Source organism: Peromyscus leucopus, chromosome 22 (assembly GCF_004664715.2).
Source record: "Peromyscus leucopus breed LL Stock chromosome 22, UCI_PerLeu_2.1, whole genome shotgun sequence".
In the NCBI taxonomy this organism is placed as follows: Eukaryota; Metazoa; Chordata; class Mammalia; order Rodentia; family Cricetidae; genus Peromyscus; species Peromyscus leucopus.
The window spans coordinates 52,621,228-52,763,668 of record NC_051081.1 but is presented as its reverse complement, the minus strand read 5'-3'; the positions used below and the strand labels follow the sequence as shown (position 1 = coordinate 52,763,668).

The 142,441-nt window shown below is 49.0% G+C and overlaps 3 protein-coding genes across 4 annotated transcripts; 2 read left to right on the top strand and 1 right to left on the bottom strand.

Annotated features, from left to right (window-relative positions):
• The first annotated feature begins 10,856 nt into the window (after positions 1-10,856).
• On the top strand, positions 10,857-21,109 carry Rnaseh1 (ribonuclease H1). 2 transcript variants are annotated; one of them, XM_028883158.1, is made up of 8 exons: positions 10,857-11,069; positions 13,255-13,370; positions 14,246-14,413; positions 16,352-16,451; positions 17,753-17,807; positions 18,739-18,823; positions 19,208-19,332; positions 20,752-21,109. In XM_028883158.1, the coding sequence occupies exons 1-8, from the start codon at positions 10,942-10,944 to the stop codon at positions 20,836-20,838; spliced, it is 864 nt and encodes a 287-aa protein (XP_028738991.1). In that variant the 5' UTR covers positions 10,857-10,941; the 3' UTR covers positions 20,839-21,109. The 2 variants fall into 2 exon arrangements, with proteins under 2 accessions (XP_028738991.1, XP_028738992.1); XM_028883159.2 differs by lacking the exon at positions 14,246-14,413 and having other exon boundaries at positions 10,878-11,069.
• Positions 21,110-37,976: 16,867 nt separating this feature from the next.
• On the top strand, positions 37,977-45,293 carry Adi1 (acireductone dioxygenase 1). The gene is made up of 4 exons (XM_028883157.2): positions 37,977-38,137; positions 40,989-41,108; positions 41,714-41,893; positions 44,423-45,293. Exons 1-4 carry the CDS (start codon positions 38,018-38,020, stop codon positions 44,540-44,542), a joined length of 540 nt encoding a protein of 179 aa, XP_028738990.1. The 5' UTR covers positions 37,977-38,017; the 3' UTR covers positions 44,543-45,293.
• Positions 45,294-54,274: 8,981 nt separating this feature from the next.
• Trappc12 (trafficking protein particle complex 12) lies at positions 54,275-123,470 on the bottom strand. Its single transcript, XM_028883156.2, has 12 exons — positions 123,319-123,470; positions 119,565-120,808; positions 109,462-109,578; positions 91,377-91,490; positions 89,483-89,621; positions 76,725-76,837; positions 66,045-66,117; positions 64,249-64,322; positions 60,066-60,164; positions 56,188-56,288; positions 55,424-55,511; positions 54,275-55,231 (listed from the first exon to the last, which is right to left on the bottom strand). The coding sequence occupies exons 2-12, from the start codon at positions 120,801-120,803 to the stop codon at positions 54,989-54,991; spliced, it is 2,400 nt and encodes a 799-aa protein (XP_028738989.1). The 5' UTR covers positions 120,804-120,808; positions 123,319-123,470; the 3' UTR covers positions 54,275-54,988.
• Positions 123,471-142,441: the final 18,971 nt, after the last annotated feature.

Genomic DNA, 142,441 nt, shown 5'->3' with positions numbered 1-142,441 from the left:
GTTGTAATTCTGACCCCAAGTGCTAGGATTACAAGTATGTACCACAACATCTGGCTGATTACTTGTTTTGTTCATTTGTTTTTTTCTTTCTTACTGTTTTGGTTTCAAGATCAGGTTAATTCCAGCATCGGAAAGTGAGTAAAAAATGTTCCTTGTCTTCTGTTTACTGGAAAACATTGTGTACAATGGGTATTAATTCTAATTAAGCATTTGGTTGAATTCTCCTGTGAAATCAGCAGGGCCTGAAGATTTTTTTCCTAAGGTGTTTTTAAAATAACAAGCTCTATTTTGTTTTGTTTTTTGTTTGTTTGAGACAAGCTCTATTCTGTTTTGTTTTTTGTTTGTTTGAGCAATCTCATATAGCCCAAAATGGCCAACAACTCACTGTGTAGCTGAGGATGGTCAGGAACCCCTGATCCTCCTGCCTTCTCTTCCCAAGGCTGGGGCCACAAATGTGTGCTACCACACTGGGGGGCAGTTTTAGGGGTTTGTTTTCTAATAATCATATGACTATTCAAATCATCAGTTTTAGGGTTGGAGAGATTTCTCAGTGGTTAAGAGCACTGGCTGCTCTTCCAGAGGACTGGAATTCAGTACCCAGCCCTCATGTGGCTCACAAACCATCTGTTACTCCAGTTCTAGGGGATCTAATGCTTTCTTCTGGCCTCACTGGGCACCAGGCACTCGCACAGTGCACAGACACACATCAGGTAAAACAGTAATGTGCATAAAATAAAAAAATATAAAAAACATTAAGTTACCTATTTCATATTGGTTAAGATTTGGTAGCTTATGTTTTTTAAGATATTGTTCTATTATATATAATGTTTATATGTATAATATATACCATATATATTATTAGATTTATGTGTGTGGAGTGGTTGATAGTATCCCCTTTTCATCCTAATGTTCATAATTTAAAGATACAGCTTAAAAAATGTTTTAAATGTATTGTGTAATCTTGTCTGCCTGTATGGATGTGCACCATGTGCAAGCCTGGTATCCATGGTGCACAGAAGAAGGCACTGGATACCCTATAACTGGAGTTATGGACCATTGTGAGCCACCATATGGTTGCTGGGAACTGAATCCACTCCCCTACAAGAGCAGCAAGTGCTCTTTTTTTTTTTTTTTTGAATGCCAAATGCCATTTATTGAAGGAGGGAGGAGGCCTTAAATACAGGCTTACAGCACAGGGGGAGAACCCCGGAGGGCAGAAGTTCGATACTGATGTTGTTTTACAATCTCAGCAAGTGCTCTTAACTATTGGAGATATCTTGAGTACCTATCACAAAGAGGCAAGCCACTACTTTATTTCCACTCCATGTGAAGCCATGGATGTGAGGTACAAGACCACAGGACTGTGGAGGCAAGACTGTGCAAGACTGGGTCAAACAGATGGATGGATGACTGTCTTAGAGTTTCCATTACTGCAGTGAAACACCATGACCAAAAAGCAAGTTGGAGAGGAAAGAGTTTATTTGACTTACACTTCCATACCACTGTTCATCATTGAAGGAAGTCAGGATAGAAACTCAAGCAGGGCAGGAACCTGGAGGCAGGAGCTGATGCAGAGGACGTGGAGGGGAGCTGCTTATTGGCTTGCTCCCCATGGCTTGCTCAGCCTGCTTTCTTACAGAACTCAGGACCACCAGCCCAGGGATGGCACCACCCACCGTGGTCTGGGCCCTCCCCCATTGATCACTAATTGAGAAAAATGCCGTACAGCTGGATGGAATGGAGGCCTTTTCTCAACCGAGGCTCCTTCGTATGATGACTCTAGCTTGTGCCAAGTTGGCGCACAAAACAAGTCAGCAGTTTAAGCAGATCAAATCAGCAGTGGGGCCAGGCTGATCTGGAGCCTGGAGGGCAGATGGAAATCTTTTTATCCTTTAATGCACACAGCAGGGGGCTAGATGACAGGTGAGGGAGGGCCATGGCCAGTGAGTGCTGGTGTCCTCCTCTTGGGGTCCAGGTGAGGTGTGGCATCCTTGTCTGGTGTGTTCAATCATTTTTGAGTCCTACTTTGCTGATGTAGTTTTTTTTGTTTGTTTGTTTGTTTGTTTTGGTTTTTTGGTTTTTCAAGACATGGTTTCTCTATGTGTCTCTGGCTGTCTGACCTAGAACTCACAAAGATGCGCCTGTGTCTGGCTCTCAAGTGTTGGGATTAAAGGCCTGCACCACCGCCTGGCCGATGATGCAGTTTTAATGTGCCTTTGTGCTCATATGGTGGAGTCACCGCTCTACTTCATTTTAGTAATAAGCTGTCAGCTGGGCCTCGTGGGTGGTGTCAACGTGCGCAGGAAGTGCCTCTCATTTAGACTAAAATGGAGCCAAGTGTTGTTTGTAAAATGGAGTTGCCTGGGCAAGGCACCCTGAAAGGCACTGTTTTAAACAATAGAGAGCCACTTAGAAAAGGACTCAGCATGATCACTTTGGGAAGAGGCAAGCAGGCTTATTGGGAGCTCTTTATACAGCCATGAATCCCAGCATGAGGGCTCTGCCCTCAAGATCTCATCACTCCCCAAAGACCCCACCATCAGTGGGGGTGCTAACTTCTGCAATTTGGGGTGGGCAGGAACATTTAGCCTACTACAGGAGGCCTAGGTACCTTACATTTCCAACTAACTTCCTAAGGCTGTTGTGCTGGTCTAGGGGACATTCCAAGGAGAAAAGGACCAGTTGAGTGAAGAAAGAAATCCACACTCACAGAGAACTAAGATTTTTTTTTTCTAGTCAGCAGTAGCGGTGCAAGTCTTTAATCCTAGCATTAGGGAGGCCTAAGCAGGCAGAGCTTTGTGAGTTCGAGACCAGCCTGATCTACAAATCAGGAGTTTCAGGACAGCCAGGGCTACACAGAGAAACTCTGTCTCAAAGGAAAAAAACAAAACAAAAGATTTCTTTCCAGTTTAAGGAATTCCATTACAGTGTCTGCAGGGGCCCAGAGACTCCGAGCAATGAGTTTGTCAAAGAGAATCACTAGGGTAGACAGCCACAAATCCAAAACTGTTCACCATTAAAGCAAATTACTTCTTAGGGACTGACTGGGGAAGGAGCTCAGTTGGTAGGATACTTGCTTGGCATGCATGAGGCCCGAGGTTCCATTGCCAGAATCCCGCCCACCCCCACCCCAGCCCGCTACACACACACACACACACACACACACACACACACACACACACACACAAACAATGTGGTAATTCACATCTAATCCCAGTACTGGAGAGGAAGAACCAGAAAGATTAGGAGTTCAAGCTCATTTTCAGCTACTTACCAAATTTGAGCCAGCTTGGGAAACATGAAACCCTGTCTCCACTTTTTAAAAATTGTTCTTTATTGTGTGAAATACTATTAAAAAGTTCCCTACATGGGCTGGAGAGATGGCTCAGCCGTTAAGACCACTGGCTGCTCTTCTAGGTGATCTGGGTTCAATTCCCAGCACCCACATGGCAGTTCACAGCTGTCTGTAACTCCAGCTCTAGAGGTCTGACACCTTCACACAAACACCAATGCACATAAAACGAAAATAAACTAATTAAAAAAAAAAAAAAAGCCAGGCAGTGGTGGCGCACGCCTTTAATCCCGGCCCTGGGGAGGCAGAGGCAGGAGGATCTCTGTGAGTTCGAGGCCAGCCTGGGCTACAAAATGAGAGCCAGGACAGGCACAAAAACTATACAGAGAAACCCTGTCTGGAAAAACAAAAATCAAAACAACAACAACAACAAAAAGTTCCCTGCATGGCCAGTGAGATGGCTCACTAGGTAAAGGTGCTCGCCTCCAAACACAAGGACCTGAGTTCAGTTCCTCAGACCCATGTGGTAGAAGAGAACTGACTTCCACAAGTTGTCATCTTGTCTACACACACACACACACACACACACACACACACACACACACACACACGATAAATGTAACAAAAACTTTAAAATGCCCTGTGTTGGTAATGTGTCACCTCAGGGTCTAAAAAGCAAAAGGTCCAGAGGAGTTTAAAAGTCACCCCTTCCCCTCCAAAGCCTCATATCATAAGGAACTTCAGAGATGCGGTGATTGAATCCTTGCGCAGGAGATGGATTTATGCGCGCGACTTTGATCAAAAGTTAATGGACTGAGTTTCACCGAAGGTCCCTTCTCTCCCTCCACTTAGGCTGGCGGGGACTTTCATCATGATCTTATCAGCTTGGAATGAAGATGGAAACCGTGGGGTAGCAGGTGCTTAGTTACAGGGAGGTCGCCCGGCCTGATCTGTGAAGCTTCAAGGTCACTCGTTCTGAACAACAGTTCATGATCATCAGACACCAGAGCCATCAGGAGGAGGAGGGCAATCACTCTTTACTTTTGTGTCATAAACTGAGAATCTGCTGATCACTAATATATTCCACCAAAAATATATTCTCAGCATGGATTTTCATGGAGTCTAAGATGAGAAGGAATGTGGCACCCAGGCATCAGACCCAGGCATTGCACACAATATCTTGGTTAATATTTGGTCACTGCTGACATTATTATCTCCATCTTTCACGGGAGAATCATGAGCAACTCATTAGATTTACAGAGCTGTCGAAATGTGATGCTGGGAATTGAAGTTGATGCTTATGAACTTCAGAGCTCAGGGACAGCAGAGCGGAGGAGACCGGGTGAGAAATGAGTCCTGTGTTTCTACCATGCCGTTCTCCAGGGGTTGGCACAAATGGTTCCACAGCAGTCCCAATGACGTGGTCTATGGGACACCTGATCCTCATTTCTCCAGTCACAAAAAGCTGCCATGATAAGTCCCTTGACAGGTCCCACTGAAAGGAGCCTTGAGCTCTGGGGAGCGAGGCCCTGTTCACAGCTTACCCTTGGAGTGTGTCACTTAATAGGATAAGTGACAAAAGTATTGGGAAAACTGAAATTAAACTGTCATTAACATAACAGTGTGTGTGTCCTTCCTCTGCAAGGGGGCATTATGGAGATAGTCTGAGAAGGTAGGTGAATCGGTCTCCTACACAGTGGACTCCAGAGGGGTAGGCATGGAAGGATCTGAATACCTGTGGTGTTACTGCAACACATATTACACCCCCCACACACACACACACATACTGCAAAAGGCCCTGGGTGCCGGCTGACTAACTCCATCCTGTTTCTCTCTGGCTAAAGCTTGTGGTGGTACCCTGAAGATGTACTTTGGGATCATTAGACCCCTTTTATCTGTTCTTCCTTATTTAAACATGATTAAATCTCCTTTCTCTGCTTTCTCTCAGTATTCATGTTTAAGGTGTGTTTTTTTGTTTGTTTGTTTGTTTGTTTAGGGGTGTGTGTGTGTTTGTGTGTTTTTGTTTGTTTAGAGGTGTGTGTTTTGTTTGTTTAGGTATGTGTGTTTTATTTGTTTAGGTGTGTGTGTGTTTTGTTTATATATGTGTGTGTTTTGTTTGTTTATGTATGTGTGTATGTTTTGTTTGTTTAGGTGTGTGTGTGTGTTTTGTTTGTTTAGGTGTGTGTGTTTTGTTTGTTTAGGTGTGTGTGTTTTGTTTGTTTGTTTAGGTGTGTGTGTGTTTTGTTTGTTTGTTTAGGTGTGTGTGTGTGTGTGTGTGTGTGTGTGTGTGTGTGTGTGTTTTGTTTGTTTGTTTAGGTGTGTGTGTGCACCACGGTGACTCTCCCACCACCTAGCCCCTGGGTCATGGTGAGAGGTAGGAGGTGCGTGTAATGGATGGAACAGTAGGAGGGTGAGGCTGCAAAGTGGATGCACAGGGAAGATGGCGTCCACTCCTAGGTCTTGTCCCGCCTTAGTTTTTATGGCAATGACTGGTTCTCAGTGTGGGGTGTTGAGTCTCAGGAGGAGTCCGTCCAATCCTGTGGCTCCTAAATGGCTTTAGGAGAGGACTGCGCTGCGCCAACCTCCAGAGAGCCATCCATTTAGACCAGTGATTCTCAGCCTTCCTAGTGCTGTGACCCTTTAATACATATCTGATAGTCAACCCAAGGGGTCAAGACCCACCGGTTGAGAATCATTGATCTAGACCAATGCAAAGCCATGATCTATTCACCGCTGCAGCTTAGAACTGGAAAGATGACATCGGCCCTCTGGGCCAAAGCTACTTTGGGGTTACCTCAGTTTCTTCCCCAACAGAGGTTCCTTACAATCTCTGACAGCCTGTGGTATGGTCTGGGATGTGGATTGGAATTCCTATATCTAGAGTTTTTAGAGACACTTCACTTCTCACTGAAGCCTTTGCTCCAAGAGCCAAGGCCGAGGTTTATAATTCCCAGCTTTCAAAGAATCTGGGGTATAGCACAGGTTAATAAATGAATGGTAGTCTCACTGTAAATATGGTCTAAGCCGGTCAAAATGGTGCACACGAGTAATCCAAGTACTCAGGAGGCCAAGTTAGGGGGATTTCAAGTTTAAGAACAGCCTTGGCTTCACAGAAAGGCACTATGGGGTGGGGGGCTGGGTGTAAGAGTTGGGAGGTCAATGGCCTGGCAGTGGTGGTACACGCCTTCAATCCCAACACTCTGGAAGCAGAGCCAGGTGGATCTCTGTGAGTTCAAGGCCAGCCTGGTCTACAGACAGAGATCCAGGACAGGCACCAAAACTACACAGAGAAACCCTGCCTCAAAAAAAGAAAAAACAAACAAACAAACAAAAAAAAGAGTTGGGAGGAGGTGTCTCTCTACATATCCATGGCTGTCCTGAAACTCGCTCTGTAGACGAGGCTGTTCTGAAACTCACAGAGATCCACCTGCCTCTGCCTCCTGAGTGCTGGGGATTAAAGGCATTTGCCACCACAATCAGCTTTCACATTCAGTATATACACGATACCAGGTCATCTTACTATTTTTTGTTTTCTTTTATTTCAGACAGAGTCTTCCTATGTAGCCCAGTCTTCCTGATGCAGTCTCATAAATGCTGGTCTTACAGCTGTGTGTCCCTGCAGCCAGCCACATGCATTCTTTTTTAAAGAAAGAAATGATCCCAGAGATATATGCATGGAGTGTGAGTCTGTGTATGAATGTATAGCATATATTCCTGTATGAATGTGGTGTTTGCTAACCACGAAGGCCAGAAGAGGTGCTTTGTTTCTATTGTCGTGATAGAACACCCTGCCTGAAATCAATTTAGGGGAGAAAAGATTTTATTTTAGCTCAAATCTCTAGGTTACAGTCAGTCATTGTAGGAGAATCAAGGCAGGAACTTGAAACAGTCCCCAGTCCAGAAGACAGAGCCTGAATGCATGTCAATTGCTCCTGTCCAAACGATTCTCTACACCCACACAGTCTAGGGCTCATTCCTACCTCTTCATTTGAGTCAGGATCTCTCCCTGAACCCAGGGCTAAAGTTTTATTGGCTAGGCTGAGACTAGGAAGTCTTAGCAATCCTGTCTCAGGCTGGAGAGATGGCTCAGAGGTTAAGAACACTGGCTGCTCTTTCAGAGGTCCTGAGTTAGATTCCCAGCAACCACATGGTGGCTCACAACCATCTGTAATGAGATCTGATGCCCTCTTCTAAATAAATAAATCTTAAAAAAAAAAAAAAAAAAGCAATCCTGTTTCTACCCCACTCAGAGATGAGATCACAGGCATTTTACAAGGGTTCAGGGAGCCAAACTCCTCATGATTTCAAGGCAAGCATTCTTCCCACCTCCCCCCAAGACAGGTTTCTCTGTGTAGTGTTGGGAAATAGTTTTTAAAGCCGTGTAACTTTTGTTTATGTTGCATTTATGCAACTCTGTGAAGCTGTGTTACTGTGCCTGTCTAAAACACCTGATGGTCTAACAAAGAGCTGAATGGCCAATAGCAAGGCAGGAGAGAGAAACAGGCAGGGCTGGCAGGCAGAGAGAATATATAGGAGAAATCTGAGAGAAAAAGAAGTAGCCAGAGAAGGAGGAGGGCTCCAGGGGCCAGCCACCCAGCTACACACTAAGCCACAGAGTAAGAGTAAGATTTACAGCAGTAAGAGAACAGGAAAAGCCCAGAGGCTTTAAAAGGTAGATGGGATAAATTAAGGAAATCTGGCTAGAAACAAGCCAAGTTAAGACCAGCCATTCATAATTAAAAATAGTCCTCCCACCGGGCAGTGGTGGTGCACGCCTTTAATCCCAGCACTCGGGAGGCAGAGGCAGGCGGATCTCTGTGAGTTCAAGGCCAGCCTGGGCTACAGAGTGAGTTCTAGGACAGACACCAAAACTACACAGAGAAACCCTGTCTTGAAAAACCTAAAAATAAGCCTCTGTGTATGATTTACTGGGAGCTGGGTGGCAGGCCCCTCAAAAGAGTAAAAAACAACCAACAACAGTGTAGCCCAGCCTATCTTGGAGCTCACTCTGTAGACCAAGCTGGCCTCGAACTCACAGAGATCCGCCTAAGGCACGCATTCTTAATTACTTACTGAACTCTCTCTCTAGTCCTGCCAAGGAGTTTTCTCTTCAAAACTGCACATATTGGGACTGGAGAGATGGCTCAGAGGTTAAGAGCACTGACTGCTCTTCCAGAGGTCCTGAGTTCAGTTCCCAGCACCCACATGGTGGTTCACAACCATCTGTAGTGAGATCTGGCACCCTCTTTGGCCAGATCTCTGTCTTTGCCTCCCGAGTGCTGGAATTAATTAAAGGTGTGCACTACCACACCTGGCTAAGGTTAGCATTTTTTAAAAAAGATTTATTTATTATGTATACAGAAGAGGGCACCAGACCTCATTACAGATGGTTGTGAGCCACCATGTGGTTGCTGGGAATCGAACTCAGGACCTCTGGAAGAGCAGTCAGTGCTCTTAACCTCTGAGTCATGTCTCCAGCCCGAAGGTTAGCATTTTTAAAATTAGTGTGTGCTGGCATGGGAGCATAAGCCACAGCATTCCTGTGGATGTCAGAGGACAATTTTATGAAGTCGGTTTTCTCCATCCACTTTTTTTTTTTTTTTTTGAGACAGGGTCTTTCTATGTAGTCCTGGCTGTCTTGCAGATCTATGTGTAGACCAGACTGGCCTTGAACTTCCAGAGATCCTCCTACTTCTGCCTCCTGGGCGCTGGGATTAAAGGCATGTCGCACCATGCCCAAGTTTCCATTCACTTTTATGTGAATTCTGGAGATCTAATTCAGAACACCAGGCCTGCATAGCTTTACCAACTGAGCCATGTAGCCCAAGGCCAGCCGTTCTCAAGAATTTTGGTCTCAAGACTTATTATTTTCAAATTCTTTGGAACAGTGTCTCTCATACCCCAGCCTGATCCTGCGTTTGCTATGTAGCCAAAGAGGACCTTTTATTGATCCTCTTACCTTCCCCCTCCTCAGGCTGGGATGGCAGGCGTGTGCCACACCACACCTGGTTTCTGCAGGACTGTAGCACCCATACCCCCTCTTTAAAATTTAAAGTATTTTTTGGAGCTTTGAAGTTTTATTTTTGTCGATATCTATCAATTCTTGCTATATAAAAATAAAACGAAGGGCTGAGAGGAAGCTCTGGCAGGGATTATGCCTAACATATGTGAGACCTCCAGTCCCCAGTGCTACAATTCACTGTATAATTGAAGTTGTTCTTGAACTTGCCGTAATGCTCCTGCCTCAGTCTACACAGTACTGGGATTATGTAGGTAGGAGCCACCATGCCTGGTGGTTCTGGAGAGATGGCTCATTCATTAAGAGTCGTGGCTGCCCTTGCAAAGGACCTGGGCTTGGTTCCAAATTCCAGGGAATCCAGTGCCCTCTCCTGGCATCTGTGGGCCTGAAGCATGCATGTGGTGCAGACATACATGCAAGTGAAACACCCATATACAAGAAATAAAACAAAATAAGATAAATAACTGGTTTCTAAATCAAAGAGAAATGTAGAATTGCTTTACACTTCACAAACCAGAGGCAACCATTACAGGGAATTTTCCCATCCATACTTTTCCTCTATATTTAGCACTTTTTGTATATCCATGTAGCTTCAAGTAGTATACATTATTAATTTTATTTTGTCTTTTTTTTTTTCCAGAGCTGAGGACCGAACCCAGGTACCACTGAGCTAAATCCCCAACCCCCATTTTTAATATTTTTAATTTAAAAATTACCTTTATAGCCGGGCAGTGGTGGCGCACACACCTTTAATCCCAGCACTCGGGAGGCAGAGGCAGGCGGATCTCTGTGAGTTCAAGGCCAGCCTGGGCTGCAGAATGACTGCCAGGACAGGCGCAAAGCTACACAAAGGGACCCTGTCTCGAAAAACCAAAAATATAAAATTAAAATAAATAAAAAATAAAATTACATTCATTTATGTGTGTGCATACCTGTGCTTGCACATGTGTGGAGGTCAGAGGACATCTTTCCCGGGAGTCAGTTTTCTCCTGCTACTGTGCGGGGCCTGAGCATGGAACTCTAGTGGTCAAGTTTGGTGGCAGGTATCTTTACTTTGAAGACATCTGGCTAGCCCCTCAAGGAGTGTATTTTTAAATTCCAGTTGCTTTGGGATTATAAAAAAGGATTTCCCATTTTTCTACAGGGACAGGGCCTTGCTTCACTCCCTTAATCACATGGCCAAAATGATGTGTATTCACGCCATCCCTCGTTCATTTTTCCGTGGCCATTGCCGTGGCCCAGTATCCGCGGGACAAGGACAGGGGAAGCACGACCTGCAGAGGTGGGCATCCTAGACAGGGGGTGTGGCTTCCCAGGGCGTCCCACCGCCATCGCGTCCATTCGCTCATCCACCCGTCCATCATCCTTCCAGTCCGCCTTCCCTCCCACCCCACGCCAATCAGATTTGAGGTGCTGGGATTGGACGAGGCGCGGCAGCGCACCCGCCAGTCTCACTAACGTCCGATAAACACACCGCCCAGGGCGGGGCTCACAATCCTAGGCCCCGCCCCTCCCGCCCCGCCCCCGCCCCTCCGCGCGCCTTTGCGTCACCTCCCTGCGCCGGAAGTGTGTCCGGCGGCCGGCGGGAGGCCGGCGGGCGACCATGTAGGTGCCCTCGCCGGCGTGAGCGATGCGCTGGCTGCTGCCGCTGTCCCACACAGTGACACTGGCCGTCGTGCGCGTGCGGCGAGGCGTCTGCGGGCTCGGGATGTACTATGCGGTGAGGAGGGGCCGCAGGACCGGCGTCTTCCTGAGCTGGTGAGCCCTTCATTCTAAGCACCGAACAGCCTGGGTAGTCCTTCTGTGTTGCAGTCCAAGACTCCTAAAGAGACGTGGCAGGCCAGAATTCACACAAGGATCCCCCTGTTCTGATCGTCCCCGGGGGGTGTTTTTCTTGTGGGACAGGACCCCCCGTACCAGCTTGAACTAACGGTCTTTCTGCGTTCGCTTCCCAAATTCAGGGATTGCACATAGGCACCGATACGCTCGGTTTATGCAGTACCGGGGAGTCGAACCAAGGGCTCAGTGCATGCTATAGACAAGCAGCTGAGCTACATCCTCAGTCCCTCCTGTTTTTTTTGTTTTTTGTTTTTTGTTTTGGTTTTTCGAGACAGGGTTTCTCTGTGTAGCTTTGCGCCTTTCCTGGAACTCACTCTGTAGCCCAGGCTGGCCTCGAACTCACAGAGATCCGCCTGGCTCTGCCTCCCGAGTGCTGGGATTAAAGGCGTGTGCCCAGCCCCTCCTGTTTTTAAAAAGGCTAATCGTTGCCAGGTATGGCGACGCATGTTTGTAATCCCAGTACTGGTGAGTCTGAGGCAGGATGATCACACGTTTCAGGTCACCATGGCCAACGCATTATGGAAGGAGACCTCGAGAGGAGAGGAGGAAGGGGAAGAGAAAGATGGAGAGTCTCAGGCTAGAAACTAGTCTTTGCTTTTCGATTCTTGTAGCAGCCCTTGAAGGCAGATGGTGTTTTCAGTTTCATGGGTCCGGTAAGTGGCAAAATCAGGGCTTGAACTCAGGTTTGGGCCTATGTGACAGAAAGCTTCTGTTATCAAGGTTTGATGTCCCTGTGCACCTGTATGTTTCCCTAGGCTCAGCGCGACAATATTGAGGAAGAAATATCTCTGATGCCAGCCCTTTTTTCTGTGATTGATTTTTTGTTTGTTGGTTTGTTTTGGTTTTTTGAGACAGGGTTTCTTTTTGTAGGCTGGCTGTCCTGGAACTAACTATGTAGACCAGGCTGGCCTTGAACTCAGAGATACCTATCTTCCTCTGCCTCTGAGATTAAGGGTGAGTGCCACCACTGCCCAGCTTGATTGATTTTTTTTTTCTGGAGACAGGGTTTCTACATGTAGTTTTAGTGCCTGGGTAGCTTTTGGAACCTGTCCTGGAACTCACTTTGTAGACCAGGCTGGCCTCAAACTCAGAGATTCACTTGCCTCTGCCTTCTGAGTGCTGGGATCAAAGGCGTGCACCATCACTGCCCGGCTAAAATGAGTTATTAAAGATGAAATAGTATGAAAGAACACTAACTATAACATACTAAGAAAAAAAGCCAATTTGAAATGGTCTACAGTGAGTGATTCCAACTATATGACATCCTGGAACAAATCCAGAGATTGCAAAACAAGCCAGTGGTTTTTAGGGGTTAGAACCAAGAGAGGGATGACAATGAGAGACAGACAGGTTTTGTTTGTTTGGAGACAGGCTGGCCTTGAACTGAACTAGCTATAAATCAAAGATGACCTTGAACTTCTGATCATTTCTCCACTTCTCAAGTGCTGGGATTATGGGTGTTGTATACTCCCAAACCAAGGTGTTTTGGGTTGTGGTTTTGAGACAGGGTTTCTAGGTAGTACTGGCTGGCCTAGATCTTTATATAGATTGGGTGGCATTGAACTTGTGATCCTCCTGCCTCTGCCTTTAGAGTGTGTCCCCACCCCCAGCCTCCAGGTGGGGATTTTTTGTTTTGTTTTTTTCCGAGACAGGGTTTCTCTGTGTAGTTTTGGTGCCTGTCCTGGATCTCTCTGTGTAGATCAGGCTGGCCTCGAACTCACAGAGATCCACCTGTCTCTCCCTCCCGAGTGCTGGGATCAAAGGCGTGCGCCAGCACCACCTGGCAAGGCGGGGGTCTCTAAGGCATGAGGTTGTTCTGGGTGGTGGGTAATGTTGACCCATGTCATTGTCGTCACTAACGCCTGTAGACTTTATAGCCCTGAGAGTGAGCCCCAGTGTGAGCAGTGGACTGGGAACATTAGCGGCAGGGTCTTGAGGAACTCTGTTTTCTGTTCCTATTTGATGTGAACCTAAAACTGATGCAAAACTGGACCCTGGTGTAAATAGACAAGGTGGGACAGTAAGTAAAAATAGGTTAAAACAGTAAGTAAGGGCCTCAATTGAAGAGGGAAGGAAGCCTGGGCTGATGTGTGCGCTCTTCCAGGAGTGAGTGCAGAGCGCAGGTGGACCGGTTCCCTGCTGCCAGGTTTAAGAAATTTGCCACAGAAGATGAAGCTTGGGCCTTTGTTAGGAGCTCTCCGAGCCCAGATGGTTCAAAAGGTATGTGACGTTAGTGTGATACTTTAACCTATGCAAAGCCTCCTGTATCCCCAACATCACTGTGTCTACTTTCCTGGAGGAGATGAAATGATTGTCTATTGTCTCCTGTACAGACTAGAGTTAAGAACAGTGGTTCAAGCCCTCTCAGCAGGAGAGAGGCAAAGGCAGGCAGATTGGCAGATTTCAGAGTTCAAGGCCAGGCTGATCCATAGATCAAGTTCCAGGACACCCAGGGCTACACAGAAATTCTGTCTCAAAAAAGCAAAAAAAAAAAAAAAAGTGGCTCAGAGGCCAGAGAGATGGCTCAGAGGACCAGAGTGTTTGATTCTTAGCACCCATATTGGGTGACTCACAATGTCTTGTAACTCAGGAGGGATAGATGCTTGAACACAAATACACACACACACACACACACACACACACACACACACACACACACACAAACTTAAAAATAAATCCTTTAAAAAGAATTAGTGTGGTTTAGCCAGGTGTATGGTGCCTAGGATTGGATTCTGAAGGCCTGCTATAAGGGGCGTCAGATTTAGAGCACACATAGAATGCAGGTCAGCAGGCTTACTCTAATTTAGAACATGGGACCAAACAAAACTATATCTGAACCTCCCTTGGGAAGTGTGGTTTCAAGAACTTTTTATTTATTCATCTATTATTATTTATCTTCAGTGGGAGCCTTGTACTCTCTGGAGCTCCTGCAGGGCACCAGAGTCTGGGGTGGTTTGTTCTCAGTCATTCTCTGTTGGTGGGGCTACAGTCTAGAGTGCCCCAGTGTGGTGTTGGAACGTTGAAAGCTCTTTCAGAATGTTCCTCAGCTTTCATGCACTCTGTGGTCTTGGATCATGGTTGGAATCTTCTTTCAGGGCAGGAAACTGCACATGTGCAAGAATCACCGGTCAAGACCAGCAAGCGGCCTCGGGAGCCTCCAGGGGAAGGGGAAGGGGAAGAACAGCCGGAGCCAGAGGCAAAGCACACCAGACAGAGCTCAGAGCTGGCTCCCCTAGTGAGCAAGGACACGTTTTCTTATATGGGTATGCCTTTCTCGGGCTCAGAGTGTGTAGTATAATTATGAACAACAGTAATCATGAAATCTTCTCCTTTCTAAATGAGAGGAATTTAAGCTCTTTGTTTTGGTGGTGGTGGGGTTTTTTTTTTTTTTTTTTTGAGACAGGGTCTCAGTGTGTCGCTCTGGTAGCCTTGAACTCAGAGTTCCTCCTGCTTCAGCCTCCCAGTGCTGGGATTAAGGGTGTAGGCAGCCATCCTAAAAATTTAAGCTGATTTTTAGTCCCATTTTTTTCTATAAATATTCTCTACAAATTTCTGAGGTCTTTTATTTTGCAGCAGGGTCTCACTGTGTTACCCAGGGTGGCATTGAACTCCTCCCTTTGAAGCCTAGGTTAGCTTTCAACTTCTTTCTTTAGCCTCCCAGCCATCTGGGTCCTTTGCCTGGCAGTGAGGCCACTGTTCTAGAGCTAATCAAGCAGAGCAAAATCATTAATCATTTGGGAATTCTTAGGAAACCCTTACATAGCCACAGGCTGCTGAGGCAGAGAAAGGAGGAGGGCCCAACCAGAGCTGCCTGTTAGAGCTGGGCAGTGCCTCCATGTGGCCATTTGTCCAGCCCTCAGAACTCACTGTGACCTGAGGAAAAGAGATCTTGGGCTCTTCCTATGTTTAGCTCCAAGAGGAGCTGTGTGCTCTAAGTAACTGTGGTTACTTGTAAATTTCCTTTTTTATCTTGCATTCATGGGAACAGAAAGAGGCAGCATTTAAAGATGAATCAGCATTGGTGTGTCCTGAGTTTTCGTCAAGAAAGCCATCTGTACTTTACCTGCAGGAAAGCCCCAGAAGACACTGGAGCTGCAGGAGTTGATGGGTTTGGCAGTTACCTAAGATGAGCAAGTGCTGTCGCTGCTCATCCAGCTGCACAGTTGTCTGTCAGCTTGACACAGACTAGAGTCACCTGAGAGGACGGAACCTCGGTTAGAGAATGCCTCCATAAGAGCAGGCTGTGGGCATTTTCTTAGGTCCTATAAGAAAGCAGGCTGAACAAGCCATGGGGAGCAGGCAGTGAGCAAGCCCTCCATGGCCTCTGCATCAGCTCCTTCCCGTTTGAGTTCCTGTCCTGACTTCCTTCGGTGATGCTCTAGGATGTGTAAGTGTGAGCCAGATAAACCCTTTCCTCTCCAAGTTGCTGTTGGTCATGGTGTTTCATCACAGCAAGAGAAACCCTAACTCAGGCACTCATCAATAGGAACCTAAGCGATGGGCCATTTCCAGCATGCCGGCCGTCTGGACATTGTGCCTAGTGTCTTTGGTGGCTTCAAGGAAGGTTTAGTTGTGTGGGTAGAAACCAAGTCCCAGCTGACAGGAGGCCTGTGCAGCCTCTGCTCAGACATCCCCAGCCTTGCTTCTCTGAGGGCCACTGGTCCCCATGCCTCCTTCCCCTGAGCCACTGTGCTAGGCCCCTGTCCTCTGGACAGACCTCGTGTGCAGGTGGTCCCTGACTGCCTCTTCCACCCCGGACACGTGCCGCTCGGTTTCTCCCTGCACTCTGCTGGGGGTGCGGCCCCGGGCCTGCCCTTCCCACTAGCAAACCGTGTTTGAACGGAGGAAGCAGAGATGAGAACTGCTTTCCAGTTAGTGGCAAATGTGCTGAGAGAATGAGACCACTTGCCGGCAAGCTTGACTTTCTGCATGTGGGGCCAGCATCACACCAAGTGGTGCTTTCTCTGGAAAGACAGCTTCAGAGTAAAGGTGACCCAAGCACAAGGGACCCCTTTAGCTTGAGGTATAAGCAGGCCTCACGGTGGGAAGTTCTGTCTTACCTTTAACTCACCTGGCATGACAATCGAAGAGGGGGTACGGTACACCCCTTAGGGGAGTCCATGTCGTCCGGGACAGAAGACTGCAGCCGTGGGTGTGAGTTTGAGCGGGTTGGTACAGTTGCTCACTCTTCCCTCTTACAGGAGAGTCAGTTGTTGTCTACACAGATGGCTGCTGCTCCAGTAACGGGCGGAAGCGGGCGAGAGCAGGAATTGGCGTTTACTGGGGGCCTGGCCATCCCTTGTAAGTAAACACAGCTAAGTGTGAACACCACATTTTTACCAAGTCTTGAAAGGATTTGCTTTGGTATATCCATGGTGAAACCTGCCAGGTAAAGAGCGTTGGTGGTGGATAGAAAAAGAGCAACTTTGATTTATATCAGTGCCAGGCAGCTTGGTTCTTGACAGTGCCAAATACTGAGACTTGGTATTGTTTCCCTGGGCCTAGTTCATACAACTCACAAGACATGGGTAGAGGAACCAGCCAACAGTGATGCAGGGACAGGGTGCCAGCTCAGAACCCATCCCGTCACTAGACTTCTAGAGACAGGGTCTCCTTATGTAGCCTTGGCTGGCCTAGACTCACTATGAGACCAGGCTGGCCTAGCACTCAGAGAGATCCTCCTGTCTCTGTCCTTCCCAAGTGCTGGGATTAAAGGCATGTAACACCACACCTGGTGACTTTTAGACTTGAAGATGCTTAACCTAGAGACAGTCAGAAAGCACAGCCAAAGTGTGTGAAACTGGACCGTTCACACAGACCCGTCTCTGCAGTGAAGGATGTGCGGTAGTGGCTGTCAGCCACCCGTGAGGTTTTCTTACACCAGGTCTGAGTGAGGCTCATTGGGAACTGTTGGCAGACACAGTTTGTTAATTGTTTATTAATTTTAAAAGTGTCTTAATTTTTCCTTTTTAAATATTCACATGTATTTAACATATTAATTACCTCAGGTAATAAGAGTTTTTGTTCTGGTTTTTTATTCTCCCTGTGTAGCTGACTGGCTTGTAACTCATGGAGATTCTCCTGCCTCAGCCTCTCAAGTGCTGGGATTAAAATGTACACCAAGCTGGGCAGTGGTTGCCCAAGCCTTTCAAGAAATCCGGTCAAAGTGTGCATGACCATGCCCAGCCTAGCATAATGAACTTTTTATGTCTTCAATCTTGGATATTTTTTGTTTCATTTTTGTTTGTTGAGACAGGGTCTCTCTGCAGCCCTGGTTGTCCTGGAGCTCTCTGTGTAGACCAGATTGGACTCCAACTCACAGAGATCCTCCTGCCTCTGCCTCCAAGAGTTCTGGGATTACAAGTGTGTGATTTTCTAGTTTTTTGTTGTTTTGCAGGTATTGGTATTTGGACCAGGGTCTTGTGGATGCTTGGCACAGAGCTGTGTCTCAGCCTTGGTTTATTTATTCAGGCTGTTGTTTGTATGTAGGTTTTATGTTTCAGTTTAAAGTAAACACTAGTTTGTTATTATCCATTGAGAAGAATTGATTTGGGAATTAGCATTTTAATTTTGTTTTTTCTTTTTCTGCCGTTTTGAAACAGAAATGTAGGTGTTAGACTTCCTGGGCGACAGACAAACCAGAGGGCCGAGATCCATGTAAGTTCCCAGATAATTGTGAGTGCCTTTCCTGCATGTGACCACAAGATCAGCCTTGTTCCCTTCCTTTGTTGTCCTAGATTGAAGGAATTGAAAGTCCACAAGAAACACTGAGGCTAACAACAGTCTGCTCTAGAGTCCTTTCCTGTCAGTGTCAGGGGGCTTTGCAGGCTTAGCCTTCTTCACATAAAGACAGCATGGCGGTACAGAAAGAGCAGGGCTTCGGTATTGTTGAAGGTTTTTGCTCTTTTTGCAAGAGCAGGAATTGGCGTTAATAATTATAATATCGCAAATAAATCACACACCGAGGCTTATTACTTATAAATGCCCAGTCTTAGCTTGGCTTGTTTCTAGCCAGCTTTCCTTATCTTCAATTATCCCATCTACCTTTTGCCTCTGGGCTTTTCCTGTTCTCTAACTTCTGTAAATCTTACTCTTAGCCAGGCAGTGGTGGTGCTCACCTTTAATCCCAGCACTGGGGAGGCAGAGTTTGAGGCCAGCCTGGTCTACAGAGCAAGATGCAGGACAGGCACCAAAACTACACGGAGAAACCCTGTCTTGAAAAAAAAAAATCTTACTCTTACTCGGTGGCTTGCTGTGTAGCTGGGTGGCTGGCCCCTGGAGACCTCCTCCTCTGACTGTTGATCTCAGATCTCTCCTCTCAGTTTTCTCCTTTTATATACTCTCTCTGCCTGCCAGCCCCACCTATCCTTTCTCCTGCCTTGCTATTGGTCATTCAGTTCTTTATTAAATCATCAGGTATTTTACACAGGCACAGTAACACAGCTTCACAGAGTTAAACAAATGCTACATAAACAAAAGCAACGCACCTTAAAATATTCCACTGTACTTTGAGTGACTTAAAGCACTGGATCGGTGTAAAGAGCCGAGCCTTTCCTAAATAGCATGACTGTGTACTTACTTTTTCAAGGCAGCCTGCAAAGCCATCATGCAAGCCAGGGCTCAGAACATCAGCAAGCTGGTTCTTTATACAGACAGCATGTTCACCATCAATGGTAAGCTTCCCCAGGCACTGAGAGGGAGCAGGCCTTCCTTCCTGGTAGGTAGTAGTGTAACGGTCCTGGATAACACCGGGCTTTTCAGGTCTGCTGTCCTGGGGGATTGGAGCTCCTGAAGTCAGGGTGTTAGTCATGGGTCACAGTACACTGGCTCTGGGGCTGTGGGTGGCTGAGCAAAGGCCTTTGTTCCTCTGATTGGATGCAGGGGAGGAAAGGTTGGGGCCTTGGGTCTGTGTTGAAGGCTTAAGCAAGGGAGAGCACCTAAGGGAGGGAACGATCCAGGCCTTGACTCGGGATGAGAGGAGCCATTGTGAGGAGAGGCCAGGGGCCAGGAGAGGCCAGGCCGTCCTGGTGGATGAGTCTGAGCGTGTGTTCCCCTAGGGATAACCAGCTGGGTTCAGGGCTGGAAGAAGAATGGCTGGAGAACCAGTGCAGGGAAAGACGTGATCAACAAGGAGGACTTCATGGAGCTGGACAAGCTCACCCAGGGCATGGACATCACGTGGGTGAGTCACACTTCCCATCACATGTCTGAATTTGCTAGAGGATGGAGTTGGGAAGATTAAAGTAGCAGCTTCCATAAAGTCAGTGTGTGTGTTAGAGGTGTTAACTGGACACAAGGATGGGTTTCATTGTGACATCCTCATATGTGTGTGCACACCATACTTTGGGCATACCTGCCCCCTCCTCATCCCCTCCTATCATGGTTTTGTTTCCTGTGATGCAGTATGTTTAGTTGGGTGCTTACAGGATTACGAGTGGTTGTTTACAGAAGCATGGGCACCTTAGAAAGTCTGCCCTTCCTCATAAACCATTAACCGCCTGTGGAGGCTCAGGGCGTGGGAGGGCCTCAGGCAACCATCCCCCAACCCCCCCCCCACCTCCTGGAGAGACAGGCCCCGCCCTGTGTTCCCGATCACAGCTCGGAGGGGTTCATGAGTGCAGTGCCATGTCTTGCCGGAAGGCAGCGTTCTGTAACATTCTGCTCCTTACTCTCTCCATGTTGTGCCCTGCCTGAGCCGTGGAGGGTGACGAACATGTCCCACTTATGGCTGAGCACTCAATAGTCACTTATCTCAGGCCAGGTGTGGGTCTGCAGTAAAAAGAAGAAGAAGCTGACAGCATTGATCTGTGAGCAAAGCCACGACATTCAGACATTTAACCCAGTGGCTTCTCCCGCTAGGACCTGTGACTGCCCGGCACACACACACCGTTTGCAGTGCTGGGCGTGAGTCCCTCCTGGTGGGGGCTGTAACTCCAGTCAGAAGGTGATGGTTACCCCCCAACAGACTTGTCACTGTTACTCTAGTGGGCACGTCTTACCTGTTGGTTGGTGTTATGGCCTGTTCACAGCTGAGTAAGACTTTTCTTCTTCCCCGGCCGCCTACACAGTGCCTTCCCAAGAGAGGAAAGCTACCCAGCGGGGAGGCAGCTTCCAGATCAGTGTCAGGTTGACTTCCGCATGTGCTGCAGCCAGGGTGTGTGTTGTCTTCGGCGTGGGGTCCCAGCGTCCAGTTCTGGTGGCCACCAAGAACAGTCGAACAGCCTGTATTGTGTGGGGGACCCTGTGAACCCCTTAACCCAAGAGTCTGTATATTCTTGTCATCTTGAGTCGGGTGGTTGGTTGGAGGTGAGCAGTTGTAGCCCACGTTGGTCTCAAACCTGCTGTGTAGCCAGGGTGATCTTGATTGAGTCTCAGCTACTGCCCGTGTTGGGGTTGCAAGCGCATGTCGCCTCACCCAGTTTATGGGGCTCTGAGGAGGAGCCCCGGGCGAATACCCTGCCAGCTGAGCCGTGGCTCCAGCTGTTGAGAGGAGGGGCCGTGAACATGAGCTTTGGCCCCTGGTCTCCTCTGGATGGGAGGTCTAGCCATGCGCCACACACGTGAACGTCAGAACAACTAAAGGGGATCTTGGTTTTAACAGATGCACATTCCTGGTCACTCCGGATTCGTGGGTAATGAAGAAGCTGACAGGCTGGCAAGGGAAGGCGCGAAGCAGTCTGAAGACTGAGCAAAGTTGCTGCTGTGCCCTCAGACGCCAGGAGTGGTTGTTCCTTTACCCTGATGTGCAGTGAGGACACAGCGTGGAGGACCTGACCGAGACCTGTGACGCAGCTTGATGAGAAGTGCTTGGATAACGAAAGGGGAAGCTTGAACTCAACCTTCTGTGGACATTCAGTCATGGCCTTCTGGGTCTGACATTCTGCCCCACCTGCAGGGCTACAACGGGTTCTCGACCACCCTAAGGAGGGAATGTAGGGACAGGAGATACAAAGGAAAATACACCAAGTCTAGATTCTGATCAAGGTGCAACTTTATTTTCTCCACAAGGGTTTATATAGTTCCTACAGGGTGGGGGGAGCAAGAAGCTCTCATCTGCATAAGGTGGGGCAAGCTAACAGGATCTTTGTATAAGATGTTTACAGGGTGAAAGGGTCAAGGGCTCTGACTCAATGTCCTGTTGCTAGGCAACCTGACTGTAAGATGATCTAGTTCCCTGTCTTATGGGGGGGGTCTGTATTTTTCCACTAACTATGTCCCTGACAACATTCTTTTTTTTGTTTGGTTTTTCGAGACAGGGTTTCTCTGTGTAGCTTTGCACCTTTCCTGGAACTCACTTGGTAGCCCAGGCTGGCCTCGAACTCACAGAGATCCACCTGGCTCTGCCTCCTGAGTGCTGGGATTAAAGGCGTGCGCCACCACCGCCCGGTGCCTGACAACATTCTTGTCTGATTTGTTGCAGTCTGGCCCAAAATGCTCCAGCTTGCTTTCAGTAGGAGTCAGTGAAACACTGGCCAGTAGGTGTGGCCTGAAGGGGATGTTCATTTTCCTTCCTGTGTGCACAAGTACAAGCCTCCTGCCTGTGCAGGCGTCCTGTGCCGCTGTCTGCATCAGAGATGATGTGACCACGAGGTACCCAAGGCTGGTCTTGTGGCAGGCAGAGCCTGCACATAGGTGACCTTGGCTCCTGGACCACCTTGTAGGAACAGCCGAGAACTTTAAAAACCAAGATGCGTGAATATACTGCTAATGGATTTCTTTAGCTATTTTTCCTAAAAATACTGTGTAAATTTAAAACATGTTTGAAATCATCCTTATTTATTTTCATAATAAAAATATACAGGAATGACACAAAACACATTTAGTTTATTGAGTTACTATTAAAGGTGACTGTCCCTTACTATCTAAGACTAGAACTTGGGAAAATCACTAGAGAAATGGGCTGGTGAGACTGTCCTCAGTCAAACCCTCACAGCCCCTAAGCAGTGGAATGTGGTGCCGCTTTGCTCTAGAGAAGATAGGAAAGACGGGCACTGGGACAGTGCTGCCGCCTGAGCTGACTCCTCCTTAGACTGGGAAGCTGGGCCTTCTGCCGGAGTCACCTGAGAACCAGTGCCGGCCACGGTTCACGCGCTCTCCAGCTTGCTCTGCAGTCTGTCGCTGTGAGAGCTGCACATGTGAAGATAGTGTCCCTGATGTCACAGCAGGCCTCGAGCACACGTGTGTCTCGGGGACAGCAGGGTGGGTGGTGTCCATCTCTGCTGGCTTGGCGAGTATCTGTGGAGTAAGGCCAGCTCAAAGGCACGCGTGAGGGTGCGGGAGTGGGTGACAGTGCACACTTCCTAAACGTGAGGACCCGACCTGTGTTCAGAACCCCAGCTCCAGCACCATGTGACAAGATGGGCATGGCCAAAGCATGCTTGGACCCCCAGCCCTGTGAGGGTAAAGGCTGGAGGGTTGCTGAAGCTCACAGGACATCCAGCCTGGCCAAAAATCCGAGCTCCAGGTTCAGTGGTGAGAGCCAGTCTCGAGGGAACAGGACACCCAGTGTCCTGTGTCTTCTGCTACACCTGCACATGTGCATAAGTTCGAAGTCCTATATTAGAACCAGGCGTGGTGGGCACACACCTGTAATTTCAGGGTTTGAAAGGCAGAGGCAAGGAGGGTCAGGAGTTCAAGATCAGCTTAGGCTATGTAGCAAGTTTGAGGCTTGCCTGGCTACCTGAAACCATATCCTAAAACAAAAGCTCCTAACATTGTTTTCTGTATGTTCGTGTAGTAGAATATCATTTTAAGGTGTGTTACTTTTGTTCACGTTGCATTTGTTTAACTCTGCGAAGCTGTTACTGTGCCTGTGTAAAACTCCTGATAATAACTAAATGGCCAATAGCAAGGCAGGAGAAAGGACAGGTGGGGCTGGCAGGCAGAGAGAGTATATAGAAGGAGAAAACTGGGAGGAGAGATCTGAGATCAGCAATCAGAGGAGGAGGTCCCCAGGGGCCAGCCACCCAGCTACACAGCAAACCACCGAGTAAGAGTAAGATTTACAGAAGCAAGAGAACGGGAAAAGCCTAGAGGCAAAAGGTAGATGGGATAAGTTGAGGAAAGCCAGCTAGAAACTATTTGGGGGGCTGGAGAGATGGCTCAGAGGTTAAGAGCACTGACTGCTCTTCCAGAGGTCCTGAGTTCAATTCCCAGCACCCACATGGTGGCTCACAACCATCTGTAATGAGATCTGGCACCCTCTTCTGTGCACATAATAAATAAATTAAAAAAAAAAAAAAAGAAAAGAAACTATTTGGGGGTTGAGTGGCAGGTGTCCCCCCTCAAAAAGAGTAAAATACCAACGACAACATGTTTGTTTACTGGAGACTGAACGTAGTGGGTAAGCACTCTACTACTGAGCTACATCTCAGCTCACACTGGGTATGCAGGCTGGAGAGTATACCAATTGTCAATAATTCTCAACCCCTAAAATTTTTTACTAGCATATATTATATGTAACTAGTTTTTTTTTTTTTTTTTTAAAGATTTGTTTATTATGTATACAGTGTTCTGCCCGCATATATGGCTGCAGGCCAGAAAAGGGCACCAGATCTCATTACAGATGGTTGTGAGCCATCATGTGGTTGCTGGGAATTAAACTCAGGACCTCTGGAAGAGCAAGCAGTACTCTTAACCTCTGAGCCATCTCTCCAGCCCCCAAGTTTTATTAAATTTTTATACACATGCTTGATGTGTTTTGACCATTTTAACCACCCATAACCCTGTCTTGTCTGTCCCCACACCCCAGTGGCCCCTCCCTTTTCTGAACCAGCCCCTTTCCACAGATTGACAGCTTTTGAAAGCTGTTCTATCTAGAGAGAGCAAAGACCTCACTATTGGCTCGATGAGAAGATCAGGCAGAGGACAGGAGCCAGCTCTCATGTGTTTACAGTCTCGAGCCATGCTTAAACCCTAGGATCATACGCCACTAAGAATGCCACATGGCAAGTCCTGTGACACTGTTGCAAATTTAACTGTTTTTTAAGGGTAATAAAAATAAAAGCATAATAAAATTGCTTTTGGATTCTGGCCCCCACAGGCACCAGGACCATGAAGACAAAATACTCATACACATAAGATTTTTTTTTAAAAAAAAATTTCTTTTGGAAATAGCTGCATAGTCTGGTTGGTCAGTCGACCGACATACCTGTCTCATGGAATGGGTACATGTTACAGTTGGAACATGTCCTCAGGCCACCTTCCTTTTTCACGTGTGTGTGTGTGTGTGTGTGTGTGTGTGTGTGTGTGTGTGTGTGTGTGTGTGTCTGTCTGTCTGTCTGTCTGTCTGTCTGTCTGTCGGTGCTCTCCAAGGTCAGAAGGGTATTGGGTCCTCAGGAGCTGTACTTGTAAAATAACCTAATGTGGGTGCTGGGAACTGACCTTGGATCCTCTTTCTGTAAGAGCAGCAAGCACTCTCAGCCATCGCCGTCTCCGCAGCTCCACATCTTGTTTTGTTTGAAACAGTACGTCTCACTGGATCTGGAGCTCACTGATTCAGCTAGACTGACCAGCAAGCCATGCCCCAGGAACCCTCCTGTCCCCACCTCCCCAGTGTCAGGATTATAGGGTGCATACAGCTGTGCCTAGGTTGTGTGTGTGTGTGTGTGTTCTCATTCCTGTGTGTGGGGTTTTTGGTTTTTGGTTTGTTTTAGATTTATTTTTTATATATGCGGTGATTTGCCTGCATGTATCCCTGCAGGCCAGAAGAGGGCACCAGATCTCATTACAGATGGTTGTGAGCCACCATGTGGTTGCTGGGAATTGAACTCAGGACCTCTGGAAGAGCAGCCTGTGCTCTTAACCACTGAGCCATACGCCCCTCCCCCCCCCAGCCCCGTGTGCAGGTTTTTATGGAGGTGTGTGATGGGTGTTTTCTTCAGTTGCTCTCCATCTTAATTATTTTGAGATAGGGTGTTACTATGTGGCAGCCCTGGCTGGCCTAGATCTCTATGGATTTGTACACCAGGATGACCTCAAACTCAAGAGATCGCTCTTCCTGCTGCTTGGATTAAAGGCATGTGCCTCCACACCTAACCACCTTGTTTTTGATGCTGACTCACTGAACCTGGAGCTCACCAATTTAGCTAGACTGTCTGGTTAGCAAGCCCTAGTAACTGCCTATCTCCCTCTCCCCAGGGCTGGCATTTTAGGCACATGTGGCCATGCCCAGCTTTTGCCCAGGTGCTAAGGATCTGAACTCAGGTCCTCATACTTGTGTGGGAAGCACTTTGTCTGAAGAAATCCAAACTGGGACTCCCCTCTTTGTACAGCAAGCACTTTACCAACAGACCTGGGTCCCCAGCCCCCTCTGACATTTTGTGGCAGAGTCTTGCTAAGCTGCTTGGGCCAGTCTTGAACTCTTGGTAGCCTATGAAGTCCTTGAAGCTGTTACTCTCTGCCTCAGCCTCCAGATTAGTTAGAATTACAGGCTTGTACCACCAGACATGGCTCATTCTTCTCAAGACAGGTTCGCAGCTTTACAGTCCCGCCTCAGCCTCCCAAGGGTTAGCATCATAGGTGTGTACCACCAGGCTGGAGAGATGGCTCAGCCGCTAAGAGCACTTGACCACTCCCAGTGACCCCATGGTGGCTCATAACCATCTGTATTGGGATCTGATGCCCTCTTCTGGTGTGTGTGAAGACAGAGCACTCATGAACATAAAATACATGAATAAATAAATCTTGAATAGAAAAAAAAAAAAACCCTCCATATAGGTGTGCACTACCATGCCCAGTTTATACTGCACTGAGGACTGGACAGAGCTTTGAGTATGCTGGCGAGCAGTCTACCAACTAGCCACACCCCCAGCTTAATAGTGGCTTTACATTTTTCTCTTTTTAAGTTATGCATGTGGTAGTTTCAATGAGAGGTCGAGTGTGAGTGAGTTCTTGGTCCCCGATGGGTAGCTCTGTTTGGGGAGGCTGAGGAGGTGTGGCATTGCTGGAGGATGTACGTCACTGGAGGGTGAGGTTTAAGAGCTTCCGGATTTGCACATTTTGAGTTTGCCTCTTTTGCTTCCTACTTGCAGTTTGAGAACGTGAGCTCTCAGCTGTTCATGCCGCCGTGTCTGGTCCTGGCTGACAGGTTTCCCTGTAGTGATGGTGATGGGCTCATCCCTCTGGAACCCTAAACCCCAAATATATCCTTCTGTGAGTTGCCTTGGTCATGATGTTTTATCATGCCAGTAGACAAGTACAATACGTATTATGTGTTGTTGGGAGGTATGGCAGGCATCAGAGGAGACCAGAGGCCACTGCTCCCCTGCAGCTAGTTACAGGTAGTTGTGAGCTGCCAGATGTGCGTGCTGGTAACCAAACTCTGGTCCTCTGCAAGAGCAGCCAGTGTTCTTAACTGCGGAGTCATCTCTCCACACCTGCATCACATTGGTGGCTTTTTAAAAGAGGGAGACCTGAGCTGACGTTTCCCACCTCCTTATGTGATGCACCTGCCCCTTACCTGTCACGTGTGGCCTATCCATATTGGACTTCCCAACCTCATTAACTGTGTGAAATAAAGTTCCATTTTTAAAAATGAATTATTTAATCTATTCTGGGCCTGATGTCACAAGCCTGAGACAGGAGGATGTCAAATTCAAGGCTAGCCTGAGCTTCCTAGAGTCTTGTCTCAAACATTAAAAAGAGGGCTGGGAACAGAGCTGAGCTGTAGAGTGCTTGCCTGGTGTATGAGGTCCGGGTTCAATCCCCGGGACCATCATGGAAAGGACCCCCTAATTGGTGGTTGTTCATCACAGCTGCACAGAATGGATTGGCAGGGTGGGTGTGCAGGGATTGCACTCGGGGGTGTGTACATGCTAGGAAAGTACACAGCCATTCAGTGGTCTGGTTCTTAATGTAATTAATGGCAAGAGTATTGTTCAGAAAAGCCACTGCCTCTTGAAAGCAGTATAACTGCTTGTGGCGCTCCTCTTAGTGGCCCCCCTCCCCCTGCTAAATGCCTTGCACTTCCCAGGCAAGCGCCCCGCCGCCTGCTGAGGGCACTCACCCCTTCCCGTACTAATTACCTGTCTCCGTGCACTTCCCACTCAGGTGGGAATGGCTGGAGTGCATCCGAGAGAGAGCACCTGTGGGTAAGGTGGTCTCTCAACCTTCGCCATTTAGGATGCTCTTCTGTGATTATCTCTTGGCAACCCTGGCAGCCAAAAATACATCACCGAGGTGATATACAAGCACCTGCTGGCTGCTCACCCATCACTGTCCGGGCACCACCTGGACACCTGCTCCCCAGGAGGCTTTCCTTGTCAGTGCGCCTATCTGTTTACCCTCTACCTGGACAGGGTGGAGTCCCAAAGGATGTGGGAAGCATCTCTGTGTGTTGGGTTAACAGGCCCAAAGGAAACTCCACTTCCCCAGATCCGGAAAGGCAGAAAGGACAAATGGCCACCTCTGGTGCCTATTAGCATACCAAAGAGCATGCCACCCACCCAGATCCCTCCATACCTGGCTCTCCTCACCTCCCCCAACCCTAAATTTTTCCAGCTCGCAGGCTTCCCTTTCCCCAGCAGTTCAGTTCTCCCTATAACCTTGATATTTTGGCTATGTACTCTCCATCTGTCTGTCTGTTGTCTCCCTCCTCTCTCTCTGCTCTCCCCAGCTCTGCCTCTCTCTATGTTCCTCTCTCTACTCTGCTCCTGCTTCTCTCATGGTCAGGTCCTCTGCTGGCCATGTTCAGTCTACCTCTATTTTCTCTGCTCTGGACTCTTCCAGGTCTGTAGTTGGCATTTTCTTTGGGCCACCAACCAGCTCCCCAATAAAGACTTATTATTAATTATGAACGTTCGGTCTTAGCTTAGGCTTATCCCACTAGCTCTTTTAATTTAACCTGTTTCTATTAATCTGCATTTTGTCTCCGGTCTTTTTACCTTTTGTTTATTTTGTGTGTCCTACTTTCCTACTTCCTCCATGTCTGGCTGGCTCTCTTTTTCTTTCTTCCCCAGCCTAAATTCCTCCTCCTACTTACTTTCCCCGCCTGGAAGTCCCACCTATACGTTCTCCTGGCTATTAGTCGTTCAGTTCAGCTTATGCAACACATCTTTGCATAGTTAAACACAGGTGCCTCTCTCTGTTTTCGCTCTCATGTCTACAATATAAAACTTCCACTTAACATGCCATGGAGCAGTCATGTCAGTTTATACAGTGTGGACTCACAGGGTGCCCAGGGCCTCTCCAGAACTGGAAAGTGGTAAGCTACAGTCCCAGGAGTCCTTATCTTCAGCACTAGGCCACAAGTCCTTCCCATGATGTCACATTCCTGTGAAGCAGCTGTTCTGGGATGACTTGATCAAAGTAACTTGAAAGTTCAGCATGGAACAGGACATGGAGGTGGGAAAGGTTACCCCGAGACTCCAAGCTCCGAAAATTTTCAGTAGAGGCCTGTCAGATGGATGCTGCTGAGCCTGATGACCCATGTTCCATTCCTGGAATGCACATGACAGAAGGAAAGAACATATTCCTGAAAGCTGTCCTCTGACCACATACATGCCATCACATAAGTACACCCATACATATAGACACACAGACAGACATGTGTACACACAGAGATACACAGTGAAACAAACATATACATTAAATGTTCTTAAAAAAAAATTACACTGGGTTTGAGTTGTACACATCCTGTTGTGCCCAGATCGTGACCCCCAGAGAGACCACCAAAGACGAGCATGCTGGAATGCAAAAGCAAGGTTTAATTCTGGATATCCAAAAGCAATACAAGCCTAGGCAGGGACTTCGTCCAATACATCCAACGCAGTTGAGGCTGGAGGAAGCGTCCACCTGTCTGCAAGCTCAGTTTTTAAAGGGAAAAGTCACAAGGTTACATCATTTAGGGGTGCTAGTATGGATACAATTCTGATTGGCTCACTTCTAGGGACTTCTAGAAATTACTTCTAAGGGAGTGGTTGCCCGCCACCATTTCTCATTGGCTGCCCTCAGGTGGGGGCATTTCTGTGGTCAGTTACCCTGGAAGCCAGGGAGAGGACATTCCATAGTCTGGCAGGCATTACCTCGTGACTATCTTGTGACTCTACTTTTACACTTCCTGGTTTCTGGAATCTGAACTGACTGGTTTCAGTAACTAATGGCTTATTCCCAAAAGGAGAAACCTTAGGCCTTAGTTTTTGGGTGAAAGCATTTCTAAGATGGCTCATTTTGGTCTCACAATCCCACTAGGGAATTGTACTGGCTGGTTTTGTGTGTGAACTTGACACAAACTAGAGTCATCAGAGGAAGGAGCCTCAGTTGAGGAAATGCCTCCATGAGACCCAGCTGTAAGGTGTTTTCTCATTTAGTGACCAGTGGGGGAGAGCCTAGTACATGGTGGGTGATGTCATCCCTGGGCTGCTGGTCCTGGGTCCTAGAGGAAGGTGGGCTGAGCAAGCCATGGCAAGCAAGCCAATAAGTAGCTCCCCTCTACCGCCTCTGCATCAGCCCTGCCTCCAGGTTACTGTCCTGACTTCCTTCAGTGATGAACAGTGATGTGGAAGTGTGAGCCACATAACCCTTTCCTCCCCAGCTTGCTTAGGTCACGGTGTTTCATCGCAGCAATAGGAACCCTGACTAAGACAGGAATGAAAAATCTCTGTCTTCATAGGTATATTTTTCTTTCAGTGGCTACCAAGGTGTTGGGGTGCTGTACTGTCTACTTTTGTTTGTTGTGAGTACATCCTTTACAGAAGCTACCTAAGGAAGTATTTATTTTGGCTCATGGCTTGAGGTGGTCCTGTCCAGTATGGCAGGGAAGCCATGGTAGCAGGAATATAAGGCATCTGGTCCCATTGCCTCTGCAGTCAGGACACACAGAGAGATGAATGCTGGCACTCAGCTTGCCTTCTCACTCCAGGCTCTTAACCCGGTCCAGACACTCCTTCACAAACACAACCAGAGGTGTGTCACAAATGGCATCCATGTTGTTTTGACCCTTGCGTGTCTGGTCAACAGCAGCCGGATAGCGGGTGGCTCAGGCTGGGATGAAGAGAGCCTCAGCTGGCCCAGTGGGGCTTTCTCCCTGATCTCCACAGTCACTCCGGGCTTGCCTCCCTAATGTGAGTCCTTTGGGGGCAGTTTTAAACAAGCCGCGTCTCTGCTGTAGGTTCAATCTACTCCACGAGGATTTAGACACCTCCTGTCACGTCTGCAGCCCCACGGGGCTGTCAGGAGGATGCTGATGAGGACTGTGGAGGCTGAGAGCTCTCTGGAGAGAGCCTGTCTGACAGGAAGGAAATGTCAGAGCAGGCACCCTTCATCAGCTTGAGGGCTCCTGTTTACATTCCAGGCTCTGCAATCAGCCTCTCACCAGAACAGTGAGGAGCCTGTGCGCTAGCTGCTCAGTGCTTCCCGAGCCCGAGGGCACACACCTGACGGGATTTCATAACCGGGAGGAGTTGAGGTTGCTGGAAGGAGTAACTTGACCCAAAGAGCCCCAGCTGCAGCTGGCCAACCTGGCCCTCTTGAAGAGTAGCCCTGGGTTTGGGATGGCCTTCATGGAACGTGATCAGAATGCCTGTACCCAAATCTCTGCAAAGGGTGGACGCAAGGAGAAGGGGGGGGGGGGAGTGTGTCATCCTTGAATTTCAGCAGAGGGCTGGCATGTCTTAGCACCTAAAGGTGCGGGGACCAGCTGTAGCCACTACTGTAGGAAGTCACAGAGGTAGCCGAAAGGGCTTTCACAGACTGCCAGGGCAGGAGAGAGAGAAATGGCACCTGAGGTCGCTGGGGTAGTGCCCCTGGTACAGAAGGATGCCACTGTGAAGGTGAGGCCACATGCCTGCTTTGTACCAGGGAAATCATCAAGCTGGGTGGGTCCTGTAGCAAGACAGACAGGCTGGAGACAGGGAGGGGAGAGTGCAGTTCCTGGGGCTTCTCTTTTTAATTTTTATTTTTCACATGTATGTATGCTTTTCCTGAATGTATGTATGTCTGTGTACCATGTGCATGCCTGGTGCTCTCAGAGACCAGAAAAAGGTATTGGATCCCCTGGAACTGGAGTTAAAATTTGTAAGCCCGGCCAGGCGGTGGTGGTGCATGCCTTTAATCCCAGCACTCAGGAGGCAGAGGCAGGCGGATCTCTGTGAGTTCGAGGCTAGCCTGGGCTACCAAGTGAGTCCCAGAACAGGCTCCAAAATTACACAGAGAAACCCTGTCTCGAAAAAAAAGAACAAAAAGAACAAAGAAAAAAAAAAGATGAAATCAAATTTGTAAGCTACCACCAGCAGCAAATACTGTTAACCATTGAGGAATCTCTCTAATCCCATTGTGAGTCTTAGAAGTCAGGGTAGAGGATTGATATTGGGACTCTATAGAGGCGGAGGCAGGGGGGCAGTGACAGCTTTGCCACCTCAGATTCAAGATGTGGGGTATTAGCTCCTCCAGTGTGGAGACCTGCTAGTCATTGGCACTGGCTGCCAGGTACCTGCAGGGTGAGAACCTGTCACTGTAAGAAATGCCCTATGAAACTCTATCTGCATAATCCACCTCTCGTATCAACTATTCTTACATCTCCACGCTTATTAGGATTGGGCTATCAAATTCCTCATTTCACTTGGTCTTGAGTTTCTGCCCTCCTTCCATGGCCCCATTCCCCAATGCCACAACATGGGGTTTAATCACAGAATATTTTGTGGAATGTTCAGAAACAGTAGATGCCATGATGCCTCCCCAAATAGCAAAATGTTTTATCATCACTGAACATTTTGTTTTTTAACTCAGGTGGTTAGACTGTCATTTCACATGTTGGGAAGTGTAAGGTAAAAGGGCCAGTGAAAGAAACCCACCCTGGCCCAGAAACCAGAGCCAGCCAAAGAAACCACCCTGGCCCTGGAATCAGAGCCAGTGAAACCCACCCTGGCCCTGAAACCAGAGCCAAATTTGCCCCTGACCAACTGAACATGAATCCTGGAGCAAGAAAATCAACCAATTCCTGAGCAGAAAACCAACCAACCCCTGAGCATGAAATCTAGCCAATCTGAGCTTGCCCAAGCTAAGGGGATGGAAATCTGACCAATTCCCTCCCTGAAAATCTTCTCCCTGCAAAAACTTCACCATCACTCAGCCTATTTTTTTTTTTTTTTTTTTTTTTCCAGACAGGTTTTTCACTAAGCAGACTAGGCTGGCCTAGAACTTACTATGCAGACCAGGCTGGGCTCCAACTCATAGCGATCCACCTGCCTCTGTCTCTGTGTGTGGGGCTTAAAGGTATGACCCACCACACCCAGGGCATCAGCAGTTTCAAAAGATGAAGAGACCTGCCATTTCTCTCATGTGACCTGGAAATATTTCACTGCATGTTTAGCGGGACAGTGAAATCCTGGCTCTCAGGAAAAATGGCCTCTCATCAAATGTTTGGGTTGATTTTTGGCTCATTCAACATCTTGATGATATACCTCCATTTTTCTTCTAGGAGAAAGAGCCTAGCGTGATGCTCATGTCATCCATGTTTCCTTCAGAGACGTATCATTAGGATCAAGAGGCAGGATTTCCTTTTAATTAGTTTGAACAAAATTTTGCTGAGTGTGGCCTCCAAGCAGCTGTTCCTAGGCATGGCTTCTTAAGATATCCAGCCCCTTACTCCTCTCTCAATTAAGGAAATTTACACGCACAGATGGCTTGTTTCTTAATAGATAACTTAAAAATCTTACTGAACATTTTCAAACCTAGATAAATAAAGAAGAATAGCTTGATGAACAGCTATCTCTGTCACCCAGCTTCAATAATTCCCACATTTGATAACCTAGTTCTGAATGGCATTCTGGGATTGTTCCTCCTTGAAGCCTGAGGCAGGAATACATTCATCTCCTGTCTGCGTTTCCTTGATGCAAAGGCTTTCTGCGTCAGTCTCCCTGATTCCCGTTATCCATGTCTTCTGGTTAGCCATGCTTATTTATAGACGGGCCCTTGAGTTTCACAGTGCACTTTTATTTGTTGTCTGAGCCAGCTCCTATACCCCAGGGCCTCACGTAGCTTCCAGCCATCGCTGCATCTTCAATTAGTTATTATGCCCACCCCCCTTAGCATTTTCTATTTCCCACAAAGCCCTCCAGGCTCTTCCATTTTGAAGACATTAATTCAGTTCTGACCTTAACAGGGAAAGTAGTTTGAAGCTGGGCTCCACAAGGGGTAGGGTCCCCATTTTTCTGCCTGGGTCTGAGTAGCACTGGCCATGAAGAGGGCCTGAGGACCCCGGCCCATTGCAGTTCTGAATCCCCCGCTCTGCTAGACACACAGAAAGCAAGAGGCTTGGACAGGTTGGCAGTGGGTGTGGACATCTTCTTTGGAATGCCCCCCTTTGCCCCCTCCTGCCTGATGTTGACCCCAACTGGCTGCACAGAGCCCCTCGTCCAGTTCTACAGAGAGATCCACAGGATTTTTGTTTGCTTTTGTTTTTAAACTTTAGCTAGGCTGCCTGGACTTTTTCAGAAGACTGGATGCTGGATGTTACATAAAGAGCTCTTCCTCTGAGTTACGAGTAAGCTGCTGGTGGCTGTCCCGAGGTTTGCATCTGTCCCCAAAGCTCCTATGTGGGAAGTTCCCGCTGGTCCTCAGCACAGAGGTGGTGGGACCTTTAACAGGCGGTAAAGTCCCCACGTACTTCCCAGGAGAGTGAATGACAGAAGACCTCCGCTCCAGCACATCTCTGGCTTCCTGGCTCCCCACACAGCCTCTCCCTCAGACGTGTTCCCACCACGGTGCTCTCTGCTGTGAAGCAGAGTGCAGCTCGTGTTCCTTACCAGAGGCCAAGCAGATGAGGCCGGTTAATCCCGGACCCTCAACCCACCCACCTGGGACCCAAATCAATCCTTTTCCTCATAAAGAACAGAGCCTCAGGTTTTGTGTTATAGTAATGGGAAATGAGTTAATACGTTTAATTAAAAAAAAAACAAATGTATAGTTAAATTAGTAAATTAAATAAGCCACCACACAGATAAAGAGCGTTGAGGGGTGGAGAGAGACGGGGCGGGGGGGGGGCAGAAAGAGGGGAGATAGCACAACATACAAGGAAGGAAGGAGAGAGAAGGGAAGGGAAGAGAGATGGAGACAGACCTGTTGACATCCCATGAGCGGCGTCTGGCCACGGCGAAAGCCACTCTAATCCTCCTCAGCTGTGTGAACTGAAAAGACTTGGAGTCCTGCCCTCTGCATCCTAAAGTATCCAAACAATAAGGACAAGAAATAGAGCCCTCAAAGTGTGGTGAGGATTGGGGTGACGGCACAGAGCAGAAGTCATGTGATAATGGAGCCCACTGGAGGCTCAGCGGTCTGTTCCTGAGGTGAGGCAAACCTCATGACCGGCTCTTCACACAGGTTAACAAAGATTAAAAAAAAAAAAAAGACATTCCTTAGAACTGTCCTTGCTGAAGCAAGAAAATGTCACTGACCCTGTTGAATCACAACCAGAAGACATGACCTCAACACTGTCCGGGAAGCCCGGCAACCACACATCTGCCCACCTGAAGGGCAGATCTTGGTTCCCCCAGCTCCGGGTTCCTCTCCTCCATTCAGCCCACTGGGTGAAGCTGCAGGACTCATCCCCATCCTGGTGGGCACCGTGCTCAGGAACTTGTGCAAAAATGCTGGCCGTCTGGCTACATTTCCTGCTAATCCCTGTGTGAGGTCTCTGGGTTACATCCATCCACTCGCTAGGCAGGGCTAACCTGCTAGCTGGCAGACAAGGTGAAACGTCAAGACTATGCATCCCCAGCCCCCAGGTCAGCAGAGTAGGCACATGGTGATCAGATAAAAATAATTAATAGCACACAGCAGGACCCACAAGTCAAACAGAGCCAGGTGCAGCCTGTTGCCTCTTCCGAGTGCTCTCTGAGCTAAGGATTTTGTTGTTTTTGAGTCCTGTGATGTAGTCAGGCTGGCCTAATTGACTATCTTTCTGCCTTGGCATCTCTTGGTGCTGGGATTATAGGCAAGCATGACTTTCCAGTTTAAGAATGTTTTGTGGTCTGGAGAGTGGTTAAGGGCAGGGGATCCCAGTTTGGCTGCCAGAGCCCACAAGGTGGCTCACAACGGTTTGTAATTCCAGTACCAGGAGATCTGACATCTTTTTCTGGCCTCCTCAGGCACTGAAGGCCTGCGCAGCATAGCCACACACACAAGCAAACATTCATACACATAAAAAACAAAAGAAAAATAAATAAATCTTTAAGAGTGCTTTCATGTGTTTTTCATTTTTATGTAGTGCTGGCTACACTCCCCGCCTTTTTTTTTTTTTTTATTATTATTACTATTGTCATTTGAGACAGGATCTTTCTTATCAGGCCAGCCTGGTCTTGAATTCTCAATCCTCCTGCCTCAACTTGTCAAATCCTAGAATTACATGAGTGTCCCCTATGCTCAAGCCTAAGAATAGCCTTTATATTTAGCAATGACTGCCATAGGGTTGGGCATGGTGATACACACCTTTAATCCCAGCACTTGAGAGGGAGATACAGGTGGAACTCTATGAGTGTGAGGCCAGCTTGTTCTGCACAGAAAGTTCTGAACCAGCCAAGGCTACACAGTGAAACCCTGTCTAAAAAAGGGTTTTTATATAGAGACTATACTCTACCTTCACGTTCTCACAGAAGCCTAGAGGGGTAGCAGCAGCCCAGGCAGGTCTGCAACGATGGAGACCAGCTGTCTTTCAAAACATCTGAACTGTTCTTCCCAAGTGTCTTAACTGGGGCAATAAATTCTGGTCATGAAAACGATTCTGGGCTGCTGCTGGCTATTCTGGAAGAAACAGTTCAAGTTCAGAAGAGTCTCCTTCAAAGGGGAACTCTCGAGGGCAGAGCGGCTGCAGATCAACGGTGCTGTTTCCATGATTCTGCTTGAACTGGTCGGTGCCGGTGAATGCAGAGCTCCCCTTCCCAGTTCCTCGGGGGCATCTCCACCACCTCGCTTTCCTAAAGTATGATTTTCTGGGCATGCACCTGCTGCCCTCCCGCATCCCAATGGGGAGTCTGACAGACAGAAAAGGCTCCGCTCTGCAACACCAGCAGACAGAGGCAGCAGCACAACGCAGCAGCCAGTAGGCTGGAGGCAGCGCCTGCAGTGCTGCTGCAGCCAGCAGAGGCAGGAGCGCAGCAGCCAGCAGAGGCAGGAGCGGAGCAGCCAGCAGAGGCAGGAGCGGAGCAGCCAGCAGAGGCAGAGCCGAGCAGCCTCCCAGTTTCAAGACTGTTTTTGTCTATGGCTGAACAAAGGTTTTGCTTCTTGCTCTGTATTTTGGCAGCTCTATGCAGAGACTTTTGGGTTCAAACTTGTCACTTCCTGTGGACACAGATTCCTTAAAGCCATCAGGGCCTCGGTTGTCTTACCTTTAAAATATGAGAATGTTAGCCGGGCAGTAGTGACGCACACCTTTAATCCCAGCACTCGGGAGGCAGAGGCATGGTGGATCTCTGTGAGTTCGAGGCCAGCCCGGTCTACAGAGTGAGTCCCAGGAAAAGGCGCCAAAGCTACACAGAGAAACCCTGTCTCGAAAAAAAAAAAAAAACAAAACCAATAAATAAATAAAAATATGAGAATGTTTTTTTTTTCTGTCAAAGATGGCTAGTCCACCAAGGACCATTATTCCATAAACTCCCCCATTTGTGAAAATCTTGTGTGCTCCAGTGTATCCAACCCTGAACTGACAGACATTTGTCATCTGCGAGTGAACCTTTATCACACCCTTGCCTGTTGCACAGATCATGAATTAGCCAGTACATCACATTCTGAGGTCTAAGTCCTACCAATGGGGCTTTCTTAATCAGATTATTTGAAGAAGGAAGATCTATCCTTAATCCGTGCCATGCCTTCTAATAGCATGGTGGTTAGTTTTATTTATTTTAGATTTATTTGTAAGTGTTTTGCTTGCAGGTATGTGCATCATATGTGAGCATACCCACCGAAGCCGAAGTCAGAAGAGGGCACCAGATCCCCCGGAACTGGAGTTATGGGTGGTTGTGAACTACCAAGTGGCTGCTGGGGACAGCACCTGGATCCTCTGAAAGAGCAGCAAGTGCTCTTAACTGCTGAGTCACCTTTCCAGCTCCATGATGGTTAATTTTAACTGTCATCTTAACACAGCCTCGGATTACCTAGGAAGAGGGTATCAGTGAGAAACTGTCTAGATCAGGCTGGCCTGTGGCATGTCTGTGGGGGACTGTCTAGATTACATTAATTCCAGTAAGACCTGCTCCTGTGGGTGGCGCCATTCCCTAGGCAAGCAAGTATGGAGAGGGGCCTGAGCACAGTAAGCACGTATGCATTCATTTCTCTCTACCCTAGGCTGTGGACGCGACCAGCCGCTTCAAGTTCCTGCTCTGACAGCTCCGCTGCCCGCAGTGCTGGACTTGAACATGGCCTTGTGTGCCAAATAGACCCTTTTTGCCTTTAAGACGCTCTTGTCACAGTATTTTACCACAGCAAGGAAAGCCGGGCAGACACATAACTGCGGCGGCTGTGGACATGCTTTCATCTGCCGGTGGAGAGCCCAGCGACCTGCCCTGACCCCGGGGTCTTTTGTGTGACTGCATCTGCAGACGCAGCTGAGCCCCCGAGCTGTTTAGGCAATCACGCTTTTCGGTTTGCATTTGCTTTTACTCCTGTGAAATAAGAATTGCTGGATCTACCAGCCACGCAGGTCGGTGGGTACCTAAAGTCCAAGCACAGCCTTTCCCAGGCCACATCAGGTGGTGCTCCAGGCCCAACAGAGCTCCGCGGCCCATGCGGCGAGGTGGCACCTTCTTAGATTCCACCTGAGCCACAGCCCCGCCCTCCCGACGGCCCCCCCACAGGCCCCGCCACAGCCCCGCCCAAAGCGGTCCTGGCTCCTCTCGGCCCCGCCCCCTCCAGTGCTGCTCGCGGAAGCCGCCGTCGACATGGTGCAGGCCTGGTACATGGACGAGTCCGCCGCCGACCCGCGGCTGCCCCACCGCGCGCAGCCGGACCGCCCGGTGGGCCTGGAGCAGCTGCGCACGCTCGGAGTGCTCTATTGGAAGGTACGGGTGCGGGCTGGAGCACCGCGCGCCTGCGCACGCTGTGTGTGTGTGTGTGGGGGGGGGGCCCGGGGCGCCGCGCATGCTCAGCATGGCCGCTCCCTCCCTCGATCTCTTTTAACTGCGGTGTTTGGGCCCCGCTTTCCTCGTGGCATGCGCCCGGCCTCACAGCTAATGTTTGCAAACGCAATGCCGCCTGTCAGTCACGTGGTAGTGTCATGGGTGACGCAGTTCAGACACGAGAGGGCCGCAGACATCCCGGGCCTGGTGAAGAAGGGACAGGCTCTAGCCTGTCTGCATTGGTGTGGTCAAATTGAAGTGCAAACCAGCCGGCTTAAAGTCTAGTCCGGGGAACTTTGCAGAGTCATGTCCCCTAAAACCATGGAGGCCTGGGGCTGGAGAGATGGCCCAGCGGTTAAGAGCCCCACTGGCTGCTCTTCTAGGTCCTGAGTTCAATTCCCAGCAACCCCATGGTGGCTCACAACCATCTATAATGGGATCTGATGCCCTCTTCTGGCATGCAGGTGTACATGCAGACAGAGCACTCATGCCAAACACAAACAAAAAAAAACCCCCAAAGCCATGGAGGCCTGCTCACCACATGGTGTGCCCACAGCTGAAGTAAGGATGTGTGGATGCAGCAGAGCTGATGCGTGGGTGGCCATATGATCAAATCCACCTCCGCTGGGATATTTTTGGGTTAGGAAGCAGGGTGAAAGGTGATTGTAGAAGAGTCCGGTGTGCACATGCGCAACCAAGGCTCTGCATGGGACGCATGCCCAGAAAAATCATGCGGTTGATGCACTTTGGCCTCTTGAATCAAAAATGATCGACACCAGCTCAGGCGTCGGGGGGTGGTTTCAAAAAACACAGCCTTCCAATTTGTGAGAAGTAACCTAGGCGTCCATGATGACCTCTGTGCACTCACCTGGTGACCTCCAAAATTAGTGACTTTGAGTTAACTGGAGCCGCGTCACCTCAGTCATGCAGTGGCTCCGGGGCTCGGGCGGGAGGTTTGCTCAGCGAGGCCTCTGGCAATCCTGTTGGGTGAAGGAGGTAGTCTTCCCTCCCACTGCAGAAGTGGCGAGGGGAAGGGGACGGAGCAGGGTGACAGAAGACCCCCCTCCTCACCACACAGTTGGAGTGAGAGCTCTTGTTTGGAATAGTGTCTTAGTCCCTCACGGAAACCTTAGACTAGGAGACGAACTCAAGACCCTGCAAACACCAGCTAGTCTGAGAACAGCAAATTGGTTGCACAGTCGTTGAAACTGGAGTCCGATCGGGGCCTTTGGTGTCTGGTGGAGGCCCACTAACAGCTGCTGACGGAAGGCTTAAACCACTCACCTCATTCAGGAGCAATCCTGACTCCACCAGGAGGCCCTCCTTTTATGTTGTTAGGAAGGAGCACGTTCAGCACTGAAAATGGCGTTAAGTGTCCTGCAGCAGGCTTGCTAAAAAACGATGTATGAGGGCTGGAGAGCTGGGTCAGCACTAACTGCGCGGGTTCCATTGCCACGGTCTCACAGTTGTCTGTAACTCCAGCTCCAGGGGATCTCATGTTCTCTTCTGGCCTCTGTGGACACTAGGCCCGAGAGTGGTGCACAGACAAACAGACATGCATGCAAAGCACTCATACACATAAAATGTGTTGGTGCCTGTGCGTGGTGTGCTGTTCTGTGATGATGATAAAATAAAGGTGCCACTTCATTGCAAAACAAAAACTAAGCGTCACTAAGTTCATTGTCAGGGGTTTCATGTAGGATTTCAGATTAGTTCTCCCAGGAGCCTTTGGAGAGCATGTCAGGAAGAGGGGGTCAGTCCTTGGCTTTGGACTTCAAAGAATAGGTAGGAACATGATAAATGAAAACTGTCAGCAGGAATTTGAGGTATGGGACCCTGCCACAGAAGGGTGTGAGTATATATTCTTTTTTTTGTTTAATGTAGCCCAGGCTAGTTCCCAACTCACAACTCTCTCCTGCATTCTGAGTAGCTAGAATTACAGTCATGGGCTACCACAATACTTTTCAGTAATTAAAAGAAAGCCCTCTTTCCTTTTCTTTTTTAATTTATTTACTTTTATTTTATGTGCATTGGTGTTTTGTCTGCAAGTAAGTCTGTGAGAGAAGTGTCAGATCTTGGAGTTACAAACAGGTGTTAGCTGCCATGTGGGTGCTGGGATTTGAACCTGAGTCCTTGGGGAAAGCAGTCAGTGCCCTTAACTGCTGAGCCATCTTTCCAGCCCCAACTTTTTAGTAATTTTTTAAGAGTGGCAAGTTGTTGTTTAGCCTAGAATCTAGATTTCTTTAACAGTAGAGTGATGGGGCAGATGGAAAGGTCAAGTGGGCTGGGGGACAGCAGCTCTCAGTCCATCCTGATGAACTTGAGCTTGGTCTGTGAGCATGGGAAGCATGCTGATCACAGAGAGCCTAGTAAGACTGCCTGGAAGGTGGCAGAGTAGTCACACACAACGAGGGAGCTGTGTCTCGGCAGGTCTGAGGGATAAGAACTTCACCTGGAAATGTGGAGGACCCAGCGGGACTGTGGCAGAAGGGAGCCGGACTTCATCAGAGTTGGGGTTTCCACCTGACGCGGTGGAAAATGGACAGTTCATGAGAAGAGGAGGTGGAGGCCTGGGCTAGGACCGGCAAAGACTAAACGATGCTCTGATAGGGTGATCCAGCCGCAGGTCTGGAAGGAGCATGTTGCTATGCTTCCTTCATATCGGACTGGAGAGCAAACCTAGGGCCTTGTGCCCTGCTAGGCAGGCATTGCACCAGGGAACTAAACTCCCGCTCACTTGCTGTGTACACATCCTTGTGCCAAGGTGACCTCCATTTTGCTTAAACTCGTATAGCTGGATGCTGACAAGTATGAGAATGATCCAGAACTGGAAAAGATCCGGAAAGAGAGAAACTACTCCTGGATGGACATCATCACCATATGCAAAGAGAAACTTCCCAATTATGAGGAGAAGGTGAGCAGGCCCCACTTGGAGAGGATCAATTCCCTCTTGCCTGTTAACACAAGACTTTCCATTTAGTGTGGTTTTGGGGCGGGCGGAGAGATGCTGGGTGAGTCCCTCCCTCTCAGCTCTTGAGGGGCATGACTCTTTGTGGATCAGCTTGTGGTTTTCTCCATGGGATTCATAGTTCTGCACCTGCTGCTTCCCTAGACTTGAAGGTTTTCCTGGGAGCTTAAGGGGTGGTGTCTTCAGGGTACCTGACCCCTTCCCTGGGGCCATTCGAGTTTAGTGGCATAGAGTTCTTCAGAATGTCCTCACAAAGTGGAGCATGTAATCTCAGCGCTTGGAAGGTGAAAACAGGATCAGAAGTTCAAAGTCATCTCAGCTACAAAGCGAGTTTGAGGCCAGCCTAGGCTACCTGAGACCCTGTTTTAGTTGGCTCCTTCCACCATTTAGGTTCTGGGCATTAAATTCAAGACATCAGTCTAGGTGGCAGATGTCTTTACCAACTGTGCCATCTCCCTGGCTCAGCTCTTGGCACTTTTATTAACCCGTAGCATTCACTGTAGTCTGGCTGTAAGGGCAGGGGCTGCATGACGGCTTCCCTCTTGGACTAGATCAAGATGTTCTTCGAGGAGCATCTGCACCTGGATGAGGAGATCCGCTACATCCTGGAGGGCAGTGGGTACTTCGATATCAGGGACAAGGAGGACAAGTGGATCCGGATTTCCATGGAGAAGGGGGACATGATCACGCTTCCCGCTGGCATCTACCACCGTTTCACGCTGGATGAGAAGGTGAGAGTGTGCTGTGCTGTGGCCTGGCCTGTGCGTGGACATCACAGGTGGCCGTGACTCACTGGCTGTGTTGTGCGGGGGCCCGTCTCCCGGATACACGGGCAGTCACAGAGAGAGCCAGTGGAGCCTGTGGCCAGGGAGCCTTGGCGGGAAGGATCAGAATCTCACTTTTGTTCTTGGTGGACAGTGGCACAGCATTAATCCACAGGCTTTAGCCAAGGGAGCAGATATCTTCAGGAGAGAGACCCACTCCTCCACTGAGGGGTGGGCGCTCTCATTTGGGGACCTCAGCAGTCATGCGGTACAGTTATTAGGACTGGAAGTAAGCGCAGGAAATTAGTTTTTAGGGTCTCAGAGGATGTTTTGGGTTAAACCTGACATGTAGGTATCATTTTTGGTTTTAAAGACAGGGTCTCATGTACTCCAGGCTGGCCTTGAACTCACTATGTAGTTGAGGAGGACCTCGAAATTCTGATCTTCGATGTCTTGACCTCCTCAGTGCTGGGATTACAGGTGTTTACCACCAAATCTAGTTTCTGTGGTGCTGGGGATGCAACTGAGGGCTTTGTCCAGGCTGGACAGCCAGTTTACCAACTGAGCTACATCTCCAGCCCAAGTTAATTAAAAGAAAACAATTACTTCTATTTTTAAATTACGTATGTGTCTGTTGGGGTAAGTGTACATGAGTGCAGGTTCCTTAGAATCCAGAAGAGGGCATTGGATCTCCTGGAACTGGAGTTGTGGTTGTGGGCCACCTGACATGGGTGCTGGAGGAGCTGACCTGGGCCCCCCCAAGAGCATATGCACTCTTAACTCCTGAGCCATCTCTCTAGCCTTCCAAATTAACAGTAAATCATATGGTTTAAACTTCAGAATTATGAAGCCAGGTATGGTGGCATATACCTGTCCTCTTAGCATTTGGGACGTTCAGACAGGAGGATCAGGACTTCAAGGTCATCCTCAGCTACAGATCAAGTTTTGAGGATAAGGCTGGGTAAGATGAGACCCTGGATCAAAACAAAGAACAAAATAAAATAAAAATTAGGGCTGGAGAGATGGCTCAGAGGTTAAGAGCACCGACTGTTCTTCCAGAGGTCCTGAGTTCAATTCCCAGCACCCACATGGTGGCTTACAACCATCTATAGTGAGATCTGGTGTCCTCTTCTGGTGTGCAGACATATATATATATAAACAGAACACTGTATACATAATAAATAAATAAATCTTTAAAAAAATAAAAATTAAGAAGTATGAGATGTAGACAACAGTGTTCTCTCCCCTGTTCCTCAGGGCCCCAGGTCTATCCCTCAAGGGTGGGTGCCAGAGACTACATTGCAATAATTCCTTTAGGAATTATTATCTCAACCTCCTTGATGCTATGACCCTTTAATACAGTTCCTCATGGTATGTTCACCTCCAACCATAAAATTATTGCATTGCTACTTCATAACTGTAGTTTTGCTACTGTTATGAGTTGTCATGTAAATATCTGATATGCATGATATCTGATATATGATTCCAAAGGGGTCATGAGCCACAGGTTGAGAGCCGCTGCTTTAGAGGGTGTTTGCATATTCAGGGCACAATTCTTTCTTTCCTCCTTTCACCCCGGAGGCAACGGGTTCTGTATTTTACTTTTCCACTTGGTATGCTTCCAGGGTGCATAAAGAGTCCTTGAAGATGGACATTTCCTCTCTAGAAAGCCTAGTCCCAAATAAACACATAGAGGCTTATGTGAATTATAAATACTCGGCCAGTAGCTCAGGCTTATTACCAACTAGCTCTTACATTTTCAGTTAACCCATATTCCTTATTTACGCTCTACCACATGGCACATTCATCTTTTGTTCCCTCTGTCTCTGGCTGGTGTCTCTTGACTCTACCCTTCTCCTTCCCATCATCCTTAGTTTGGTCTCCCATCCTATACTTCCTGCCTGGCTACTGGCCAATCAGCGTTTTACTGAACCAATTCGAGTGACCAATCTTTACAGTGTACAAGAGGATTATCCACAGCAAGCCCTGTCTCTTGTTCACAGCTTCACTGTCATGCTTGATTTATTTAACCTCGATTTAATTACCTACTGTGTGGGGAGTCCCTAGGGATGAGCTTACTTCCACTTTGTTTGTGGCGGCCTGTAGTTCTGTAAGTAACATACATTTGTCGTTTTTTACCTGGGTATGCTTATTTGTAGAATAATGGTAAGGCTGCATGAAAACTGAATTTCTGGTTCAGGTCAGTGCTGGCAAATTATTCTCTTACCAGCAGCCAGCAGCAGGGGCCTGGTGCTGGTCCTTAGGAGAGCGGTGCCCAGGGGAGGGAGTAAAGAGGGTGGGTGGAGTCCAGACCTGTTTCTACTCAGTATGGACCAGGAGCAGCAGCTGCAGATGCTTATGCTGCTTGGAAGTGGCCACACTGCTTGCACTAAAGGAGCTGAGTGCTATGTAGATGAGCCAGCTTTGAAGGCTGCCTCGATGGTTCCCATGGAGATGAGCAGACTTGTTCAATGAGATGTGGGGATTGTTTTCTAGAACTATGTGAAGGCCATGCGGCTGTTTGTGGGAGAGCCTGTGTGGACACCGTACAACCGTCCAGCTGACCATTTTGATGCCCGGGTACAGTATGTGAAGTTTTTGGAAGGAAGAGCATAGCGGTGCTTCCGGAAGAGTAACTGCACTGTGTGAGGTTCTTGCTGCAGTCACCGATGGGAAAGTTGCTCACCTCTCTGCGTTTGTATGTGGACTTGACACTAGACCAGCTTTCCTTGGCAAGATTGCCAGATCAGATTCTTTTTAATGAAAGCATCTATAAAGGTGATTATTATATGAATGCCTCAAAAATGTGAACAAGTGATCTTAATTTTCCCTAACTCTGTCAAGCCTTAGAGGTATGGGAGCTATGGGTTGGTGTATGCATCATGCATGACAGATGGTCATGTCCCAGAAGGTCCTTCCGTAGGTGTGTATTGGAATGTGACAATGTGCCCTTTGGAAGGGGGCAGTTATACCCAGCACAAGTAACCAGAAGGAAGATGTTTTTCTCCCTCGCTGATCTCTGGGTGGGGAAGTGGGATTGTTTGTTTTTCTTCCTTCAGATTAAAGCAGCTACCTTAATTATATGCTCATGGTGAGCTGTATTATGCTCATGTTCATTAAATCCTCTCACTAGAGTCCTTATATGATTTTATGTGTGCATGGCTAATTTCTACATCAGGGTAGAATCTTTTCAGAGTGATTTCAGGTCCTTTTGCAATCAAGAGTCAAAAGAAGTAACATGATTTTCCTCCTCAAGTGCCTTGGGGCTAGACTGATATAGCTTAGATGTAGACCTCAAACCTAACATATGCAAGGCCCTGGGCATGGGCCCCAGCACGACAATAAAGAATAAGAATGCTGAAACATGTTTATGTGTAGTGTGTTATGATTTCAGAAAACCCCAACAATCTGTGCTGTAGAAGGGCAGGCTATTCTCTAAGTGATAGCTCTCAATGTGAGGTCGTCTGTTACCTGCATCACCATGTTAGATTTGGGGGCTTGCTTCTGCCATACAGGGGAGCTTGAGCCATGGGGTGGGTGACTGAAGCTGCCCCAGCTTCAGAACTCAGATGTGTACAAGCAGCACATCCAAGGTTCTCTGCCTCTAGAGCTACTGTCTGTAAGTAAGGACTGATCTGCTAGCTCTGGTCTACCGATTATTGTTGTTGTTTGTTTTTAAAGATTGTATTACTCTGTAGCAGCAGCTGGCCTGGACCTGGATATGTAGACCAGGCTGGCCTCAAATTCACAGAGAGACTCCTGTCTCTGTCTTCTGAGTGCTGGGATTAAAGGTGTGTGCCACTGTGCTTGGCTTTAATTAAAAAAAAAAAAGTTATTTTGTGTTTGAGTGCTTTGCGTGTGTGTGTGTGTGTGTGTGTGTGTGTGTGTGTGTGTGTGTGTGTGTCTGTCTGTCTGTCTGGTGCCCACCAAAGTCAAAAGAGGGTGTCAAATCCCTTGGGACTGTATACAGTTATGGTATGGTTGTCAGCTGCCATATGGATGTTGGGAATTGAACCTGGGTCCTCTGCAAGATCAGCAATCACTCTTAGCTACTGAGCCATCTCTCCAGCCACATTTTTGTTGTTGTTTGTTTTAAATTTTTCTTTATTTGTGATGGGGTCTCTTGTATCCTAGGCTGGTCTCAAATTCATTATGTAGCCGAGGATGACTTTGAGAAAGTGGGGATGGCCTTGAAGTCCTGATCTTGCTTGTACTTCCTGAGTGCTGGGATTACAGGTGTCTGCCCCCATGCCTGCTTTACACAGTGCTGGGGGTGGAACCCAGGGCTTCTCACGTGCTGAGCAAGCACGGTACCAACCGAACTTCAGCTCCAGCCCCTGTTCCTGTTTTCTAGCTCTGGGCAGGCTGGGCTTGCTCTTATGACCTCTTCCTGCCTCCGTCTCCTGATTACTGATTACAGGTGTTTGTTAACATTTGCTTCGTTTTTATTTTTTGTGGGTCCCTTTCTGTACATGGCTTCATTCCTGTTGAAGACTGAATCTGTCTTCCACCATGTTCTACACGTTGACACGTCTTGGGGCTGAGCCATGACTTCACAGATTGGGGGAAGATAACAGAATTCTGTCAGTACACCTAAGTGAGGTAACAGTTTCTTAGCTCTCCCAGAGGATTCCCAATTTTTTTTGCATACACACACACACACACACACACACACACACACACACATATGTATGTATATATAATAATAATAATAATTTTTTTCTTTTTTGAGACAGGGTTTCTCTGTGTGACAGTCTTGGCTGTCCTGGAACTTATTATGTAGACCAAGCTGGCCTGGAAACCACAGAGATCTGTCTGCCTCTGCCTCCCAAGGCCTCTGCTAGGATTAAAGGTGTGCGCCACTATTGCCTGGCCCCACTTTAGTTAAAAAACAAAAACAAAAACAAAACACCAACTGTTTCATTGAAATACTATAGACATATAATAAATGCACTTATCTGAAGTGTTTAAATTATTTTTTTAGATGGAGTCTCACTGAGTAGCTCTTGCTGGCCTGGAACTCACTATGGAGACCAGGCTGGCCTCTAACTCATGGAGGTCTGCTTCTCAAATGCTGAGATTAAAGGCATGTACACTACACTGGGTCCTGTATTTAAATTTTGACCCACAACAGCCATATCATACACCACATCAGGGTGATGAAGAATGATTCACCCCAGAAACTGCTTGTCTTCTCCTGTCCCTGTGGTCCCTATAGTCTCATTCTGGAACCTGGTACCTGGAGTCGTGGGGTGCGTTGTCTTTGTGTCTGATGTTTTGGGTTCCTGCTTCTGTCTCCACATCTCTTTCCTGACACTGTCTTCTGTCAGGCGGACTCTTGTTGGATGTCAACTACATGTATGTTTTTTTTTTTTTTTTTTTTTTTTTTTGTGTGTGTGTGTGTGTGTGTGTGTGTGTGTGTGTTTAGGGGGCGAGGTATTTTGCCAGGTTGGGTCTTTCTTTAAATTTATTTTCATGCATGTGTACATGTGTACACATTCGTGTGTGTGTGTGTGTGTGTGTGTGTGTGTGTGTGTATGTCTGTGTGTGTCTGTGTCTGTCTGTGTTGTGATACACTAGTGGAAGTCAGAAGACAGCTTGAGGAAGTTGATTCCGTCTTACCATGAGTCAGTGATTGAAATCAAGCCATTAGGCTTGATGGCAGGCCCTGTTTATAATTTTTTTGAGACTGGATCTCACTGTATAGCTCTGGCTGGCCTAGAGCTCAGTGTATAGATCACGCTGGCCTCAAACTCCAAGGACCCACTGCCTCTGCCTCCTGAGTCCTCAGATTATAGGCAAGAGCCTTTACACTGAACCACAGAGTAAGTTTAAGTCTGGACCTCCTGGGTTTGTGTGATTTCTCTTGCCCCTTGTCTCTTGAGTAGCTGAGGTGCAGGTAGGTGACCACCGTGGCTCTGGGGTGGTAAACAAAGGAAGCTGGGTACGTCTTCAGAACCGAGAGGGTGTGTGGGATTGGGAACATGAAGTCTCGTCACTGCGTCTTCATCCGCCACTTCTGATTAAATGGCCTCTGGTCTAATGTGTACAGACCACATCTAAGTCTGGAGGGAGAAAGACGCTCTAACGATGGTGGTGTTTTCCCTGTTACACAGTGAGGTTCACAGCTTCAGACTCATGTTTTTCTCTGGCTTTCTTAGTTTTGGTGGAACCCAGGGCCTCCCAAGTGCCAAGCCAGTGCTTTGGGAACTGCCCCAGCCTGGGCTCCTCCTTTCTATGATACAGCTTCAGCATCTAAGGTGGAGCCTTTTGCTTACACTGGGCTGGAGAGGCTGTGAGGAGCCAGGCCTCTGTTAGGTGTCCTGGGAGTTCAGCGGATTGGTGCTGGGCTGATCACACAGCTGGATAAGAGCATGAGTCTCACCTGTGGTGGACGTAGAAAGCAGGAGGGTTGATGGCAGGAATTTGCCGTAATTTGCCAGTGTGAGGATTCTGGGCATTTTCCAGTGGTAGAATTCAGTATATCTTGGTGAATAGACAGGTGAGGAGTGTTGGGAGGCCACAGGAGAAGGTGGGTAGGTAGTGGGGTGGGTGGGTAGATGGGGGAGTGGCCGGATGATGGTGGGTGGATAGGTAGATGTGCTAGATTGATGAGTGGGTGGGCAGGAAGAGGGGTTGTCTTGATGAGTGGTGATGGATGGCGATGAACCTGATTTTTGTTCAGATGTGTGAGCAGGAACAATCGTTTTCCTGAAAACTGTTTTCTGTTAGTACACCATGTGAAAGGTTTCAGAACCTCACATAATTTTATGGCTTACACAATGGAAATTAGACAGACAACACACACACACACACACACACACACACACACACACACCAGCATCCTGAAGGTGGCCAGATGAAAGAGGAAAGTCGTACCGTGCTGATCTAATGCTCTTGGCTCCAATTGCTCAGAAGCTTGGAATCTTCCAGTGAGGGGCTAGATTGTAGGACATGAGCACGGTAACGGAATCCGGTACTTCTTCGTTTTAGAATGTAACCACCAAACCCTGCAAGCAACAACAAAAATAAGCAAAACAAAATGCAGTGAGTTTTGCTTGGTTGTTTCCTCTGAGTAGAACCTGAGCCATTGGTACCTCAGCTAAGGTTTCCTATTCTGCCCATAGCTCCAGTGTGTGGTGAACAGGTTGTGTGCCCTGTGGTGGACAGGCTGTGTGCCTTGTGTGTCTTGTGGTTGACAGGCTGTGTGCCCTGTGTGTCCTGTGGTGGACAGGCTGTGTGCTCTGTGTGTCCTGTGGTGGACAGGCTGTGTGACTCTGTGTGTCCTGTGGTGGACAGCACATGTGGCCTGTGGTGGACAGGCTGTGTGTCCTGTGGTGGACAGGCTGTGTGCCTGTGTGTCCTGTGGTGGACAGGCTGTGTGGCCGTGTGGCCTGTGGTGGACAGGCGTGTGGCCTGTGGTGGACAGGCTGTGTGCCTGTGGTGGACACTGTGCTGTGGTGGACAGGCTGTGTGCCTGTGTGTCCTGTGGTGGACAGGCTGTGTGCCCTGTGGTGGACAGGCTGTGTGCGCCTGTGGTGGACAGGCTGTGTGGCCTGTGGTGGACAGATCGTGTGCCCTGTGGTGGACAGGCTGTGTGCCTGTGGTGGCGGCTGTGTGCCTGTGGTGGACAGGCTGTGTGGACCTGTGTGCCTGTGGTGGACAGGCTGTGTGCCTGTGGTGGACAGGCTGTGTGCCTGTGTGTGGCCTGTGGTGGACAGGCTGTGTGCCCTGTGTGTGGTCTGTGTTGGACAGGCTGTGTGCCTTGTGTGGCCTGTGGTAGACAGGCTGTGTGGATATCTACCCTGTTGGATACTCTGAGACACATAGGTCTTGATGGGTCAGTGAGGTTTTTGGTGGTCAGCCTACTGTCTGGTAGAGTTCTAGGTATGTGCCATCCCTGAAGGGAGCCCATCTGTAGGTGTCCAGCTTCCCTGTAGCAGTTCAGCCTACTTTTAGGTCATAACCAATAAAGCCAGTTCTTCCCATCAGTCCTTGTTACAGCTGGGACAGAGTCTCATGTATGGAAGACTTGGTCCCCAGCTGGTGGTATTGCTGAGTGACTGGATCATGTGGGCTCTAGCCACAATGGTGAATTAATGATCATCAGTACACAGTCTGCTGTGTGGAGATTGAACCCAGAGCCTTGCACATGTGAGGAGGTGTGCAGTCTGCCTCCAAGCTGTATTCCAGCTTGCTGCCTTCCCTGGTCATTGTGTTTCAGTGGGTTAAATGTGCTTGTGCGTGTTGGCAGTTACAGAAAGCTCTCCCGTCTGAAGTCTACACACCTGCCTGGCAAAGGACAGATCGATGCAATCAGTGATTGGCCTTGCCGTCTATACATCTTTCAGCCTGGCCAGTTGTTCATTAATCCTGATGGCTCCCAGGCGCCCTGGCATAATTGATCATTGCTTCTCCAGGAGAACAAAGAAGTGTCATCATCCAAGGACACAGGGATGCCAGCAGGGCTGGGGACAGAGACATTTCCGGAGGCCTGTCCCGCCGCCCCTCCCCCTCCCCAGAGCAGGGCTTTGAACTCCACAGTGACATCATCTAGGACAGAGACACCGGTGGCTGTGTCTGCTCCTGTAGTCCACAGACTTGACCGTGAACTTGCTGAGAGGGGGCGTTGCCGACTCATTTTTGCCCTGCACTGCGCACTCCAGAACTTCCAGGGCTGTGAGTAGTACAGTCCTGGCATCCAGGGTCCAGACAGGGGACAGGCAAGCAGGACAAGTCTTGGGAAAGAGCAGAGCCAGGAGCACAGGTCAGGGGGTGCAGCCTTGCTCCTCCCAGCTGATCGGTGGATTACGTGCTGACGTGACCAGAAGTGATGTGGCTGGTCTTCAGATTCAGGGTGTCTTGGGCTGTCAAAAGAAACACCACAGACCCAAGGGACTTAATATATATAACCTCACCTGACAACACTGGAGGCTGGGTGTTTGAGTTGGGCGTTAGCATCCCCACCACAGGGTTGGGCCTCCTGGGGTCACCTTTCGACTGTCCTTCCTTGTATGTGAGCACTTCATTCCTACTGGCCTAGGCCCCAGCCTTATACAGGGTCTTACTTAATTTTAATTAGCACTGGACAACAAGGACTTCAATGTATAGATACTGTGGAGACCTATTTAGTCCTAACAATGGAGGGCAAGCTTTCCAGGTTCAGGAAGCAGCAGGCAAAGGTCCTGGGGAAGGACCAGGGCTGATAGCCCATGTGGCTGGGACAGTAGAGAGGGACTAGTTCTGGGTGGAAGCAGACTGTATAGGCTTTATAATTTGCTATGCAGTAGGGGCTTGGGACTCCCTCCAAGCTGGAACCTGTGGAGCTTAGGGACAGAGCAGGCCATGGGTGAGGACAAGACCAGTTAAGTGGTCCAAGCTGGGTGTGGTAGCACATGCTTGTAATCCCAGCACTCTGGAGGCAGGAAGATCCAGAGTTCCGTATGTGACTGGTTTACCTACATAGGGAAATACTGTCTCAAACAAAACAAAATGGATATGCTCACTGCAAGGGATGTGGCACCCTTTCTAAACAGTCACTGTGGTGGTTGGTTCTTGTCAACTTAACTTAAACTCAGATGTATCTGGGCGGAGGGAATCTTAATTGAAATCTTAATCTTAAATGAAAACATCTTCATGTTTTTGTGAGCTTGGTCTGGAGGCAAGTCTGTAGGGTATTTTCTTGATTAATGATTGATGTGGGTGGTGCTACCCACGGGTAGGAGGTCCTGGATGGTATAAGAAAGCTGAGCAAGCCAGTAAGCCAGTGTTCCGTCACGGCTTTTGTTTCAGTTCTTGCCCCCAGGTTTCTGCTCCGACTTCCCTTCATGATAGACTGCAATCTGGGAAATGAAATATACCCTTTCTTTCTTAAAAGGTTATGGCGTTTATCACAGCAATAGAAACCTAACCAAGTCACATAGGCTTCCCTTTGTGTGTGTTGTTTATGCTAGATCAATGTCCACAGGCCAGTAAGAACCCCGGCCTGCCTGCACATCCTGTAGCTTGAGCACCCAACAACATGTAGCAAGGATGGTGTGTAGCACATGCAAGTTTTGGTACTGGTTCTGCTTGAACCAGGCCTAGGTGAGCTCCAGATCCAGTGTTCCTTCCTGGTGAGCTTCCTAACGGTGGGTTCTACATAAAGGCCCTTGGGAAGGTAGGTCACATTCTGGCATGTTACTTCTCACCAGTGTGGTTAGACAGGGCTTCACGGAGGTGCTGCTGTTAAGATGGGCCCAAGACCCACAGGGATTAGCAGTCTAGGAGACAAGCAAGAAAGGAGAATTGTTCCTGACGGAGTGTGGCAGTGCATGCCTGATTTTGAACAATGGCCGCTAAAAAATTAGCACAGTGGTCTGGCAGTGGGTGATGCATGCCTTTAATCCCGGCACTCAGGAGGCAGAAGCAGGTGGATCTCTGTGAGTTCAAGGCCAGCCTGGTCTACAGAGTGAGTTCCAGAACAGGCTCCAAAGGTACACAGAGAAATTCTGTTTCAGAAAACCACCACCACCAGTAACAAAACTGGCATAGTGAACACTTAAAGGAGCCTGTCAGGCCAGCTTTCAGAGTGATGACAGGTTGGGTTGCCCAGGTAGCTGGGTTCCCTGTGTGAGGGAGTCTAACTCATTTTGGCTGCCGTGATCAGAAGAGTGGAGTGTGTATCAGCACCTACTCTGGTTTAGTCAGAGAACCCGAGCTGAGCCAGAACGCAAGCCAGATGCTGAAGTGAGGAGGAAGGCGGGCAGGTCTAGCTCACCATGTCAGCTGTGGGGCAGCTCTCACACACAGGCTCAAAGCTGACCCAGAGTGGCCAAGTCTTGGGCCATGATCTCAGGACTGCAGGAACAGCCATCCTTCTACCTTCTCTGGCCCTGGCCTCTCAATGGGTGGATGAACAGGAATGGCCCCCACAGGCTCGGATGTGAATGCCTGGTCACCAGGGAGAGGCACTACTTGAGAAGGATCAGGAGGCGTGGCCTCCTTGGAGTAGGTGTGGCCTCGGAGGAAGTGTGTTGCTTGGGGTGGGCTTTGAGGTTTCAAAAGCCCAAGCCAGGCCCAGTGGTTTTTCTTTTTCTGTAGAACTCTCAGCTACTTCTCCAGCACCATGTCTGGTTGCACGCTGCCAGGCTTCCTGCCACGATAATGGACTAAGTCTCTGAAGTTGTAAGCAAGCCCCAATTTAATGCTTTCTTTGGTAAGAGTTGGCATGGTCATGATGTTTCTTCATAGCACAGGACACTAAGACAGTGGGGGTGCAGTCCTGGGGAATACTGGGCCAACCTCACCTGCAGATGCGAGACCAGAACTCAGGATGCTGTTTCTGTCGCCAGAACATCTGGTAGCTCCTGGCATGCCGTCTGATGAGGTGGTGCCTGAGGTGAGCAGGATGAGTTTGCTACCGTCTCCCCATGGCCAAAGTTGGGGACCCGTGTGGCTCTGTTCCCACATCCTGGCCTGATACAGGGAAGATGTTGTGCCTCAGCCCCTAGGGCCTGGTCATCAAGACTATGAACACCCAGCTTCTGTCCTTGGTGGCAGTGAACGGACGCCCGGCACCACCTCTTCCATATGCCGTACTCCCGGTTCCATCCTTAAGAACTTGCAGAACACGAGACCAGGTGAGGTGGCTTAGGGTCGAGACTGCTTGCGGCTCTTGCCAAGGACTGGAGTTTGGTTCGCAGAACCTGTACCTGGGGCTCACAACCATATGTAACTCTAGGGGCTCCAATGTCCTTTTTCTGGCTTCTGAGTGAAGGTGTGCTCCCTGGAGGAAACTCAATGCCTGATACTGTGGCTGGCCAGGCCACTGCTCTTTGTTAAAGCAGATGTGACGTGCCTGTTCAACTGCCCTCTGAAACATCTGTGTTTACCTTAAAGATGACTGGTGAGACCCAGACAAGCTCCTGAGAGTGACTGTTGCTGAGGAGGAACAGTGTTCAGTCATAAACCAACATCTCCATAACGCCTGTAAGGCTCAAGGAACGCCATGAAGCGGGGCGTGGGAGAATGCATGCTGGGAGTGGGTGGAGTGCTGTGTAACCGTGTCCTCTGAAGTACCGCCTGCTGGAGGAACACAGAACTGTGTAACTGCTCACAGGCCCCTCCTCAAGGTCACACAGTAGGAACAGCTGGGGAGAGGGGGCTGGCCAGCTGAGCTGCCCCAGAGACGCAGCTTTTGAGAGTCCCCACCAAGGTCGGTGTCCTTTTCAGTACCTCTGGGTGTCCAGGCTCCTGTGAGTGACACCCCTCCCCCCCACTAATTCACTGCTTCTCTAAGTTGGTCTGGGGTGTCATCGGTGTCACCTGAGGTATTGCCCATGTCTCCCCAGGAAGCCACACAAGAGCTTTATCTTTTCATTTTATTACAACAGTGAACAGACATGTGGCATTGCTTTGTGCCACAGACATTTATTGATGGAGCTGGGGTGGAACTCAGGCCCTCAGCACACGAGGCACAAGCTGTTCTACCGAATCCCAAGGTTGTGTATCCTGCCTTAAACGAATTGGGAAAGCTGCGTACCCGAAGCTGTTGTCAGGTTCTTTACATTTCTCAAAGTGGAAAAGCACACAAGCATTAAGCACATATCCCGACTTCCAGGCACACAGGAATGCATGGATGCTATGCCTGGCCTGAGATGCTTCTTGTCCCAGCTGTGTTCTGGGTGTGCTGATGGCTTTCAATCCATCCCCAGGCCATCCAGGGTGGTCTGTCAGGCCAGAGGTGAGCTGAATGATCCAAGTGATGCTCTGGTTTGGGATGTAGTGCAAAGAAGACAATGAACTGTAATCGTTTAGGCCTGCAGTGAGATCAGGCAGTATTATACACCTGCTGGTTCTCTGTGAGTGTTCAAAGTGATGAATGAGCAGGTCAACTTCCAGGAACAAACCAAAGGGACCCAGAGTGTCTTGCGTTTCACCAACAGGCAGTGCTGTGGCGACTGCACAGCGGGCAGGGCAGTGGTCCGAGAGCAGCCCCAGCTCAAGGCATGCTCCCACACACCTGTCAGATGTGTTTACTGAGCTGCTCAGGTGTCTGCAGGGTACAGGACCTGGTGGGAACTAGGCCAGCTTGAGGCACTGTGTGTTGAAGCTGTCCCCTTCTTTGCTGGCGACAGCTTCGAGCAGGCTCTGCTTCTTCTGCATGCTCCTGGAGGATTCCAGCTCATACATGGTGGTCAGGTTGAAGAGCACACTCTCGTGCAGGTAGTGCTTGGGGTCCTGCTGCACCATGGCCTCCAGCTGCCGCAGGGAGTCCTTGAGCTTGCCCAGGTAAAGCAGACACACGGCAGCATTGTTGTTGGCCTGGAGGAAAGGACACGTGCTTAGGGTGGCACTGCCTGCTCTTGGTGGTCCCTGGTCCCCATGTCTCACCAGCCCCTTTATGGACCTCTCTGGCTATCGGAGGCCAGGCCAGGCCAGGCCAGAGCAGGAATCTGGTTTGTTGGTCTGCAAAAGGTAGAGGGACCTGTGGGGTCCCAAGTCTGCATGTCTTACCACTGCATTTGTGGGGTCCATCCTCAAGATCTCTGTGAAGAACTTGTGAGCTTCTGAAAAGTTATTCTGGCCCAGGTACAGAAAGGCTCTGCAATGCACACAACAGGTAAAGCAGTGAGCACAGGAAAGTCAAGGTTTCTCTCCAGCGTGGCTCACATGCACCATGGGAATAAGGGCCACACATGCCAGAGTGAGTCCTGTGTTCTCAGTGGCTTTACTGCTGACTGAAACAAACGTCAGCCATGCAGGCTCCAGTCCAGACACTTCCTGCCTTATAAACTGAACTCCACTAAATGTTACTTTCTGGGCCTGGTTAGAAGGGGGAGCAGGTCTGTCCTGATGACCACACACTCATGATCTTGTGATACACGACTCATGAAAGCTAATCTGAGACCAGTGCTGTCAGGAGCCGTTGGCGGGTGTAACACACTGATGTAAGTCTGTACTGAAAACAAGCGTGCTCTGAAGAGCAGGGATATCTTCAGACTGGTTCCCAGGAGTAAGGAACAGAGCTGCGATTCTAGAACGCCAACAGGCTATCTGCCCTGAGGCTCCTGGGTCTCAGTACTGAGGACAGGGACAGGTGGGAGAAAGACATACCCCAAACTGTGGGTCAATGAGATGACCAGCTGTCCCTCGAACCCTGAGGTCAGTCCCTAACCCTAACCCTCACATGTGTCAGAGCCAACTCTCCACAGTGGTCCTCAGCTCAGCATGCATGTGTACGTGCACACACACTTAGTAAATCACTGAAAGATACTTACCTGTTCATTAAAACCATGATTTTACCCTGCAGTCCATCCAACTTCGGTGCTACTTTCTCGACGTCTTGAAAATATCTTTCAGCTGTTTTTATGTCTCCAATCTGCTTTGACAAAGTTATCCAGTCAGTTTAGCTGACAGGTTAAAAGAGGTATAAATGTAAAGTCACACTTGTTCCCCAGTGTTATGTCACAACAGGAAAGTCCCCTGTGTGTTACCCAGGGAGCAGGAGACATTTAAGACACTCTAAAAGTCACACGGAATACCATTTTTGACCACGCTGTACCTTATTATAATAAACACCCCGTTTGCCTTCTAATGACTGGAGGACCCCTGAGGGATTGAGCTGTATGAGTTCTCGATTCCGGTCAAGTCCAGCTTATGTGTGAGGAGGCCTGTCTGGGCTGTCTCAGCCTGGTGGCTCTCCCCCCCTTTGACAGCACCTTGTCACTGTTTGGGAACACGCTTGGGGTGACATCTGTCTTAGGTTGTATGTGGGGAGTCAGTGCTGTGGGGAGCAGGTCATCGGCTACCTATCTGCAGGCCTGTTTTTGGAAGCATAGTGAGGCCCAGGTCAGTCTCTCCAGAGTGACTCTAGAGTCCACTGGGTAGGGCAGCTTGGGGAGAGCGAGCCCGAGGTCCTACCCTGGCAGATCCCTGCTCCACCCTGCAGGAGGGGGTGACCAACAGTTAGTGAGCACTGTGTCCACAGTGGCCCTAGGCCTGGGGTGTGTGAGTGGAAGGAGCCCTCTCCAGCTTGGGCTCATCTCACATGCTGAGCTGGGGATGAGGCGGCAGCCCTGGTTCAAACACTTCAACCTTCTAACTGACGTTCTTGAATAAGACATCTCATTTGCTCTTTGTCCTTATAATCATTTCTAGCCACTCAATGGCTCAAAAAATAAACAAGAAAAGTTTTTCCATTTCCTGGGGAGGGGTTGACAACTTTTCAAGCTAGAGGCCATTCCTTTCTAAGCAGTTTCTTGAGGTCTGACTGCTGGTTAATGAGCTGCGAGTATACAACACAGATACTTAATGTGACGTCCAGGACACATCCGGGAGTACAGCCATCATCCATCGGGCATCCTTGGGCCACTGTGCACCACTGTCCCCCACCTGCTCCTTCTCATGGCTGCAGCTCCAACTGTCCATCCCCACCTGCCTCGCTGCTGCTGTCCCTGACACGTCGAGGCCTCTCCTGCCCTCTCACTCCCTGGCCCCCTGCAGTCCTCCATGGTCTGACACCTTCCTGGCTCTTCAGTGAACTCTGATAGTCATGGGTCTTCTGCTTTGAAGTCACATGGTCACAAGTATCCTCTTGTCCTGCCCTGGACGCCAGCGCTGTGGCATCCATTGGCTACTGCACTTCTGTGGTGGTTCAAAAGCTACCTTGCTGGTATGAGTGATGACCTCCTAAGACCCACGTGAAAAGATCTGGAGGGCCAGAGTGTGAGCCAGAGACGTAACTTCAAAGGACGAATGCTACAGATGTCCAGAGACTGGATTACTCTGTTCTGCCTTTCGACTGTCTGAGAAGCTCCTGGATACAGGTGTGTCCAGCCTTCTGAGAACGGGCTTCCTCAATGTGGAATCCCTCTCATGTCCAATTCCCTCCTGCTAGCCACCACCCGCCTGCTTTTTGAGCAGAAGGCACACATGGTCTGCAGGATGCTGTGTGTGATGGAGACATCCACAGGCCTGAGAGCCTCAAATATGCAGACGCCACCTGGCCTTTCTGAGGGCTGGCGGGGATGTGGGCAGGAGGCACTCACGCCTGTGGGGACCGGCAAAGGCATTAAGAGTTCCCTCACATCTGGGAACTGAATCAAAAACAAGCCCTTTATTATGCTGCAGGCCTGAGCTGGGTCTCCAGCTGTTACATGAATGGCACAGTGTACAGAGGTGACCCCGTGCTCACAGCCAGACTTGCTCTATGCCCATCTCAGGAGGGATGAAGACCGCTCTTCAGAATAAAACACCCCGAGGAGTTACAACAGGTCTGTGGCCAGGAGACCCGGGAGAGGCCAGGGGAGGGGCATGTGCCTCTGGGGCACTTGTACTTGTCAAAGTTCTCTTCCTCTGTGGTCCAGCAATTGTGGGGATGATAAAATAGTGGCTCATCTATTCTTAAGTCACATTAATATTTTAGAAAAACCTTAAAAACAAATTTAAATGTAAGTGTGAAGTCAATGGAGAAGGTGCATGTCAATATCCAAATTCACCTGTGTGAGATTATGTAGGAGCCCACTGTCTATCACTTACTTCACCTTGGTTGGTGCAGTCCATCCTGGATGCTACCAAAATTTCCCCTCAGGCCTCTGCACATTTGTTTACAGTGAACTACTTCTATTCCCGCTCCTTAGCACTGTAATGCTAAGTGCCCTGCCTTGTTTGGATCAGTGTCTGATTTTCCATTTCTCTGTTGTGTTTTCCTAGACTCAGGAGCCAGGGATGGCCTCTGAGAACATGTGAGTACATCTACATTTGGTTTCACACCCTCAGACAGAAATGGCTGCAGAGAGGCTCACTCTGCTCACCCATCAGGGTGGGATGACCAGGTATCTTAAGCCTGGCCATGCCGTGCCGATGAGGACCCGAGTCTGCTGGGATGGCTGCAGAGGGAGGCTGGCCAGTGACTCCTGTGCACCGAGGGCAAGAGAACGGGCAGGCAAGACGCAGATGCCAGCACCACACTTCGTGCAGGTCGAGCTCAACAGTGCCCAGGCATCCTGGCCTTGAAGGTCTAACCCTCTGGGCTCTGACACCTTGGCCCAAGGGGATACTTCCGCTCTCATTTGGAGCACCACACCCGGAGGACTGTGGCTCTCCTGTCTTGGATCCTGAGGAGCAGCACTGGCCTGCCGCAGCCCCCAAGGTTGAGCAGCCGGGTCCTGCTACACAGCAAACCTACTGCCCTTATGTTTTGTCCTCTCTCCATCTGCTGAGGACGCCACCCCTCTTCTCCCCCAGGGACAGCACTGGCTGACACCTTTCACCCACAGGCTTTCAACACCAGAGAGCCACGGCCCTCCCCGGATTTGCAGACTGAATTCAAGAGGGAGCAAGGGCTCCCTTTTCCATTATCCTCCCATGCACTCAACATTAATCAGCTCCAGCTCAGTAATGAAGTCATCCGGAAGCATTTACCCTTCCTTATGCTACATGGCTTTCGCTGTGGAGATGTGGTCTATGAGGGACACGCATCCTTGGGCCTGCCCCCAAACTATCAAATTCCGCACTCTGCACCAGTACAGTTCAGTGTTCCCTCCTGGGTCCTGGGTCTTCCAAGCAGGAGGGCCTTGCTAAGGAGCCGGGACAGAGGGTTTGGCACCTGAGAGTCCCAGACTCCGAGGGGCAGGAAGAGGCGGAGATGCTGTTTAGATGTGGCTGCCTGTGAGGTCGGGAGTGTAGCAGTGATCGACTCCTGTGACATGTGCCTGTGTAGCTGGCTCTCTCTCCTCTTGCCATTAGCTGTCCTGCCCCTCCCACCTTCAGAGGCTCTCAAGAGATAGACACACAGGGCCCATACGCTGGGCAGCCTGCAATGGGAGATCACGACCCTGGAACTGACAGGAAGACGTGCCAAACGTTAGAGAGCCTTGCTGAGGGCGGCTGAGCCTCTGCAGTGGTTACTGCAGCCGCTGTGTCAGGGTGCACTTGGGTGTTCCCTCGACAGAACAGCTGCAGGTTGGCAGACGTCCCTAAGTGCAACATCCAAAGGAATCATTGCAAAGGACACCTGAGTGGCCACGTTAATTTGAACTGAAGTATTTTATGAATCCCTATTTGTGTAAGTTCTGAGGGACAGAACTTCCAGGCAACTCAGCTGGATTGCAGCTGCCATATTCAGCTTTCAGGCTGTCGGAAGTGTGGCTGGTACCTGGAGGAGGATGCGGCCAATGCCACTCAGCAGCTGTGGCTCCTGCTCCGGGTAGTACTTGGTAACTGCGCGGTAAGCGTCTACGGCGAGCACATAGTCCTGTGGCAAGAGACCAAAAGCATGGCGTGAGCTAGACAGACAGACAGACAGACACACACACAGAGCTGTGGAGGCAGCGGGCCAGTGCGGAACCCCTCCCTCCCTCTGATGGTGGTGGGGCGAGGACTGAGTTCTGTGTGACGCACATCTTCCTGTCATCACAGGGGCTCTGGACCTAGCTTAGGCCTAAAGGCTGCTTCTTGCTCCCACCTAAGCAGAAGTCAGAAGTCCCCACACTGGGTCCCTAGCTCTTTTCTGGCAGAGCTGTTGTAAGGACTTGTGGTTCTGTACCGTCCCATCCTGCAAACATAGAAGCCATACTTTGAAAATGTCTCAAGCATTTTCTGCACTAGATACTGAGGTGGAATACCTGTATGGAAACAGCCTCCCAATCAACTCTGCTGTGACCGTGAGGGCACGTGGATGTCACCGCTTCCTAGAATGCACGTGTAGCTCCTGCTGCTCTACAGAGACAAGTGCACAGAGGCAGTGAGGTGCCGCAAGCTTGGTGTCTGCACTCTGCAGAGCCTTTGTCTTCCCGTGCTCCAGCTCTGTGTGCTTTCCTAATGGTGGCCACACGCCAACCCTGCCTGCAGCCCCTCCTCGAGGCAAAGTCTGCCTACCACCCACATAGCGTCCACCTCCACTTTTGGTCTACAGCAACAAAAGGTGTGAGAGTTGTTCTCAGAGATTCGGGTGCTGCCCATCACAAGGTTCCGAGGTCAGCTCTTCCTGCATCCTCTGTAGCCGAGTACCTGAGCAAGCTCTGTGGCGTGAGCTGTGCTGAACACTTATGGCCTCTTGGTTACAGCTCATGGTCACCAGCCCAGGGCCATCACTGCTAATTTTCTCCTAACCATAAAATTCGGGAAGGTATTTCATTTCTGTATTGTAAACTTTGTTTCCTCCAGACTGGGACTACAGTTACTGAGTTTGCTAATTGGGAGGTTAAAAGACAGACGATGAGTAAAATTCCAGTTTGGCAGGGGAAAAAAAAAAAAAGAGAGAAAAAAAAAAGACGACTCTCCAGTCTGGTACCTTCAAGTGCAGCTCGTTAAAACTAATTTTATTCAAGGCCTGATGCTCACAAGGAGCCAGAGCCCACATGCCTTGATTTCCTCTCCCACCGCATCACTGCTGCCCGCGGCCAGGCTGCCTTACTCCTCACGTGCCAGCAGGTGCATGTGAGTGTGCGCAGGTGCATCTGTGTCCGTGTACCATGCGTGTCCACAGAGCAGGCTGTGGCAGCACCTCACTCTGGAAGCCAGGGTTAGGGCTGAGAGAACACGCTGTCTTGTGTTGCTTGTGGACCTGCTTTCAGACCATTGTCCTGGGGTCTGGCTGCTCCACAGAGGGGCAGGAGAGTCACGGCCCTAAGCTCCATCCTGCTGTCACCCTTACATTTGGTTTCAGTGAGCAAAAGCAGACTGCGCTGAGTGTCGCTGGCTCCACGTCACAGTGCTGCACCTGATCACTGCGGTCATGACCTGTGCTCCATTTTGCTCTTGATGCATCTGATAGACAGCTGTGGACAGGGCCAGGGCAGGAGCAAGGAAGGGCCGTATGCCTGGGTAACAAGCCCTGCTAGGAGCCTAGGCTGTATGACTGGCGCCTGGAGTCAGGGGATCATGATACTGAGGATGGCCCAGCAGGAAAGAAACATGCTTAAACACACCTGAATATACCTGTTATAATTTTTTTAAAACTGTCTAGCTCTGTACAGCCTATAAGTGACGTAGACCAGGCTGATCTTGATCTCTCAGAGATCCCCCTGCCTCTGCCTCCCAAGTGCTGGGATTAAAAAGGTGTGCTTTGTCCATGTCCAGCTTTGATGGAGTTTTACTGCTCTCCTGGGAGGCAGGGTAGACCCACAGGCTTGGGAAAGTAGCAGCAGAGAAGGGATCAGCGGGCAGGTGCCAGAGGCATCAGTGTTTGCAGATGTCAACAAGCCTCGGTGGTTAGGGCGTGCCTGTTAGAGGACGCTTAGAGCGGTGCTGGGTGCTTTCTAGCTGGTTACAATTTAGTGAAATCACTCATTCCTGGAACCTGCTGGGCCGCTTTAAAGGAATGAGGCCAACAACAGCGTCTTGGAGTGTCCAATCTACTCTTCTAGCCACACCCCTTGAAAAGAAATAACAGACACCCCCACGTGTGCGGGCAGAAGCATTCTAGCCACAACAGGTGGTGGTGTTGTGTGGGAGGCATGGGGACATGGAGCTAGGGAGTGTCCAAGGGAGGTACACCACCAGGCAGGTTCACTCCAGTCACGTTTACGAACAGAGGGCTTTGTCTTGCAAGCAAGCGTCCCGGACAATGTACTGTGGGGCACTCAGAACTGGAACATATAACCAAATTTCTTATCATCTAAAAGCTGACTAACCGAGTCATTGTTAGCGGGCACACAGGCGCCAGCCATGCTCCCAGCCACTGCGGCAATGCCGGTTGTGCCCACTAGATGGCAGAAGAACATATAGACTTGCTGCGTCCACTTGAAACATTTCTTTCACTCTAACTCATTAAAATAAAAGATTAAACCAAACTTATAACTTAAATTACACCCATTGTGGAAGTATTTCTAAAATATGATCGTCTGTCCTGTACTGAGTCTGGAGTGACAGGGTGACACAGTCAGATGTTGTGCCTACGTTGGTGGTGGTTATCACTGCTGCAGGAAAACAAAGAAAAGCATTTTTGTTACACCATTTCCAAACAGAGCATCTCAGAAATGCAAGCGGCCGAGCGCCCGACATCAAAGCAGGGACCTCCTTCCCTGAGGATCTGCCGCTCGTGGTTGGGCAGCACCAAAGCTGCATGCCTAACAACACTTGGTGACCAAGAGACTTTCGGGGTGGGATGGATGCTCACTGCGGCTTCTAAGATTGCCCCTGGGCACAGCAGTGCTGAGGGAGAGGCCAGCGTAGGGTGCAGTGGGGGCGGAGGAATCAGCCCTTCCCTGGCTAAAGGCTGCAGCACATCACATGGGGAGACCACGGGGCGGGCTCTGCAATGATGTCATGGGGGGGGGAGACCAGGAACGGCGTGGCCCTACAGACAATAGGCCCTGTGCAAATGTGTTAGACACACAACTTCTGAAAACTGTAATGTGTTAAAAAGTAGGAAAAAGCTGTGAGGCCCGGGGCTGGGAGAGATCTTAGGACACCCATTCTTCCTGTGTGAAGGTCACCTACCAGAGAATGAGCCTGGCCTGTCTGTCTGCACCCAGAGTCACAATCACACACCTGCAGAGGTGCAGAGGATGCACACTCTCCTATAGCTGGGCGGCCGCCACACACTTCTCCCTGCCAAACCCAAGGACGTGGTCCCGTGGAGGAGCACGCTCCTCCACTTGGTAACATGCCCACTGGCGGCCGCTCAGTCAGCGCAGGATGACCTTGGCCGTGGGAGGAGTGATGAGCTGTCTCACCACAGCTCGGAAGGTGTTAACGGCGCTGCTCCGGGCATCTGCCGCTGACAGACTCTGTGGCAGCTTCCGTGCCTGCAGCTGGCAGCGAGGCCACCCGTGCCCTGGGCGGGAGGCAAGCCAGGCGCGGGATGTACTGGGGATGAGAGGGAAGCCTGGCTGGCAGGGCCCGTGGGGAGGAGACACTTGACTGACGGCGCGGCTGGGCTCCCCGGTCCACACTGGCTCCTCAGGTGGAAAGCCTGGGGTGACCTCCTCACAAGGGGGTGTGGTGGGAAAGCCTGCCTTCAGACGTCAAAACCGTCAATCATTAAAAAAAAAAAAAAATGACCCTCACACTAAAACCAGGAGAACAAAGGACACTTTTCTGGATGTAGTTCAGAGGAAAACGGGTGGAATGAGCAGTTTTAATTAGACCATTTAGACCTAGGCCTGCTCAATTAAATTCAGTAACATAAACAGTTTTCTGTGGAATTTCAAAATGACAAGTTTGGCCCCCAAGTGTGAGTCAACTCTACTGAGCAATCTAGGCCACGCTCAACACTGCCGAGGCCCGTGGCCCACTTCCTCGTCAGGCCTGTGGAATGCACAGCACTTCCCTGCAGTCTCCTGCTGACAGTATCTTCTAGAACAAGGTGCTCTAGAGCTCAGCTGCCCACCTACCTTCATCAGGAGCAGGCAGTTTGCCATGGAATACAGCACACGGCCCAGGCGCGACCTCCACAGCTGAACAGAGGCTGCAGGAGAGAGAGGTGTGAGCACGCACAAGCAAGCATGTTTGTGCAAGCAGGCAAACGCTGCGCCCTGAGTACTGATTTCAAAGTCCCCAGCCCCCAGCCTAACCCCACTAGGTCTCACCCAGAATCTTTATTCACTGTATGCTGCCCTGGAGACAAAAGACCGTGTTCTCAGTGGGATGGACCAGAGTGGGCTCTCAGGAGACCACCTGCACAGATGCAGGACAGACAGGGGACAAAGCAGTAGTTGGGAGCCCACTTCCACGCCAGAACCCTAAACCTACGAGTGTGCCTGATGCAGACACAGCACCTCTGCTGCCCAGGGTGGCAGCTGATCCATGCACACACACCCTGCTCATGTCCGGTGGCTATGGAGAGGTCAGGCAGGCCTTGGTGGCTGTTTTAGTCCCTGCGGCCTGGAACTGACCACTTCCCCAGGCCTTTAGTCTCAGAAGGGAACAATGCTGGTCAGCCTTCTTCACAGGCTTTGGTGAGGGTGGACACTGGTAGTGACCACAGAAGTGCTACCTGAAAGGAGAGAAGCACTCCCACTTGAAAACAGGATAAGGCCAGTACCCGTGGCTGTCCAGGCAGCAGACAAGTGAACTGCACATCTCTGCTCACTTCTGATATCAGCCATCTGCTGGTTCAGAACCTTCACTGACCATTTCTTCTTTGGTTTTCAAACTGGCTCTGAACTCACTGGGGTTGGGATGATCCCTTCACAGACATCTGATGTGAGTGGAGGGTGGACTGATGATTTCTGAGGTCGTCAGGAGTAAGGGCTGAGTTGGAGACTATACTGCTTGCATCAGCCAACACATCCATGCCTCTGGGTTTCAGTCTAGTTACCAACAGGATATACCCATGTAAATGCACACACACAAACATCCCAAGTCACACACGTGTACATACACCACTTATCAATCACCCACACAGCACACATACACACTTGGCCCTTCAAACCCAGGGAGTCATAAACTTCCTCAAAGGAACTGGCTCCTTGCTAGTGTACTCACCACACTGTAGCCAGAAAAACTGCTATGGTAGAAACGTGTACACAAAGTTCACATATTGGGGATATAATCCCTAAAGCCACATGTTGATGGTATTTGAAGTAGGGGCCTTAGGGAGGGCACTGGGAGCTTAGATGAGGTCCTGAGGCGAGGGCTTACCATGGCATTGGTGGTTTTATAAAAGAGCCATGTGATACCCACTTCCTGCTACAACGCAGAAGACCCCACCACATGCCAGCACCAACTCATGGATGTCCCAGACTCCAGAACTGTGAGTCTAATACAACTCTCTTCTTTATAACTTAACCAGATTTGGGTATTTCATTATAGCAAAAAGAAACAGATGAGACACGACCTTCTCAGAGGCATGCTCATGCAGTCCACAGGTAACTTCCAAAAAAACACGAAAGATCAGAATGTTCACCACTAACAGTGCATGCCACGGCTCCCTTCCCTCCTCACTGGCTCCCTCCCGCCATGCAGGTCCGCTAGGCAAATGAAAAGTCCCGAGGGCACCAATGGCTGGGTCGGGTCAATCTCAGAACCAATTTATATTTCTCATCATTGGGGTTAACCCCTGTTCTTCCTCTCATCTACCCAGGGTACAACTATCACACATCGACAAGGGAGATGGGTGAAGAGTGAGAAGCATCTGTAGGGTTGAGCCTTGCACCCCCAAGAGCGTGAACACAAGGGGAATGCTCACCTTGCCTGCTCTCCTGGGTGACGCTGCTCAGGCCGCCGTCTTCAGCTAAGCCTTGCTCCAAGTTGGCCAGGATCTGCAGTCATTTCAAACAAGGTCAACAAACTGTGAGTGGATTTGTCCACACTGTCATCCTATGTTCTAGACCCAGCCAATTTCTCTGGTGAAAACCAGTCAGCTGAGGAATGCTCACACAGACGTGTCCTTTGGGCTGGGATGACTGCCAGTTACTTGGAGCTGATGACAAAAGCAGCCCCCCCCCTCCCCCGAAGGTGGAGTTTAGGCTTATGAGACTCAAAGCCACTTTTCAGACACTGAACACAGTGGGCGTTCAGTTTTTCTTTTCATGAAAAGCATCAGATGTGTTACCAGGGCGATTAACTTGTGTGGGAACAGCAGCTCCCTTCCTCCGGGGCACCCCTGGGCCTGTAGCTTGATCCCATCAAACGCTCATGTTGCCACTTTGCATAGTTTGTGTTGCTTTTCGAGGCAGGGTCTCTCTGTGTAGCCCTGGCTGTCCTGGAACTCCCTCTGTAAACCAGGCTGACCTCGAACTGACAGAGATCCGCCTGCCTCTGCCTCCTGAGTGCTGGGATTAAAGGCATGCGCCGCTGCCACCACCACCTGGCACATAGTTTTTAATTGTTTGGTTAAAACCTTTCCATCATTTCTTCTGTTTTTGGGTTTTCCCAGAAAGAAAAGCCACTATGGCCCCTGTGGCTTGGGGAGAGGGTTTATTATTATTACTTTATTGATTTATTATCATTATATCCTGAAGGGCAGGATGAGAATGTGTGTTAAGAGTAAAGACTATGTGTGGGAGAAAAATGGGGAGAATGTTAGTGGAAAAGGTTCTCATGCACTCTGTCTGCTCTGTGGAAAAACCTCTCTCTCACCCTGCTGGGTGACATCACCCCAGTGCCTACCCTCCAGGAGGCGGCGGGCAGTGGAGGACACCACTGAGTGTCCTCTCTCCCCACGGACCTGTGCCACCCTGGGTATTCTCCTTCATAAAGTCAGAATTTGTACAACCAAGAGAATAATTAGCTGTGGACTGTGACTTGAGATACACGTAGGATTCAAGACTGACCTTTGAGAAATTCAGGGGACAGACATGGGGTTCAAGACTGTGACCTTGGAGAGAAGCAAGCCAGTTCAAACTAGATCAAATGACATTTCCCCCGCTAATTTGCTAATCATGAAGCCAGAAACTGACAGGGAATAAAGTCTTAAATCCCCTCAGGCTGGAGTGGAGGGAGCCTGGGAAGAAAGGGAGGGATAAGGGACAGCAGAGGGCACCAGCACTCAGGATTCAGTCTGAGAGCTCAGTGAATTAGGACAAAGGCTGGCATTTACATCTAGAAAAACCCGTACACAGAAGGAAAGCGGACAGTTCTGTGGGTATGAGGGGTGTGGAGAGGTCTGTGTGCACAGTTCCATGTTCTAGAACTACCCCTTCACCCGTCTCAGATCTCTGTACTGGGCATTCAGGCCTGGGGGAAGGCTGTATCCCTGGATAGCTCACTTGCACCCATGGGGCGGGTGGAAACTGACATTTCAGAGGAACCTCAGCAGAGAGAACTGGGGACCAGGAGGGGCTTCCCACTGCAGTGTGGGGGCGGCACACGGAAGCTATCGGCAGTGCAGGGGACCAGGAGGGGCTTCCCACTGCAGTGTGGGGGGCGGCACAGAAGCCATCGGCAGTGCGGGTAGCAAAGGCAGAGCCAACAAGGACTCGGCCTGCTCTGACTCTCCTGGCCTTGTGACAGTCTGGGGAATCGTCTTTTCCAACGCGCGCTGTGGTCCCAGTAGGCTCGCTGGTTAGTGCTCATGTCCCAAGCTGGTGGCCCTACTGTGAGGTTCTAGAAAGCTCAGGACGCAGGGCTTGGCTGGTGGAAGTGGGCACTGGGGAAAGGTCCTTGGGACCATCTGGTCCCCGGCCATTTATCTGTTACAAAGGGAACAGCCTGTGCCACACAATCTTCCTGTGATGCTTTGCTGAGGCACACGGGCCAAGTGACTAGTCTGGACTCTCTAAAACCATGAATCAAAACAAACATTTTCCCTTAAGAGGTTCATGATGGGTGGTGGGCCACAGTACTTTTAGGAAAGGTAACTAGCATAGCATGCATCTGCATACAGCGGGAGGAACTGGAGCAGGTCGCAGCCTCTCTCTGCTCCTGTGAGGTGGGTGAGGGGTACTGTGAAAAGCTCCAGGGTCTGCAGTGTCCCAGGCCACGAAGGGGCTTGGATATCTGTGGGAAGGACAGCCATCTAAGGTTCTGACTTCAGACACGAGAAGGGTATGTTCAGTGCAGGTTTCTGACCCTCGGTGGCCATACCTGCACCATTTAGGAGACGTGGATACTGCAGGGAAAGGCTGAACTTGTGACTACGTTGTGGCTGCCCCCCCCTCACCAGGTCTCTCTCACCTTGGACGTAAGAACCAGAGAACAAGTATCAACCAGACCCCTCCCACCCAGCAGGCACAATGCCCAGGCTGTTCTGGAACACGCTCTGAAGGCAGAGGTTTCCGTGAAAGCATGGGGGGGGGGGGGCAGAATGCTATCGACTTGACCCAGGACTCCGAGAGGACGGCTGGCATTTCTACTGTATTTGATTAGATAAACCTGAAGGTGAAAGGGTCTCTTCCAGCTTTACCAAATTTAAATAAGGCGTACACTGTAGCCAATGCCCACCTCGTCTGGGGGACAACAGGATCCACGGTTGTGCAGGCCCATTAGCCCCTTCACCCTGAAGCCTCGTCTTCCTCTGTCCTGGCCCTCCCACACCAGAACCACCCATGACTGGTGAGGACACTCTGGACGACACACGGCCCAGTCAAAGGTGCTGGCGAGCAACGCCACAGGACCCGGCTGTCTTCTAATCCAGGGCACGGCTCCCCAGGGGACAGAAGCTCCGGCCCCAGGTTAGGATAGCTTACTTTGTAATTTAAAAAAGGGAGGGGGGGCTTTATTCCCCCCTCTCAAAACAGGTCTCACAACACGGCCCGGGCTGGTTTTGAACTCATGGGTTCAAGTGTTCCTCCTTCCTTAGCCCCCAAGTAGTTAAGGCTTTGTTGTGTACCATACGCGGCTCAACTCTGTTCTGAGACAACACTTCATAAAGAGTTAATGGCTTATAAGACTCTCAGAGGGCAGAGCAGTTCCCAGCTGAGGCCCTGCTGGCATGTGGTCAGAACCCGGGGGCCAGACCCAGGTGGTGCTCATAGGAGGTCCCTTGGGTGCCGTCCAGGGGATGGGGCAGTACAGCCCCGGGAGGGGTGGGGCGGGGCTGTGTTCAGGTATCTGGGTGTCCTGTTGGCCATGTGGGCAGGTCTGGGCTCCACCGTCCTTCAGAGATACAGCCTTGGGCCTGCAATCTGCCACTGCAGAGACAAGGAGCCTGAGGCTCAGGCGCCGGTGACAGACACCCGAGTACTCCCTGTTGACAGGAACTGAGAAAGCGGAGGACAGAGCTCCAGCCTGAGGACGGTGCCAAGACAGCCTAGCGCAGCTGGAGGACTAGGCTCAGAAAAGAGGTGTCACAGCCCTCTATCTGCAGCTCAGTCCCCCGTTGGGGGCCGGCAAGAGAAAGCAGCCAGCAGGGTCAAGGGACAGCAGGGTCTGAGGTGACGCAGGCTGTCTCTACTGAGATCTCGGAGATTTTTGGATGGGTCACCTTGGGGACAGGAACATCATGTGGCTTTGAGAAGTGTAAGTGGTTAATCATCTGTAGGAACAGGTGAGGGAAAGACATTGGTAGGCTGTGGATCTCAAAGTCCCCGTGAAAGATGAGGAAGGTCTGGGGCAGAGGAGACAGAGGGACAGGGCACAGCACAGGGCAGAGTGACCTCACAGGACCACTTACCATGCGAGGCAAAATGAAGCACGGGACAGTGACCTCACAGGACCAGGCACCACACGGCAGAGTGACCTGAGATTTAGTGATCACACACTGCACAGGGCAGAATGGCCATCAAGGACACAGTGACCAGACAGGACGAAGTAACAAGGAGAATGTGGGTGTGTCCACCTGGGCGAATGGGGTGTCTGTGTGGAAAAGGCTGCACACCCCACTCTCAGCTCAGGAAGCTGTCTGTAAACTACAGGGAGTCACGTTCTACAGATGAACACTGTCAGTTCAGAACACAGACAGCTCCTCTTCCACCAGCCCTGCACGCCCTGTCAGAGCGAGGCACATCACAGCGGTGACTTTGGGCACAGGAGGACGCTGCTTCAAGGTTCAGGATGACTTAAGCTTATCATCTCTAATTCCTATTTCCTTATCTGGAAGCCCCAACACACTCTTCTCGCCTGCATTACAGACTACAGGGCACCATGGAGAATGTTACTTGTAGTGTTTTGTAAACTTTAAAAGTGCCGAGGGAAAATTAATTACACAAAGTTACAACAAGAAATTAAAAAAAATAAAAACTGCTCCACTGCCTCAGATTTTTCCTGTGGTCTTTTTTTTTTTTTGCCTCTGTCCCTGCAGCAAACAGAAAAGGTTTGGAGATGTGTGATCTGGGAGCAATGAGGTTAACAACTGCTGACTGATAATAGTAAGTGGGTCTCTGGAACTTCTGGGAGCTTTCTCAGCAAGCTGTGCGAGATGGTGGAGGAGGGCGAGAGCTGTGGACTACACTGAGGCCCGAGGGGAGTGATTTCTCCAGACACCCGACCCTCGGCTTCTCCTGGAGTCATGAGCTCACACCAGGAACTGTCAGGGAGAAGTGGTGGAGGGCAGGGTTCCCCCCTAGCATGCCAAGGACCTGTTCATCCTTAAGAACAGCAGATCCCAGACAACCTGCCAAGGTGTAATACTTAAAACACAGAACACTTTCTCACTTCAGCGCACAGAATTCAAGGGCTGGACTTTGTGACTCTTAACAACCAGAAACAGGTGGAGGTGACGCTGGGACCTCCAAGACAGGCCATGCTCTGGGCTTCTTCCTTTCTGTCAAATGAGGACATGCAAGCAAGGAGCGTGTGTGTGCATACGCGTGCGCGTGCGTGTGTGGTGTGTGTGTGTGGTGTGGTGTGCGTGTGGTATATACGTGTGTGGTGTGTGTGTGTGCGTGTGGTGTGTGTGCGTGTGGTGTGTGCAGGTGTGTGGTGTGTGTGTAGGTGTGTGGTGTGTGTGTGTGTGGTGTGTGTGTGGTATGTGTGTGTGTGTATGTGCGGTGTGTGTGTGTGTATGCACGCGTGTGCTTGCTCTTATGAACAAACAGCAACACCTGACAGTGTGAGGGAGCCACCTGTGGCGCGCTCCAGGCGCAGTGGAGCCATCCATCACACCTGGAACGAGAACCGCCCTGGAGGTGGTCCAGACAGGAAACCTGTGGGTTTGGTGACACCACCAGGCTGTCACTGCCTTGCAGACCAGGAGGAAATGGAGTGACATTCCCATTTCTGACGGACTAGAGTCACCACCAACAGATCCCCTGGATGAACTTCAGACAAAGGACTGAAAGTCCCCCTGCGGCAGGGGATGGTTTTGGTGTCAATCTAAAGCAATACATGGTGAATCCGGAGACTCTGGCCCCAGGCGATACCACGTGGACCACAGCCACAGACCACACAGGCTGCTGCTATGGAATCATGTGCTTGCCCTGGCTTCTCTGTGCTGCTAACACTGGGGCCACTTTGAAGACAGACTCAGCCATGGGCTCTGCTCTTCCTGGTGTGGCCACCGGGTTAAAGAAGGGCTCCTTTTCTGATTTTATCACTGGTTTCTTTAAGCAGCTTCCCAAGATGGATCCCTGCCCTAAATCCATTATCACAATCACTGTGAAAAACAAGAGTGGGAGTCTTCTAAAAAACCTGAAAACAGGGGCTGGAGAGATGGCTCAGAGGTTAAGAGCACTGCTTGTTCTTCTAGAGGTCCTGAGCTCAATTCCCAGCAACCACATGGTGGCTCACAACCATCTGTAATGAGATCTGGTGCCCTCTTCTGGTCTGCGGGTGTACATGCACACAGAACACTGTATACATAAAATCAATAAATCTTTAAACAAACAAACAAACAAAACCTGATAACAGAACTGCCAGACTGAACAGTGTGGACGGCAATGTCCAGAATGACAAGCTTGTTTTGAAGGGGTGGCTTCCAGGGGACTTGCCTGTCTCCTCCACCTTTCCCCTCATTTCACTTCCTTTTACCTCCCCACCACATCTGTTCTCTCCTCATTTACTGACTCTGTAGGGCCCTGTTCCCCTTAGTTCATATGAACCAACTCACAGAGAAGTAACTGTCTTGACCTGAGGAGCAAACACAGACGCCGGCTTCAGATCAAGATCCAGGAGACCGTTTAGGAGGAAAAGGCCTCTGGAGAGACCCCCCCCCCCGCCCCCCAGCCTGGGCACTTGCAGCCCAGACCCATCTCCCTTATGGCCCTTCCCACCCGCTGACAGATCTGAAGAGTCTCTGGCCTCCTTCAGGGCTGACCTTGAATAGGCTCGTTCCCTTGAAGTTTCTGTCTCCTTCATTTTCGGTAGAGTGGTAATGAATGACAATTCTAGAGCCAAAGGGGATGGAACCTGTCTGTCCCACAGGCACCACATTCCTACAGCTCTGCCCACCCACAGACGGAGCGGGCAGAGGACACGTGGCATCTTCACACAGCTGAGTGTTCAGGGAGAATGGAATTCTGTCTCCTGCAGCAACATCGACGGAACGGGAGGGCAGCATGGCCTGTTAACTCCCCAGGTGGAAGCCAGAGACAGATCTGAGTGTGCGGGTGTCAGAGGTGGGCAAAGGGCTGATAACAGAGGCGACATCTGCATGCATGGAAATACAGTGCCCTAACCCATCAACAGGTGCAATTAACCCACTAATCAAAAACGAAAGAAAGTGCTTTGAGCCAGAGAGTAATCTGCTAGGTGGCAGCTGATCACAAACGTACAGCTGAGTCAAGGTTACCTTGCACAGATTTCAATTTAGGGCTTCATCCCAGGAGGAGCAGTGAGCTGAGACACTGTGGAATTTCAGTTCATTCAATCGGCACATCCTAAAATGTATCCCTCGCTGGGTGTCTCACGAGCTCACCACTGCAATCAACTTCAGTCACGGGAAGAGGAACTCGGAACTGAGTGGGCAAGCATTAGGAGGAAGCTGTCTCTCTGATGAGGAGGCCACTAAAGCACAGGGGCTCTTCCAGATGCCCTGGACACAGCCTGGATCTTGGTGACACTCCATGCCCACAATGCAGACCACTATCCCTACACACCCACAGCACAGGAAAGCTGTGTGTCCCAGGGGAAATGATGCCTGGAATGACTCTGGCACACTGCTGGAATCTGTTTACAGCTACTACCACCTGCCTGCCACAGGACTTAAGAAGGCAACCCGCAACTTCTATATACTGAATGGACCCAGGTCCCTGCTTTGAGTTTTACAGTTACCTGAGGAGGGGCTCAGCAGGTGTCTACACTTGCTACATACACCTCGGTTCTGACTAACAGGGAGGCCTTCCTGCCTTCACCATCCGGCCTTTGGGATGTAGGCTTCCCGCAGGGAAGAGGGGTCTCAGGGTGTTCCTGGGCACCTGAATTACACATGGAGCATCCACTGCTCCAGCACTGAGTGGTCACTAGTCCAGGCCACAAGCTGCATCGCCCAGCACAGCAGGCCAGGGCTGGTCAGGATGGACAGCTGGATGTTCCCACCCGTTCAGTGCGACTCCAAAGCGCTCTCACAGTCGATGAACCTTTACATCTGAACAGAAGAGGAGGGCTGCTTTCCTTCCCACTCACATCAGACTGAGGGAATGTTTGTGCTGGGAAAAGGAAGGCACAGGGGCTCAATGGAGGACATTTTCCTAGCCGGAAAGCCTGTGCGTCCCTTTTCAGTCTCGGGGCCCAGGCTTGGTGCACCAAGATTCCATCCTGGTGTGGCAGTGCCCAGTGGCTTTATTGTCCATGTCCTGGGGTTTGTAATGGCGCCATTCAGAGGTTTCTGAACTACATTTCTGTTGTTGGTTGTGTTTTAGCTCTTTTGGAGGGCCCGCCACCCAGCTTCCAAATAAATCACACACGGAGACTTATTCTCAATTATGAATTCCCAGCCTTAGCTTGGCTTATTTCTAACTAGCTTTTCTTACCTTATCCGGTCGCTCTTTTGTCTCTGGACTTTGTCTGTTCTCTTACTTCTGTAAATCTTACTCTTATTCTGGGGCTTGCTGTGTAGCTGGGTATGGGCTGGCCCCTGATTCCTCCTCCTTCCCTGGCTCCTTGTTCCTTCACACCTCCATCTCTTTTCTTCTCCGCCCAGATTTCTCCTTCTATATATTCTTGCTGCCTGCCAGCCCCACCTATCTCTCTCTCTCCTGCCTTGCTATTGGCTGTTCAGCTCTTTATTAGATCTGTCAGGTGTTTTAGACAGGCACAGTAACACAGCCTCACCGAGTTAAACAAATGCAACATAAACAAAAGTAACACAGCTTAAAATAATACCCTACAACACATTTCTACTGTGAGCCCCATCAGGGCATCCATCCTGCAAACCTACTCATAGGGAGGCACGGAACGGGGGTGGGGGTGGGGTGCTGAGTGTGAGCCTGGAGGGCAGGGAGTGTGCCTGCAGCCCGGATGGATGAAGCAGTCCTCACTCTCTCTACTTGCTGTGTGTCCCATCTTCTCTGACTGACTCACAGTTAATTTGCTCTCTGCAGGAGCGGTGGAAAGTGGAGCAAGAAAAGCATCTGCAGCGGGCAGACGCCACCAGGGTGCTGACGGCGGCGGCGGTGGTGGGCCTGCCTGAGCCCCACAGTGAGAGGACAGTGGTGGCTGTTGTCCTGCATTTCTAACTTTGTCTGCTGCAAAGCAGCAAACCCAAGTGCGCCCATCTGTCAGAAACCCCTTTTAGCAAAAGCACCAACCCTGCCTGGAACAGAGCTCTCACGCTGTCTCGTCAGCCGTCAGTAGAGGAGCGGGCCACACTCACATCCCACGCGATTCTTTTTCAGGGTGCAGGAGACAGGGCCTCATCTGCTGCTCACTCCAGCTGCAGCTAAGGAAGCCTATCCACCTGGTGTCCCAAAGCCAAATCTACCTGGGATTTCGAGGCGGGGGTGGTTCATCTGTATTGGCAAATGAAATTAATCTCAAGCTAATTAGACCTTACTGTTTATGGATTACACCTATTTATGCAAATGGCTCTTAGGAATGTCTATGGAGTGGGCTCTTTCCCAACTGGCTTGCAAAGCTCTGGTGAGACCCGGAGGCGCAGACAGCCTGCAGAACCAGAGAGAGAGGTGTAGAAAGCAGAAGACAGGCATCTGCAGACAGTGACAGGCACGGACTTTGGAGTCACGGCAGCAGGGCACACTTGATTCCATTTAAACCGAACGTGCAAATTCACCAAATGACTCAAAGACAAAAGTTACAACCAACACCGGACTCCTCTGTGGAAAGTCAGCGACACCCTGATAAAACTGGTTGCCACATAAGAACATGGCCCTGACAGGCACACTAAACACACACAGACTGTCCATTCCCCTCTCTGCTTCGGTGACCAGGCTGTCAGGCTTCATGGCAAGCACCCTTACCCGCTCAGCTATCTCAACAGCCCCAAGTCTGTGGTTTTGAGATAGGGTTTTGCTATGTAGTCAAGGCTGGCTTTGCCTTTGCAATCCTCCTGCCTTAGCCTCTTCCTTTCCAGACCCTGAGTATGGACACTACAGGTGCGCATCACCATGCCTGCTTTGACTGTGCTTACAATATAAGAAGAGTTACCACGAGGAAAGAGTTGGTTAAGTGTAGGCAAGCAAGCGGGTCTGGCTTTTGGTTGTTTTTTTGGACAGTGGTCTCATATACAGCATCACCTGGTTTAGAACTTGTGCTCTGCCCACCTCAATCTCCCGAGTCCTGGGGTTACACATGACACCATGCCTAGCTCTATGGCATGAACAGTGAAGTGGATACGGAGCCAGGGGGCTGAGTGCCTGAATCCCTGTCCACGCTCTAGTGAGGACGTCTCTGCACAGCCTGGCGGGGCTCTTGTCACTCCGCACTCTGCAAGGAGACTATGGTCATGACCCCGGAACACCACAACAGTTTTATGAGAAAAGCCAGGAAGTGAGGAGAGACTTAAGAAATGTGACCATACTTTTCTCAACAATTACACCATGCTGCCCTTGCTGACAGGTCCCACAAGGACCACCGTGAGGAGGGCTGGAGAAAAATGCCATTCCCAACCTGAGGTGAAGCTTCTGAGCAAAGGGTTTCCCACGTGTGGATAACAAAGCTGCTAAGCTCCAAACTTTTCCATAAGTCACAGAATGCGATCAACAGTTCGAGGTTCTGTTGATTCAAGAATTACTTTGCAGCTGGGAACAACTAGACAAGTCCCACAGCATTCTGGTCTCAGCATTGGTCCCATGAATGATGGCTGTCACTGCCCAGGGTCATTCTGAAGATCCCACAGGGCTACAGTGCTCTGCTTGGCACAGCAGTGGCCTGGCTCACTCTCCGGAGAATGTGTCTGCTGTGAATAAGAAAAGGGGCTTCAGGCCCCAAACCATCCTCTAGGCCCCAAACAGCTCTGGGCATGAACGCCATGGCCACACTGTTCTAGGACCTTGTGTGTGAGGAAGGTGTGAGATGGTCTCCCTGGGGCACAGGTGGAGAACGGCGTGCTGTGAGTGCCGAGACAAGGCAGATTGAACACCATGACAGTTACCTTGCTGCAGACGGTCTTGACCCTATGGAGTCGGTCCAGGGACTCCTGTGGGTTCCCCAGATACTGCTGCAGTTCAGCGTGCAGAATGCGCATCGAAAATGGGACCATGGAACCTAGAGTAGAAATCAGAAATGAGATAATGAGCTCGCTATGAAGGTGTGTGTTTTCTGACTATACAAAGGGGGGCATTTGCAGGCTGTCTGAGTTACAGTTTCTGGGTATCGTTGTGACGAAACACCATGACCAAAAGTAACTTGGGGGAGAGGAAAGGGTTTATTTCATCTTACATCTTGTAGTTCACCATCGAGGAAACTCAGGGCAGGAAATCTGGAGTCAGAGGCTGACAGAGGCTGTGGAAGAGTGTTGCTTACACCTCACCTGGGTAGCACAGTAGAGCTGACCCTCTTGACTGGGGTGCAGGTGAACCACCCCGAGAATGTGAGCATGGGAGATCTGGACCTGCCCCTCACCTGCCATATGGCGGGTTGGGTGGGGAAGAGATGTACCCCTCCACCTGCCTCTCACTGCCTGTGGCAGGTGGGAGAGCTGTCCCTGCCCCTCACCAGCTGCAGCACTCGGGAGAGTGGTCCCTACACCTCGTCCGGACAACACAGTGGAGCTGGCCCTGGTGTAGGTGTGGGAGAGCCGACCCTGAGGCTGGGAAAGCAGGAGAACTGGCCCCGCCCCTTGCTCCCTGCTGCACAGGGTGAACTAGCCAGGGCAATGCAGCAGAGTTCACCCTGGTGGTGAGGACAGGAGAGCTTCTAGCCTGACCAACCCTGCAACTATCCAGTCCCAGAACCAGGGTTATGAGTTGACCCACTCCAACATCCACCCCATCTATGAAGGAGCTGGTCCTGCAGACCCAAAGCTGCAGGATCTCCATGACACAGGGCAACAACAGGGTATCCAAGAGGAGTCCCAGTGAGGGCCCAGTATCAATACTGTAGCAGAAACCAGAGGCCTCAAACCAGACCAATGACTCTTTGCAATGAACACTTGCAAGTAAAGATATGAATAAAAGGGTTTACAGCGTGACCCGCTGTGTCACACTACACCTTCCATGATGAGATTTTTTTTCCTTAAGTTTTATTTTATTTTATTTGGGGGGGGGGCTGCAAGTGCAGAGGGCAGATACGAATGGGATAGAGATGCATGATGTGAAAGACACAAAGAATAAATAAAAAGAAAGTTTTTTTTTGTTTTTGTTTTTGTTTAAAGAGTGCTGCTTACTGGCTTGCTTCTCACAGCTTGCTCAGCTTGTTTCTTATGCCATGTGGAATCACCTGCCCAGGGGTGGCACCAGCCACTGTGAGCTGGGTCCTCCCACATCAAGCATCAATCAAGAAAACACCTCACAGGCCAATATGATAGGAACATTTTCTCAACTGAGGTTCCCTCATTCCTAAGTGACTCTAGGTGGTGTAGCTGACAAAAATACTCACCAGCACACAGGTGCTCCAGTGGCATCAGGGACAAAAGCCCTTTATTTTTCAGTCCAGCTGTAAAACACGAGCTGGTTTTCTTACCAATGCATATCTAGTCTACTACCAAAGACCTGATGGTATCACTACTGCCACAGCTCTGCAGCGAACACGAAGATTCTCACAAGTGAATTCAGCAGCAGATACCAAATGACCACCAACTGTAGCTGGAGGGCTTCTCTCCAGGTTCCCCAAGCCCCGCAGTCCCACAATCCACGTATAAAATAATCACTCAAGACGCTTATATTACTTATAAACTGTATGGCCATGACAGGCTTCTTGCTAACTGTTCTTATATCTTAAATTAACCCATTTTTATAAATCTATACCTTGCCATGTGGCTGGTGGCTTACTGGCGTCTTCACATGCTTCTTGTCCTGGCGGTGGCTGCAGTGTCTCTCCTCCTTCTTCCTGTTTCCCCAATTCTCCTCTCTCTTTGTCCCGCCTATACTTCCTGTCTGGTCACTGGCCATCAGTGTTTTATTTATATAGAATGATATCCACAGCACTTCCCCTTTCTTCTTTTTTTAAAAAGGAAGGTTTTAACTTTAACATGGTAAAATTACATATAACAAAACAATTATCAAGCAAGAATTACAGTTACAATATTAAAGAAGATGTCCTATCTATCTTATATTTGTGAGTTTAAGGTTTTATATCTAACTTATCTTTTATCATAACTGAGGAAATTACAACTATCTAGTCTTTAACCACATCAAAGACCTGAGAAGGAACATAATGGTACCTGAGAAATGGTAGATGGATGCAAGCAACTTTTGGGATTCTTGTAAGAGTAGACCAAGACACCTTCAGCCTGGACAGTCACCTAATATTTCTCAGCATTGTTGGTGCATTCAAATTGGCTACAGGCCTAGAGTATCTGACAGACCATTTTCAGAAGCAGGATTTCTGAAAGACCATCTTACCCTGTCTTGGCAGAGTACAGTGGTCGCTTTCCTTGTGTCCCGCTTGTCCAGAAAGGAGAGCATTGCATTCTTACTGTCAGCCGTCAAGGCAAGGGCAGTTCTTTGCCCAGTAGGCCATTTTGTGCCAAAAAGACAAACTTCCAAATGGAAATGTCTTAGAAGCCCAACATTCTCTCGGGATCAATTGGTGCAGCCAGGAGCAATTGTGTCTCACATCAACAGAATTTTAAGTTATTTAAATGCCATATTCTCTAGGTCTATGAAGTGTTTGAAGATTACCTATCTATCTGAAATATATCTATGTATACCTAGAAGACTTAACTAACATGGCTACAAATATGATTATCATAGATGACTGATTATTAATCTATTTTTAATTATCCATTACAATTTTAAATGAGTTAAACATAATACCTCAAACAAGAATAGAAATACACATATACAGTATAACAAAATTAACCTCAAGTCTGCATCAATCAACTAAAATCCATACCAATGTAAAACATTTTAAACATAAACTAAAATCTATATCAATGTTAAACATTTTAAACAAGTTGTTCTTTAAAAGTAAGTTCATTAATCTACCCTTTTATCTTATCATCTCTATATCCTATATATCTATATCATATACCCTTTTCTTTTTTAGAAAGAGATCGCATTTATAATCAACCTGTTTTAAATAAAAATATTGGTTTTTCTCTGTGCCACACCAGAGGGCTCTTCTGATTTGGGACATAAGAATCTCTTAACCATTTTTTTTAAAGCAATATGTCTGGGTTTAGAGGGGGAGTGAGCCAATTCCACCTCTAAAGCCAGCTTGGTATATTTGGGAATTTGGGCGTAGCATCTCTTACTACTTCCTGCTGGAGGGGGGCGCTGTATCTTATGGGGACGCAAAGAAAATTTTAGATCTATGGAGTAGTCTGTGAGGCTGTATTGTGTGAACCAGTTGCCTTGAAACCACTCTGGATGTTAGATCATCTGGGCCATGGTGTCATCGGAGACCTTTCAGGGGGTCTTGGCTGGTGAAACCTGATGTATCTTAATCTGGAACAAATCCATAGCCTCTGGCTTTCTGTGGAAACAAAAGCAGAACCTCTTTTCCAAAGTAACATATCCTTATATCCAAATTTTGAAGTCAAGGTACCTTTAAAATATACATTTTGGCATAACTTAACAGCTTTTGTAATCAAATGTTTTTCTCTAGTTACGAATATCAAAGAGAACATAATCCAGATTCTCTGTGTGGTAGCCATCTTTACGTGGCTTATGTTTTATATTACCTTGAGCCTATTGCTTTAAACTGCACCATTCTAAGACTGAAAAGGCGCTGTGGCTGCTGGCTCCGCCCACTTCAGCTTCCCAACATGGCAGTGGTACGTTTTCCGCCAGCTCTGGGAGTCATCAAGTATCAGAAATAGTGGGTCTAAGCTTTTATCAAAGCAGCATGTAGCCCAGAAACCTCTTTTTTTTTTTTTTTTTAAGTATTAGTAAAGACTAAATCTACCACACAGCTTAATGTGCTGCTGGCAGACACCTCATTCCCGCCATACTGCCGGTCAAACACCTGAACCCGCCAGTGTTCAAACCTGCGTTTTGCAGCATCTAGCTGCCCGTATGAGACAAGAAGCAGGAACCTGGTTTTGGCTCTGTTTAGAATTGGTTATTAAATATTCTCAGGTTTAAGCCGGGCGGTGGTGGCGCACGCCTTTAAACCCAGCACTCGGGAGGCAGAGGCAGGCGGATCTCTGTGAGTTCGAGGCCAGCCTGGGCTACCAAGTGAGTTCCAGGAAAGGCGCAAAGCTACACAGAGAAACCCTGTCTCGAAAAAACAAAAAAACAAAAACAAAAACAAAACAAAACAAACAAACAAAAAAAAAAAAACAAAAAAAAAATATTCTCAGGTTTAAGGTGGAAACTCGAGCCGTTGGGCGCCATTTGTAGCTGGAGGGCTTCTCTCCAGGTTCCCCAAGCCCCGCAGTCCCACAATCCACGTATAAAATAATCACTCAAGACGCTTATATTACTTATAAACTGTATGGCCATGACAGGCTTCTTGCTAACTGTTCTTATATCTTAAATTAACCCATTTTTATAAATCTATACCTTGCCACGTGGCTGGTGGCTTACTGGCGTCTTCACATGCTTCTTGTCCTGGCGGTGGCTGCAGTCTCTCCTCCTTCTTCCTGTTTCCCCAATTCTCCTCTCTCTTTGTCCCGCCTATACTTCCTGTCTGGTCACTGGCCATCAGTGTTTTATTTATATAGAGCGATATCCACAGCAACCAATGAAAGCCGCAACATGGTACTTTACTGCAGCAGGCCAGGTGGAGGGTGGGTGTGATGGTTTGAATGAGAATGGCCCCTTCTGTGAGTTGGAAGCTAGCTTGGCCTACAGAGCGGGAGTCCCAGGACAGCCAGGGCAGTTAAGCAGAGGGACCCAGTCTCAAAAAACCAAAGAACAACAAAAAGAATGCCCCCTGTAGACTCGTATATTTTAATGTAAAGGATTACAAGGATTAGGAAGCACGGAAGTGAGTCACTGGGGGTGGACTCTGACACTGCGAAAGCCCAAGCCAGGCGCTGGCGCGCTCTCTCTCTCTCTCTCTCTCTCTCTCTCTCTCTCTCTCTCTCTCTCTCTCTCTCTCTCTCTCTGCCTATGGATCAGGATATACCTCTCAGCTACTGCATCAGCATCTACCCTGATCCCCTGATCTCTGAAACTGGAGACAAGCCCCCGATTGAATGCTTTCTCTTCGCAAGCATTGCCTCGGTCATGGTGTCTCTTCCCACAGTAGAACAGTGACTAGGACGGGGTCAGCTGGGGTTTCCCAGCAGGGAGGGCTGCAAATAAAGCGACTGGTTCTGGAGGGGCTCCTGGCAATGGCGGAGGTGGGGGAGCAGATAGCTCAGTGAGGGGACCTCTCCATCCTGGACTCAGAGAAGAAAGTTCTAGAGGTGCTCCTGGGGATGTCAAAAAGGGGCCAGAGAGCTCGGCAAGGACACCTCTCTGTCCCGGGCTGAGAGAATGGGGTCCCACCAGCTTCTGTGCTACGCATTTCTCAGAAACGCCTGGGACAGGGTGAGGCTAAAACAGGAAAAGATTCCTTCTAGCTCATGGGCTTGCACAGAGCAAGAGGCCTCTCTGGTTAAAACTGTCAATCAGAAGAAAAGCATGTGGCCTCGGTGAAAGAGGAAAATGACGGGAACTACACAGGAGAAGCAGGAGGTTCTAGGACAGGAGGAGAGCAGCTGGAAATACCGGCTGTCAGTTCCATGCCGAATACAGGTGTGATGCACAAGCTCCTGAGTAAGTTTTACGAGCCAAGCAGAGGCCAGGCTCTGGACACTGCAAATGACAGATGTGGCCATCAAGCAAACCCTCATGTCTCTTCAAGAACAAGCGCACAGAAGCTGTGCCAGACCCGTCTTAGAGAAAGACACTGACCATGGCTCTACCCTACCTCCCTGTGTTAGCTACTTTTCTGTTGCTGTGGTAAAGCAGGAAGAGAGCATCTTTCCTCCTTCAGCTGCAGGAAACAGGAAGAGAGCATCTTTCCTCCTTCAGCTGCAGGAAGCAGGAAGAGAGCATCTTTCCTCCTTCAGCTGCAGGAAGCAGGAAGAGAGCATCTTTCCTCCTTCAGCTGCAGGAAGCAGGAAGAGGGCATCTTTCCTCCTTTAGTTGTGGGAAGCAGGAATAAGGCATCCTTCCCCCTCAGGCTGTAGGAAGCAGGAAGAGGGCATTCTTCCTTGGGGCTCTGGAGTTCAGGCAGAGGAATGTGAACTATAAATTTAAATCTAACTTCAGCACAGCATGTTAGCTGTGGGAGGTGAGCTGATTTTGCAGAAAAAATGAAATCCCAGATGTTTGTAATATTATGCTGCACATTTAATTCTGAGCTGCCATGTGAGGTTTTATGTGGATATAAAAGAGTTTCAGAATTTAGCCTGAGCACAAGACTTGTGAGCTGCAGACGTTGGAGGGAGCAGAGGAAGACTGAAGACTAGGTGAGAGTTTAGAGGAACAGACACTTAGCTCTCAGTTGATTCAAGAGTCAGTACTTCTGGTTCAGTTGATGTGCAGGTGATCTACCAGGACTAAGTTCTGAAGTGAGGCTCTGCAGCTGCTGCAACCTTAACTAAACACACAGACCTGAGCCCGTCAGGGGCACTGCACTGATGCACTGAAGATCATCAAAACGTGTTTTCTTTCTGGAGAGAGATCTTCTGCCTCACATCCTCCAGTGCACTGAATGGGAAGGGACTGTTTTGCAATACCATGTAAACCCCAAACGCATGCCTTCCCGTGAGGAGTGCTCTGGACAGACTGAAGATGGTGGCGTATGGGCATCTCACCTCTTGGAAGACAGAAATACAGCAAATGCATAAGCAGAGTGAGCTTACTGGAAACCATGACCAACTGCTGATTGAGAGTCAGCAACAGGCCATCATTGCAACCATGCCCACGTGCCGCACCAGACCAGCACACGACGTTACTGCAAAGCTTCAGTGAACAACCTCTGATACCATCCAGGGATGCAACTCCTGTCAACACTTGAATACAAACCCTGCTTTAGTAAATCACAAGACAAAAACCAATTTAATTAAGATAAGTGAGAACCAGAAGGCCACTCCAGGCAGAAGGAAGGTTCTTCAAAGCAAAGCAAGTGGACAGGTTTTGGAGACTGACTTTAAGTCCCTAAGAGCAGCAGTTCTGTTCTGAACATTACATACAAATAGACAAAACTGAAACAGTCCATAGTGCCCCAGAACATAACCAGACTCCTTCACTTCATTCCTCCCTGCTGGAGGTGGGGGTGAGGGTAGCAGTTTCCTGGGGCACCTCCTGGGAGCATAGAAGTGGCAGGGGATAGATAGGTGAGACGTGTGTGGGGTGTGTGGGATCACAGGACTGTCTGACTCTGGGGTCAAATGTTCTGAGGCAGAAGATTCCACAGGAACATGTGCTAGGCTAACTGTGCTTCTTGTTTCCTTTTGCTGGAGATGAGACTGTGGTAAGTGTACCCTGAGGGGTGGGAGCATGGCACACCTCCACAGAACACAGAGCATGGCACCCCATGCAGCTGCAGCAGCTCTCCGCAGCTCTTGGGGAGTACTGTTCATGTGCTCAGAGCTACATCAACGTCCAGCTGATGGCCAGGGCAGCAGTGTGCTGTGGCTCAGTTAAGAATATATTCCAGAAAGTTCTCTGGTACATGCCTCTATGTGCCTCAATTCCTACTCTGATCCCAACAGCACCGCCAGGATATCTGTGGGTATGATATCCTAGGTACAGTGTATCTGGAGTTACCAGGAGATGCTGCCAAATAAGAAGGCCAGGTTGGCCCTTTGAAATCGGACTACCCTTCTGCAGACTTGAAAACAATCCTTGCTTGAGTCCGAGAAACTACCTTTAAAATTCCTAACAAAGGATTAAACGCCTACTACACAAAAGAACACCAGCAAACCGGCAACAGGAGCCTGCGTGAGAGTGAGCCCCTGAGGGAGAAGCCCCTCAGAACAGGGGTCAGAAGAAGAGACTGAGGACAACAGGTGGGACTGCAGGGCAGCAGGTCACAGTCCAGCCAAGCTTCTGACGTGAGTGGGGGAAGAAATCCACATATCGCTGCTGCAGGGAACAGAGGACAGGGGCTGTTCTGACAGTGTAATCTGGTCTCTTACTGAGCTGAAAACTCAGGCACAACAGGTTTTAGCAAAACCACTTTTAATTCAGACTTGGGAGAAAACCATGAATGTTCACACAGAGAAGCATGCAGTGATGCCTTCTCTAGTCTTTGTAGGAACCTCACACTGAGAAGAGGCTAACCATTCTTCTTAAAGACATAGGTGTGTTGTAACTGTGCTGTGAGTCAAGCAGTCACCGTCTTGGGGAGGTTGCCTGCATCCTCTTGCAAAAGGATCTTCCCAGTCGGGCCTGTTGACTGTTCACACCCACCACGAAGGGATGAGGTCAGGAGACCCTTCTTCAACTATCCAACCATTCCCTACTACCCGTTATATGAACCTCTGCCTTAAATGCACACACCTTCAGGAAGGGCTCGAGTATGCAGGCCAGGGAGGACTAGAGGAGGAGCTCCATCTATGCAGCTGTGGGGAAGCCCTTATCCCGGCTGGGTTGAGTGGAGGAGCACCCATACCCTCGTAGGTAACCCCTCACCTATGCGCTGTAAGAACTGCAGTAAACTCACTGGTCCCCATAGTGAAGCGTGGTGGGAGTGTGACTCTTGTGTCTTTGGGACCTTAGGAGGAGGGACAGATGTTTCTCTCCTCCTAGGAAGGAAACGGGGAAACCAAGGGAGACAGGCTCCTGACAGAGAGCAAGCATGTTCCCGATCTGGAAGTATGGAAGTTCCTGGTTGGAGGGATTTTAGGAAAGGGCAGGACTGGTAACGAGAGTCGTGGGGCCTCAGTGCCGGGAGGCCCATCAGCCTTGGCCTCCCCGTGTGGTAGCAGAGCAGGACCGGAAGGCAGAGGGCCGAGTGCTGTGGGCACTGGGGTGCTCTGCCTGAACTCGGTGTGAGCAAGAAGGGGGCTCTGCACAGCAGACCAGCTGGAACCACGGGCCACGGACAAAGCTAACCGGGCATGAGGAGCAGCTGAACATTGGACAGAAACTGCTAAACTGTCCGAGAAATACACCAAACACAGCACTGTCCCTTTTGTGAATGAAAAACAAAAACCTCAACTTCATCAGCTTCACAGACAATTCATCAAGTCTTGTTATGAATATCCTGAAGGGGTACAAATTATGCCCAATCTTAAATGAAATATATTAAAGCTTGTTCATAAAAGTTATTTATTTGTTTATATTACTATAACCTCCTTTTAAAAGCACATTTTAATGATTTGCTTTGCTTATATATTGTGAGCTAAAATGAAATGAATGAATCAAATCCTTACATTTATGCTTGTTATGCCACAAAATGATAAGAGGCATTAGCCAGCATCCAGCCTATCACTGTGGACGCATGTTAACACTCCAGCACGTGTGATTTATGTCCATTTCATGATCTGAATTAGCTGCCTAATGATGCAGAGCTCCCGTCTTCCCTCCATCCACATCCGGGTGTCATTTAATTTCAGACAGAAACAGAATATAGGCTGCACACCTGCATGCTCTACAGGCTACATATGTGCACACCTGCATGCTCTATGGGCTGCATATCTGCATGCTCTATGGGCTGCATATCTGCATGCTCTACGGGCTGCACACCTACATGCTGTTCAGGCTACATATCTGCGTCCTCTATGGGCTGCATATGTGCATGCTCTACAGGCTGCACATCTGCATGCTCTTCAGCCGGCACATCTGCATGCTCTACAGACGGCACATCTGCATGCTCTACAGGCTGCACATCTGCATGCTCTTCAGCCGGCACATCTGCATGCTCTACAGGCTGCACATCTGCATGCTCTTCAGCCTGCACAGCTGCAGAACATGGCCTCAGACTGTACAGTGACAATGGGCGGCTCCACACCTGAACTTAAACAGCTGCTCCTATCCTTCAAGCAAGCTTGCTCCTTGGAAAGTCCCCACAGCGGGGTGTGTGGTGCAGAGGCCTCTGCATTCCTGAGGAAGAGACCTGACGATGCTGAACAGCAGGATAGAGGTGGTCAGAAGCCAGGGGAGCTGAGCTATTTATCACTTCCTCAGGAAACACCTGCTTTTTAGACTGTTCTCAAACACCTGTCAAGTTCTCAGAAGCCACTGATAGGAAATAGTAATTCTGCATCTGTACTTGATGTGAATGTCACCAGGAAGAGCACAGACCCTTCGCGAAGCTATGTGCTTACCGGCTTGGGAACTTGGTGCCACTGAGAGATGAGCCCCCATGGTTCATGTTCTCTGCTTTGTCAGTCACGGACAAAACCTAATCAAAACTAGCTGTTAACCCTGAGACCAAGGTAGAGTGCAGCAGAGGTGGGACCAGCCTGTGAGGTGTGGGTTGAGGAAACGGTTCTTATGCTGAAGGAAAACAGCTATTCTTCATGAGAAAACTTGGCTATGTCCTGATGATCAGGGCTATCAAGCAAAATGGACTAGCTCTAACTCTTCTCCCCCAGCTCCCAAACACGGTTGCCTCTAACGTGTCAGAGCTATCTATACACCACAGGGGTCATGCCTCTTTTTGGATGACGTGTGATGATTCATCTTCACTAACGACCTGACTGGATTTGGAATTATGTAGGAGACACACCTCTGGGCCCGTCTGTGAAGACATCTCCAGAGATGTTTAACTGATGTGGGAGGACCCACCTTGAATGTGAGGGGCACCATCCCATGGGCTGGGGTCCAGGAATGAACCCAAAGAGACTGAGCAGAGCACCAGCATCCCATTCATCTCCCTGGGCACACAGGCTGCAGCTGAGATGTGACCAGCTGCCTCACACATCCTACCTTCCCCTCCATGGACTGTGTCCCTTCTGAAACACTGAGTCAAAATATCCTATCCTTCTGCAAGTCGCTTTTTCCGGGGATTTTAATACAGCAGTGAAGGAAGTATGGTGTGGTGGTGTGAATGAGAATGCCTGGCCCCGGGTTGGTGGAGCTGTTTGGGAAGGATTAGGAGGTGTGGCCTTGCTGGAGGAGGGTGTCAGTGGGGGTGGGCTCTGAGGTTTCAAAGGCTCTCTTTGCCTTGCTCTGTGGATCTAGATGTGAACTCTCAGCTGCTGTTCCTCAGCCTACTGTGGTGCTCTCACATCACCGTCTAGCCCTCGGGAACCACGAGTCTATATAAACCCTTTCTTTTATAAGCTGCCTCGGTCATGGTGTTTTATCAACTGGTTCACTTTCTCTGACTCACAAACCCGCTTCAGATAAGGGCTTGGATTTAAGCTCCAGTTTAGGTATCTTCCTCTAGTCAGAAGCAACACTACCAGCTTGGCCTGGACTACACAGTTAAGAGCCCGCGTTGGGTTAACAAGGGTGAGCCCCTCCTAGCTCTATTTTGTGAAAGGCAAAGGGGGATGGAAGAGGCAACTGCACAGCCACCTTCGCCATGCTTCTCACATCCCTTCAAAGCCTCAGGATCTGGGCTTGGAACAAGACGAACGCTTTATTCACCCAGCTTTCTTGATGTATTTGCCAATAACAACCAAGATGCCGATGTGAACTGAAGGTTCGAGCACTTGTCACCAACCTGGTCTTGACACCCTCGGTCCTGCCTGATACTGCCAGTCATTTCCTGACAACTGGGGCTTCTCTTTGTAGAGCGGCTGGGGCGCACAACACATGCTGCCCACCAGCCTTGCGGGAAAGAGGGCAAGCGTCACTCGTGAACTCGGAACAGCACAGAACAGCAGGTGCCATCCAGCTGTGCCAGCTGTGGCACAGCTGCTTACACATGACATGTCTCCACACTCAGGTGAGGGTTCCCCACCTTGCTTTGTGAGGGAGGGTGTTGGAGCACACCACACCCGTGGGAGCCAGCCTTGTTCAGGCAGGTGCAACCCAAGAGCTCGGCTACAAGCAGCCAGTTCCAAGCTGCTCGCTCAGAAGACCTCCTCCATGTGCCACGGCGGCCCCATACCTCTGTCATAGCTTCTCTATGGCTGTGATGAGGCACCGTGACGGAGGCCACTTATGAAAGGAAGTGGTTAACTTGGCTTCCGACCTCGGAGGGAGCGTCCACATGGAGCAAAGCAAGAGCTGAGAGCCCCCGTCTTGATGGATGGCCATGAGGTGGAGTGCACACTGGGAAGCACTGGAGTCTGAAGCCGACACCCCTCCTCCCACAAGCCCGCTCTTCTAACCCCCCAACAGTTCCATCAACTGGGAACGAGCATCCTCATCCCCCCCCCCCCCCCCGACACAAGGCTCCACTGTTTGCCTTTCCTCCCCAGCCTCACTCTGCCCTGTCCTAGCACAGCCCACGCTATGGCCTGGTGTTTCCCAACAACGGGGGAGACTGTGATGCCCTCGGTTGCTAGAACCGAATTTTAAAGTAAATTTAGAACAGAGACTCCCAGCACCTGCCAACAGAAGGATGAGCTTGTCTCAGGGATCTCTGCTTTTATTTCAGGAACATGTGCACCTGAGCTAGGCCATGGCACAATGGCAGTGTTCACTTGGTGAACGGTGGGCAACAGGTTCTAGCAGGTGCTGGCCAGGTAGCTTCTTGGTGACCCAGAGCACCAAAAAGTACTTCCAGGTCAGCACGTTCACAAAAACCGCACGAGCTTTTATAGCTTTAGGCTTTGTGCTAGGCTACTGATTTAATTTCTCATAATTGGGTAAGGAAAACCCAGGGTATCGATTTTGTATAAACCACAGCAAGGCAGAGCAAAACACACACACAAGAACACGGCGCAAAGCAGTACTGCCTTACCTCTGCGTCCCGGGTACACGTGCGGGTAGTACTCATAATACAGGTCTGGCTGGTCCAGATTTCCGAAGGGTTCAAACTCCATCTCAGCATTCTGGAAAAGACCCAGCTTCACCAGCAGTGCCAGCCTCACAAACCAGAGCTGAAATGCAGGATTGGACAACAGGTCACCCTGTCAGCTTCGTCTTCGAGACCTTGTGTGGAGCCTGACCCCACCACAAGAAAGCCCGGACTCAGGGCTAAGGTTACTCCGTCCTCACACTCACATAGCCCAGTGTTTACAGAAACACTGCTGAGCTCCACAGCAACAATGTGAACAGTTTCATTTCACTGAATCTAATTCAATAATACAAGGCGTGTGCCTGAGCGCCTCTTACTACGGGGACTGCGTGGTGCGGGCTGTGGAGACACAGCGGCAGAGACAACAAGCCTCTTACTCAGGGAGCCACACGGTGGGGGTAGTGGAGTCACAGCGGCAGGGAAGCACAGGGTGGGGCGGGCGTCACAGGTCACAGGTCCTGTGAAGACGGCCCTTCCACTCTGAGGAGGCCTTGCAGGCACAGGGAAGGGTGTGATCACAGGCTGTGCCGCATGTGAGCATGGTGAGCACCTGAGGCTATTAATGCGGAAGGTACTGTGGAAACAGAAGGACCCAGGTTAGAGGGACAGTGTTTGAACTAAAGAGTGACAGGACAGGGAGGCTCACTGTGCTCACTGGTGGGTAAGACAGACAGACACAGCATATGGCCTTGGGTGGAACACCCATCAGACTAAGAACAGAAACTCCTGTCATGGGGGAGACGACATGGGAGACATTATGCTCAGTGAGGCACTCGAGGCAGAGAGAGGCGAACACTGCAGGGTCTCACTGTGCAAGAAGGCAAGGTTTTAAATCCACGAGCAGAGCTGAACAGATCTTCTCGGGTACGGGTAAGTTTGGGGAGGTACTGGCTGAAGGATGTGGCACTGGGAGGCAGGAGGGTTCAGGAGACACAGTGTCCAGCGAGGTGACTAACAGCCTCATACCACACCCTAAGTAGGAGATACTGTGCACGGCGGAATGGCCTGCTCACTCCGAGACGGAAACATACATCCCAAATTAAATGAGACCTTCGGAAGCCACAGACAGGCCTCACACTGAACCCTCTCCACTTGCTTCCCACGTATGCCGAGCCATGGAAGGCACACACAGGACGGGGAGACTGCACTGAGTGTGGGCTGAGGAAGTGGCCGTGGTCAGGAGGGTGAGAGGACTTTATCTGAGAAGGTCACATCGGCCACGACTCGTCAAACAAGAGGACAAGCACGGAAGGAGGCTAGGACATCACGCCCACAGTGTGCAGCTCCAGACATGGGGGCCGAGGGCGTGGGGCCGAGGGCGGGGGAAGAGGGTGCAGGGGGGGGGAGCCGAGGGCGTGGGGGGGGGGGCCGAGGGCGCGGGCGCCGAGGTACCGCTGCCCCGTTCTCCAAGCGCACAGGCTCTTCCACAGACAGCCCTCTGGAAGCTCTTCTCAGTGGTGCAGGGTCTGGGTACTGGGTTCACGCTGGGACACCTGGCGACATTGGAACTGAAGCAGGAAACCCCACAGGGTGAGCCCCGAAGGACTTCCAAGGCGATTCCTCACTGGAGGTGTTCCTTTCCGTGCAAGTCTCTCTTTTCACACATCTCATTTTAGAATAGGTAAGCTCTACACCTGCTGGAGACTGAAACCCTCAGGTCAATCGGGAGGGGTTAAACATGCAGATAACTTGGGAAGGAAGGACCTTCTGAAGGAAGGAGACGAAGTTCAGGATGTGGAAACCCCTATCCTGATCATTTCACACGAAAGGCCACCGTCCCCGGTATGTCCCCAAATGATGACAAACCACGTGACAACACAAGGGAAGGTGCTCTGACCTGCAAGGAGTCTGTGGTGTGGCTGGTGGGCAGCCCGTTCTTGCCATAGCCTTGTCCGTGGGCTGTGAGCAGGCGTCCACACAGGTCGACCGCCGCCCTCCAGTTTCTGCAGCTCTGTAAGGACAGGAGCAGGTGGTGTCAACCGCACACGCACTTTCTTGCTCTGTGGGAGCAGTGCCATCCGGATCTTAGCAGCCAGGGCAAAGGCAGCTGGCTAGCTGGTGCAGAGGCCAACGTCACCTGACAACATGGCCCATGTGACCCGGCAGCAAAAGGTACAAGAAGCAGGTGTTTGTTAAGACATTCGGATCATTAAAACCGAACGATGCATACATCATGGGGAGGTCACTGGATGGCTCCCCCCAGCCCCAATCTATAAGACTGATTTCCTCTGTGGCAGATACTGCTAGACTGTGATTTCTGTTGATGTATTATCAACAGTTCAATTTTATGTTAAATGTGTTAGATATATCTGTGTCTGTAGGAGCATCACAGACTATAAAATACAGTGTCTTGTATGTTCCGCACAATTCTACTTCCTCAATATGAACCATCAGTGAACTGGGTGAGGGAGCATGTGGCAGGACCGCCCACCCACACAGCACACCTCCTTCATGCTACTTCCGGCACCACTTGAAACATGGGAAGGCTGGCACCAAGGGGAAACAACTCATCTGTCTGTGCTCTTATGTTTCTTTCTTCCCTATACATAACAGAAAGGAATCGCTGGGCAGAGCTACAAGACATCAGTGCTTTAACCTTTGCAGGAACCAAAAGATGCTCAAACACGGTTTCTCAGTGTAGCTAGCACTAACTACACTGTAGATGTGGCCACATGAGTCAGTCAACACCTCCCGTGGGCAAAGTGGTGGACGACCTCATTACTGCTAGGATCTCACAAGGAAGACAGACATCGAATGTCTTTCAAGGATGGCTTGAACGACCATGTGCACACACACTGGTCCTCCAACAAGAAGTTTGTGTGTGGGTAGGGTGGGTGTACATGGGGGCTGGCCAGACTTAACCTCAGAGGGGTTGAGAAGAGGAAGGATGAGGAACGAATGAACAGGAATCAAGCAGGACAAGAAAAGGCAGGGAGCCTTCAGGCAGAGTGAGCAGCAGAAATAATGCCTGGAGGTACCCCAAAAGGGTGCTTGAGGAGGAGACCAGGACAGCCAGGTTCAGACAGAGTCAAGAGGGGCAAGACAAAGCCTTCTGGGCCTAATCTGAAGGGCCACAGGAAGCCCCCAAGCATGGAAGGGATCCGACATGCTTTACAAAAGACATGTCAGAGTCTGTCATGCGTTCTCTATGCATGAACTTGTGCACCCAAAGCCCTGCTGGTACTTTCTGCATGGCATGCAGACCTGAACGCAGCATGGAAGCAGACCACGAGACTTTGTTCATGGAAAGCTCCTGTGCAGAAAACACGTCTAAGCAGCTTCACGAGGTAGCTGAGGCAGAGGGCTGCCCTATCAGTTAGGAGACAAGGCCCCACTGGTGAGGACTGAGGCACGCCACTTAACCATCCAGGTTCAGGGTTCGCCTGAATTTACAATCTGAGGCTGTGGACCGTACCCCACCGATGAAGAAGTAAATGAGGGCCTGGTGTGGAGCTACAGACACATGTCTACTCCTCCTCACAGGCATCGATGGCAAACTGAACCTCAACCTGGGGAACCCATGTTTATTGTTTTACTTACAGGAGCCTGGGTGATCTCAAAGTAGCCTTGCCCCCAGAAAGTCCCACCCTGGCACGGAGGGCAACTGCCCCATAAGTGCACAGACAGAGTGCCCTCTTCAGTAAACCTTCAACGGCCTACATGCTCTGCTAGTGCCTGAGGTCATGTGACCACATGCCATTTGGGAAGTTGCACACAGCTGGCTGGGAGGGGTGGGGGGCAGTGAGTAGCACTCTCAGGTGACTGTCAATGGTCCTCCCCAGCCCTCCCTTTCGGGCAGAAGTCAACAGATAACCCTGCTATTTCGAGGTCTCTTGCAAGTAGCTGCAGCTGTTCTGATGAAGATGAGGTGGCTGGGCCTGTAGGGTAGTGGTGGATAAAAGCGCACAGGAAAACACCCTACGTGTCCGACAGCACACTCTGGCCAGCCTCGCTCCCTGTCCTGGATGACAGTGTGGGTGTGCACGCTGAAGCTGCTCGTGAGGAAAGTGGGTGGACAACATGGCCTGTGCTCTGTGCTGACCAGCTGTGCACCCTGACGGGTGACCCGACTGTCCCCCATGCGGCCTGCAGCTCGGCTCCTGCTGTTCGTAGTGGGGCTGAGGACCATTCCACTGAATGAACACACATTTTCCCATTCACCCACTGAAGGGCACTGCGCCTGGCTCTAGCCCTTGGCAAACAGGAATAGAGCTGCTTCCAACATTCAGGTGTGGGTTTCTGTGTAGACGTACTTAGTGAGAGGAGAGGCCTGGCAGGGCACTGCAAAAGTTCAGCTGCTGGACTGTACGGCGATGGTATGCTTGGCCTCCTAAGCAGTGGCCAGACTGCTTTCCAGAGAGGCCATCAGCTTTGCATCCCCACCATGCCACATCCTGGCCAGCAGCTGCAACATCAGTGCTCTAGACAGGGCTACGTGCAGGATGCTGCAGTTCTCACTAGAAGGTTGGACCTCTCAGCTGCATTTTTTTTTCTTGCTCCTGCAGAGGTGACAGACGGCACTAGCCCAACCTCTCAGGAGAGGAGTATCGGAACACCCTTTGATCCGTTGGTGATCCTTTGCCTCCTCTTGGTGATGAGGACACTGGTCAGTCAAGCTACACGCTGGGTACTGTTCATAAGTGGAGTCCCGGCTTTCCTCAGGGCAGGTCACAGCTCTTAAGTCTGAGAACCAGCAGTCAGCTGCTAGGATGAACCCGGGGCTGTGTTCCCCTGCACTGTGCACATCACAGCACCACAGTTTCCATGGGGGACCCATGTTCTCTCTGGTTGATAGCCCAGAGATATCCTTAGACTGGTTACGATATTTTATGCAAATGTGCTCTCTAAACTCATTAATGCTCACATCATGCAACAGGCACCCATGTACTCACTTTGAATTAGAGACCTGAAAGTGTGAGAGGAAAAGATGTGTCAAGTGGGAGCCAGCTCTGATCTGTGTTGGAGCAGACCCCGGGCCAACAGTGCACTGCCGCTTCCTTCCTATGCGGCTGCTGAGGCGTGTTGGCCTTGCCTGCAGCAGCACTTGGTGTAAACAGATTTGGGCAGTCTTCCCTCAGGAAAAGACCTGCCTTACAGAAGGGTAAAGGAGCCCAGTGAGCAGGGCGGGCAGGGGCCCTAGAGGAAGACAGTGTGCAAAGCCTTGGAGAGTGGAGGCACTAAGGGTGTGTGTGAGGGTGAGCGACACAGAGCCTGGGGGGAGGGGGAGGCTGCAAAGGTGGGGATGAGGCAGGGGTGGCCACTCAAAGAGTGAGGGAGGAGAAAGGGGCGACGGGAGGAAGGTGAGGCCAGCTTCAGCGGCATTCACAAACTTTCAAGAGTGCTGGCTGTAGCAGAGAGGTCATTGTTATGAATTATTGTGTGGGGGACCCCTCGTGGATAAGAATATCAACAGTCATCGCACTTTGAAAGTTGTGAGGCTTTTCGAAGATGTGGGTGGATTTATAGGGCCTGATCAGACGCAGGGAGGTAGTCAGTAGATGCTGATCTGTCTGCAGCTGGCTGGGGTGTGTGGAGAGGCTCCCAGACTTGTCTGGATATTGTCACAGTGCCACCATGGACTGCTCAGCGATGGCAGAGCTGTATGGCTGCAATGGATACCGCACAGCCCGGAAGCTCTGTGCAGTCGCACTGTGGCCATGAACAGCAGATGCCGGCTCTTCCTTCAGGAGGGCTGTGGCATGAGGGCAGACCTGGCTGGACTGGCACAGAGAGTAGGACAGGCCCTGTGAGATGACAGGCATCTTCCTGGGCTAAGGCACTAACAGAATGGAATCTGCATGTGGGTGCTGTCCACTTCCTTCTTATAATCAATTACCAGTTTATAGTGATTACCAAAGCAGCTGCAGCCTGCCAGAGATGAGAAGTTCAAAATCAAAAATTTAACTCCCCCTTTTGTAAGTATAGCGCCGGAGGGAAAGGTATCCTGACTTATCAGGAAGTCAGGCTATACCTGAAGCTGGGGTGCAGTGGACGCTGTCTCTCTGCAGGATGTAGCAATCCTGCTCCTTTCCCAGAGACAGCCTTAACAGCTGAGCTCTGCTTCTCTCCCTGCTTAAGGGAGCTCCCCTTTCTCATCAGTTCCAGCCTAAGATGTTACTTCTGCTTCCCTCTGCTAGAGGGGAGCCCCTGCAGAAACGCAGCAATCTCCTCCAGCTCTGGTGACAAGGTGTTACTTCCGCTCAGCTCCCACTAAGGGAAGGTCCCAGCAAAGGTTCTCCTCCACCCTGGTGAAAGAAGATCTTCACCCAAAACTCTTTTAAGAAAGAGATTTATTTGGGAAGGGGGAGTCCAGGAGAGTGGCTGCCTCTGCCTGGGTGGAGAAGGACAGCTGATACCTAACAGGCAGGGGGCTTATGTAGGGCTTCTTAGGGGTGGAGTTTTTTCCAGGGAGAAGATTTTTCTCCTTAGGGATTGGTTGATTTTCCTGCTCAGGATTGGTTGGTTTTGTTGGTGGTGGTGGGGGGGAGGGGGAAGGAGTGGGTGGGTGGGTGGGACAGAGTTGGCTCTGGTTTCAGAACCAAAGTGTGTTTCTTTCACTGGCCCTTTATAGCCTTTTGGCTCTAGTTTCAGGGTCAGGGCATATTTCTTTCTTTCACTGGCTCTGGTTCCTGGGCCAAAGTGTGTTTCTTTGGCTCTGGGTTCAGGGCCAGGGTGTATTTCTTTCACTGGCTCTGGTTTTAGGGTCAGGGTGGGTTTCTTTAGCTAGCCCTTTTACCTTACACCTTTAGCAGAAAACTTGAGAATCTGAGGGAAGTGGGCTTGTGTCATGTGACTGTATGAAGGGGTTAAGGTCAGTGGGGATATACTAGGAGGTTGGGTGGGATGAATTAAAATTCTGACATGAGGATCCAAGTGAGGAGATACCAGGCATAGACAGGGAACAGGGAGATGGCAAGGGAATTCAGCAATGTGAAATTTGATTCAATTTAATTCCAGATAACGTGTCATTGAGGAATCTGTTGGACATGCCCATGTGCACGCACACAGGAAGAAGTGAGGAGATACAAGCTTGCTCATACACATATTTCAAAGATCAGTCACTCAGATGGGAGAAACCACCCAGAATGGTGGATCACGATAGATGGAGTCTTATGAAATAATAACAAGTGGAGAACCCAGCTCATGTGGACGTGGGAAAATTGTAGACCCTGAAACCTGTGGTGTTGTAGAATATTATTTTAAGGTGTGTTACTTTTATTTATGTTGAATTTGTTTAACTCTGTGAAGCTATGATAAAACACCCAATGGTTTAATAAAGAATTGAATGACCAATAGCAAGGCAGGAGAATGGATAGGTGAGGCTGGCAGGCAGAGAGAATATATAGCAGGAGAAATCTGGGAGCCAGAGAAGGACGAGGACATCAGGGGCCAGCTACCCAGCTGTGATGATATATTGTGTACCCTAATAAAACTTGTCTGAAGATCAGAGACCAGAACAAGCCACAAGATTAAACATAGAGGCCAGGCAGTGGTGGCATACACCTTTAATCATAGCATTTGGGAAGCAGAGATCTGTCTGGATCTCTGTGAGTTCAAACCACCCTGGACTACATGAGATTGATTCAGTCTAGGAGAGAACAGAGCCAGGCAGTGGTGGCACACACCTTTCACCCCAGTACTTGGGAATCACATACCTTTAATCTTAGCACTTGAGATCACATGCCTTTGCTTGGGAAATACACATGTCTTTCATCCCAGCACCAAGAAGGAAGTGATGGCTGGGCAGAGAAAGGTATATAAGGTATGAAAAGACAGAACTGAAGCTTTTTCAGTTCTAGAGGTGACATGTAGCAGTGGCTCGTTCCTCTGTCTCTCTGATCTTTCAGCATTTACCCCAATATCTGGGTCTGTGTTTTTTATTATAAGACCATTTTAGATTTCGTGTTACAACCCAGCTATATAACTAGCAACACAGTAAGAAAGAAAGGCATACAAAATAGAGAAAGGTAAGAGCCTAGAGGCAAAAGACAAATAGGTTAATTTAAAGTTAAGAAAAGATGGCAAAGCTGAGTATTGGTGGCACACGCCTTTAATCCCAGCACTTGGGAGGCAGAGCCAGGTGTGTTTCTGTGAGTTCAGCCTGGTCTACAGAGTGAGATCTAGGAAAGGCACCAAAATTACACAGAGAAACCCTGTCTCGAAGCAAAACCAAAAAAGAAAAAAAAAAAGAAAAAAGAAAAAAAAAAGAAAAAGAAAAGAAAGAAAGGAAGAAAAGCTGGCAAGAAACAAGCCAAGCTAAGGCTGGGCATTTATAATTAAGAATAAGCCTCCAAGTGTGATTTATTTGGGAGCTGGGGGGCAGAGCCCCCAAAAGAGAGAAAAACAAAACAAACAAACAAACAAACAAACAAACAAAAAAACAACCAAAAACTAACAACACTGTGGAGCTTGGGAAGAGAGCAAACTGAGCTCAGGAAACCACAAAGCTGCAGGGACGCAGGGCTGGAGGTGGAGGACAGCCAGGGTGTCAAGCAGCAGGTGACTGGGAGCTCAGTGCTGGTCAGGGAGCAGCAACTGCAGGAGGCCCAAATCGGCCTGTGCATCTGGATCCCAGGCAGGAGCGATGGAGCGACTACTCCAAATCCGCCTGTGCATCTGGATCCCAGGCAGGAGCGATGGAGCGACTACCCCAAATCCGCCTGTGCACCTGGATCCCAGGCAGGAGCGATCAAGGGGGGTACGGCGGCATCTGTCTGCAGCCCTACATTGTTTGAGGTCGCAAGGTGAGTTTGAGGCCAGTCTAGGTGTGGTGGTTTGAAAGAAACTGGCCTTCATAGGCTCAGGGAGTGGCACTATTAGGGGGTGTGGCCTTGTTGGAGGAAGTGTGTCACTGGGGGTGGGCTTTGAGGGTTCAGATGCTCAAACTAGGCCTAGTGTGTCTTATTCTCTTCTGCTGCCTGTGGATCCAGATGTTGAGCTCCTGGCTACCTCTTCAGCACCACATCTGCCAGCATGCCAACATGCTTCCCATCATGATGATAATGGACTGAATCTGAACTGTAAGCCAGCCCCAATTAAATGTTTTCCTTTATAAGAGTTGCCATGGCCATGGTGTCTCTTCACAGCAAATAGAAACCCCAACTAAGACATGAGGCTACACAGCAAGACCTTGTCTCAAAAAAAAAAACAGAAAACAAAACAAAAAGCCCATGAACAAATAACAATAAAACCCCAAACTCAAAAACCAGAGTAAAAGGATGTGACAGTCCCAAGATAACGTGTACCCAGGTAAGGCCTAGTTGTGCCTGGACAAAAGAAATCCAGACCTTGCTCCATTGGGGACAAGGATTCAACTTCTAACTGCTGCAAATGGAGGAAGGGTGAAAACAGAAAACTGGAAAGGTGTCTAGATGGCTACACAGGTGTGTGGCTGTTAGAGCACACCCACCCACCTCTCTGCTTGTGAAACGAAGAACAGGAGTTAACAGTTGTTAGTGAGTGGCCTTGGGCAGCCCTGGGGCACGCAGATGCCACAGAGCATCTGTGGGTGTCTTGTGGACGGGTCCAGAGCGCGGATGATTGCTTACTTGGGCACGACACAAAATACCATCCCCTGTACACAGTAGGCGCTCCCTAAGTACACGTCTCATGCGCTTTCCTTACTGTTGTCATTACGCAGCTGTCTGGAGCCCGCGGCTCGGCCAGGGCCTTCCCTTTGTCTGCCCGTGAAGGCACACACACCTGCATCAGCACTGTGAGCTGCTTGGGCTAATGCAACCATTAGGGGAAGCATAATTACACCAATTATTCAAAAGAGCTTCACTGGCTACCTCTGAGACGCTCTGTCTGTCCTCGTCTCCAGCCCTGCCGCCCTGCCGCACTCTGCTTGTGCACCGAGCCTCCCCTAGTCAAAGCCGCAGACTTTGGGAGCAGACTCACCTTCCAGACCGTGGCCGACGCTCCTGCTCATCATTTCCTCATGTGCACGCTCAGCGTGGCTGTGTTGACCCAAGGATGGGACCCAGCTCTCGGGGATAAAAGAGCCTCCAATGGTCAGCGGCCACAAAGATCAGTATCTGATTTTCGGGGCTCAGAATGGAATGAGTTTGTGCGTGTTTGCGCATGCATAGGGAAGTCAGAGGACAACCTTGCGCATCATTCCTCGGATGTGCTCCATCTTATTTTCTTGAGACAGGGTCTCTCACTAACCAAGTGAATCCTAAGGGTCAGTCTGCCTGTTTCCCCAGTGCTGAGACTGCAAGCACGAGACTTGCAAACGCACACAAGCAAGCCTGGCTTTTTAACACACGTTCTGGTGGTCAAACTCGGGTTCTAGCCGTCACACAGTAAGTACTGATTGGTTCACCCATCACCCCCGCCTGGAAAAGTGTTCTTTATTGTAGCATTTCTAACAATAAAGCATTTCTACAGACATTCAAAGAATTGGGAGCAGACAGCAAACTTATAGCAAAACAAAATGACAATAAATAAAAGTGTTTACTTATGCCAACGAAGAAACACAAACATTAAAAAGCCTTTGTTAGCCTCAAAAATCAGAAAAAAAAAGTTTCAAAGATTAAAAAGAGGATAAAAACGAGGGCAAATAAGGAGATACTAAAGTAACATGAGGATCAAGGTGGATGGTGATGTGTCTTCTGGGAAACAGTATGTTCTGACAGTCTCGAAAATGACCACACTCTGAGTTGTCGTTTTCCCCCAAAGACTGACCCTGAAGAAAGAATCGCGGCAGGTGGTCTGTCCCAGGGTGTGTATGATGGCTTCTGGCTACAGAACCACTAGCAGATCCTCATGTTAAGTCTCTCTAAAGGAGCTGGGGCAAGCGCACAGCATTCCATGCTTGACCCTACCACGGCCACCATTCAGCGGCTGGAAGGAACGTGACTGCTGGAGAACCGAGCAAGGCTGTGGTGGCCACAGGGAGCAAACAGGAGAGGGACCAGCACTGTGGAAAATGCACACGGTGGCCACACTATCATGTCATCTCTCAAGCAGGCCGCCACAGCCTTTCCTGTACTCTGGGAGAGAAGTCTGAACAAACTTGGTGGTGGTGGAAACAGACTGGAGTGGACAGCAGAAAAACAGGAAAACTGAAAGGCGGAGGCGGCAGAGGCGCACAGGCCAGGCCCCCGGTGCTCCACTGAAAGCTCAGCCATCACCTGGACAGGAGGAGCTGGCTCAGGGCAACGAGCAGCCTCCAAACAGTCTTTCATTATTGCTTAATTTTCTTAGCACCAACTTTTCACATGTAGCTACTTCAACTGCTAGCTTAACTGGAGCCACCCCTGGGTTAGTAAATGCGACTGCTAAAAAAGGGACTCTAAGGAAAATGATCCTTAAACACAAAGCTCTAGGGCAGTATCGCTTGAAATTGGAGTGTAATATTGTAAATACACTTTCATATTTTTTTGTAATATCACCTTCGCAGACATACATACACCATGTACATAAAAATACAAAGGTCTTGTATGTTATCTGCATAAGGCCAACACAAATGCCCATCTGTAATCTCAGAAGCATTGTGAATAAAAGCCCCCACCCCGGGACAGCTCCCACAGTCTGGCCCTCTAGAAATGGGCATGCCCATTACCATTCCTTCCCACTCCAGTGATGGCTCTGCCCCCACCCAACCCTGTGATGCCTTTTCAATCAGAACCACAGCACGCAGGAGCGGTAAGTGACTACTGAGCCACACAGCCCTTCAGCAGTCACATGTTCTTCCAGGTGCCAAATGGTGGCCATGTAGGGTAAGCAGTAAGCAGAGGTCAGGCATGGGAGTGTGTGGAAAGTGTAAGGATTTAGATCCAGCGGCCCTCTGTACCTGCACAATCTGCAGGTGCAAATCCAACCAACTGCGGATGGTGAGAGTTAGAAAACCACGTGTGCACTGTTTTCACGCCCGACTTCCCACCTGACACAGCCCAACAGCTGCTCACGGCACACCTGTGGCATCAGTGTTGGAAGGAACGCAAGGGACAACCGTACTGTGTATGAGAAACATGCAGACACTGTGCCACAGGATACAAGAGGTCTGAAGACCCACAGGCTTTGGGACCCGTGGGTTCCTGGAAACCATCTCCACGGACACTGAGTGGTGGCGAGGGCAGACACCGAGTCTCCGGATGCTGAGCTTAATGATGCCACACGGTATGTTGTTATCTGCTCAACACATCAGAGAGACAACTGGAATTTGTGTGGGGGCAAAAATATGTACATAAGAAAAAATCTGTTTACATATTTTAAAAACAATTCTTATGTAGTAAAGGCTCCTATCTCATTTTATAATCACTCTGTATGGATATCCACAACAGATAAAACATTTAAATGTGCAATAAAATTATTTGTAAGGAACTTGCAGATATGAAGTGCTCCATAAAAGATTAAAAATAGTAGAATGTCTTAAAAACCCCATGGAGCCTGCTGTGATTCCATACGAGTTGTCTTCTGTATCTCAAACTAGATCTGCTAATAAAAATGAAGGAAAACTCATCATCTTAATTATTCATCTTTTAAGTAAATGTAAATCTCTGGAAGTGGCTTCCTCCCTGGACGAATGCAGCAGCATTAGGGTGTTACCAGCTCCTCCCAGGGTGCCATTCCCACAGTTGCCTCACTAGAACTCTGTGGTGACCTCTGTAACTCTTCCAGACATGGCATGCACTTAAACCTCAGAAAGTGTACATTAACCTGATAGCCAAACTCTGGGGTCACAAGGACGCACTTCCTCCTTACGACAACACACCGCGGTCCAGGGCAGCAGCCCTGGCACCTGCATTTCTCAGGAGACTCTGGGGCTGTGAGGGTGTTTGGAGACAAGAAGCTTGTGGCAGAGGGCAAAGGACCAGGTTCAGATTTGGAAAACGAAAGGGCTCTGGTAACTCAGGACCAATCTCTAGTTGTGATCTGGATCATCTGGTCTGGGTCAAGCAGGCAAGTAGGGAAAAGGATGTGGTTTCCTCAGATTGTTATTTACACAGAAAGTCACCACTGATGACGGAAGACATCACATTCTGCATGCCAGTAGATCCAGCTCCCAGCCAGACCTCCCCAGCTCTTCATTTCCTCATGAGCAAAGACAGAAGACTCATTTGGAATAACTTCTTGTCACCAAGGGAGCCAACCATGACCACGGCCCTTTCCTCACTAGTCTCCATTAGATCCTTTGGGAGCCAGTCAGGACAGAGAAGTCACTGCTCTGTCATGGGTTCCTGAAGAGGGAGGGAGGGATGTTACAAGGGTGTGGATAGAGCCAGCAAGGGACAAGATCTCTAGGGCCCTGTTAACATAGAGGACGACTTGTAACAGGTGCTGGGAGAGTATGCAGGGAAAGTGCTAAGTTCCACTGTGCCTGGCTTTCTGAGTCATGGCTAAGGTGTCATCCATCAGTTTTCAAATATGAATGTAAACTAGTACCCTCTAGGCAAGCTTGTGTAATTTGCTTTTATTGTTCAATACTGCTTTTCAAATTTATCTGTATTTATGAATGTGGCTGTGGTTCATTTATTTCAATTGCTCCAAAGTGTTTAATTGACTGCACATAACATGATTTTCTTTTGTTGTTTGGTATTAAAGGTTTTCTTTTCTTTTTTTTTTTTTTTTTTTTTAAGATTTATTATGAATATACTGTTCTGTCTGCATGTATGCCTGCCTGCCAGAAGAGGGCACCAGATCTCACTACAGATGGTTGTGAGCCACCATGTGGTTGCTGGGAATTGAACTCAGGACCACTGAGCCATCTCTCCAGCCCTAAAAATTTTCTTTTGTTGTTTGCTATTACAGTTTTTTTTTTTTAAGATTTATTTATTTATTTACTTACTTACTTACTGAATGTGCATTGATGTTTTGCCTGCATGCATGTCTGTGTGAGAGTGTTAGATCCCCTGGAACTGGAGTTACAGACAGCTGTGAGCTGCCATGTGGTTGTTGGGAATTGAACCCTGGTCCTCTGGAAGAGCAGCCAGTACTCTTAAGTGCTGAGCCATCTCTTCATTCCGCTACTACACATTTTAATAACTTTTTTTTAGCAACAACAAATATGTAAAAAATATGCTTTTTTGTGTGTACGTGTACATACTTTTCATGCATGTGTGTAGAGGCCAGCGGAGGAAGTTGGGTGTCTTTCTCCACTGCTCTCTGCTCATCTCCTCGAGACATCATCTCTCTCTGTACTGGAAGCTTGCCTTTTTGGTTATGCTGACTGGCCAGAACGCCCCCTGGGACCCATTTGTTTCTTCTGGAGTGCTACAATTATGGGCACATGCACCCACGCCTGGCTTTTATGTGGTGCTGGGGATTTGAACCTGGGCCCAGCTTACACAGCAAGCACTCTTACCCACTGAACCACCAGCTACCAGCCCTTGTAACTTTTTTTCTTTTTGGGATAGTCTCACTGTGCAGCTTTGGCTGGCCTGGAACTTGATTTGTAGACCAGGTTGGGTATGAGCTCAGAGATCTGTACCTGCCTCTGCCTCCTCGGGACTGGGATTAAAGGTGTTCACCACCATGCTTGGATGTAAGAGGTATTTTTGGAACATCTTTTGATCCTGTACACAGGAGGTTTTCTATAGTTTGCTATGGTTTCTTGTTTTTGTTTTGAGACATGTCTGATGTGCAGCCAGGCCTGGGCTGGAAGCTTCCTGCTTCCACCTGGAGGGCTGGGGTTCTAGGCATTCTTTTCTGTCTGCCTTGCCTCGTCAATCACAATCCCCTATGCCTCCCCTCTCCTTTTCCTGTGGTATTGTGCATACCAAGCAAGTACTATGCCACTATGCTACATCCGTATCCTTTCTCCAGGAGTTTTTGGGTGTTCTGGATCTTTGAGACAGGATCTGATGTACCCTAGCTTGCCCTGAACTTGCTATGCAGCTGAGGCTGCCTTTGAGGTCTGGATCCTTTTGCTTCTGTTTCCCAATCACCTGTTGGGACTGCAGATGTGAGTCACCACATCTGGCCCTCCAAGAAGTCTTCCAAAGCCTAACATTAGAGGTGGAACTGTGGGGTCAAAGGTTACCAAACATCCACATGCTGGCTGGTTTTATATCAACTTGACACAAACTATAGTCATTCAGGAAGAGGGAACCTCAATTGAGAAAACGCTTCCACTAGACTGGCCTGTAGTTAAATGTGCAGGGCATTTTCTTGACAAATGATTAATGTGGGTGGGCCTAGATCACTGTGGGTGGGGCCACCCCGGGGCTGGTGGTCCTGGGTGCTATAAGAAAACAGGCTGAGTAAGCCATGGGGAACAAGCCAGTAAGCAGCGCCCCTCTGTGGACTCTGCTTTTGGTTATGGTGTTTCATCGCAGCGACAGAAACCCTAACTAACACAGCTGCTGTCAGGCTGTTCTGTAAGGCAGTTTCATGGACTGGCTGTGCTGCTGACCCCTGCCAAGCTGCTGGTGTTGGGACACTCCTGCTCGGTGATTCCTGCTGGAGGTGAGCTCTTCCGACAGCTACGGGTCACCTGATTTCCGGGAACCTCTTCACGCCTCCTGTCTCTTTTCTTTTCCTTCTTGGTTTGAGGAGTCCTTTTTTATATCTTTTTATATCCTGAATGCAGATCTTCTGTCAGTTCCGTATATTCAGTTGTAGGTTTATCCAAAGCAGTTGTCTTTTTCATCATTATCCTCAATGTTTGGGGTTTTTTGGGTGGTGGCAGCGGCGTTGGAACTGAACCTCGAACATGCCAGACAATCCCTCCATCGCCGAGCCACACTGCCAGCCTCAGGACTGCTACTTAGGGTCGTTCACCCACCACCTGCTGTTTGAGAAGGTAATTTATTTTCTTAGTAGTTTTTGCTATTCTCAGCATTTCCTACCTTCCTTTTTCCCTTCTATTTTCAATGTGAGACGTTGGAAATGTTCAGTAAAGAAATATTTTTTAAAATTAGTATTTGAAGCATGCCACACAAAACTTTAGGCTTCAAGAAACCTTATGAAAACTTCATCTCCCCTAGATAGGCCTTGTAGCAGTCTGATGATGAAGTCAGTGTGGGATTAGAAAAATTTCTAAATTTAAATATTGCTTTTTAAAAACTAGGAAAGAAGATAAGAGGACTGTTTGAAAACTGAACACAGGCATCCTCTGATTTCCAAAGCTAAGACAAACTGTCCAGTGAGAAGTAATGGTAAGTGCACAGCTCATCTGCTTGCACTCAGAGGACATCATTCATTCTGCCCTTGACACCACAGGAGTGATTAAAATGTCCTTCTCTCCAGCAGTGACATTCACTTATCTGTAAATTACAATCTTAGAATGCTCTGATGAGATGTAGGAAAATATATTCAGAAGCTCTCTCCTCCTTAAAGACGGTAGGAATTCCTTTAGGACACAATTAAACACCATGGTCTTTTTATAAATACACCCCTGTCTTGAAGATGCTTCCTGGTTGGGACCTGCAGTAAGATTTCCCATGACCTTAACATTTTCAAGGTATGGGGAGAAAAAATGCAAGCATGTATTAATACCAGGAATAACCACAGACGGTAGAAACACAGAAAGCAGAAGGATCACAATCCGTACACGGCTCGTGTGTGGCTTTAGAGATGTACTGGGGAATGAAGTCAGGCTTCAAGTGAAGCCTGTCCGTCATCAAGACAGGCTACTGTGTGTGTGTGTGTGTGTGTGTGTGTGTGTGTGTGTGTGTGTTAAAGGCCAAATAGAGAGAAGGGGAACGGCTGCCCCTTACCATGGAAAGGTCTGTTCACCTCACCAGCTCCCACGCTGCAGAGATGGCCACCGACAACTTCACCAACAATCAAAGAAAAGCAGACTCTGAAGGCAGTTGTCCCCGACTTTTAAAAAAACCAGCATCTTCCTTTTTTCTCTGACAAAGTCTTATCTTCTTAATGTCTTGCTACGTAACCCCGACTGGTCTCCAACACATAATCTTCCCACCTCAGCCTCAGATTGTTGGAATTACAGGCACGAGTTGATATGCTGAGCTACGTAAAGCTTTAAATCACAGGAATAATCGGAGAATCATTTCAGTAAGAGAATCAATGGGACATTGACGTTTACTGAAAATTAACCCTAACTGTTACGTATACAGTACACTGCAGCATGCGAGTCACTGACCTTTCTGAGGACACATGGGTCGTGTAGTGAAACACGCCGAGAGGAGAGGTGACTCTGGGTCACACTGCTGCTGGCAGGCCCAGGCTCCCGCTGATAAACGGCTGCCGTGGTGACAGCGGCCTGCCTCTGTTACAGGACAAGGACTCTGCTGGGCTCTGGACTCTTCCAGGTTATCTAGTGAAGGTGTGTGTTTCTGGTGACCACACAACTGTTCTAGAACAAGCAGTGTACAGAGGAGGGAGATGGGGGGGGGTTGGCCTCTCACTCTGGAACAGTTGGGACTTTATCCTGGGCACAAAAGGCCCGAGGGATTCCTGGTGGTGACCGACCCTGGGAACTAACGGCTATGCAAGCTCTGAGCGGGCGGCTGTCTGTGGAGGGCGCAAGTGGCGAGACGGAGCAAACAGGAACCGACCTTCACTGCCAGCGTCAGGAAAAGTGGGCTATCCTGTCAGGACCGAAGATGCTGAGGAAGAGCCCCCTCAGGTCAGTGAGTCTGGGGTGCGAAGTTTTAAAAACTATTGTGCCAAATCTCTAAATCTGAGTACATTGTGAAGGTGTGACTCCAGAGAGCGAGCGCTAGCCAACTTTTGCTGTTTCTCCCCAGAGCCAAAAGACTGATGTGTTTGCTGAATAAACACACGTAAGCTGAAGAAACAACATGGGGTTTGTTTCAAGTCCATCAGAAACAGATACACAGACAGATGGACACACACACACACACACACACACACACACACACACACACACACGCACACACACTCACCATTCCTGGACACAGCCCGGTTCTAGTAATTACTCTGTAAAGCATAAACCCCAGTGCACACAGGTGGTGATTCATGTGACAGGAAGTCATCACTAATCAAAGTCCATCAGAAAGCATGGTCTTCAGGGGCTGTGCAGAACACAAGGTCTTGGGCACCACTGGGACACCCCAGGACATCTGGGTGGGATTAGTTCTCCCCCCCCACCCCCCCACCCCCTTTTAGGGGAAAAGGTTTATTTGAGCTTATAGTTTCAAATTACAGTCTATCACAGTCAGGAAGGCATGGAGGTTGGGGTGATTCTGTCCTTTGTGGTGGAGGCCCCTCCCTTATTTTGCAGATTAAGAAGCAGTCAGTTAAAAAAAAAAAAAAAAAAAAAAAAAGACTCCCCAAATCTCAAAACTACGCTTTTTAAGACAGGATTTCACGTTGCCTGGGCTAGCCTTGACCTCACTGTGTAGCTCAGGATGACCTTGAACTTGTCTTCTGGCCTTCACTTCTCCAGTGCTGGTACCACATGCATGTGCCACAACATCTACCTCAGTTTTCTAAACTGTTTTAAAAAAGAAAAGCTGACATACTTCTCCTTCTTTGGCTCCAGAAAGATAAAAAGTCTTTTTTTTTTTTTTTTTTAAAGTGAGACTTTTGTATCTTTGAGTCCACACAAAGCCTGGATGTGGTGTAAGTGCTGTGCTTCAGGGCAAGTCAATTCCTGTGCCCTCACCTGCCAGAGGTTACAGATGTTTGAGAGGTGTCCTGAGTCACAGTCAGGGAGTGGAGGATGTCTTATCTTTAACAGCAACTCTTAACAAAGCAGTGTGGCTTTTCCCCTTCATGGACGGGTTCTCTTGAATTCAGAAGCCCAAGCCACATGAAGGATTTTTTCCCTTTAAAATTTTTTTAAAAAAATTATTACTGTATCAGTCAGGGTTCTCTAGAGTCACAGAACTTATAGAATGAATATACATATAAAGGGAATTTATTGGAATGACTTACAGGCTGCAGTTCAACTAATCCAACAGTGGCTAGCTGTGGATAGAAAGTCCAAGAATCCAGTTGTTGCTCAGTCCCCCATGGCTGAGTGTCTCACTGGGTCACAGCAATAGCTGAGTAACAAAAGTAGTTCTCCTGAAAAATTAGTGTAATAAAGCAAGAAACCCACCTCTCACTCAAAGTTTAAAAGGGAATGGATCCTTTAGACTGTCCATCATAATTAGGAGAGTGTCTGAACAGTCAGAGCAAGAGCTTGACCTCTCATTTCCGAAGTCAAACACATCATTTCCCGGATCTCTTCACATGGCACACCCACTGACCGCTTGGACACGGGCACCACGGAGGAGCGACACCAGAGTTCGTGAATGAGGCAGGGGAAGGAGGCGCTGTCTGATTCTGAGATAAGGCTACCATGTGAGAGTAATCCGTTACCAGAAGGCTGCCTGAGGATTCCTACAGGATGTATGTGGGATCAACTTCCGAGACTTTCCCCCTGGTAATCCAGAAGAGCAGCCAGCACCGCTGAAGCTCTCCCACGAGTCAGGAACTCACTGGAGAGAGATCAGGCTGAGCAGGGATGACGGTGCAGGGCTAGCAGATTAGAGAGATCTGTTCACAGAAATACTTGGGAATTCACCAGTTAAACAGTAGAGCCAGAGCAAATGGAGCACATCTGAAAAGACCATAAAGGCCGTGACGCAGGCCTGTTGTCATAGAGTGAGGAGGAAGGTGACGAAGGCCTGTTGTCTTAAGAGTCTGAGGATCACTCAAGCCTGTGACTCAGAGCCAGTCTGAGGGACACAGGGAGACTCTGCCTCAAGAGATAAAAATGAACAAACAAGCAAAACAAACTATCTGCGCTTGTTGTAGCCAACGGGAGTCTCTGCTGTCTGCGGTCACCAAACGAACTCCCAATGAGCAGCACGTGGACGGAGCGCTTTCTGCTGCCCAGGACGGACACGGAACCCAGCAACACTTTCTGTGCAACAGCGTCTGGTGCTGTCTTCAGAGCAACTCACTTCCGGGGAGGAGGGTGGGGGTAGGGGTGCAAAGACTATGAAGGAAGCCAGGTCTTATCAAAGATGCTGAAATCAGCGTGTGTTACTTACAATGAGCTGCTTCAGACCCACGAAAGACTGCTCCACCGAGCTGGCGGTCAAGACTTGTCTCCTCGCTGCAGCCTTCTCACCCAGGAAGCGAAGCATCAGGTCCTTAACTGCATCTCCCTAGAGAGAGTGCGGGAAAGAGAGGCAGAGACTATGAGACATTCACGGGCTCTGCACAGGAAAGCTGAAATCAGCCAGAGGCTAAGCCATAACTTCTAGAAGATTCCTAGTCTTACAGCTATTCTTTATTTTGGGAATCAGTATATCACCAACAGATCAGGGCTTTTAGCAGAGACTACAACCTGGCCAGGACAGGGGCTTTCATGCATGGGCTCAGGAAAGAGAGGGCCCCCGTGAGGTGGCACACTGAAGACAGTGGCCTGTGGTCACTCAGAGAAGCACTGTGTGGGAGACTGAACAGGGCTGCACCGATATCACACCAGTTCCTCAGGCTTACTGGGGTGCCGTGTGTGTGTGTGTGTGTGTGTGTGTGTGTGTGTGTGTGTGTGTGAAGTTACCTCCATACTGGTGGCCCCTTCTTAATACTAAGTTCACAGCTAAGCCCAAGGTGAAGAGGGCTCTGTCCCAGCCTTGTCCTGGAGCTCTGGGCTTGTTGGAGCTGGAGGAAATGCTCTAAGACTATTTCTGCACCGGGGCAATTTTTGTCTCCCAACTTGATTTTTCTGGTTGTGCCCACCCAGAGTCAGGGTGGAGGACATTAGGTGTTACTTCAAGCCTTTTACTTCCTTTAAAAGAGAAGTCACAGAAAACTGGGGGTGTGTGTGGGTGTGTTCATATGAGCTGCTCAGGGAGAAGAACCTAGGACTTGAATGACAGGGAAAACCTAACTGGAATGAAGCATGGCACATGCTGAGTCTCATGATAGTTCTGTTCAAACTCCTGACGCCCAAAGGCTACCTAACGGAGGCGACTGATGTGCCAAGTCAGCAACAAATGGGGGCAAGTATTCGGTATGCTCACACCAAGAAGCTGGTTCAGCGCAGACCTTGGTGTCCAGGGGAACCCAGACCCGCCTGCTGGAGATGATGCTTCCTGTCCTGTTGACGCTGTCTGCTCTTTAGGCACCTAGAGAGGTAGGCTGGCAGCCTCAGTGGGAGGGTCATGTGGGCTCCATGATGTTTCTGGCCCTGTGTGGTGGGTGAGCCTGGTGCTTAAAGGGGTCAGGCCACGCATCTTCCTACACTAGGGCAAAATTTAGTAGCAGCAATTCTGTAAGTTCTGCTTTTAGAGAATAAGGTAAAATACTTGAATTATCACAGCTGCAAGAGTAGCTGTGTGATCTACAAGTGATGTTTAGAGGGCAAATAAAAGGGCTAAAATGTGTGACCTCAAGAGCTGTAAAACTGCTACCCGTGCCAGATACAGAGAATTCCTAGAGCTGGGGGGCAGAGAGCTGGGCAAAAAAGCAAACTCAAATCTGAACGCCAGGTCGGCCAGGCAGACACATGTCTTCCATCCCAGCGGCATTCCCCATCAATGAATTCACACCATAAATATCTTTTATCCTTAAAATTCTTTTCCTTAAAGTTCAGTTAGTGGAGCCTGCAAGATGGCCTGGCAGGTAACAGCACTTCTCTCACACCAGGCCAGCCTGGTGACCTGAGTTCAGTCCTTGGAATCCATGTAAAGGTGGAGGAGAGAACAAACTCTATGAAGCTGTCCCTGACCTCCATCTATGCTCTGTGGAACATGCACATGCGCGCGCGCGCGCACACACACACACACACACACACACACACACTGCACACAACACAATACACACTAATAAATAATGTATATTTATAAATAATAATAATGTAAAAACTAAAAAAAGAGGTTAGTTAGGACAGGCGACTCTTGGGTAGAAAGGTATGTCTGTCGAATCAATGTTTTAGCTGTCTCCACATATCTAATGACAAACCTGTGTCTGCTGTGTCCCCAATCAAGGTGAAGACAGCAAGTGAGATGCTGGAGTGGTATACTTTATGTCCCTTATGGCCACCAGGATAAGGAGGAAGCTAGGCTGCTGCAGTGGGGCTGGGATCCAGCTGGAACCTGAGGTCCCTTTAGTCCCGGGAAGGATGGAGGTCATGGAGGAAAAGCCATGAGCATGCCACACCGTTCTCTCGAGGGGCATGAGCAGCTCTTGAAGGTCGGGGTGCAGGGGACTGAGCTCGGGTTTTCTGAAAAAACAAGTGATCCTGATCGATCACTGAGCCATCTCTCCAGCCCAGCCCCATGGCTGATTGGAGATTTAAATCTTGTTCTTTTTAGATTTATTTATTTTATATGCACGAGTGTTTTGCCTGCATGTATGCATGTGCCCGCCTGGTGGCCAAAGAGGTCAGAAGGAAGTGTCAGATCCCTTGGGACTGGAGTTATGGATGGCTGTGAGCTGCCACGTAGGTGCTGGGAACTGAACTGTCCTCAAAAGGGCCATCAAGTGCCCTTAACCACTGAGCCATCGATCCACCCCAGAGTGATTAAATCTTAAGAGCAACCTGGGAGGAAGCACACACGAGCTACTGAGGAGCAGGGGCGAGAACTGCGAAGCTCCCCAGAAGATAGTAACGAAGCGTCCCTGGTGCCTTCAACCATGACGATGTAAGAGGATTTCCAGCTAACGACAGCTGGGAGATTCCAGATGGACTAATAGGCCTACAATGAAAAATTAGGGTTTCGGCTTTCAGACACCATAAGAATACGTAATAGCAAGGTCCAGAAAAGGGAAAAATATTTGCTATATAAATATTGCTCACTTCCATCGGAACAGTTAAAGAGCTTTTCAAGTCAGCCACTAACAGTAAGACAAATATCCATAGCATAAAAGACAAAAACATTTTTTTAAAAAGAATCTATGATGCCTATTTTTTTTTAAGATTTATTTTTATTTTTTTATGTGCATTGGTGTTTTGCCTGCATATATATCTGTGTTAGGGGTGCCAGATTCCCTGGAACTTTTTTTTTTTTTTAAACAGACAACTTCGCAAATTGTTATCTGAGGGCTGGCAGGATGGCTCGGTGGGTGAAGATGGTCCCAGGCCCGACGACCTGGGCTTGATCCTCAGGCCCCACATGGTAGAAGGAGAGAGCGCTTCTACAAATCGTCCATTGATTTCCACATGCGCTGCCTCCCAGCAAATAAGTAAATAAATGTAAGGGAAAAAAGATTAAAAAATAGCCTATATACCAAAGTTTGATAACAGAAGTGACTAGTGAATGCAAATTCAAATTCCAAGAAAACAGCACTACACAGCCACCATGATTGTAAAGTGAAACAACCACCCCCCCAACCTGTCCCCAAATTTCCTAGAACCACCACACAATGCTGAAGAGAGCATAAACTGATACACCTCTTTTGGAAGCCAGTTCAGCTACTTATTACAGGTCAGGCACACATTCTCCACAGACAAGGAGAACAATGGCACACACCCCTACACAGGACTCTGCACACATGTCTCGCTACGTCACTCAGGCTGGCCTCGAACTCCCAGTCCTCTGCTTGGGCCTCCCTGCTGCTAGAATCACTTGCACTCAACACACCTTACTTGTAACATTGTTACTTTGCTAAACTACTAACAGGAGCATGAGTGTGCACGACACACATACAGAGGGACACAGACATTGGCTGCATGATGAGTTTCACTCGGTCTGAAACCCTGCCCACAGTTTCTAATAATTCAGCACAGGGCAGATCTGGAACCTACTTACATGCTGGACACACCTGCAGGTGCAGCCACAGGATGCATGCATGTGTGCACCGTGGCAGGTGCAGCCATACGGTTTGGTAGTTCAGCAACAGCACTGACTACAGATTGAGAACCTGGGACTTTTTGTGTCAGGGGAAGTCATGGCAGAAGAGACTTAGCCATATATCTCTGCTTTCACCATCTAGGGATATAACACCTTACCTCTGCCTAACTAACTGATCTGAAGGCTGGAGAGGTCAAGTGGCTGAGTCCTGGACCAAGGGACACAGGGTAGGGTACACAGACTTTGTCCTCCAGTAGACAACCTGCCAAAGGCATGCTCAAGTGCCCCTTCCTCCCTCACTCTGTGGGGTGGGGGAGTCACGACAAGTGGACATACTTTTGTTAGGGTGGAACACAGCCCTGGTCACATGCAGCTGGCTTTTCTACCACAGGGCCACAATCCTATCCAATCCAGCCACTGTCACTTTCATTGCTGCTGGACTGGGTTAACGCAGCTCAGCAGAAATTCCAACTCAAAGGTTCATTCAAGTTTCACCGTTCCACGTATTCCTCTGGGTCACACACGCTACTAGCAGAGCAAGCACCTGAAACAGCTCCTTCAAGACAGAGTTCATGCAATACTCATGCATCAGCGAGGGAACGTCTATGCACAGGTAGCTGTTGGGACCCTCAAAGAAGATCTGCATGCCCCCAAATACTTCTTCTCTACCAGCTGTTAAAATGAAACCGTTTGGTTAATTTGATTTCTAGCTCTGCTTTATACCACATGTGCAGTGTCTGCAGAGGCCAGAGGAGGGTGTCAGGTCCTTAGAGCTGGAGTTACAGGAGGTTGTGAGCCACCTGACCTGAGTGCTGGGAATCGAACCTGGGTCCTCTGCAAGAGCAGGAAGCATTTTATCTGCAGAACCACTTCTCCAGTCTTCTACTTTAAAGGAGTATGGTTAAATATAAACCATTTTCTTTATTTCATTTGATTATGCTTTTTTGAGGCAAGGTCTCATATAGCCCCATGTCTCAGTTGTTAGGGTTACTATTGCTGTGATGAAACACCATGACCAAAAGCAACTTGTGGGGAGGAAAGGGTTTATCTGGCTTATCCTTACATGTACAGTCCATCTCTGAAGGAAGTCAGGACAGGAACTCAAGCAGGACAGGAACCTGGAGGCAGGAGCTGATACGGAGGCCATGGAGGGGCCCTGCTTACTGGCTTGCTCCCCATGGCTTGCTCAGCCTGATTTCTTACAGAACCCAAGACCACCAGCCTAGGGATGGCCCCACCCACAATGGGCTGGGCCCTCCCCCATCAATCACTAATTGAGAAATCGCCCCACAGCTAGATCTCATAGAAGCATTTTCTCAGTTGGGGTTACCTCCTTTCAGACGACTCTAGCCTGTGCCAAGTTGAACTAGGTATTTAGGTTAAGCCTCTTGATCCTCTTGCCTCTATTTCTCATATACAGGGACACGGCTGTGTGCTACGATGCATGGCTTCATCCTTCTTATAAAGGATATTTAATGACACAAAACTCCGTGTATCCAGGATGTCCAACCCACTGATTTAATACATGGATACGGTGTACTGAATAACACAAATTAATGAAACACCATCACTACCCATAGCTACTGTGTGTGTGTGTGTGTGTGTGTGTGTGTGTGTGTGTGATATTTAAAACCTGCTGTAATAATTTCTAAGTTAATTGTAGAGAACTCTAACTGGGCCATTATCCTGTACATTAGATCTCACCCACGTGGCTTTACCTCAAACTTGGCTCCCACAAACTTCTACTGTACTGTCTGCTAAGAGTTCATTCTTTTTTTGTTTGTTTGTTTACATGTAAGAATATGTGGTATGCTGAGTGGTGTTAGTACACACCTCGAATCCCAACACTTGAGAAGCAGAGGCAGTTGGATCTCTGTGAGTTAAAGGCCAGCCTGGTCTACAGAGTGAGTTCCAGGACAGCCAGGGCTGTTACACAGAAAACCTGTCTCAACCCCACCCCCCCAAAAAAGATTATGTGGCATTTGTCTTTCTTTGTTTGAGTTATTTCATTTAATATCTCATCCTTCACGCTGTCTCATACTGTCAAAATGACCAGAGTCTCTTTTTAAAGACCAAGTCAGCTGCATATACCCACCACCTTGTCTTCTTTGTAAAGACTGAGTAACAGTTACCTGCATGCACCCACCACATTCTCTTTATCTCTGGACCCAGAAATGGACTCAGGCTGATTGTACCGCCCTATTATGAACAAGGCTGTAAAGAACGTGGGAGTCCAACTTTCTCTATGCTACTGACTTCCGTTCTGGTTGGATCATGTGGAAATTTCAGTTTTAGTATCTTCAAGTACCTCCAGGTTGCTTTCTATAATGGCTTACTAATTTCCAGTCACTGCGGTCACTGCTATAGCCTGTCTTTCTGTTAACAGCCATCCCATCAGGAATGAGGTGACATTCTCTGTGGTTTCATTTGAGGCAACTTCCAGTTCTTCAGCTCAGACTAGATCTGAAAACATCTGTCATCTGTAGGATAGATGATGTCATCTATGGGATAGATGTCACCTGTAGATAGATGATGTCATCTGTGGGATAGATGATGTCATCTGTAGGATAGGTGATGTCATCTATGGGACAGATGTCATCTGTAGGATAGATGATGTCATCTGTAGGATAGATGATGTCATCTGTAGGATAGATGATGTCATCTGTAGGATAGGTGATGTCATCTATGGGATAGATGTCATCTGTAGGATAGATGTATATATACAACACAGTGTGAGACAGCACCCACAGCCATGGTGAGAGCACTGAGAAGGGCAGCTGGTGCAGGCGTTACAGGAAATCTGTGCAGAGGTTCTGTAAAGACAGCTATTATATGAGGCGGATTTGGTGGCTCAGGACTGTGATCCCACACTTGGGAGGCAGAGACAGGAGGACTGTAAGTTGTTGTTAGCCCGAGTTACCAGTAAGTTCAAGGACAACCTGGGCTATGCAGCAAAACCCTGTCTCCAAAACAAACACAAAACAACAACAACAAAACCACTATGTAATCCAGCTATACCATTCCAGGTTTATCCTAGAAGGAAGTCAAGCACCTGAAGTCAGCACCCCACAGAGATCCCCACATCCACATGTACTGCAGCACCCCACAGAGATCCCTGCCATCCACATGCACTGCAGCACCCACAGAGATCCCCATCATCCACATGTACTGCAGCACCCCACAGAGATCCCTGTCATCCACATGTACTGCAGCACCCCACAGAGATCCCTGTCATCCACATGCACTGCAGCACCCCACAGAGATCCCCGTCATCCACATGCACTGCAGCACCCCACAGAGACCCCCATCATCCACATGTACTGCAGCACAGCACAGAGATCCCTGTCATCCACATGTACTGCAGCACCCCACAGAGATCCCCGTCATCCACATGCACTGCAGCACAGCAGAGATCCCCGTCATCCACATGTACTGCAGCACCCCACAGAGATCCCCGCCATCCACATGTACTGCAGCACCCCACAGAGATCCCCGTCATCCACATGCACTGCAGCACAGCACAGAGATCCCCGTCACCCACATGCACTGCAGCACCCCACAGAGATCCCCATCATCCACATGTACTGCAGCACCCCACAGAGACCCCCATCATCCACATGTACTGCAGCACCCCACAGAGATCCCCGTCACCCACATGCACTGCAGCACAGCACAGAGATCCCCATCATCCACATGCACTGCAGCACCCCACAGAAGTCTTTGTTATCCACATGCACTCCCACACTAGACCCACAACAGTCAGGTTAGTGCAGAGCCAGCCTAGATGCCATCAACAGATAAGTGGATAAAGATGGTCTATAAATACACTGGAGTTTTCTGCAGCCATAAAGGAGAACAAAGTCATGTCATTTGCAGGGAAATGTACCAAAATAAAGCAGAACCTGAAAGACAAATATTTCATGGTTCCTGCACAATGAGGAATCTACGTTAAAAAATTAGAAGTAAATAATGTGCTGTTGCCATCACACATTTTCTAATGATTTTTGATTGTTTCTAATGGCTACATAAGAAAATGCTACTCTACTACCCAGAAAACATCTGCATACCTGTTTATAAACATATAGCTGTACACACATATATGCGTATAAGAGTTGTATATAAAGTGGCAGGACAAGGGCCTTGATTATGTTTTTCTTTCTAAAACAAAAACATTTTTCATGGGGAAAAAAATACAAGATATGAAAGTAGAAAGGGGACTTTATTGGGGGGAAGGGAAGGGAGGGGAGCAAGAGAGGATAATAGAAAAAAGAAAAAAAACCTTATGTTCTCTTTCATATGTGGAGCCTAGATTAACACACACGCATGCCATGACAAGCAGAACGGGCTTTGGAGGAGAGAAGCTGGGTGGTGACAGAGAGGACAGGAGAGGAAGATGGGAGGTGAATGTGAGCACAGAACATGCTATCCGAGGACGGAAGTGCCACGGTGAAAACCTACTACTGTTTGCTTGCTACACAGGATGAAAAGGAATGAATGTCATCTGTGCTGGCTAGTTTTATGTCACCTTGAGACAGGCTAGGGTCATCAGAGAGAAGGGAGCCCCACCTGAGAAAATGCCTCCAGAACATCAGGCTGCAGTCAACCTGTAGGGCATTTTCTTAATTAGTGAATGATGGGGGAGGGCCCAGCCCATTGTGGGTGGAGCCATTCCCAGGCTGGTGGTCCTGGGTTCTGTAAGAAAGCAGGCTGAGCAAATCATGATGAGCAAGCCAGTAAGTGGCACCCTCCATGGCCTCTGCATCAGCTCCTGCTTCCAGGTTCCTGTCCTGCTTGAGTTCCTGTCCTGATGTCCTTTGATGATGAACTGTGATATGGAACCATGAGTGAAATAAACCCTTTCTTCCCCCACGTTGCCTCTGGTCATGGTATGTTATCACAGTAATAGTCACCCTAACTAAGACACCATCCAGCAGAGCACTTGGATGAAAACATGCATGTCCTTGCGGGATGATACTACCGCTGAATACAGCTTTGCAAACATAACTCTAAGGCCTCACTAACTTAATTGGATTGCCAATGAAGTTGCTTAATAAATAAGTAATAGAAATTTATCCCATAACTAGGAGACTTTTAATTAGATAACTGAGATGAGCCACTTGGAAAACAAACCTCAATGTGTTTTGGGAGCTGATTTAGAACAAAGAACACTCGAACCAAGGCAGTGTCAGAGGGAGGACAGCTGATGGGCGTCTTCTTCCCAGAAGAAAGCCACGCCCACATTGAAGCCTCTGTAAGGTTGACTGATTAGAATGGTGGTTCTCAACCTTCCTAACGCCTTGACCCTCTAAAACAGTTTCTCCTGTTGTGGTGACCCCTAACCATAAAATCATTTTGGTTCCTACTTAGTAACTGTAATTTTGCTACTGCTATAAATCGTAATGTAAATATCTGGGTTATCCTCCGGTCTTAGCTGAGCCCTGTGAAAAAGCTGTTTGAGAAGAGGTCACCACCCACAGGTTGAGAAATTGCAGAAGGCTGGAAAGTTCCAGACTCAGAACCACGGCCATCTAGAGAGAGATCTTCACTGCCTTTAGTCACCCACGATCCCGCACTGGGTCTGACCTAATCTCCCACTGTAGTGGGGAGCCATTCCAGCTTTAATCAGGAAGTTCCAACCCCCACTGAGGCTTCGGCAACTGTCACGCCTACAAGGCGGGGCCAAGGCAGAACCCTGGAGACCCGAGATGGGGATGGGCCAGCTCTCTCTCTGTTCCTGGACCCTGGACAGTGGATGTTGACCAAGCAGAGCTCCAGAGAACACCGCTGGACTGTGATACACCTTCCGCAGACCCCACCACCTACCTTTCCCTTCATTTGTAAGTTACCCACTAAATAAAATCTTTCTTTTAACTATGTGGAATGGCCATAATAATTTTACCAATACCCACTATCAGGTAAAACCTTTGAAAAGCATTATTTTCTTGTATAAAGATTTATTTTTAGTTTTGTGTGTGTGTGTGTGTGTGTGTGTGTGTGTGTGTGTCTGTCTGTCTGTCTGTCTGTCTGGGGGTGGGGGTGGGGTATGCGCACATGAGTGCAATGCCTGCAGAAGCCAGAGGAGGGGATTGGCTCCTTTGGAGCTGCAGTTATAGGCAGCTGCGAGGGGCCTGATGTTGGTGCTGGGAACTGTAGGACTCTAGTGCTCTGGCATACCAAACACTACCAACCACTGAGCCATCTCTCCAGCCCTAGAACACATTCTTTATTAATTTGTTTACATTCTGCTCCGGAGGCTAGAGTTATGGCTGCTGCCAAGTCTCTGTTGTACACGTTTCTAGAAAGAGGTGACATGGGGGGGGGTGAGATATGGACACAAACGTTCCACACCCTACCTGAATGTTGTCAAACTTGAGGCCAGGCATGGTGAGGTTCTCCTTGTCTATGAACACAGTGCCATACTGCTGGGTGGCGACCTTCATCAGGACCTCTCTGGTCTCCTGGCTGGGGAGCCACGCATCATTCCTCCGGTCCATCTCGCTCATGCTCAGGGCCGTGGCGAAGGGGTCGTCACTCCCGGCAAACACAGCCTGGATCTGTGAGAATGGCTTTGGAGACTCAGGGACACCCAGAGGTGCCGGGGAGACACCCGATTCCGATCTCTCCATCCGTGTAGAGTATGATGGGCTGGTGGAACTTGGCGACTTTTCTCCCACAGGGCCAGTGAGTGAAGACAGCTTTTCTGGAACTGGGGAACCTGCGTTGGGGTTACTGACTGAAATGAAAGGGGAAGTCGTGAAGGAGTCAAAGAAGTCAGAGGCCAAGGAATTGGAGCTCATTGTATCTCCAAAAAATGTACTCAGGCTGGGACTGGGCTGGACCATGGGAGGAGGGGTCTTGGCTGATGTCTCACTGGTGCTACTGAAACTCGGAGATTTCACCATCTGGGACTCGAAGCCATCCTGCAGAAACAGGTGCGGCTGAGCGGGAGTCGCGGTGGCCTGGCTGAAGATGGTGCAGACAGGGAGGGGCTCGTCTTTGGAGGAGGACTGGCTGGAGGACACTTCTGAGGTCCGTTCTTCTGGGGGGGTTTGGCCATCCCTGGGCCCCACGTCCCCCGCGCCCGCATTCTCCAGCGCGGGCATGCCCGTCACATCTTCCTGCGTCGAGTCTTCTTTCAGAGATGCTCTGCTATCAGGTGTCATGTCTGAAACGTCTCTGGGCGTATCGTCTCCATCGGTCTCACTTTCATTACTCAGGGTGTCCGCCACTTCTCTGTCTGCGGCAGCGGGCAGCCCGCAATCGGTGGCACCTCCGGGGGGCTCCGCCGCCGCCACGTCCTGCAGACAGCCGAGGAGGTCACCCACGTCGCCCTCGCTGTTGTTGGGAGAGTCGGAGATGAGCACGCTCTCCATCATGTGCTCATTGAGCTTATCTGCGAAGCTGCGGGAGTCTTCGGAGGACGGCTCCTTCTCTTCGGATCCAAACTCATCTCCACCAAGGTCGATGGTCTCCTCATGATACAGCAGCTGGCCCTCCTCCCCAGACACTGGCTCGGGGATATTTTCAGGCCCCGCCTGGGCTGGAGGAGATGCCTCACCTGGGCTCTGTTCACCATCTTTAGCTTCCTCCATGTTGCCTAAAGATAGAGACAGTCACGAATCACACCACTGTCTTTTTTTTTTTTTCCCCTGAGAAAGGATCTCACATAACCTGGGTGGACTTGAACTCACCACCTCTGCGGTTCTGAGACAATGGGCTGTGCTACTTTTATCTTGTTGCTCAGTGGGACAAAGGTTTTAAGAGTTCTGCATCCAAATGGTACAAAATTAGAAATTTCTTTCTCTAGTTTATCTACTTATTTTTAATTGTGATAAAGCACACACAAATCTACTGCTCACCGTCTTTCAGCGTGCAGCTCAGCAATGTTTAGAGCATTCTCGCTGCTGTCCAATCAACCTCTAGAATTCTGATCATCTTGCAAAACAAAAATTCTACACCCATTAAATCTACCCCGCCCCGTTCACACCAGGACAGCTACCACCCTACTCCTGTCTTTTTTAGATTTCTAGGTGCCTCATTTAAGTAGCTCATAAAGCACTCATCCACTGTAATGGATGTCGTTATCCGTGCAGCTGGGATATGCCCCCTCCCCCATCTCAGGCACAACCCTGTCTGCCTCATAGTGTCCTCCAAGGGCCCTGTCTAGGTACAGGCTGAGAACAGCAACACAGTAAAAACATGCTCTTGAGCACAGCTAGAAGGTAACCATTGGCAACAGACACCAGGGATACTCATCCATGGACTGCTCTGCTCTGCCCAGGACCCTCAATCCAGACTTCCCCAGCAGACTCTGCAGGAGGATGTCCTCTGCTCACTCTCAGTCAGATTACTTCGGTCTTCCCTGCTGGATGTTGTGAGCTATGACTGGATGAGGCTTTGTTGTTTTTGATGACTTGTTGCTTTTGTCTGCTGGGTGTTATTAGCTCTTTGCTTGCTAAATGCTCACTCATCTGAACTGGAAGCCTGGCTATCGTAGCTCATTCTCCACACTATACTGAACATCCATGCTGCAGCATGCATGCGTGTTCCTCCCCTACATGCTCACTCATCTGAGCTGCAAGCATGGCTATCATAGATCATTCTCCACACTGTACCAAACATCCATGCTGCAGCATGCATGGGCTTTCTTTCCCTACATGCTCAGTCATTAGAACTGGAAGCCTGGCTAATGTAGCTCATTCTCCACACCATACAGAACACCGATCCTGCAGCATGCATGGCATGGCGTTCATTCCCTCTGATAGGAGGATAACACTGCATGGCAGGCATGTGGCAGCTGGTTTATCCCTTTACCCATTACAACACCCTTGGGTTTCTTCTAGCCTCTAGTGACGGTACACACTGCTGCTGCGAACAGGATGTGTGAATGCATCTTTGAGATTCTAATTTCAGTTCTTTGGTACATCCTATTCCAGTGCCCAGAGAGGGAAGTGCTAGATCATATGGTAATCACGGTTTTTGTTTGTGTGTTTGTGTGTGTTTTTCCCAGACAGGGTTTCTCTGTGTAGCCCTGGCTGTCCTGGAACTCAGAGGTCTGCTAACCCCTGCCTCCTGAGTGCTGGTATTAAAAACATATGCCATCGCTGACTGACAGTAATCACTTTTTATTTTAACAAGGAACTGTAGTTTTTCCACGGTAGCAGAACTCCTTTCCACTCTCTGTAACAGTACATATGCCCCAATTTTACTACATACTAGCTGGCTGACATTTATGTTTGTTTTGACTTAGCTGTTTTTTGTTTTGGTTTGCTTGTTTTTGGAGACAGGCTGTCTCTGTGTAATAGCCCTACCTGTCCTGGGAACTCACTTTGTAGACCAGGGTGGCCTGGAGCTCACAGAGACCTGCCTGCCTCTGCCCTCCAAGTCCTAGGATTAAAGGCATGTGCCACCATGCCCAGCTTTACTTAGCTTTTTATTATGTGTGAGAATTTGTTTTTATAAATCAAGGACTGAGGGAACCTATGCTGGCTTTAAATTTGTTATGTAACAGAAGACGACCTCGAACTCCTGATCCTCCTGCCTCCACTTACCAAACGCTGATACAGGCGCAGCACCAACACTCCCGTCCTCTCCTTCCTTCCTTCGTTTCTTTTTGAGATGGGGGTCCCCCTATTTAGCCCAGGCTGACCTCAAACGTAGCAGTCTTCCTGAATCACTTTGCCCAGCCAACACTACTCACTCTCCCGAGCTCAGGTCTGTTAAGGCACCCCGCGCCTGGCTAACAGCGTTGTCTAATTGTGGGGAGATCAGACACCGAGGACGGCAGGAGCAAAAGTTGGGGTAAAACAAAAACATACCATGAGCATTGCTATGTAAACACGGGCACCTACTATGCATGCAGTGAACCTGACCCTCACTTTGTACATGAGACACTGAGGCCTGGAGGGCGTGTACTTTGTCCAAAACCAGAAACCACAGGGCACACAGAGTTGGCTAAAGCCAACAGGCAACCCCTGCTGGGGCCGCCACAGATGGGCAGGTCCCAGGCCGGCGTGGGGGCGAGCGGTGACGACGCGCGCGGACGCCGCCCTCCGTGGGAAGGTCGAGGGCCCCGGCGACCCCTCCGGACTGCGGCCCACTGCTCACCTGCCACCCGCCCCCGGGGGGCGGATCACCCACGGCTGAAAAGGGTCCGGAGAGATGACTGAAGACCTGAAACCGACTCAAGATCCAAGTTCCCACGGGCTTATGCGCCTGCGCGGGCCGGCTCGCAAAGCTCGACTTCCGCATATGCTCAGTTCGGGAGCTACCACTAGAAGCCGGAAGCCAGCACATTTCCGGTTCACGGGCGGTGGGCGGGACCTAAGGGCAAAATGTTTGGAGCACGAGAAGGGTGGGGCCCGGTGATTGAATGAAATCATCTGTCCTTGGGGCTGACAGCAACCGAGGATGCTTTTTCTAGGGCTTTGTGTTTGTGCCTGCTGGGTCTCCGCTTTCCCCACCCTGTGTCTGTGGCAGTGTGTGCTAACATCCACAGAGACGGGAGGTGGAGGGAGGGTCAAGAGTCAGCCCCGCTTGCTGGAGTTGGCTGGTTGAGTGTGGTTCTCAAGTCAGGGACTCTGCTTTCTTGGTTCCTAATGTAATCTCAGAAAAGGCCGTTACAGTGCCAAAAATACAGCTCCCATCTCAAAGGGGGTAAGCGTTTATTTATTCTGGTGCCAACGATGAGTGACCATAGCTTTGAGGACACAGAGTCAGGTCACCTGAATTAAATTCTGCTGCCCGACATGGTAACAATGTGATGCACGTTTACAGTCAGAACAGGGAGCGAATCTGTACACCTCTCGAGCACACTTTGGAAGCATTAGGTAAGGTACAGCAAAGGCCTCGGTGCTGTCTGGTGACATTGGTAGCTTTGGGATTAGTGGCCAGAGGAGATTTCACCAGGAAGTCACAGCGTTAGACACAGAGGTGGGCAAAGGATGACCGCTAAAGGTAGCATCACATAAGCTGCTGCCATGAAGGTCAGTCCGAGATACTGGGAAAAGTCACAAACACCGAGGAAACGTGTGTACATCCAGAACTCCTTAGAACCAGGCCAGTGAATTCCCCGTGATGCATTCTTATCTTCCAGCATTTTCCATGCCGGGACATAAGAGCCTTCTCTCTCTGGGAGCTCTGGGCAATATACATCACCGGCCTGGCTGTGTCTCTGTGCAGGACTGGTCGCACACGGCTGCTCCTCACTGCTCACCTACACCACTGCCGTCTTGGCTCAAGCTTGCAGCCTCTCATCTTTTTCCATTTTATTCACATCTATTTTTAATAACAACATCAGAAAAGACAGACTCTAAAAGACAGAAGTCTTGGATCAAATCAAACCTACTATCCAAAATACCCTGAGATTATAAAGATTATAATAATGGACGTTCAAGAGCCTGCGCCTGAGACTGGAGCAAAGGTCCTGGCTGGTGCTCAGGGCCACGGTTTAGGAGTTGAGCACTGCCGACCATAAAGTCCTTTTACCTGCTGTCTGGAGGGCGCAGGGCCTGGAAGCGCCGGGGAGCAGCTCAGGAGCGCTAGAGCGCCGCCCTGGTGGCCGCCCATTCCCGCAGCCTTTGCTCCTGGCCCCGCCCTCCAACCCAGGAGCCCCCGCGGCCGCCAGCCCGCATGAGGCGTCCAAATGAGCATGTGCAGGAGAAAAGCACCGCCGCCATTGGCCGTCGGGGAGGAGCGTATTGATGACGCCACGAGGAAAACAGGAAGTGAGCCGTCTGGGAGCCGGCCTGGGGCGCGTCGTCTCGCCTTCTCGGCCGGGGAATGAATGGACTCTGGCCGATCGCTGGTGTGAGGCTGGACTCGGGCGCTGAGGCGTGAGTGGCGGGGCCCGCAAGGCGTCATGGAGGACGACGCGCCGGTGATCTACGGCCTGGAGTTCCAGGTGGGCGTGGAGGAGGCCGAGGGTTGGTGCCCCCCGGTGCCCGACCCGCACCTGCGAGCGTGCTCACACTGATTCCCAGGATTCTGGGCTTCGCGGGCAGGGTGTGGGGAGAAGGGACCCGCTCGGAGTGTGGCCGAGTGAGGCCTAGGACCGGCTTGGACCGCAGAGGGTGAGCGCTCCGCCCCGCAGGGGTCTCAGTCACACTCGCGCTACTGGCGCCTTGAGGAGCAATTTTGGAGCACGGATGTGTGGGTTGGATACTTGCTCAATGCAAGACCGACGAGGAAGGGCTTCGGGGGGGCGGGGGGAAGTGCTGGGTGGGTGTTAGGAAGCCTTCTGCCCACTCAGGTTGGAAACATACTTGCTTTTTTTTCGTCTGAACTTTTTTTTTCCCCTTTCCCAATAGCTGTTGAACTTGTTCACCTCCCCCACCCCCACTTTGATCTTACTCGTGATGTGTGCAGTTTAGGTTACTGATTCGAATGAGTAGTGGGATGGGGTTTCCATCTCCCAGTTTATCTCAGGGGAGGCTTGTCTGTGTGGACTGATGGTTTGTAAATGAGATGCACAGCCCCAGCAGTTAGTGTCAGCCTCTAAGCTCAAAGTTTGCAGGCAAGCCTCACGTAATTGAGACGGTGCACACACACGTCCAATGAACTGTGTTCAGATTGCTCCCGTGTACTAATAACAGTCTCTAAGCCTAGGAATGCCTGGTGGAAGAGTTGGGGGGTGGGGATGGGGAGGGCAGGTTGACTTAAAATCTGCACGAAGCGACACACGTTAAATCAACAAAGCCAGTGCACAGGAATTTCATGCTAGGGAGTAGCCGAGTGGTTAGCACTGTTGGGAGGAGTCAGGGAATGCTACTGGGCCTGTGCCAGAGTCAGCCTGCTGCTTCCTGAGGAGGCCTTGTGCTTGAGAGCGTCGTCCATAGATGTGTTTTCTGAGTTTCTTTTTTTTTTTTTTTTTAAAGATTCGTTTGTTTTAATTTTATACATGTGAATATTTCTCCTGCATGCATGTGTGTGCCCCGCATGTGTGCCTGGTGTCCAGGGAGGTCAGAAGGAGGCATAGATTCCTTAGAATCGGAGTTACAGATGGTCCTGAGCCACCTGATAACGGTTACTGGGTTCTCTCCATGAGCAGCAACCTCTTAGCTGCTGAGCTGTCTTTTCAGCACATTATTTACCTTCATATCTTTGGTTAGTTACGCTAACAGCTTTCTAGATGTTGGGTAATCCAGTAAATTCTTGGAAGAGTTTCCCATGCTAGATCCAGCTTATTTAGTGAAAGTTCTCCAGAAGTTTCTTGCTCTTCTCAGCATGTGATTTTGGCGGTTGAGCTTTGTTCAGCTGGTAGGGTGGCTTCATCTGACCTGGGAGTTCCTATGCTTCAGGCTGTGGAACAGGCAGGGCTGCGTGGTACTACCTGCCCCTGGTTTCTCCCTCTCACGTACATCATCGTTGTGTAGTAGTTCCTGGTAAGAGCAATTCAGACTTCTTATTTATTTATTACTTTTCTTTCTTTCTTTTTTTAAAATTTATCTATTTTTATTTTCTGTGTATCTGTGTTTTGACTGCATGTATGCCTATGCACTGTGTGTGTGTACCAGTGCTCACAGAGGCCAGAAGAGGTCCAGATTCTTTGGAACTGGAGTTAGGGATAGTTGTGAACTTCCATGTAGGTGCTAGATATTGAACCTGGCTTCTCTGCAAAACCTGCTAGTATGCTTTTTTTTTTTTTTTTTTTTTTTTTTGAGACAGGGTTTCTCTGTGTAGCTTTGAAACCTTTTCTGGTAGTCACTCTGTAGCCCAGGCTGGCCTTGAACTCACAGAGATCCACCTGCCTCTGCCTCTGCTTCCCGAGTGCTGAGATTAAAGGTGTGCGCCACCACCGCCTGGCGCAGCTAGTATTCTTAACCCCTGAGCCATCTCTCCAGATCTTCTCCCTCCCCCCCCTCTCTTTTTGAGATAAGTTTTGGTAACATATTTTCCTGGTGGAATCTATTCATTATTCAGTTGACAAATGTCTTAGCTTGCCTCTCCCCACCCCCCAGTTTCTTTGTGTAGCTCTAGCTTTGGCAGTTACTTCTGTAGACCAGGCTGGCCTTGAACTCAAAGATCCACCTGTCTCTGCCCCCTGAGTGCTGGGACCAGGGGCATGCACCACCACTGCCCAGCTTAGCTTGCTTTTCTATTGCTATGATAAACACCATGACCAAAAGCAACTTTGGGAGGAAAGGTTTATTCCATCTCACAGGTCCATTATGAAGGGAGGAAAGGGCAGGAACTTAAGGCAGGGATGTGGAGATAGGTACTGAAGCAGACCATGGAGTAGTGCTGCCTACTGCCTTACTCTCAGGTTCATAGTCAGTTACCTTTCCTGTATCTCCCAGGACACCTACCCAAGGGTGGCACTGCCCACACCAATAGTTAATCAAGAAAATGCTCCACATATTTGCCTGCAAGCCAGTCTGATGGAGACATTTTGTCAGTTGAAGTTCCTCTTCCCGGATGACTCTAGTTTGTGACAAACTGACCAAAAACTGACCAGGACATCAAATAACTACATCGTGCCTACTGTGTGCCAGGCCTTTCGAGTCGCTGGATCACAGTAGAGTGGGAAACAGACAATTTATAGCTCTTGTGCTATCCATCCATGCCCAGGGGAGAGGTGTTTCTGTACACAGAGTTCAGAGTTCAGTTGGTCAGTTGGTTTTTGTGGGGCTAGGATGGAACTTGAGACCTCCTGTATGGTAGTTCAGTGCTCTAACATTGAGCCATGGCTTGTTTAAAAACTCATCGGATAGCTGTTTAATATATGTATTTTTATTTTTTCTTCTTTCCCTCCTCTATATCTTTACTTGTCTGTTCTCTGTCATTTGTACTGCCTTGCTCTCCTGGTGCCTTGGTGAGGAGGCTGTTTATGCAGGGAGTCTGCTAACTGTGGAGAAGGCTAGCCTGGCCCTGTTCTCTGGATAGAGCACAGCCTTTCTTCACTGCTTTCCTTTCTATTAGCATTACTCTTTGAAGGCCACTGCTTTTAGATGCACTGACTGTCTGCTGTGTAGTTAGTCATTTATTTCACACTTTAGGAAGCAGCCAGGTAAGATGCTAAGTTTCCCAAGGGAGTGCTGTAAATTTCTAATTTCCTGGTGACTGTTTTCTGCCATTGTCTGGACCCTCCAGCCTTTCTAGTTCCTGTTATTTGTTTGGCTTCCTTCATGGAGACCACAGACTAGAAATCTCATTAAAAATATGCCAGAGCCTTTCAGTATGAGGACCCCGGAACACATGGACTTATGAAAGGTGTCTGGCATTCTAACTGCAGCTCCTGATGGCACCTGTTTCACCATAAGAGCTCTAGAGACAGCCAGACACTCTCCACTTCTCCAGTCCTTGACTTCGTGGAACCCGTTAGATGATATTTCTGACCAGACCAAACTGCTAGTGCAGGTCACTTAATTTTGGTTAACTTCCTCCTTAGGTGATGGCATTTAATCCTCTTTTCTGCCTAATGTTGAACCGGAGGGTGATTTTGCTGCTGTGGTCTGTGCCAGTGTTTTTGACACTTAATACTCTACCAGTTTTTCTTCTGGTCTTGTAAAGGCTTTATCTTCTCTCTGTTAATGCAAAGTCCAGGCCTTGCACTCTATTCATAGCTTACTGGAAGAAATTAACATAGAGCAAGCGCTCTGATACCAGAATGGCTAGAATAGAATGACCTTAGTAATTCTGTTTAATAAATAACCACTCCTAAAAATAGGAAGGTCTCAGTTTAAACTTTTGTGAGACTTTTACAGACACATTTTAGATTTGTTTGTGAGAATGATTTCCTTTATCTGTTTTTCTAGAAACAAAACAAAACAACAAAAACACAACCATGTATTGTATGAGATTGAAAAAGATACCTCTAGGTCAGTATGCTATTCTTTAGGTCAGTATGCCATTCTGAATTCTAGCAGCTTGCTCTCTGAGCACTATTCTCTGTCACTTCCCCCATACCTTTCCAGGGCACCATAAGTAGCATGCACAGGGTAATGTGTGTCCCTGCCTAGCATCTTCATCCAGGAATGTCTGCATTCTGGATTGCGCTTCTTTTTTAGATGGTTGCTAATGCAGGACACTTAATTTTGATTTCCTTCTTTTGTAAAATGAAGACATTTAATCTTGTTTTCTACCTAATCTTGAGCCAGAGGGTGATTTTGTTAAATGTCTACCTTTTGCTGTGGTCTTTGCCAGTATCTGTTGCTGGAGGGCTTCTCTCCAGGTTCCCCAAGCCCTGCAGTCCCAGAATCCACGTATAAAATAATCACTCAGACGCTTATATCACTTACAAACTGTATGGCCGTGGCAGGCTTCTTGCTAATTGTTCTTTTATCTTAAATTAACCCATTTCTATAAATCTATACCTTGCCATGTGGCTGGTGGCTTACCGGCATCTTCACATGCTGCTTCTCCTGGCGGTGGCTGCAGTGTCTCTCCCCTCAGCCTTCCGCTTCCCAGAATTCTCCTCTCTCCTTGTCCCACCTACTTCCTGCCTGGTCACTGGCCATCAGTGTTTTATTTATATAGAACAATATCCACAGCAAGTATCTTTGATCCTTAATCCCACACCAGTTTGTCTTTGACTATTTTTAGCTGTTTGTCTTCTCTCTCTTGATGGGTCCAGGTTATGAACCTCTTGGACACTTCCACAGCACCTGTAGAGCAAGAGACACTTGCATGTTAGCCTTTCACCATCAACTTGAAATACAAAAAAGACTTTAATAAAAAATATTTATTTATTTAATTTATGTTCATAAGTATTTGCCTGCAGGTAGTCTGTGTACCATGTGCCCATGGAAGTCAGAAGAAGAATTGGAGTTACAGGTGTTTGTGAGCCACCATGGAGGTGCAGGGAATTGAACCCAGGTCCTCTGCAAGAGCAGTCAGTGTTCTTAACCATTGAGCCATCTCTCCAACCCTCAAAAAAGACTTTTAATGTGAAATAGTCATTCCTTCTCAGTTGGATCCTCTCCCTGGTCCTATTTTTGGAGATTCTGGGCCTTGTGTCATCTTGTGACACCAAGTTGCATTTGAAGGTCTTTGCATACAAATCTAAAGGTAGAGCCCCTCACCTGTTTTCTTCCCACCAGGGTGGGCCTGGGTCCTTGGTAACTGCTTTCTTCCTTCCAAAAGTCAGTGTGATCTAAATTGGGTCTTTAAGGCACATAGAGTTCAGAGGTTCTGAGGTGTTACTGATAGTCCCCAGTTTTTGGTATGTATCTGTGCAGGTTTCTAGATCCACAAAGGAGTATCAGTTTCACAAACTGTTCAAACCCTCCATCCAAGTGTGCAGAGTGGGAGGCAGGAGTGATCATGTGACACCTTCTCCACATGTCATAGAGTGTATACACCCTGGACTGGTAGTTCCTCCATTTGATTGAAGCACACCATCATCTGATTTTCATGCTGCTGTCCCTGGGAAAGGTAGGGACATAGAAGTAGTGTGGTTGGTTCTTCTGAAATCTAAAATCTGTACTAATCATGAAAACAGTATAAGAGGTGTAGACTAGATGGTCAAGACAGCTGTTAAACTCTTTCTTTTTCTGATTTTCAAAGAAAAGAAAGAAGAAAAAAGTACATAAATAAATAGTAAAAGTGCAGGAAGCTCAGCTGTGACAGTCAGGAAGGACGCTCTAGTCGGGCAGTGGCTGTGTACAGCAGGGACAGAAGTTTAGAGACTTCCACTAGTCCCGAGGAGGGGAGCCCCATAAAGGCCTCACTCTGCTAAATCCGCTCACTGGGAGATCTTTGTTACTTTGAGTGGCTCCCTGAGAGCATCTGTAACCCTGTCTTTTCCAGCATCCAAAGCTACCCGCACTCCTGGGCACATGACTGCTTCCTCCATCTTTAGAGCCAGAACAGCTGCCCGAGTAAGTCCTTGCAGTTGTCCAAGTCTTTCTTAAGCTACTGTCAGTGTTCCTGGAGGCTCATCATACTGAAAACCCAGCGTTTGAGGGAGGAGTGTTGAGGATAAAGAACATAAAAGGAGAAGACGTAGCTTTGTTCACAAATCAGCATCTCTCTTCCAGAAGGATCATGGGTGGGAATGATGAGGGCAGTGGCTAAGAAATGGGGGAACATTCATGAGAATGATGGGGATCTTCTAGGAATAGGTGCCCTCTCTCTTCCCTCTTTCCATGGTCTGGAATTTCCAGTCATGGCTGGTTAAACATCTTTAGCTTTGAAGGAGAGAGACTTAAGTCTAGGCCAAATAAGCCTTGTATTACAGTTCTAGACAAACTGTTTAGCAGTGACCAATGTTCCTGTGCAGAGCATAATAGGATCTAACCTAAAGGTGAGGCCGCCAAGGAGACCAACACCAAGCCCTTGCCCTGCTCTAGTCACTCATGGAATGCTGCACACTAAGTGAAGAATAACTTCTCGGTAAAAGTGGCCCAGGGAACTTGTAACCCCACACAGCAGAGGTATTATCCATGGCAAACTAATAATGGCTGGTCTCCCCCCCCCCCCAATTTCTGAGGGAGGGTTTTGTTATATAGCCCAAGCTAGCCTTGAACTCATGACCCCTGTGCCTGGGATCATGGGCATGTAGTGCTACATGTAAGTAGGAGCCAATGAAACTAGAGGATTGATCGAAGTTCCTCTCTGTAACTCCATCTCTGACTCTGCTTTGTTTCCACGTATCTGTGACTGCATCCACAAGAGTGTTCCTGGTTTCCAGCACCAGCAGGATTAACATCCTGGACATTCTCCCCTTCTCCAGTCCTTGACTTAGTGGAAGCTGCACAGTCCCTTCTCTGTGTGTATGGATACAGTCATAGATCTGGGAATCAGGACGCAGACATTTCACTGCACCATTATTGTGCCTACTGTAGCAGGAAGTAAAGTTACAGGGCCTCGGCCTGGGTTCTGGGAATGATTGGCCTGAAAGAGCTGAGCTAGTTTACAAGCTGGAAGCACCAGAGTTGGGCAGTCTTTTTTTCTCAAAGCGTGGATGCTCTAAACGTAGTTACCACAGGTTATGCTCTCCCAGCTTCCTAGACATGAAGGCTGGCAGCTTCTGAGCTTGGTGGTGGCTGGTAGCTTAGTTGGATCCTGGAGCTGGAGGTGGCTTCACCTACAGAGGCACTTTGCCCAAGCCCATTCCGCTCTCCAGGGACAACCTACAGCCCCAGTTGCTCAACTGGGGTACATGGTATAAAGCCTAGCTGCTTGCTTAAGCTCTGAAGGGCCATCCAGCCCAGGGCTCCCCACCTGGCAGATGTCTGTGACAAATGCCAGAGCTCCACTTTTCCTGTTATACACATCTTAGAATGTTAGGACCTGTCTCCTAGGGAATGGGCCATTTGAACTTCCTGCCCTTTTCCATTTTCTTTTGTTTTTGCCCATGTGTTTTTTGTCTTCCTGTGAAATGACTCAGTTTTGATTACAGGTTAGGTTTCTATTTAATCACTTTGAAGATTCTCTTCCTGTGAAGGACTTAGTGCTGGCAGATTTCTCCAGCCTGGGAGCAGTGGTCTGCTCAGTCTGTCAGACCAAGGGTTGAGAGCATGTGCCAGCCGCACTGGTTACATTTCTGCTCCCCCTCTCTGAGTTACTGTGTGGTGAGAGCTGTGCCAGCTTCTTTGTGGAGGGCCCTGCTCTGTGCGTGTTTGCATCCTACCCCTCTTACCGTGGCACAACTCTCCTCAGACTTAAACCTGCAGGTGTAATGGAACCAGATCCTGGGCTTCTTCACAGACTCTGAGGCCTTGAGGCAGACTGTATTTTGCATAGCTTTTCTAGTTCTCTGCAGGGAAGTTGGCTTAAACTACCTGCATTGCATTTCTGTAGTGTTGTTTTGATGAAGTGTAATTTGTTGAACCAATCTATTTATTGCTGACATGGTGGTTTTATTACACAACTTAACTATTGCTGTGTAAATAATTTGTATCTTTATTGCTTAGATTAGTGCCCACTTAGAGTTATTTCACATACAGATTTGGAGTGCAATTGTGTTAGGAGTGTGCAGTTGCCTCTAGTCACTGCTGATTTATCCTTCATCACAGCAGATGAGATGAGCCGACTTTTCTGTGTCTGTTAAGCCTAACTTCATAAATGTGTATGTGTTTCCCTCCTCCTCAGGCACGTGCTCTAACACCTCAAACTGCGGAAACAGATGCCATTCGCTTCTTGGTTGGGACGCAGTCTCTTAAATATGATAATCAGGTAACTATTTTTGACAAATGTATACATGTTAATTACTAAGCTTATTCTTAGTTTCATATCCATTTTGCTCTTGATTTTTTAAGCAACACTTAAAAAAATTTAGTGCCACACAAACAAAATTTTCATTAGATTTAAGTATATATTTCCAAGCCATGACTATTATCCAACTGTGTAATCATTGAGTACAATAATTTAAATAGTCTGTTTAGTGTTTCTTTTTGTGTGTGTATGATGTACATGTGTGTGTGCATGTGCATAGATGCATGTGAATGTGGAGGTTAGAGGCTGACTTTGGGTATCTTCTCCAATTGTATTTTCTCTCTCTGTGTGTGTCTTTCTCTGTCTCTGTTTCTCTTTCTGTCTGTCTGTCTGTCTGTCTGTCTGTCTGTCTCTCTGTGTAAGTAACAGAATTAGACATCTTACTCTGTGGCCTGGCTGGCCTGGAACTGTGTAGATCAAGCTGGCCTCAGACTGCAGGAGGCTGTGTGCCTCTGCTTCTGGGTGTGCCACCATGCCAGGCAGGACCTGACATGTTGAGATGGGGATGCTCACTCAACCTGGAGCTCGCTCCAGAAATCTGTCTCCACTTCTCTAGTGCGAGGATCATAGGTTCATGCCACCGTGCCTGACTTTCATGTGGGTGCTGGCAGTCCAAACTCAGGTCTCCATGACCAGCAGCAGGCAGTTGAACGACGGTGTTGTCTCCTTTAGCCCTGCTTGGTTGCTTTTGTAGTTCGGTTTGGTTTTATGGTCACATGGATTCTTTACTGTGCAAATGATTAAGGAGCAGTCTGGGGAACATGGTCACTGGTCACTTCTAGCTGCTCCTCATATTGTGTGTAGCTAAGCCTGGAACAGGTCATGCTCCCATCTCAACAAGGAGAAACCGTTGGCTGGTGTGGACAATGCAGTGGACACATAGGGGATCTGGATTCAGTTTGTGGCTTAGTACTAACTATAAGACCTTTAACAAATGGATTGACTTTGCTGAACTTCATCTTCCTCTAAAAATGGAAATAAACATGCCTGCTTTATGGACCTCACAGAGAGACCACGAATATCACGAAAATGTACATTATCCTTGACATTGGGAAAAGAAAAGTAAAGCCATGTTAGTCCTGTAGAAGGCCTCCACCCAGTTAGTATTTTCACACAGGAGATGGCATTAACAGCTGTTGATGAACACCTGCATGGGATAAGCATGGTGAAATGGTTACTCTGGAGGGCTGCTGAGGAGTTTAAAATGGCAGTCATTTCTAGATAGAGCTGTGTAAGGGAACATTTCTGTTATCTAACCTGCAATTTCAGTATCCATAACCTAGAAAAAGCTTTGTGTATAAACAACATTAACTACAGCAGTACTCAGAAAAAGTGAGAAGTGATCAGAATATGGAAATGTACAAATGTTAGGTTGGACAGCAACAAAACTGTTATTTAGAGCGACAGACTCGTTCTTACCTGGGACACTCTCTGCGGAATAGTGTTCATTCTCTCTGCCCATTTAAGATTCCCAGCTTCTCACTGGACATGGCGACTCATGGCTATAAAACCGAGGCAGGAGGATCATTTGTTCAAGGCCAGCCTGGGCTACATAGGAAGAATAGTAAGACTCTATCTTCATGTGGGGGATGGGGCAGGATCAAGAGCAAAGCTATCAAAAGTTTTCATGGAAATGTGTGTTTGAGGGGCTAAAGAGATCGGCTCAGTGGTTAAGAGCACATACTGCTCTTGCAGAGGACCTGAGTTCCGTTTCTAGCACTTAAGTCAGGGACGACTGCCTGTAGCTCTAGCCTAGGGATATCTAGTGCCTCTTTGTGCTGTGTGCTCACTTGCACAAACCTGCACTCAGACACATACATATAATTAAAAAATAAGGGGCTGAAAAAAATACCTTGAAAATGCTTTTAATGATGTGTGTGGGGAGATGTGGAGAGATGGCTTTGAAAATGCTTTTAATGGTGGAGGGGATGTGGAGAATGGCTCCTCTCCCTACTACTCCCCCCTCTTCCAGCCCCCCAAGGACCAGACAGGAAATGAGACGTGCCTCACATTGCAGGCAGAAGAACGCAAGGCTGCTAAGGCCGTGCTGCAGTGTGAAGCTGGCCCCTCCAAGAGGGCGTCACACAGAGCGACCCGCTAGAACGAGATGGAGAGAATGCCAAATGAGAAAGCTGTTTTAGAGGGGCGGACCAAACCTGACGACTGGAAAGTTTCAGCTCTCCACACCAAAATGAAAACAGTTGACCTCAGACTATCATCCCCAGGAGGCACAGGATTAGCCAGCAAGGGACAGTCGGTCTATGGGACCCAGTGTCTTAGGAGGACACAGAGATGTGAGGACACCACGTCTCACGAGACAGAAGAGTTTAAGGAGACAGAGCACAGAGTCTATGGAGGACAGAGAGTCTGTTGGACAGAGAGTCTGTGGCGAGACAGAGAGTCTTGGAGGACAGAGAGTCTGTCGGAGACACAAGAGTCGGAGGACACCAGATCTTACTGAGGAACACAAGAGAGCGTCTAATGGAGGACCCCACAGAGTTCTGGAGAACCAAGAGAAGGTATTGGAGGAACCCGAGAGTCTATGAGGGCAACAGGTCTGATTCGAGAGGTCTAGAGCAACGATGAGCTATCCTCTTATCGGCAGACAGGCCCCTAAGGTTGTATATGCCAGCACCCAACACGAGATGTTACAAAACGCAATTCGTAACAGTCCGTTCCAGAATGTACCTGAATGAGCTCTCTTTCTATGCGTACTTTAGCGAGAGCCGCAAGCATAGAAACTTAACTATGCGTTATGACAGATAAACAGTTCAGTGACAAATATTGCGGCAATAGGACAGTAATAGAAGTAAAGTTTCTTAAGAGAGAGCAAAGTGTGGTGTCTTGTGGGAAGCATCCTAGAGAAGCCAATGGGATACAGCCAATCACAAGAAGGGTATGCTGTGTAGCGGTAAAACGTCACGACGTATCCTGAGCCATGAATCTACTACGGCGAACGCGCGTAGGCGACAGCATGTAGGTGACACGCCTACCCGAACTTCCGTTCTCAGCTCGGAAGACCAGCTGTGGACGTGCTCTCGCAGTGGAATCGCTCTCGTGGACGAATGTGCCTCAGTGTTGGCTTCTGCTGTAGATCTACTGCGTTGCGCCCTCTGTTCCTGGTGAGTCATGTTCAGTTCCCAATGTTGTAATGTGTTCCCCTACGAAGCTACTTGAGTGGTAATGCACTGGCATTTTCTGAGCGACAATAAGACTCTGGATTTAGATGCCCTGTCAGCCCACGTCACATTCACAGCTGTCACAGCATAGTTACTTTAGTGTTAAGCGGACCAGGAGTCTAAACATCCCAGAGTAACACCATATGTTTAATTTTTATTTAGGATTTAGTATTAAGTTAACGTAGTTAGATGATAACTGAGTGTTTGCATCTGTTGTGTGGCAATGGTGTGAGCACTACAAGTGCAAGAGGCATGATGAAGGCAGAGGTGCCGCGTAGGGATCCTCTAGAAGCTATAAGGGCTAGCTAGATCTATTCCAGCTACCTCATGTTTATTTCGGAAGACCAGAAAGAGAAGGTATCATTTGTGTGTGAGTTTTACAAGAAATCCATAACCTTGATGCTCCAAGATATTGTATGGGGTTTGTTAGGGATATTTGTAGCAATCCAGTGCAGGATTTTTTCTAACTCCCCAGCGAGCTAAGGAAACATAATAATATACGGGAGCTCTTGGTGACCTGGAAGCTCCAATATCTAAGTGGTTATGCCACACTGGATCCCATGCTGATAGGTCTGCCGATGTCAGGAGATGCTGGAACTGCAAAACCCGATCGGCGCGTGTTGGCTGCTAGAGGGTGATGACAGCCGCACTTCGCAGAACCTAATCTGCATAGCCCTCATGGCCCCTTGCCCTGTAAGCTGTGTTACAGCCCCTTGGTTGGTGGTGTGAATCTGAGTCAGGTGAGCGACAAGAGAAGTGTGCATTTCTAAGATAAGGAAATCCATCCAAGACGTCAGACTCTGAAGCACTCCTGAGGAATTGGCATGCGTGTTACGTCTTTCCTGGGACTGCTGTAAGTGGAGACAGGACTGAGCAGTTGAGTTCAAGATATACAGCGAAAGAGTACAAGAGAACAAGAGCGAGCCCATGTCGCCCTGCGCATGCTCCCCTTGAGTATGGTGTGCCCCTGTGAGCCATGGACTCTAGTCTAGCGTGTCTGGAACTCTGGATCAAGTGCGATCTGAAGCGGGTAATATAGATGGCTAGAGACCGATATGTTCCGTATGAGATCTATCTGTGGTTAAGGTGCGGCGCGGACCAACCAGTCCCGATACGAAGCCGAAGAGAACAAGAGCGTAGTGTGGTAGGGAACAGCGAGAACGCCTTTATATATCCGGCGAACAGCGTCGGCGAAGCCGACAAGAGTTCGCCCTGGATCTCTGGGTAGAACTATCGGAAGCCAGCCTAGGGCTACCAAAGTGTGGAGTTCCAGGAAACGGTGCAGAATGCTGTGACACAAGGAAGCGAGAAACCTGTGTCATGAGAAACCAAAAAGAAAAAATATAATAAGAAATTCTTATCCTCCAAAAAATGCTGAAAACGTTACGCTAGGGAGGGAGATGGACAGCCCAAACAATCCAGGAGGCACATAGGATCCTACTTGGAGTCCTCTGAGAGACCAGGTGATATGGAATTCCCAGCATCACAAGAGAGAAGCATCGACTCCCTTTATCTGCAGGAGGACCCAGGAGAGTCTGGTGCAGTCATGAGAGTTGCCCATACCCCTGGCCGCACAGCTCTAGTAGCAGCATGCGAACGAGCAAGTGTATGTGATGCTGAACGATATGAGGAGATTAAGTAATCCAAGTATGCATAAAAAGATATCAATAATAGAAAGGATCGAACACACCAGCATGATATCTTTAGGGTTTTTGATGGAGCTTTTAAGAGTGTAGTATATATATGAAAAGGATGCCGAGAATAGAAGTCAGAGACAGATGGAGGATCAGAGGAGTCATCATGTGTAATACCTGGTTGAGCGCTACAGGTACGAAGTCTTCTCCCATTGCGCTGTCACTGTTGTACCATGAGAGAGTCTATAGTGTGCATTGGACCATGACAGTGCAGAATCTTAGTGGATAGTGTCATCCATCTAATTCATATGCTTGTGTAACTATGACGAGCGAAGTCACAGGCACCGAGACGAGGGTCTGGGTGCATTTGTGAGGAGGGTGATTCGTACTCGTAGACTGCACGAAGAGCATTCTTATGGTTGCATGCATGCCTGGATGTGTAAGACATGCAAGATAGAGGTTCCCATACAATATTTTGAGAGGACAGAGAGTCTATGGAACAGAGAGTCTATGGAGACACCCAGAGCTGTGGAGGAGGGAGTCACAACGCATGAAGTGGTCTACGGCGTAGGAGAACAGATTGGGGTGCAATAGAGGGACAGGAGAGTCTTATGGAGGACACAGAATTGACGATTATTTTGAGATTATGGTGCCGATATCCTATTGGATATGATATGGTTCTCACAGACTCGTGAAAGAGACCCAGGAGTGAGACGATGTTAATTTAGCTAAGGGTGAATCTACGCAATAGCCCAGCTCTGAGAGATTTTCAGAACTAGTAGAGAAAATAAGAACCAGAAAGAGACCCACTTGAGATGGAGCTCAAGTCCGCATAATGTAACACAGCCACAGGAGAGATGACGAGAATAGTCCAGCTGAAGAGCACACTCCCGCGAGCCTTATGAGTGTGTAACAGACCAGGAGAAACTCATAGGAGCTGTATATGACCTCGCCTACTGCTCCCAAGCTTATGGCCACGACGTGAAGGGCTGTGTCGAATTGTCGAACCTGAGAACTGATAGGGAGATGCTGGTAGTTGTCTAGTGGGCTTCAGGGGCCACAGGAGAAGAAGTCTCCATGAGAGTGTGCTCGGAGGAAGACAGGTGTGTAGCAGCACGCTGCTGATGGCACTTGGACATGAGGAGGTCTAAATTGAAGCGATTGTAGCTCGAAGTATATGTCAAACCTAGTATCTGCTAGTCTGAGGTATCCTAACAGTCAGGACGAGATACTCTCTCTCTAGCCCGGCCAAGTCACCCAAGACAGGTCCCCTCATATCAGACCAGAGAGACCACTCACAGAGACTATATCTGTAGTTCGTAGATGAAAACATGTATTGGGCACGTGGCCGGCCATTCTTTGCTCTAAATTGTGTTTCTGTAGTGATACTTACAATGTAATCCTATTTCATATAAATTCTATTACCTTGCCACGTTGAGCTGGAATCAGCGCTCACACGTGGCTCTGCTTCGAGAGTGGACTGCTCGTACAGTAGAGCCGGCGGCTGGCATAGTCTTCCCTCCGACATATGTACCTGTATCTCACTCGAAATATTCGTCCTCTTCTATAGTACTTGCCGACACTAATACTTGGCAGCTCTGATCCGTGAGCCACGGACAGCGAACTTATGAGGACACGAGTCTATTGGACAAGGACAGAGAGTCTATTGGAGGGACATAGGCGCAGAGATCAGTGTTTTCATTTATTGACCACGTACTCAGAGCAGGATTACACATACAGACCATACCTAACAGCAGGAATAGCGTGGGAAAAGGCAGCAGACTGCGTGTGATGTGAGAGGATACCCCAATGCAGCAGCGACCCTAGAGATTCTTTAAGTGTAGCTTTGTGGAGTGTGGAGTAGCTAGACATGCACCTGGTCCTAGTGCGAGTGGATGGATGTATACGATGATCCTCCTAAATCATCGTCTTTTTCTTGTATAGTCAGGACTCTCCTTACATCTTACGTGTAGACGACATCCCACCGTAGGCCAGGACTTGTGACGTAGTAGGTGGTTGCGCTATATCGCCAAACACACGAACTGTGTTGGCGTGGCGATATCCGCTGCAGTCACACGCTGGCATTTCTGGGAATCACCGAAGTACTTATAAGGGTCTCAGGCTTGTCTTGGCAAGCAACTTCCCTCGACCGAAGCAGTCATTTACTTCGCCACCTCTGCTGTTTATTTATTTATTGGTGTGGAAGTCAGAGAAGAACAGATCTACAGTGAGTCGAGATCTGTTCCTTACTGCCAATTTGGCAATTCTGTAGGACGGATGATGTTCAGAGCCGATGACAGCATTGATGTCTCGGTAGGAGTGCCTTGTACTACCGGTAGTGAGCCTGCTTGCTGGTAGTGGGACCCTGCTTTTACTTTAATTGTGGGCAGAATCGTCACTCAATGTATGGCACGGCTGGCCTAGGAACTGCTAGTGTGAGACCAGAGGATGGCGTTGAAACTGCACAGAGTAGCCCACACTAGCCGCTATCTACCTCCCAAGTGCTGAGGACTAAAAGCATGTGCACCATTCATGTGGCTGACAAAATATTGATGTGATATTGCAATTTTATTATTGAGGTACTAGCGAGAGTGTCCTGTATAGTAGAGAGAGGAGCGAGCACGGTGAACCGATTAAGCCCATATTTGTTCACCCACTCTCGATGATCGAGAGATCACTATGTGTAACCCTGCGTCGTCCTGAACGTGTAACATGCATCTAAGACTAGGATCTGACGCGTGTCGTTAAACTGACAGGATTCACCAGCCTCAGGCCTCCCACCTAGGCTTGCGATTGACGAACGTGATCTATGGAGAGCCACACCACCACAGCTTTTGGTACTTGCATTTGGTTGCATGTCCGGGATGTCCTACCCTTAGCCACCGCTGCCACTTCCTGGATCTCTGTTACGCTTTAGATTTGTCCTCATGCTGCTGTTGAAGCGATGACAGCTGCGAGGACAGGGCAGAGTAACTTGCACAGACTATCCTGGCGGTCTCTCCACAGGGAAGTACATGGGCCATTGTGGTGCCTGAGAGGAGTTGCTCTCTCGACCGAGGATGCATCGCGTGGCTGCTGCAGCATAGCATGTGAGCTAGGTGCACCAGCCATCTATAGGCCAGCGTGTGGTGGAAGAGAGTTCGAATTAACAAGCTATGAGCGGCAGCGATGAGACATTTGCAGCGAGCCACCTATCCCTTCTAATTGGCAACTGAGCACTGCGAGGAGCGAATGCCATTAAGGATGATAAGCGCAAAAGCCTTCTGATAGCGCGATATCCATAAACATTCTGTTAGCATAATTGAGGAAACACTTTTGTAATTAAACTCCTTGTCTCCTAGCATAGCAAAGCGCCCGTAGCACCATATACGTCATTACGAAAAACATTAAAATAATGCAAAAGTCTACAGAGCGTCCTATATAGGCAACACGACTGATTGGCTCCACTCCATGTATGCTAACTTCCATCTCGAAGTGCATATTCTTCAGATTGTAGCGGCCATGAGTTTGAGTGTGCTGTTTAAATACACAAACCAGCGATTTACAGTTGTGTAGTTCTCTTTATGGTTTCCTAAGTCTTTCTTAAACTGTCGCATACTTTATGGACATCTTCGCGACACTGCTAAGGACATGTCACAAGTACTTAATAGCTCATGATAGGTTGTCGGGCTCACCATAGTCCACATTATGCGGCTGGCATCCCATAGAACTCGTCCTGGGACGATCAACGTGATGCTTAGAACTCTTTACTATACAGTAATCAGCGTGCTTCGACACTGGGGAGACTGTTCCGTGGGAACGCAAAATCTGTGCTATATTGCTGTAGCATTATTCGCGTTCATAGCCGAGTATGCATATGTCTCATTTTTAACAAATTTACGTGTTTTCTATCTGGCCTTGATGTAACTGATCATGAGAGAATTCTGTAGTGCTGTTGAAAATCACCTAGCATTTCTCTACTCACACTCTCTTATTGTTCCCATGTACCAACCAGCATGGACGATGTGTAGTTAACCTTCTCACTCAGAGCTCTAACATTTAGGACCTCATTGTTGTAATCTCCTATCTGATGGGATATATACATCGATTGTGACTACTATTTCGGCCTCATTTTAACACGAAAGACATATATAAATATGAACTATAATTACAGTGCGCCATCCTCTACTCCAGTTCATCAAGCTAGTCCTTGAGATCTTTAGTCTTCGTCCATCATCATATGAGACCCAGCCTAGCTTTACTTTCCACTGGCAGCGATTT

Excerpts from the sequence above, each read along its gene's own strand:
- Adi1 (XM_028883157.2), top strand. The coding sequence starts at position 38,018 with ATGGTGCAGGCCTGGTACATGGACGAGTCCGCCGCCGACCCGCGGCTG. Across the intron at positions 38,138-40,988 it reads TCGGAGTGCTCTATTGGAAG|CTGGATGCTGACAAGTATGA; the intron begins GTACGGGTGCGG and ends AAACTCGTATAG. Across the intron at positions 41,109-41,713 it reads TTCCCAATTATGAGGAGAAG|ATCAAGATGTTCTTCGAGGA; the intron begins GTGAGCAGGCCC and ends CTCTTGGACTAG.
- Rnaseh1 (XM_028883158.1), top strand. The coding sequence starts at position 10,942 with ATGCGCTGGCTGCTGCCGCTGTCCCACACAGTGACACTGGCCGTCGTG. Across the intron at positions 16,452-17,752 it reads TGGGGGCCTGGCCATCCCTT|AAATGTAGGTGTTAGACTTC; the intron begins GTAAGTAAACAC and ends GTTTTGAAACAG. Across the intron at positions 17,808-18,738 it reads ACCAGAGGGCCGAGATCCAT|GCAGCCTGCAAAGCCATCAT; the intron begins GTAAGTTCCCAG and ends TACTTTTTCAAG.
- Trappc12 (XM_028883156.2), bottom strand. The coding sequence starts at position 120,803 with ATGGAGGAAGCTAAAGATGGTGAACAGAGCCCAGGTGAGGCATCTCCT. Across the intron at positions 76,838-89,482 it reads CGTGTACCCGGGACGCAGAG|GTTCCATGGTCCCATTTTCG; the intron begins GTAAGGCAGTAC and ends TTTCTACTCTAG. Across the intron at positions 55,232-55,423 it reads TGGACCCCACAAATGCAGTG|GCCAACAACAATGCTGCCGT; the intron begins GTAAGACATGCA and ends CCTTTCCTCCAG.